At 34.4% G+C, this 144179-nt stretch overlaps 1 pseudogene across 1 annotated transcript; it reads left to right on the forward strand.

Annotated features, from left to right (window-relative positions):
- The first annotated feature begins 3891 nt into the window (after nucleotides 1-3891).
- Nucleotides 3892-101727, forward strand: LOC308340198 (small ribosomal subunit protein eS6-like; annotated as a pseudogene). Its single transcript has 3 exons — nucleotides 3892-4035; nucleotides 84564-85255; nucleotides 101578-101727. The product of its transcript is annotated as a small ribosomal subunit protein eS6-like (transcript).
- Nucleotides 101728-144179: the final 42452 nt, after the last annotated feature.

Raw genomic sequence — 144179 nt, forward strand, 5'->3', positions numbered from 1 at the left:
GGTTTAATTCCAACATAAAGAAATCTCTCTTTCCCATTTTTAGTGAAATAAAATGATAGAACTGTAGGTCATTAATTCAATTGTTCATTATCTCTGCCTAGATTTCCATATCATTGCTCAATGACATTTTAAATTGTGGATACATAGTCATTTGGTTTATCAGAGATTCAACATCTCTGTGAGACTGCTGACTCTGAAATGTTTGTCTTCAGATTCAAATCTATATCATGTTTTTTTTTTTTTTTTCATCTCAAATTGGATGCCTAAAAAAAGCAATGTTTTTCTCAAATCAACTTCTTGCTTATGGCTTTCTTTGGAAAAAATTGCCTCAATAATCTTTTGGATCCTCGGGTTTAGAAGTGAAAGACTTTTTGAATTACTTTGGTTCTATTTGACTCACACCCTATAGATAGTCAAGTCTGTATTAGATGTTGACATTAGAAATCTTTAAGAAGCAAAAGACAAAATACAGGTACCTTACTAAAAACAAATGTAAGCAATAATGGAAACAGTATCTCATCTCTAACTGTCCTATCAATCCTACCTTAAAAATTCCTATTCAATTTTATTCTTCATAATATCAATACAATCAACACCCTTTTATTACTTGTGTGCAGTAGTCATTAATTCTCATTGTCTGCTTGATTCTTCTTTTCTTGAACATTTAATTTTACTTTTTCCCACAAGAACTAGAATTAGTCATGTTACTTTCTTTTACCTAATAAACTATGAACTGAAGTAAATTTTGGTACTTTTGGGCAGATCCTTGGGTGTTGATGATTTTATTCTCTATTCCAGCCTCTGTAATCATGGTAACATGTTTTGAGATGCAGCCTGTCAGCCTGAATTTCTGATTGACCATGATAAACAGAGAGTTGTGGCTCCTAACATGACTTCAAAATATTATGTATTTCCTTCCTACCTGATAAGTTAACTACAAACTCTTTGGATCTATAATTGAGATTATTTTTATATTCTCATCATTGTCACTTTGGCAGAAGTTGTGAAATATTTGGATACAGGAGATAAAACCAGAAAAGGAACAGATCACAACTTGGCAAGTTTTAATTCCATGACATTTGTTGAAAATAGGGAGAAAACTTACCAGCATAGCAGACAAGACTGACTAAGTCAACAGAAGCATTCTCACCAAAAAAAATAAAAATAAAAAAATACTATAAGGAAAATATCACTTTCCTAGTCTGTTTGGGCTACTAAAAAAATACTATAGATTGGATAACATGTAAACAAAATAAATTATTTCTCAAAGTTCCTGATTTGGGAAGTCCAAGATCAAGGCACTGATAACTTCAGTATCTGATGAAAGCCCACTTTACAGGTCCCAGATAGCCCTTCTAATTCTGTGCCTTCACATGGTGGAAGGGAGAAGAGTGCTCTCTGGAGTCTCTCTCTCTTTTTTTTTTTTAATTTTTTATTTCTTTTCAGCGTAACAGTATTCATTGTTTTTCGCCACACCCAGTGCTCCATGCAATCCGTGCCCTCCCTAATACCCACCACATGGTTCCCCCAACCTCCCACCCCCCCGCCCCTTCAAAACCCTCAAGTTGTTTTTCAGAGTCCATAGTCTCTTATGGTTCACCTCCCCTTCCAATTTCCCTCAACTCCCTTCTCCTCTCCATCTACCCTTGTCCTCCATATTATTTGTTAGGCTCCACAAATAAATGAAACCATATGATACTTGACTCTCTCTGCTTGACTTATTTCACTCAGCATAATCTCTTCCAGTCCTGTCCATGTTACTACAAAAGTTGGGTATTCATCCTTTCTGATGGAGGCATAATACTCCATAGTGTATATGGACCACATCTTCCTTATCCATTCATTCGTTGAAGGGCATCTTGGTTCTTTCCACAGTTTGGCGACCATGGCCATTGCTGCTATGGAGTCTCTTTATAAAAAGACATCGATCCTGAGGGTTCATGAGGGTTCAGCTCTCATAACTTAATCACCTCCCAAAGACACCACCTCCAAATACATCAGATTGGGGTCTAGGGTTTTAACACATGCATTTGAGGGACCACAAACTTTCATTTTATGACCATGTTATTCAACTCAAAGCTATTCAATCAGATATACAGAGACAATTGGGAGACTAACTGAGACAGTGAAGTCAAAGGGACTAGTATTAATTTATTTCTGATTATGTAGTGAATGCCCAGCTGTAGAATGGATAGTTGAGGAAAGTGGGACTTAGGACAGTACTAGAATCTCAGAAGATTGGAAAGGCAGGTAAATTAAGCAAGATAGGGATAATTTTGTAGAAAGCTAGTATTGGAGTGAATAAGCAAAAGAAACTACATCATTAAATTGCAGATCTACCTCTGTCCTTTTGTTTTTGCTATTACCTTCTTCTCAAATTCCTAATGTTTCTTAAAATTGTTAAGAAATTTTCATTTCAGTTTTCTTTCTCCCTATTGTAAATGTTTTGCTACTTATACATGGGGATTTATTTACTCTGTCATAAGTTCTTTCACATTCTGTTTATAGTTCTCACAGTATTTTTACACCTCCAGTCTTAAAACACTTATATTTGTTACATTTCCTTTATGAACTTTCTATTTCTTGAAAGTAAGAATACCATATGCTAATCTTTTATTTAGTCAAATCCAGTAACTTGCTTATTGCTAACTTTTAATAAATATCTATAAACTGATATTATTGATTGAAGTCATAATTTAAATTGTAATTAAAAATGATGTTCCGTGATTTTTTCCTTTTGTGTCTGGGATCTTTCATTCTTTTTCATTATTTCCTATGTATTAAGAGTCTGACCTATATAGGTCACATCAACTACCAACCTTACTCTCTGGATTCCAGTTTATTTGGCCAACAGGGAACTCTGTGCTACAGACTGTGTCTCCCCTAAAATGCACATCGTTGAAACCTAATCCCCAGTGTGATGATATTTGGAGGTAGGGCCTTTGGGAGATGATTCGATGGTGAAGGAAAAGCCTTCAAGAATGAGATTAGTACCCTTATAAAAATACCCAGAGAGCTAGCTTCCTCCTCCCCCTGTCATGCAAGAACATAGGATAAAAACGGCCATCTACGAAGGAGGGGGCAGGAACTCACCAGACATGGAATCTGTAGGTGCTTTGATCTCAGACCTCTTGGGCTTCAGGATTGTGAGAAATGTTTCTGTTGTTCATAGGCCACAAACTACTGCATTTTGTTACAGACCTGAACAGATTAAGGAGACATCGGTACCAAGAAGTGGGTATACTGCTGTAACAAAGACTTCAAAATGTGGAAGCAGCTTTCAATCTCTTGATCAAGGCTGGAGAAGTATGGAAGTGCATCTAGAGCTTACATTACACTGAACAGATCTTCAAACACTTCTCTGATAAATCCCCAGGCAGAAAAGAGGGCAGCTGTAGCAAAATCCTCGGGCTCTTAGAGAATACCTAAGTAATCCCAAACAGAATGTTGGAAGAAATATGGACAATAAAGGACATTCTGATGAGTTCTGAGGCAGCAATGAGGAAGAGGTTATTGGATACTGGATGAGAGGCGATCCTTGTGATAAATTGAAAAAGAACTTGGCTGAATTGTGTTCATGTTCTAATGCTTTGTGGAAAATAGAAATTGCAAGAAATAAAATTGGATATTTGGCTGAGGAAATCTTTAAGCAAAGTGTTGAACATGTGACCTGGTTCTTCCTAACTGCTTGTAGTGAAATGTGATAAGAGAGAAATGGCTTAAAGAAATGGCTTCAAAATTACTAACCAAAAAGAATTACTAACAAAAAGAAATTTACTAACCAAAAAATTACTAACCAAAAAGAAACCAGAACTTAAAGATCTGGAGGGAATTCTCAGCCCATTTTTGTTGAAAGTAATAGGAAAGCCTGTTTGGGAAAGAACAACAAGGATGTGGCCAAATGACCATTTGATAAGGAGATTAATCAGCCGTCTGAACCAGAAGCCGGAAGCTACTGCTCCAGGCATTGGAAGAATGAGCTTAAATGCAATTCACAGATCCTCAGTGCTGTTCCTCCTAACCCTAGCTCGGAGTGTAAGGTCCAGCAGGCAGAGTGATTCCAAAAGAAGGGTGCTGGCATTTATGGCTCCTTCTCACATGGTGAACTCCATTCCCTGCATCTCAAATAACTACAAAAGAGCAACCGGTGGCTCTGCAGGGCTCCGTATGGCACAGGCACAGGCGCTACACTCCAGGGGGAGCAGGCAGTAAACTGTGGTGGTGTTTGTGATGCCTTTTCTGTTGGCACACAGAGTACTTAAGTTGAACTGTCCATTTCAGAGGACAAGCACCCTGCAGAGTCCTGGAGAATGGAGGGCCAGCTCAGAGAGTCCAGACCAGAAGAATCACCTGTTCACCATTCCATCCTGATGAACTAAGGTGCCAGAAGAGCCACAGAGGCAGAACAATCACCTAAGGGGAATCCCAACCTCCAATCCTAGACTCCAATCCAAGACCTAAGGAAGGGGATGACAACCCCAGTGTGCCTGGAAGGTCTAGCATCCAGCCAAAAGGATCTTCTTAAGCCTGAAGGTTTAATGCTGTTTTTCCTTAGATTTTGGATTTCTCTAGGAACTGCCAGCCCTTTATTCTTTCCTTTTCTCTTTTTGGGAATGGGAATGCCTCTTTTATGCCTGTTCCACAATTTTTGGAAGCACCTAACATTGGGATCACACATTCACAGCCGGAGAGCAATTTGCCTCAGAATGAATCAGTCCTTAAGTCTTGTCCATATCTGTTTTAGATAATATTTAGAGACTTTGAACTTTAGATTTTTGAGTTCATGCTGGGATGAGTTAAGACTCTGGGGCTATTCTGATGGAATTACTGTATTTTGCATGTGAGAAGGGCATGAATATTTTTTTTGGAGGGGGTGGGTGAGGGTGGCAGGAGTGGAAAGCTGCAGACTGAATGGTTGTGTCCTTCCTTCCCTAAATCCATATGTTGAAACCTAGTTCCCAGTGTAATGTTTTTAGGAGGTGGGGCTTTTTGGTGGTGATTAGCTCAAGAAAGTGAGCATTCCCCTAGGTAAAAAGACAGTCATCTATGAGTCAGGAAGTGGCTGTCACCATACACCAAATCTGTTAATGGACTGATCTTGAATTCCCACTCCTTAGAATTGTGAGTTTCTGTTGTTTATAAGCCATCTGGTCTATTACATTTTGACAGAGCCTCCTGAAAGGACTAACACACCATACAAGAATATCAAAGTAAGGGAGAAGTGTGGATTCAGTTATTTATTTCCATGAGTTTCTCTTGTGCAGTCACCATGGGCAAGCTGTATTCCTGTGTGAAATTTGTTGCTTCAAGTACCATACTTCACAAATCCACTGTTCTGTATCTGGATTCTAGCAACTGATCTGTCCAGGAGGTAGTCAAAGCCCCGTGTGACTAAAGGATGCTAAATTCATTTTCTTTTTATTCCTCAATACCCCACCTACACTTGGGGCACCTGGGTTGCTCAGTTGGTTGAGCCTTGGGCTCAAAGTCATCATCTCAGTGTCCTGGGATGGAGCAGTGCCTCTGGCTCCCTGCTCAGCAGGGATTCTCCCTCTCCCTCTGCCTTCCCCCACCCATGCTTGTGCTCTCTCCTGTGCGCTCTTTGTCTCTCTTTCTCAAATAAATAAATAAATTATTTTTATTTATTTACTTCATTTATTTATTTATTTGAGAGAGAGAGAATGAGAGGGGAGAGGTCAGAGGTAGAAGCAGACTCCCCGCTGAGCAAGTAGCCCAATGTGGGACTCGATCCTGCGACTCCAGGATCCTGACCTGAGTCCTCGATGGTTGCTTAAATCATTTATTGGAGCCACCCAGGTGCCCCAATAAATAAATTAAAAAAATATACCCCATCCAATCTTTTGCAGATGACACCTCAAATTACCTATTAATGATCTTATTTTGGGTATCTGTTTTATGGTGGGTTGCTAACTGATGTAAATATAGCTAAATTAGGTCTAGTTGCTCAAGATTCGTAGTTTAACCAAGGTAGTATTTCATAAATTTTAGATACTATATTAAAACTATATGGAGTAAATATGTTTGGGGACAGACTGCTGAAGTAAATATGAAAAAAATGTTATTAACAACTAATTTGGTTCAATGTTATATATAAAATCTGTTTAAATATTAATAAAATCAAAACTTGGATGTCATCTGTGAATATATTTCTACTACGAAAATAGTATGAAACCTTAGAGATTGAAGGTTCTACAATACTGTTGAAAATTAGAATCTAGGGGTGCCTGGGTGGCTCAGTGGGTTAAGCCTCTGCCTTCGGCTCAAGTCATGATCTCAGGGTCCTGGGATCGAGCCCTGCGTTGGGCTCTCTGCTCAGCAGGAAGCCTGTTTCCCCCTCTGTCTCTGCCTGCCTCTCTGCCTACTTGTGATCTCTCTCTCTCTGTCAAATAAGTAAATAAAATCTTAAAAAAAAAAAAAAAGAAAATTAGAATCTAGAATTCATTCACAATGTCATTCCATGTGTGTGTGATATATACTATCCCTTTTTCAGTTCTAGTACATGTTCCAACTCCTCTTAATAAATCTAGCCAGTAGCCAATAATGATCTCTTTGGAGACATAAGCATTTCTTTTTTTGTATATTTAAACACCTGAATACAAAAATGATTGTGATTAGAATAAAACAGCCACTCCTTTGTATAAGCAGTACCTTCTGTCTAGTCATAGAGGAGGTTAGAACATAATGCAATGCCTCACCCCTCAGGTTTTAGTGTGAGACTGCAGAGAGATTAGGAATGAGTGTACTGTGATACATTACTTATTAGAAAATAAGGATCCTCAAATTTATCTTTTTTGGGCTATCCCACTTTGCTGAATGGCCCAGGTAGAGTTACTGCTTTTTCTACAGTAAGAATTAAGGAGTCACTTATCTGATCTAGGTATATATTTATATATATATATATACACATATATATATACACACACACACACACACACACACACATAAACACACACACACACACACACACACATATATATATACATAGTGAGAGAGAGATCGAGAGCAAGCAAGCCATATACCACCTTCAAACTAATTCACATGCTCTTAGGGGCGCCTGGGTGGCTCAGTTCATTAAGCATCTGACTCTTGATTTAGGCTCAGGTCAAGATCTCCGGGATGTGAGATTGAGCTCTCCGCTCCACACCCATTGGTCTCCCTGCTGGGCATGGAGCCTGCGTAGGATTCTCTCTCCCTTCCCTGTCCCCACCACCACCAAAAAAATATCTTAGCCTTATATCTTACTTTCTACTTGCAGATACATAGTCATTTAGCAATGGGAATTCTGACATGCTTTGCATATTTTTTTCCTTAACAATGTTTTGGATAACATGTAATTTTAGAACCTGCAATAATTTTTAGAATACTTTGTATGTTTAGCAGGGTTGTTATCACTTACCTATTAACCAAATATTTCTATTCTTGTGCTCAGGTATATGTGTTAGTGTGCATTCTTATTTATTTATTAATATTTTGGTTTCCAAATAGATTTTAAAGTGCTTTAAAACAATGATGTGTATTATATTTCATTTTAATACAATATTTCATATGTCAAAGTTTAATGAACATACAACAAAATAGTGATCCGTAATAATACTAATGATAGTAGCTAATATTGATTGAATGTTCCATACATGTTAATTTTTAATAAGCGGCATACTTACATTATTTCTTTTAATCCTTATTTTAGCCCTATGAAAAATTATTTTATTTCAGGAAAAGTAGATTATTTTAATTAAGATATTGAGGATTATTTAGAGTCAGACACTTGTCTAATTGTACAGTTACCAAATGAAAAAGCTCTGTAGTTTTGGTGATGTTGACAAATGTTTAATATATGATTATACATTTTATTCCATTTCCCAAAAGAGTGGTAGTGGACTTCAACTTTTTTTTTTTTAACTTTCTCTGAAACAAGTTTTTCATCATCTGCTATAGTAAATGTTTTTGATATGTAGAGGTTTGCTAATGTCTTAATAAATTGAGTACTATTATAAAGTTTATGTGCTCTTGTTTATTTAAAAATTAAGATGTATAATAACAAAATTTCAAAGTTTTAGCACTGTTTCTATAAGTAATTAAAATAATTCAGTTCAACTATAACGTAAACATAACTATTTATATTCTGTCTACAAGAATTTGTGTATTTCTTAATTACTATTTTTCTATGAATAAAATGAAAATATAAGAACTTGAGGTTAGTATATGTCTTCTTTCTTAGCTATCTGATGATCATGTAAAAAATTTTGCAAAAATGGTGGAAGATAAGAAGATAAAGCATATCAACTATCTTTAATATGAAGTATTTTTAAATGACTTAAATTAAAGCTAAAATTGATCTTAATGCTCAGCAACATTTAAAATAAACTTTGTATTAAAGCAATTGAATAGTGCACAATATTCTTATTTCTCAAAGCTGTTAACATTCACCAAAACTGTAAGCATATGGGAAATTTAAATAATTCAGTCATAATAAAATAAAAATGTAATCAACATGCTCTTTTTTCACTTTAGTCTCAGTGACATTTAGTAAATCCTTCAGCTGTTAAGATGAAAATACATAGAAAAAAATATAAGTAGAATATGTCCAACTTCAATGTAAAACTGGCTTTTGCAAAAGGATATTTTTCTAAACTCAGTTCCAAACAACTGGGATAATATGTTACACAGATAGATCAAGAGCGAACCATACAGTAACAGCTGTGAAAATTTAACACATGAATTCCAATTGTTATGCATCCATAAAACTAATGACCTCTTTTAGCTTTGGGAGTTGCAAATTATTTTGTTAAAACTATCTAAATGTTTAATCAAATCAATAATCCTCTCCCTGAGTTTGTACTATGATTAGATTCTTCTTTACTTCCCTCCTAACATGTTTTCAGATAACTGATCCTCCTGCCATATTCAAAGCAATCAAACTGGAATAATAATTATAAAAAAAATAACCATAACAAATAATACCTCCTGGAGAAAAACTGTTGGTTGATGATAAAGAACTTTTGCTTGTCTGAACTCTTTATAATTCAAAGAATAGAATAAAATGATAGAAATTTATAGACATGGAAATGACTTTCCTAATGTTTTTGTAAAGTTCCCAGTCTTTGTAGCTCATGACATCTGGGAATATTTATATTTGCATTTTTCTTCTGATTCTGATTGGAGACGCAAAGATGTCACTTACTGTGGTAATTAAGTGCTCAATCATAGTATGAATTCTGACATGGATAATGCCTGATACACAATAACTACTCAATTAGTATCTCTGCAATGCATAAGTTAATAAGCATAAAATATGGATTCAACATCCTACACAGAATATGCTAAATATGATTGATCTTATCTAAATTCTAGTAAACACCATTGGCATACAATATTCTTATTCAAAGTCATTGCAAAATTTTTAAAAATGTGACTTTAGGAAAAATCACAACTCTAACAATTTTAATTATCTTATAACATAGTACTTATAAGCATATTGTTAAATATATACACTACTGCTAATCATAGTCTAACTTAGTGTTGTCTAAAAGATGACAAAGGTTGAAATTTTGATACTATCAAATTTTTGGCATGCAGTAAAGATTTACCTGGGAATTGGGCAGTAATTGAAAAGTTTTTCTGTAAGGTGGACAGCCAAAAGAGAATTGGAATTCTTTATGTTATATGAGAGAGACTGAATTTCAAAATGAAAGATTTAATTTGCAAATATTTTCCATGTTTGTCTTTCCAGATAATAATACATTCATTCCTCTAGCAAATATTTTTCTATCCATAATTGGTGTTTCAAACTGTGTGAAGCATTGGAGTATGAACAATGCTTATATGAAGTGGGAGTTGCTCAAGTGTTTTAAGAACTTAAAACTTTATCATACCTGCATTTCATAATGATTATACCAGAAGATATGAAGAAATGAAGCTTCTGAGGAAAGGAGCACTATTAAGAATAGATCAATCAGGAATTTAACACAGTTGTACAAAAGTCAAGAGGGAGGTGTCAAGCTAAGACATTGAAGAAGAGGTGATTCCAATGAGTTCCCTTTCTATTTTTTTTAAAAGAAATTTATTTATTTATTTAGAGAGAGAGAGTGCACAAAGGGAGAGGAGGGGGAGGAGAAAGAGAATCCCAAGCAGACTCTGAACTGAGCATGAGGTCCCATACCAGGCTTGATCTCACCACTGAGATCACATTCTGAACCAAAATCAAAGTCAGTTGCTTTACCATCTGAGTCACCCCCAATGAATTCCCTTTCTGCTAATCAGCGGAAATATGCAAAATCCCTGGTGCAGATAGATGACAGATGTGGAGGAAATGTAGCTCTCTCACATAGTGGTGAGAATGTATGAGATTATATGTCTCCATGTAATATATTTTTGCCTGAGTGTGTGCCTGTATCTGACAGGGCTTAGGACTAGTTGTGATTCCAATTGAAGCTTATGAAAAATATCAAAGCTAATGAAATTTTTGTGGGTTTAATTAATTTCCTTAATTATTTTCAAGGTTTAAACAGTTTCAATATTAAATATCATGACAATCAAGAAATAGTGCTATAGGGGTGCCTGGGTGGCTCAGTGGGTTAAAGCCTCTGCCTTCAGCTCAGGTCATGATCCCAGGGTTCTGGGATCAAGCCCCGCATCAGGCTCTCTGCTCTGTGGGGAGCCTGCTTCCCCCTCTCTCTGCCAGCCTCTCTGCCTACTTGTGATCTCTGTCTGTCAAATAAATAAATAAAATCTTAAAAAAAAAAAAACAGTGCTATAGAACATAAATGTTTGAATTTCAGATGGAGTACTATTTTCAGTTGGAGTACTTTCATCTTCTCCGTATGTGGTTATCTGTCTTCCATCCAGCTATATTTATGTATCAATAGCTTAGCTATTATTTCTTTATATTTGTTGCTGATTTTCTTGAGGCTTGTAATTAAAGATGCCAAAATTTAAATCTAATAAAAAATATGATGTAATATGGTTTGTATAAAGTGGGTACCTAGAGCAAATGTAATTTTTTTTATTCTTGTCAATATTCCTAGTTTTAGTACACATAACTGTCTGCTGTTTGATATCTTACAGTGAATAGCTATATTAGTAACACAGAAAACGTGTTCATGACACATGCAGCCTGAATACATTACTGTAATTCCATTAATTGCAACAAATCTGTGACCTCCTTGAAGGCACCATATTTTGTTCAGTTCTGTAATAGCTACATTCAGCATGCAGTAAGTAATCAACCACTGTTTGCTATTTCAATTGTATAACATATCTATTATGAAAATAACTGAGTGAAATTTAATACAGTTTTAAAATAATTGTCAAACTGTTTTACCAAATCCAACTATTTTAGAGTACCGTTTTGTATGAGAATATAGAGCTATTCTTTCACCCAGTAACTCCATTTCTATGTGTACATGCAGATTTATATGTAGGTGCAGAAGAAGGCATGTACAAGAATGTTTTAGAGGCATACATATTAATAGCTCAAACTATAAACTAGTCACATGTTACAATGGTATGTCATGTGCATAATATATGCTATGTATTATTATATATCTATTATAAATAGAAATACCTTATTGAGGTTATAATAGATAAATACAAAATGAAGTACACAGTAGTATGTTGGTGCATGAATTTTTGATATACAAATCTCAAGTACATTTCCAAAATTAGAGATACTACAGTTACAATCTTGTGTGTCTAACCAGGACAGGGAAATGCTCACACAGGCACATTTATATTTCCTCTTTTTTTTCTTTTTAATTCTTTCAGTAGTTGGTATTCCAGCTAAATGATATCATTTGACTCTCAGTATTATAGATGAGACATTCTGTGGACTCTTTCTCATTTTCTTTGTTCTTCCTCAGCTAATTTGTTTTAATTTGATCATATCTACATGGTTGGAAGACATAACACTTGCAATATTTCTGTTGCTCTAATACTCGTGTTTGTTTTAATATTTACTCTTCATAAAAATATATTCAATTATCACTGATAGTTCTTTAGCCATAATTTCCCAAGTCATTTCTTCATTGTTTGAAGCTCATCCTCCAGTAATTTCTCAAGACAGACTCAAGGGCACAAAATTAGTTCTTTCATGTTTAAAACCATATTTATATTGGCTTGGTATGTAAAGAATTTTGTACTGGTTATAAAATCCGTGGATCACACTTTCCCTCTCTATCTAGTAGGAATTGCTTAGTTGGATTGTGATATTGAATGTTGGTTTTGAGAAAACTGAAGCCATTTGATTTATTTTCCTTTATATGTTATTACAAAATAAGACAAAACTTGATACCTTTTATCTTTAGAGTCCAATGGCATTATCTGAATGTAATAAAGAGTTAACCATTTTTATTTAATTTTTCTTGACACATTGTACAACATTTGAACATGTAGAGTCTCATAGCTGTGTTCACAGAAGTATTTGAGCTTTAATGTCTAATTAGACAGAAGGATAGAGGGGAGACGAGGAATTTCTTAGTAGCAAAAATTGAGTTTCCTATCTGTTCCTTTGTTGTATTTCAGGAGAGAGAGTTTAATATATGAAGACAATCAGTAAAAGAGGCAAAAATGAGATGAATTCTAAAATGGAAAACCTGGAAATAGATTCATCTTTCACCACCAACAAAATGACTTCCAAATTAATTAACTCAACTGAAAATGAACAAACAAGTTTATAGAAGGAAGTATAATTTTAAAAAATATATAGAAAAATTAGAATAATAAAATTAATAGAATTAATAAATAGAATTAATAATTTAGTAAATCATTCTCCTTAAACCAGATATACAGAAAACAACAGTTTTTCAATTCACGTACTCTACCCAGTTGAGAAATATATTTAAAATATAATACTATAACAATAAAAAAACCAGGTATATCTCAAGCATAGGTGAGATTCAAACATGTAGGTTCACTTCAGGAAAATTTGCTGGAAGCCTGGCAAAGAGTATATCAGGGGATCAAACAACCTCTTATCTACTGCTTTGAGTCTGGACATATATTGAACATTGATAGGATGTCATAACAAGAGACTGGGAACTTTCCTGTGAGAAAGGAAAAAAGCAAAACAAAATGTTAAGACAGAAGCATTGAACTCAACATGTTACTTTGGTTCATTTAGAAATTGTTGGTCACAGGGCTAGAGTCAGGGAGGACAGGTACTATTGGTGGGTCATTTTGTAGAGGATGGCTGCCATTAAATTGCTTTTAAGTCATACAAATCGTCAGAATCCTATATGCTTTGGAGAATTAATAAGGTAATGAAGAATTAATGAGATATGAATAACCATTTGAATTAAAAAAGAGGGAAGGAGAGAAAGGTGTATTTGTAAAACTCTCTACAAGAGTTAGGCACAAGCAAAACTGCTTCAGGACTGCTGTATTAGAATGAGATGTTTTTCCTTTCACTTTGCAGTGCAGGCTTTCCCCAGATTCCATTGTCTTAGCTGAAGTGAGGAAACAACACCTAGTGTTCAGGTATAACTTGATTGTCATGTAGAACCTGGGTAGATGCTTAGTTTGAGAGTTACTCACTGAACAGTTAGCAGTGTCTGGCAGATATATCCTAGAAATAGATTTCTATAAATATTCTGGAGATATATACTGATAAATAACATTACTTTTAAAGGAAAATAAATCAGCTGTCCTGTATTAATATTTATACTGCATAAATTGGAGATAGAAATATGTCACTAACACTGTGTGTGAGATTTAGACCTGCCATTATTTAAAGGGCTTTTAAAAGGGGATTATTAAAAGGGAGGAAAACAAAAGTGACTCGTTGCTATTAGTTGTACTTCACATCCCAGGTGAAAGAAACTGCCAAGTGTACATTAAACAACAAGAAAAAACCCACATAATCTTCAGATTAAATAATGAGTAATAGACAATACATGTGTACAGACACACTTATGTACTATTAAAATATAACAAAGGACACAAAAAATAGCTATGCACTCTGGCCTCACAAGATCAAATGTTCAAAGAATGCCAACCACCCTTCAACTAATCTACAAATGCAGTGGAGTATTTACTAACATATTAAATCCCAAGCAAACCAATGAGATTGGGGCATAGAATAAAAGTACAAATTTAGTAATGGTGTTTGGAACATTGGTGAAAGTACTCGGGGAAAAGGAAATAAAATCACTCTTCTACTTGACATATTAACAAACTTAATTTCAAATTACATTTAATTTAATTTAAAATTTAAATTTAATTTAAATTTATTTAATTAATTAAATTTAATATTTTAAATGCAAAATAAATTACCAAAATATAATTGACATATATATATATACTTAAAAACAATTATTAAGCATATGATCTTTAGATAGTGTTTTCATTGTTTTAAAGGGTATAGTTTCTTATTTAAGAGTGGTGGTGTACAAATAATTGATGTAAGTTCACATTAAAGACAGGAGTTTAAAAAAAGGCTTAAAAACAGGAGTTTAAAAAAAAACAATAAAAATGAATAAGTGTGATAGGTCTGTCAATGTCAAAGAAGTTACTGCCTGTGTTATCCTCTAGGATTTTAATGATTTCCTATCTCACCTTTAGGTATTTAATCAATTATTTAATTTATATTTGTTTATGGTGTAAGAAAGTGTTCCAGTTTCATTCTTTTGCATGCTGCTGTCCAATTTTCCCAACACCATTTGTTTTTTTTTTAAGAGACTGTCGTTTTCCCATTGGATATTCTTTCCTGCTTTGTCAAAGATTAATTGACCATATAGAACTACCCTGCAATTCAACAATTGTACTACTAGGTATTTATTTACCCAAAGAATACAAAAATACTGATCCAAAGGGATACACACACCCCAATGTTTATAGCAGCATCAACAATAGCCAAATTATGGAAAGAGTCCAAATGTTCTTCCAATGATGAATGGATAAAGATGTAGTGTGTGTATGTGTATATATATACACACACATATATATATGTGTGTATACACACACACACACACACACACACAATGGAATATTATTCAGCTTTCAAAAAGAATGAAATCTTGCCATTTGCAACAATGTGGATGGAGCTAGAGAGTAATGCTAAGCAAAATAACCCAGTCAGAGAAGGACAAATACCATCTAATTTCACTCATATGTGGAATTTAAGAAATAAAGCAAATGATCATAGGAGAATAAAAGAGAGATGCAAACCTAGAAACAGACTCTTAACTATAGGAAACAAACTGATGGTTACCAAAGAGGAGGTGGGTGAGGGGGATGGGTTAAATAAGTAATGGGGATTAAGGAGTGTACTTGCTGTGATGAGCACCAGGTGTTGTATGGAAGTGTTGAATCACTAAACTGTGCACCTGAAAATAATATTATACTGTATGTTAACTGGAATTTAAACAAAAATTTAAAAAAAAAGACTGATAGGTCTAACTACCTGAAAATTAACAAATTTCATATGTTTGTTGAACTACAGTACTAAATTACAAATTATACTCTGAGGGTTAGTATCCATAATATATACACACTTTAAGAAATATATAGGAAAAAGAATTTAAAGAAGACAGTTAAAAGTTATGAAGAGATCATATTTGAAACAACAGCCAATAGATATTTAAATATTTTCAAACTAACGAGTAATTAAAGAAAAAAAAAGCATTCTGATTCGTTTCAACGAATTCTGTTAGTGAAACTTTTAAGAGTGAAAATAATTACTACCAAAAATGATGCATTAAATGATTCTATGTCATATTGTTAGAAATGTAAATTGGCATCCTAATTTTAAAACAACATTATATGTTTATATTTTACCTTATTACATCTTTGTTTTTTTATATCTTTTCTTTCAATAATGAATTAAACATTCGCATTTTGGACAAAATTCAGCGTTAGATTCATTTGCAATGTTCTTTGTAGTAATATATTTTATAATGATAATAAAATAAAATTGAAAGGAAGCCAAATGTCCAACAGTAAGAAATTGTTATTTCTTTTATCATTGGTACTTATATGCAATGCAATAATATAGCATTATATTATTTATATAGAGTTATGTTTATGGACATGAAAGGATAGTCTAGATCATTACACATAAACTATGAAGTTATGTAAAAAATTTGGGCGATAGTATACTAGTCTATGTAGTATGATCATACTTTTTGAAAAAAAATTAAGAAAGCACATATGCAGTTTCACAATGTTATTTTAAGAATTAATTTCTTATTAATATTTATAGTCATAATTTATAGTTATACTTATTTTGTGATGATTTTCCCCTTTTATTTATGATTTTAATTAAAATCTCCGTGTTAGGGGCGCCTGGGTGGCTCAGTGAGTTAAGCCTCTGCCTTCAGCTCAGGTCATGATCTCAGAGTCATGGGATCTCCAGCATCTAGCTCTCTGCTCAGTGGAAGCCTGCTTCCCCGCCCCCTCTCTCTCTGCCTGCCTCTCTGCCTACTTGTGATCTCTGTCTGTCAAATAAATAAATAAAATCTTTTTAAAAAATCTCTGCTTTAAATTGTGGAGTTACACTTTTATTTCACTTATGAAAAACTATAAGAAGATTCTAGTTAATCTCACCTATTTCATGGAAGAGTAAAAGTATCCGCTTCTAGAAATAAGAAACTGTGGCTGTTCAGAACTCAAAAAATTTGCTTACTCTACTGTTCAGTCGTCTGTCTTCAGTTTTAAAAATTTCCTCCTCTGATGGTTACCAGAGAGGAGGTAGGTTGGGGGAAATGGGTGAAATTGGCATTGGGGATTAAAGAGTACACGTACCTTGATAAGCACTGAGTAATGTACAGAATTGATGAATCACTATCTTGTACACTTGAAACAAATACAGCGCTACGTTAACTACACTGGAATTCAATTTTAAAAATAAACAAGTAAATAAATTTTTAACAAGAACAATTTAAAAAATAAAAATTTTCTCCCCTAATATCTAAGCTTTATAAGCAAATGATTTCTTGTACCTTACCACAAGCTATCTCATTCTGTTCAATTCTAACCTTGAAGAAAAAGAATACATAGACAGTCAACCCATCAGTGAGTGGAGAAATAGGACTCTAAGAGAGAAGCTTGATACAGACATCCCAATGGAAGTCAATTGCATCTGACTATTTATATTCAGTTTGCTCTTGTGAAAGAGCTAAACAAATACAAATGTACAAGCTGTATACAGATAATAAAAGCAAAATACAACTTTTCACTGAACTGTCCAATACTTTGTTAAAATGTTGAAGCATCTGTAGCTTGAAATTCTGAAAAATGTTGGGAAAAGTATTTAAAAAGAACACTGATCAGCATACTCTTTGAGATCTAGGCATTAATTTGTTCTTAATCGTAATATATGATTAAAAAGCTGTGCACACATTTGACATTATTGTGTGTGCATATTTGTGTGTGTTTGTATGTATATATTGCAAATCGTTTTTAATATTCAAATTATTTACATGTTGATTTTGAAAGTTAGTGAAATCTAGGGTAATTTTTATTAAAAAGAGAAAATATGTACTAATAACATCTCTATAATCTGAACTAGATATTTGCAAGTGTTTTTCAAAAATGCATTAATCTATTGTGCAGTAGTGAACTGTGTACTTGTGTGCTCCACATATGTGTTTGCATGCACATAGAAATTTAAGCTCTCTCAAAGAAAGTTATTTTCACACACACATATTCATATATTTATTACTATTGTGAAGTGAAATAATTAAAAAAAAATCAAAATGCAAGGCCAGGCTTGAATAGCCAAATGTCTGCAGTTGAAGGAGGTAGGCAGATGATTTTCTTTTTTTTTTTTTTTTTTAAAGATTTTATTTATTTATTTGACAGACAGATCACAAGTAGGCAGAGAGGCAGGCAGAGAGAGAAGGGAGGAAGCAGGCTCCCTGCTGAGCAGAGAGCCCGATGCGGGGCTCGATCCCAGGACGCTGGGATCATGACCTGAGCCGAAGGCAGAGGCTTTAACCCACTGAGCCACCCAGGCGCCCCGGCAGATGATTTTCTGATGTAATAGGTACCAGTTTAGGAAAAAGTGATACACTGCCTTCAGGCTCAAAAGCTTTGATCTGAGGCAATAGATTTTCTTTCTTAACTTTCCTGTCTGCAATCCGAATGAGACAGATTTACCCTGAGGTGAGAGATGCTAGTAGCATACACCTTGCTTTCTAATCCAGCAGGGACCAAAAATATTGAGCTCCATGAACAATTTAATATTGTGAGAAACTTAATGTAATTAAATAATCATTATGCTAGGGACCCTGAAATTGACTAAGTGAAGCAGGCAATAATTTTCAAAAATCTCATCCTCACAAAAGAAGGAAAAAAAAAACAGGAAAATTAATTTTCACAGAAAAGAATTGGTTTTTGCCTTTTATTTCTGTAGGAACAGACACTCACCAAAGTGTGTGTGTGTGTGTGTGTGTGTGTGTGTGTGTGTGTGTGTTTCTGTTGTGACAAATATCCTCCTGAAAAGGACCGTAATATAAACAAACTGAGCACTGCTGCAAGGGAGGTGGGTGGGGGGATGGGGTAATTGCCTGATGGCTATTAAGGAGGGCATGTGATGTTCTGAGCACTGGGTGTTATAGGCAACTGATAAATTACTGACCAGTACATCTGAAACTAATGATGTACTATAAGTTGGCTAATTAAGTTTAAATTTAAATTTTTTTTAAAAACTTGGGGCGCCTGAGTGGCTCAGTGGGTTAAAGCTTCTGCCTTTGGCTCAGGTCATGATCCCAGGGTCATGATCCCAGGGTCTTGGGATCGAGCCCTGCGTCAGGCTCTCTGCTCAGCAGAGAGCCTGTTTCCCCCCACTCCCCTTCCTGCCTGCTTCTCTGCCTGCTTGTGATCTCTATCTGTCAAATAAATCAATTAAAAAAAAATCTTTAAAAAAATTTAAAAAGACAACAATTATTGTTGGTGAGGATGCAGATAAACTTGAACTCATTCACTGCTCTTGGGTATGCACACTTTGGAAAACGGTTTGGTTTTTTTAGAAAAAATATATACTCACCTATTTTATGATCCAGCCATTTCATGAGAAACGAATGTTAACTCTAGATTCCATTCCCCTTTAATTCCATTGTCTTGCTATCCCCTCATCCTTGAGTATTTTTTCATATGCATGTACCTAACAGGATTCTGCTGAGTAATTGTGTGAGAGCCTCTCCAGATCTTCATCATGCCCTCTCTGCCTCACTCTTCTTTTTCCTCTTCACTTTCATTCTTCTACAATCTACAATTTCACTCTTCTACAATCTCTGCCTTCTTGCCCCTACACTCATCAACTAGGTCTCTTCAACACAGGGAATTCATTGGGTTATATCTCCCTGAGCCATGCTCTGGAAACTCTCTCAAGGCAATAAGCTTACCAGTCATGGGGCTCATCTTGTTTGTTTCCTGTCTTTCCAGAATCACTGTCCTTCAGTCCATAATTTCCAAAATTTAAAAACTCTTGTTTTATTTTCTTTTTTCAGTTTTTACATTTCAGTGGTTTCAAGTAGTAGCATAAATTTCTTCCCTGTTAATTCGCCTTGATCAGAAGTGTCTTGTATTGGTTTTTACTCTACTTCTCCCTTAGTTTTCCATTTTCATAAACTCATAACTCCTTGTTTTTATGTACTCACACTGAAGGACTTTTTGCTTCTTTCTCATATTTATATTCAGGCATCCAGATCTAACCCATGAACAAATTCTAGAGATCTATTACCCAATAGATGAAGATTTGACAGTTTGATATCACATTCTCCTAATGCTGCTTTAAGTCAACATCATTACTTATACAAAATAAAAAAAAAATGCTTATTGGTATTTCTGCATCCACATTTGCTGCCTTTGATTTAATTATCCTCACAGCAGGTTGGGGTAACATCCATAGAACATTGTTCATTACCTACATTTTGCTCAAACCACCCCCCCCCCCGTATTGTTTCCCATCTAAACAGAGAACACAGTCTTTCCCCTACACTTTGAGCCCCTTCTCATACTGGGTTATCACTCCCACGTACTCATTTTCCTTCACTTACCCTGGCATATTCGTCACTCAGACGTAACAATCATGCTATCAACTTTTTCTAGATGCATGTTCTTTCAATTCCTTCAGGCTTATCTTATCAGTCTTTCCATGACCACACCCTTAAGTGCATACATCAATCAATCTCTATTTCACCTTAGTATATTTTCAGTTTTCAATATAACCATTAGCACAACTTAAGATATTAACTATCTATTGCTTCACGCTTGCTTCACTTGAAAGTTGAAAACAGGGCTTCTTTGAATTTTATTCCCTGTCATAACCTCAACTCCACCCTGGGATCCAGAAAAATCTCTTACATATTTTAGGGAATAAACATGTTACCTGTATTGAACAGATGAGCTCCACTAATATTTACAACACATGTTATCTAGTGTTTATTAATCTCATATGAGAAATAATGAAACAAAGATTCAGAATGTTTGAATAACCCGACCTATAAGGTAAAGAGTTAAGAAATTAATTTGGGACAAGATAAATTATTTTTTCTTGTATATATAGTTGCTATATAAAGTTAAAACATTCACCAGAAACATGGGCGATTATGATTGTGTCCACAGAGAAAGAGGTCAATAAATGTTGGTACTATTTTTATTATTAAATATCAAATTTGTTAGGTTGTAATGTTCTTCCAGTTTGAAATATAATTTATACTTGTATTCAGGACATTTACAAATACTATTTTGGTCCCTTTGGAATCATCAACCATCAGTAACATCTACTTGAAAAGTATGGATATGTTTTTTACATGAGAAAATCTTATTGTGCAACTATATAAGGAAAATGAGGAATAATACAAGTGGTTGATGACATACATTTCTTTCGTTCACACTATCTAGTAAAATATCTTTTTATTTAGCTAGTAACCAGTAAAAAATATCTCCATTTGTTGCATATGGTTTTCAATGTATCCATTAGGTCAAGACTGCCAAGAGGTTTTCAAATCTCTATCCTTTTAGTTTGTTTATCTCCTTAATCCATAGAGATGCTTCCAAATATCACCAAGCATAGGTGATTCAAAATATTATCTATTTAGCACTTGTTTTGATGAGCACTGGGTATTATATGTAAGTAATGAATCACTGAATTCTACTCCTGAATCCAATATTACACTATATGTTAACTAACCAGAATTAAATGAAAACTTGGGGAAAATACCCAAAAAGCCACAAAAATACAGAAAGTTATCCATTCAGTTCTGTCATTTTTTCTTTACATATCTGAAGCCAAAGTTTAGACACCATATCATTGTGTAATTATTATTTCTTTGTGATGACAAACTATATTTTCTCATTGTATAGCTACCCTATTTATCGCTGTGAATAGCTATAGCTATATAATATATTTTGTCTAATAGGTGCATAAGGTTTAACTTTGGGTTAATATTTGCTTGGTATTTATTTTTAATCATTTTACTTTCAATATTTTGTGTCCAATTTTGAAACTATAGAAGCCATAGTTGAACCTTATTTGCTATTCCAGACTGGCAATCTTTGTTTTTGCGTTTGTATTCCTTGTGAGTTAGCAAATGTCATGACAACTGGGTACTATGCTTTGCTTTAACTGTAAGTTAAGTATTTTATCCCTCTATTACTTGCAATTACATGAAGACAGTTACTTTTTTGCTTTAATAAAATGTACCTAGATATTCACGATAAATATGTGTTAATGAGTATTAGAATGAGTAAATAAGTGAATTACAGTTTGAAGCCATCACTGAATTTGAAGCATCAGAAAAAAATTCTCTACTTTATTGATATCTTTATTTAAAAAAATAAAGACTATGGTATTATTTAATATTATTTACAATACATAAAATATATTGCTGATAACTAAGCCAATCCCTTTATCAATTGTAAATGATCTTTTATTATTCCTGGGGGGAGGAACAGGAATTTCAATCAATCAATTATTATCAAAATAATTTTCAAGGATTTATAGAAAAACAAAATTTTAATGAAAAATCTTCACTATTTGGAGAATACATTATCTTGAGTATATAGCTTTAATTTAATGGGACGTAATGGACATTATCTTACTCTAGTCAAGAAAGCTGGGATTTTTTTTCTCAATTTGGTTAAAGTTTTCTACTGATTTGATATCTGATTCAGTTATCTACTGATAAGATAAGTTTTGGGTAGAGTCGGGGTGCCTGGGTGGCTCAGTGGGTTAAGCCTCTGCCTTCGGCTCAGGTCATGATCCCAGGGTCCTGGGATCCAGCCCTGCATCTGGCTCTCTGCTCAGCAGGGAGCCTGCTTCTCTCTCTCTCTCTCTCTCTGCCAGCCTATCAGGCTACTTGTGATCTCTCTCACTCTCTGTTAAGTAAATAAATGAAATCTTCAAAAAAAATTAAAAAAAAAAAAAGTTTTGGGTAGAGTCTTCAGGGGGAAAAAAAAAAAAAAGAAACAAAACACTTAAGTAGAATTTCCTGTTATTTTTGTCCAAAGGATAAAATTTTCATTGCACAAATTGAAAAGAAGTACTAAATAAACAAAGCCTGAATAAGAAGAAGTTATAATATAACTATTATTATTATATTTAAAGTAAACTTATAACTTGTGTAGTTCAATAATGAAATTATTTGAGCAATCCAAACTAAACATTTAAGTTACCAGCCCATCACTATGAAAGGGCTGATGTTGTGTCCACCATTTTCACAGTGGAAAATGTCAGACTTTCCATTATAAAAGAAAATTGTCTTTATGATGGAGCTTATATTAGCCAAGTGAATCAAAGGATACATGTCTATAGAAGATGACCAACTTACCCACTCATACTATTCTGGAATCTTCAAATTTGTCTCCTCATTCATTTTAAAGTTTGTTTCAAATTATGGAAATTCAATTGCAGTAATGGTCAAAGTTAATAGAGCTAACAAAATAGAACACAGAGTGGATTTGCAAATATATCACAAAAAGCAAAAAATTAAATATTATGGCTCAAATGTAAGTGGTTACTTTAACTCACACAAATGTAGAGAAAATAAAGAGACCTTAAAAATCAGACATTCAAACAAAACATTAGGACCATTATAGGTCCATTCATAGGAACTTGGCTCTCTAGTTTCTTGTTCTAAATAGAATGATCACCTCTGATCATGATGCTCCCATATGCCCAACTGTACATTGCTCTTACTGTTGAAACCTCTTATTTTCTGTCTCACACTCCAATAGAACACATAGTCTTATGTATTAATCCTTTCCCAATATAAGCCTAAAGTTGCTAACATTATTTGAAATGCTGGATCGTGAACTTCAGACTCCTTGGAGAACATCTTTATAAGTCCGTTTCCAAGCATGATTCTCCATAATACCTCTTCTATCCCAGTTCCCTTTCTTCCCTTCATTGTGTTTACTGTCTCTTTTTTCAGTATTTTTTCTCTAGGAAACTCTATTCTGGAATCAGACAGGGGAGAGAGAAAAACCAACCAAAGCCACTAGCTTAAGCCTTTATTAAAATGTTACAACATAAGAACAGCTCTAAAGTGAATGTCATGGGGGACACAGAGGGATTTCAGATTTTATAGAGAAGATTGAGAAAGGTCAAGTACAGTTTTATTCTGAGAGCTGTTCACTGTTCAAATAGAAGGTATGAAAATACTTAGTATTAATCATAGTACAAAGGTTGTCAAAACTGGTGTTGCAGATTAGTAGTCATTGATTGGGCAGTCTGTTTAAAAGATGGATGGAAAGAGTACTCATGGATAAATAACCTGTTAGGGTCAGAATGAACATTGTTTGGTTTTTCTGGGATTGAAAAACTGAAAATTGAATCTTGGATCTGCCATATGCACTTTCTGATATGTGAGCAACATACTTATTCTCTTTGAATCCTTATTTCCTTACTATAAAATAAGAATAATAGTTTTTTCATAATATATGTATAATACCTACCAAAGTTTCTGGCCTATAAAAATATGGAGTGACAACCATTTTTATTACTAATTAGTGATTTTCTTTTGTTTTGTGGGTTTTTTTTCTCCTGTTGTCTCATATTAAATTCCACCAGATTTTTGGTGAAGGAAACATAAAAAAATAAGAATTGTGATTTTTCAATCTTTTGCCCTGCATTATCAAGTTTCCTTCCAGAACATTCTAGAGACCAGTCCTCAGCAGCCCTTCTTCTTCTGTATTTTATCTCTAATCTATAATAATGAATTTGTAGTGGCTCAAAGTTCATTATCTTACTGTCATTCTCTAACTCATTTAAACAAATGTTTATGTCAGTTCCAGATAAGACATCCCTAAGATCAATTCTGTTCTGTTCAAAACCTTCAACGGATCCTTATTTTTAAGGTAAGATCCAATTCTTTCACTCTGCACTCAAGATGTTTTGTTGCATTTGTTGTCCTAACTGGCCCTATTGAAGTCTAAGTCTCCTCATTATGCATACTTTCTACTAGTCAAATCGACTTCCATACTTTCCACCAAATATGTCCCACAATTTCTTATATCTGTTCTTCTGCTTATTTAGGCATCTTTATCTAGAATTCCCCTTTTTACTCTTTTACTCTTTTACTTCTTCCTCTTTTTACTCCTTTATACTTTTTATATATGACTTAAGTCCACCAAATAACTGTCTTGTCGTTTACAAAGATTTCCCACACTCCCTAATGTTGTGCTACTTTCTCCCTTATCTGAACTTTCATAATACCTAATCTGTATCCTTCTAGTATGTATATACTTCTATATCTACATTTCTTATTAATTCATCTGTTAGTCCATGCTCCTTGAGAGAGTGGGAGCTTTTTTTTTTTTTTTAATCCCTTTTTAGTTTAGATCCACACATGTACATTTCAGTGACTGAGTGACAGAAAACTTCTCCTGCCTCCAAGGGCTGATATCTTTCTAATATCATATCTTATCTTTAACAAAGCAAGGATTCACTGTTTTAAGGGTAACTAAGTCTCATAAAAGGTAAAGCTATAGTTTCTCAGCACTTTGAGATTCCTTGAGAAAGGGGTTCAGATAATTTCCTTTTAGTATATCATTTTTGAGTGTAGAATGGCTCATGTGTTGTGCCCATAAATACAAATGAAAAAACAGAAGGTGAGAATCTGCAAATGTGCTTGTCAGTGCAGCACAGTTTGTTTTATAAATGATTACTGTTGCTATAAGATCAAATGGTGTCAATTCTTTTTGATCATACTTATCCAAGGGCAGTTTTGCAGGATAACAGTTTTCTCACATCTCACTCTCACCATTAGGAAAGCACAGTGCCTTACTATAAAAGCTGAGCTGCCAGGTTACATCTACCCTGCCCAGTACTAATGGAATGATGAAAAAATTGACAAGTGTTTGACATTTTAATGGAATTATTGTCCAGCTTTGGGAGTGGTTGGCTTGTAATGAAGTAGTCTACATCTATAATGAAAGTTTTACTATTTTATTTTATTGATGTGATTTTTACTAATTCAAATCTGTAATATTTATAAAATATAGGTTCATGATATTGGTTTACAAAAGTTTTTTAAGACAAAGCTATGTTTAAATGCTTTTCATATTTTATAAGCTGAGTAACAGGTAAACAAAAATATGGTAATATCCCTGAAGAAGTGGAGAACATCAAAGAAAATTGCAAAGACACTTGTGTAGGTTCGAGATTGGAAGATCTGATTTCTTGTGTCAGTTTTATAACCTAAGCACTATATGACTGGAGAAGTCAATTGACCTTTTTTTTTTTTTTTTGGTCCCATAAACTATGCAACTGAAAAAAAAATACATCTACCTGTGTTAGTGTTCAGAAATTTAGCTAAGATCAATTGAAATAATATATGTAAACCTGTTTTAATTTGTGAACCATAAAGTGAAGTAACTAAGCTGCAATTTTACTAAATTGAATTAGAACATAATAAAAAATGGAACATTTGGGACAATGTTGAATAGTTATTAATGTGGATAGGTATTTTGGGTTTTTTTTAAGTCATTTTTGTAAAGAGTATTTCCTAGGAATCTATTGAATTTTCATTGACTGAATAAAGCATCCTAAGATAGCAGATATCAAAAAGAATTCATGTATTAGGGTAGATCAAATACGCACATATGAAATAACTTCAGGCTTCAAAGACAATGAAAAGGTTTTGAGGAAGTGGTAATAGATGTAAATTAGGAAAGAACTCTTTCTGAGTCCTGATAGATCATTGAAGATATCAGAGGTCAGGTTTATCTTGAGTTGGCCATTAAAATAGTTTGCAGAACACATATTTTGCAAAAAGAGAAAGAAAGGGAAGGAGGAAATGGGGAGACAGAGAGAGAGAACTTTATAAATAAGGCAGGAGAAAAAAATCAAGGCCTGGTTTATGAATAATGAGGAAAATAAACCAGCTGAAACTGATTAAAAAGAGTGAATATTGAATTAGTCTTAAAGTCCCCATAGACCACAATTTGTAAGATTTTGGAATGAGTGTCATTCCTGCAAATCAGTTTTCTCAATGGCCTCTGATCAAAAAAAGATAAAAAACAAATAAGCAAACAAAAACCCCAAAGATAGAAGCAATGAAAAAATAAGCATGATTTCATGTTATTTATATCTATCCACCGATCTGATTGAAGAACAGGTTGAAGCCAGAATGAAATTGTGATTTTCCAAGCTTTAATGTAATCTTTAGTTTCAGATTATTTCCAAATACATATATATTGGGGAATTATATGAAATCCGATGATTGCAAACAACACGCTTATGATGTCAGCTGTACTCCAAATGGTTCTGATAAGGCTCTTAGCTCTGACACTTGCCTCACATCAATCACAATAACAAACTTGCTTTTGGTGACTATTCTTCTTCCCCATTCCTGGTGCATATTGAGTAAAGGATTAAAATAATCTTCACTATTTCTGGGAATATTTTAGAGATGGCTTAACTCTCACTAGCATAAGGGGGTTGTCTCCGAGCAACTGTGCAATCAGACAGGAGGATAGGACGGGGCGAGCCTGCACTGGGCAGAACAGAAGCTAGACATCACCTGCTGTGCATTTGTTGGGCCACTTTGGGAAAATTTTCTTCATTAAGTCTCAGTTTCCACTGATGAAAACCAAGAGGTCCAAATGTCTTTCAGAGGTTATTTATAAATATAAAATAAAATGTTAAAAAAAAACATAAAGTACTTAGTATAATGTCTGGTACATAGAAAATATGCAATGCATGGTTACTAATTATTGACCACTAGACTCCCAAGATTAACCTCGTGTTTCCCAAAAGCAGTCTTATGATGAATTATATGATAGAACATAGTTAATCCCTTTTTATCCTGAGAGGAACCATAGGGTTATGGGGCTCAGAACTCATATTCCAACTTGTAAATTAGGTTACAAGCTCTTCACAGTCAGGGACAAAGCCTTATTTGATTTCTTCATCCCTAGCGCCTAGCCAAGTGCCTAGTAAACAGTAGATGCAATAAATGTTTGATGAATGCAGCTATTAAAAGGGAAAAGGAAGAGCCAAAACACGCTTTCTGACCATCAATTGTGGCAAGTGGGAATAGACCAATTTAGATAACTTTAGTTGTTAAATGAGAAGCAAGTCCGAAGGGCTTGACACAGCTGGCTCTCAATTGAGCTGTGATACTCTTCAGTCCATTGGGGAACTGAAATAATCATGCTGGGCTGACAAGTTCTCAGAACACTTCTACCAAAAGTAGCTGTTATATATCATGGCCTAATCGCTATTGTTTTTCTGCAAGGGTCTTTTCCACAACATTGTACGATGATATCTTTTATAAAAGTAGAAGTATTCCTTTCTCAATGCATATAACCAAAGACAATAAAACAAACAAAAAACCTCATTTTAATTCTTAACAATGAGAAAAAAAGCACAATTTTTCATCATAAGAAGCATTAACTTACTAGGATCACTTATATATAATGTTGCCTAGGCAGATAAATATATTTAGATGTTTAAAAAACTGTTTAAAGAGAGGAACATTAAAACTGCTATTTTAAAATGCAAATATTTTCATCAGAATGTGGGGGATTAAAAAGTAACTAAAACAAGTCTGATCAAATTACTGTGCTTCAGATAAGTGTTTCTGCCTAAAGGAAATCTTTAAGAAATGTGTGAGGTCAAAATTATTTTCATAATAATACTAAAACATTATTCACTTTTTTCATGGTGCTGACATTTACACTGACGGTGTGAAGGCAGTGATCACACCATCATCACAAGTAAAGTCAATACATGTTAAATGTCCCCAGCGAAGTACTAAAATTATTAATTTTATAAATTCTGGATCTTCACTTTTTAAATACTGGCTGTGACAAAAAAAAGTGTCAATATAGGATGTATACATATTAAATGTCCCCAGTGAAGTACTAAAATTATTAATTTTATAAATTCTGGATCTTCACTTTTTAAATACTGGCTGTGACAAAAAAAAAAGTGTCAATATAGGATGTATTTCTCCTGCATACTGAAATATGATAAATACTTGTATTCTTAACAATATATTACACCACTCAGTATCTTCATATTTTGTTGAGACTTTGTTGCCATCTATATTGAATAGGAATATTGATCTGTAGGCTTATTATTTTTCTTTCTTAATTTTTTTAGTTCTGTGTTTTTTAGGTTCTATTATCAGATTACTACTTATGTTCCCATTCTGTTTACAATAAGTTGTAATTTAAATTTGGAAATAAAATTATTTTCCTTCTGGAGACTGCATTTTGGGCTGAGAAAGTATGTGAAACTACTTCTGACATCATTACTAAACCCCAGATATGCAAAACTACTTCTTCAGGATACTGAGAAATCCTCATAATAGTTTACCTAGAATTTTTTGTGAAGCCATTGGTGTTTTCTCCTTTTTTTTTTATATTTTTTTTAAAGATTTCATTTATTTATTTGACATACAGAAATCACAAGTAGGCAGAGAGGCAGGCAGAGAGAGAGGGGGAAGCAGGCTCCCCGCGGAGCGGAGAGCCCGATGTGGGGCTTGATCCCAGGACCCTGGGATCATGACCTGAGCTGAAGGCAGAGGCTTTAACCCACTGAGCCACCCAGGTGCCCCATCTCCTTTTTTTTTTTTTTAATTTGTTTTATTTTGTTTGTTTTCCATTTTGTTATTTGTTTCATTTTGGGAGATTTCTATTGCTCTCATTAAGGTTTGTTTTTTTCTTCAGTATATAATCTTCTGCTAACACCTGTATTAGTTTTCATAGGCTCCTGTAATAAATTACAATCTTTACAATCTCTTTTAAGCCACAATCCAAGTGGCTTAAAAGAGCAGACTTAATTTGCCACAGCTCTCCAAGCCAGAATCCAAAATCAAGATGTCAGCAGGGCCACACTGCCCCTGGAGGATCTACAGGAGAATTATTCCTTTTCTCCTTCAGTTTCAGGTAGCTATGGCCATTCTTTGGCTTGTGAGTATCTCTGCATCTTCTTCATGCCACTCTCTCTTCTATGCATCTCTTATAAGAACACTTGTCATTGGATTTCATATTGCCTAGATGACGGCCTTAAGATCCTTAATTACATCTGCAAAGATGTAATTGAATTACCTTATTTTTACGAATGAGGTAACATTCACAGGGTCCAAGGATTAGGATATAGACATTTCATTTGGGGAACTACCATTTAGCCCACGACCATACCATCCAGTCTATTTATCATCTCTAGAAATGTGATGGTTCTTTTATTGTAATTTCTATATACCTATTTAATATATTCCTTTTCCTTTTTGAGTATAAGGGATAGAGTTATAAGAGTTTTTAAATCCCTTTTCCTAATAATTGTGTCATTTATGTCATTTCTGTGTCTTTCAGTTTTTTTAATCTCATTATGAATCATATTTTTCTGTTTCTTTGCATGCATGGTGATTTTTGATTGAATGACAGTTATTTTCAGTTTCACCTTTTTGAGTATTGGGTATATTGTATCCTATAAATACTCTAGAGCTTTGTTCTGGGATATGATTATGTTCTTTAAATTTAATTTGATGATGGTAGGCTTACTTTTAATCCTTGTTTGTCTAGGACCATTTTGTTTTACTAATGAGGTGATATTTTTCTAAGTATTCTATCTGATACCATATGAATTAGGAGATTTTCTACTCTGGCTATAAAAAATATGAACTATTCCTGATTCGGAGTGATCTATAGTCCTTCTCAAGTTTCTAGGTGCTTCCTTCCCTTGTTCTTATGGACTGAGATGTGTACCTCGAAATTCACTCACTGAATCCCTAAACCACCATGTGACTATGTTTGAAGACAGAGCGTTTAGATAGAAAATTAATGGTAGATGAGCTTGTAAAGGTGAAGCTCTAACCCAATATTCATGGTATCCTTCTAAGAAGAGGAAGGAACATCAGGGATTTGTGTGCACATAGAAGAGTCCATGTGAGGACACTGCAGGATGGCAGCTGTCTGCAAACCAAAGAAAGAGGCCTCAGGAGGAACTAAACCAGTGGATTTCCAGCCTCTAGAATGGTCAGAAAATAAATTCCTGCTGTCTTATCCACCCCTTCTTGGCATTTTGTTAAAGTAGACTTAGTAGATTAATTCATTGGCCTTGCCCACTTCCACTTAGGGGGAACCAAGCCCTGCAGACCTGGGCAGCTCTAGCTTTGTGCAGCTCCCTCCTCTCTGATGCTTTTCCCTGTGAAACTCTCACTGCCCTTAGACTCCCTGGTCTTCCAGTTCTGTTCTGACAAGAAGGCTCAACAGTGTACACGCCAAGTGGGTTTAATTTAACTTCTAAATCCAATGCATTTCCAAACCTAATTTAAAAAGAGTTATTCTCAAAATAAATAAATAAATAGATAGATAGATAAATATAAAAAGAGTTATTCTCAGAAATAAACAAAGCTATTTTTAAGTGCATTCCTGAAAAATAATGAAATAATGATCTTAGAATATGTAGGGAGAGCAGTAAAAGGTTGGAGCTGTTAGACACCTCCACCTCAAAGTTCTATATGGTCGTTTTTTGATACTTGTCACTATGGAATTTCTCCCAATATTATATTTTCATTATATAGTACTACATATTTTTTAAACATAAATTTTATGCCATTTTTCCTAGAAAAAAAATTTGTTAAGTGAGCCCTCCACATGACTCAGTACTAACGACAAATTTTTTAGATAACATATTATATTACATTTCATGTGTGTGTGTGTGTGAATGTATAAATGAAAGTGGATAATATATACCCACTACCATCAGCTATTGATTTGACAAATTTATCTAATATCTACTGATGCTGTGCAATTACATGTGAAGATTTAACTCAGATTCTCCTGTCTCCTTCAAATACCGCATAACTATATTGTTTGAGTGTTTCCATTAGCTTTCTCTTTACCCATAAATAGTAATATTATATGCAATTGCTTAAGATCAAACTAAAAAGGGGCACCTGGGTGGCTCAGTGGGTTAAAGCCTCTGCCTTCAGCTCAGGTCCTGGTGTCCTGGGATAGAGTCCCGCATCAGGCTCTCTGCTCAGCAGGGAGCCTGCTTCCTTTCCTCTCTCTGCCTGCCTCTCTGCCTACTTGTGATTTCTGTCTGTCAATTAAATAAATAAAATCTTTTAAAAAAATACAAGAAAAATAACTTAAAATCCTGAAATTAGTCTTGGAATCACAAAAATTATTTTTATTCAATTATTATTGTCATAGTATTATCTACTAATAATTATGAGAGTGTGACATTATGCATACTCTGTGTGACAGATACGAACCTTTTGTTCTTAGATACTTTCTATGCTCTATTACCTGTTCTTCTTAACAGCCCAGTGGGGAGACCCTAGAGGCCATGTGTCCCAGTGCATTTCCCAATAGCCCAGGCCAACTCATTTTAGTCTGGGTTTGTTCAGTGTGAAGTGCTGGTAGGATTTTAGAGCCTGAAAAGATAAGAGAAGCTTGTTATTTTCTCTTCTTTGTATCTAGCAGAGTCTTGTCATCACTGCCCCTTTTCTGTAGCTAGCAGATATCCAAGCAAATCTTTGTAATTACAGCTTTTGCCTGTTGGATTTGTCCTCTGAGCTCTAGCAATATCACTTACATCACATATGAAACCAATTATCTACATTAAATTCTCACTATTTTAAATACTTTGGGTAGTTTATTTCATCCTGGATATATTGTCACTAAAATAATTTATATTGTAAAATCCTCACTAGAATATTAATTTTTCACATTTTTCCCTAAGGAAATGGGTAAGTTTAAATTGATAAATTAGTGAAATAGAATGGTCCATAACATCTCAATGAGTCAAGAGTTTTTATCCTCAAGATGAATATGAAAATGGGTGACATTAACTAGCTCAATCATGTGAAATATTAAGGAAGAGGACATGAGTCAGCTGTTATTAATCTCAATATAGAGTTAAATAAGAAAAAAAACACTCAAAGTGTTTCAGAATGAACAAACAGCTGCTAGCAAAATAAACCAATTTAGAAGGAATTGTAACTGAAAATCAGAATGCCCGATAGGGTAGAGCTTTTATATTGTATACAGATATATACCAGAAAAAAAAAATCTTATGGAAGTTGGAGAAATTGGTTATGAAGGCATATCAAAGCAACTAAAGATATGGTGAAAAATACCAGTTAGTAACTGACATATAGCAAATTTAGGTGTTTTCATTAACAGATCAACTCAGAGGCATACAATATAATGCTTGAAGTGATTGTGAGAACATAAAATCCAATTTGTTCACTTTATTAAAAACTTAAATAAAAATTTTAAAATGTCAGGTGATCTGAAATCTACATTCCAATGTGCAAACTCAATCTAGAGGTCACATATTTGCCTCTTAGTCTTCTGTTTATTCAACTATTTGTCTATTTCCAAAAAAAGTTATGAACAAGACAGTTTTAATTGGCACATTGGAAAGGTTTTGTGATTATTGAATGTACACTTAAAAAGCATAGTGGCTATGTATTTATTTAATTTATATAATAAATTCAATGAAAAATCCATTATATCATAAGTACTGTGACGTAAAATTTCCTGTCCCAATTCTCCTAAAGTTAATGGAAGATAGTCTGTGTGACATGAGCAAACCAGTGCTTGCTGAATGGTGTTAAATGACCATAGTAGATCATTCTGATTTACTTGTAGAGTAACCTAACTAGGACAGAGCTAGTCCCTTTTCTTGAAAGTCAGGCACATTCTTTCACTTCTAATGGTATTTCACTTCTAATGGCTTTCTCCTCTATAATAAGAATGGTTGTCACTTCCCATGCACCTCAAATTCTCCAAATTCTGGGCAGCTGGATTTTTCGTGACAACTCCTAAAAATACCTAAGCACTTAGTGCCCAAGAATTCTGTTAATCTTCTGATAGACAAGGTCGCTTTCTTGCCTGCCCCATAAGAAGGGAGAACAATGGTATCGAGACAGATTGCTTTCCAAGGAATTCATGCCTCTTTGGGATGAAAAATGGATTAGAAGACCTGTACTTTCTATTACCCGTGACCCAATAAAGCCTGTTTCTCAAAACAAACTGTATGATATTCAGGAAGGTATTTGACCTTACTTCCATGACCCCAATTTGAGGAATAACATAAAATAACTTAGAGTAGAAGTACTATATAAACATATTATTATATATATGGAATTCTGGGGCTTTATAAAGATAACATTTGGGAATCATTTCAGGTTGTAGGAGGGACATTTAGCAAGTGTTGACATATGCTAATACGTTGGGTTCCTGGCTTAAAGGTGGTCAATATTGTGCCACTGAGAATTGATGAAAAGGGATCTGTCAATAACTCAGTAGCAAATACAAGCTCAACCTTATAGGAGGGCATTAGGAAAAGAGAGGAAGACCTAAAGTTCAAGAAATATTAGATCCTTTCAGCAAGTTAGTAGAGAAATTAATATTTACATTGGAAATATTGGAAATGGGATACAAGGATGAAACTGATCATAGGAATGAAGCAAATGGAAAATTACAACAGAAGAAAGGAGAAGAGCAAGTTTGTCCTAAAGTCGAGTCACCGGGTCTTTTAGTCTAAGTTGTTTAATATACCTCCCACTAGTATCACAGCTTCCTTTGTCTTTGTAATACACCTATACTTAAGGTAATAAAGGATAGTTGGATATTTAATATGATTATATTTCAGATTCAGAAATTTAGTAGGTCAGGGTTTTAAAAGGGTTTGAGATAACCTGATGCATTTTTTTCCCCCAAAACATGGCCCACAAACCACCTGTACCAGAATCACCTGAGAAGTGGTTATAGTATCTACTATTGTACCTTCCAAATCCATTAATTTGAAAAAGAATTCTTGGAGCGGGTCTTGGCAATCTGCATTCTTAACAGGCTTCTCAGGTGACTCATGTCTAATAAAATTGAAGGCCCTTATACCTGAGGAGATGTTATTAATTGGACAGTTGACTAAATAGAGGGTACGTTTCTAAAGAGAGGTATGAGATATCAATCAGAGATATCTTTAAATATAGGATTTTAAAAATCTGCTCCAAGTAGATAAGCATAACTGTGTCTGGAGGTGACCTTCAGTTCTGAGATTCTATATTTTTTTAATCCTAAAACAGGATTAATCACCTCTCACTGAGTGGGTGTTAGTTCTAAGTATTTCAATTATTTTCCCCTTCCACATAATTTTGTTTATGAGTCATCAAAGCTAGGCAGCTTTAAAAACAAATTTCACTAGTTCTAATAAATTATCCTCATGTATATACAATATCCTTGTTTGGAACCCAAGTTGCAATTCACTTATATAACATAATTAATACATGCCAGGTGTCTAATTATTTGATAAAATTCAAACAGGTCTCAGTACAGCCACAAGACTGTCTTCTGTTTTTTAGATTTTATCTTTTGACCACATTACCTGATGTGCTTCTTATTAATTGCATATATTTCAAAAGGACTATGTATTCAAAGCTTCAGAACTTGAGATTCATGGACATCTCAGTGGGTTTCTGGTACACCTGACTGGTTTGTCTATACAAAAATAACTAAAATGAACCATGAGAGAATTTTTGTAATACAAGAAAAGTTAAGAAGATCTAAAAATAGGGAAAATATATGCTAGTTATGTCATATGTCATACCCATATTTGATATATGTGATCAAATGACTAATTCTATGCTGCTTTTTCATATATATATATATTTTTTTCTTTTTCAAACCACTCATCTTTCACATCTACTAACAAGAATAATTAAAAAAAAAAACAAGTGCCCCTCTTCCAGGAAAATTTTACAATTATTACCCAGTTTACTTTAGTACAAGGAAACTAAGTAGGACACCTATGGCTGTTTCCTGTTTCAATTACGGTAAGATCTTCTCTGTTTTCAGATGAAATTAAACCAACTCATCAGGGCACCTGGGTGGCTCAGTCGGTTAAGCATCTGCCTTCAGCTCAGGTCATGATCCCAGAGTCCCAGGATTGAGCCCCATATTAGGCTCCCTGCTCAGTGGTGAGTCTGCTTTTCCCTTTCCTTCTGCCCCTCCAACCTCCCTCCGCTTGTGCTCTCACTCTCACTCACTCTCTCTCTCTCAAATAAATAAATGAAATCTTAAAAAAAAAAAAAAAAACCTCATGATCTTGGTTCGTCAGTCAAAAGCTGTTGAGAAGGAAAACTTATTGTAATGTAATATCCTTCAGGGAAAATAGAAAAAAAAATTTTGTAGTGTGACTAAAGACACAAATGCTTTTACGGAGACTGTAAACTGTTAAAATTTTCCATTGAAAATTAAGAAACTATATTCACATTTTGCATTGGTTCTTTGAGAAGAAACAATAAGTTATAATTTTAAATGGGGGCTTTGCAAAATATTTTCATTAATATTCTCCAGTGACATTCATCCTTAGATAATGACAAAAGAATTGGCCATCACCAGAAATTAGACAGACTGGCAAGTAGAGAACAGTCTCATATCAAAATACCTTCTCATATTTTGGCTGAAATAAGACATTTTTATTCATTGGTTGAAAGGTCCCTCTCTCTTTTGAAGTGCACGATGTATTGTTTGCTGATTTGGATTTGACAGTAACTTGGTCAATTACTGAGGAAATTCAATTTCATTCCAAATCAATGCAACATAAAATTTTAAGCATTTTCTTTTGTCTGTAGATTTTAAGAATGTAATCTCTTATGTTTAATGTATTCAGATTTTTTTTTATTCTGGAAGAAGCTTCAATTTGATATATGTGATCAATTGAATTTCTGGCCAATCATGTTTTATTACACAAATTGGTATGTAGTACCTTGTGCTCACTTTGGGTTTTACATTTTATGTTTTCTTAATTGGGTTTGGGAACATTTTTTCAATTTTACAATCATATATATGTACATACACACAACTATATATATATATTTGTTTCAATCCCAGACTCAAAATTTTTGACTTATATTTCCTTGTAATTTTAAATTATTTGTCCATACCAAAAATTTTTCTTTCTCTCATTATATAGCCAACGTAGAAAATATACTTTAATATTAAGCTTAGTCTGAACAAAACAATGTTATTTAGGAAAAGTAATTACAGATAATAAATCAGATATAAATACTGTATAAAATTTATGAACATATGGGAAGGGCAAATTTTAAAAAAAAGGAAGAAACTCATAAGGGACTTTTTTGTTTTTGTTTTTTTGAGAGAGAGAGAGAGAGAAACATGAGCAGGGAAGGATGGGCAGAGCAGGGAGGGATGGGCAGAGGAAGAGAGAAAGAATCCCAAGCAGGCTCCATGATCAGTATGGAGTCCCACATGGGGCTCAATCACATGACCCTGAGATCATGACTTGAGCCCAAATCAAGAGCTGCACACTCAATGGAGCTATCCAGGTGCTCCCATAACGTATTCTTTTTTCTTTTCTTTTCTTTTTTTTTTTTTTGGTAAGATTTTATTTAATTATTTGACAGACAGAGATCACAAGTAGGCAGAGAGGCAGGCAGAGAGAGAAGGGAAGGAGGCTCCCTGCTGAGCAGAGAGCCTGATGCGGGACTGGATCCCAGGACCCTGAGATCATGACTTCAGCCGAAAGCAGAGGTTTAACGCACTGAGCCACCCAGGTGCCCCCATAAGGGATTCTTAATAATAGAGAACAAACTGAGAGTTGATGGAATGAGGTTAATGGAAGGGAGGTTAAATGGGTGATAGGCATTAAAAGGGACACTTATATGATGAGCCCTGGGTGTTATATGTAAGTAATGAATCACTAAATTCTACTCCTAAAACCAATATACACTATATGTTAACTGACTAGAATTTAAATAAAAATTTGGGAAAAAAGTAATGTAAGATTTAATATTAGATATAAGACATTTGATTTTTAGATATATTTCTTGCTTAGAAAAGTGTTTTGCTAGATTTTGGCATAAGCATAATGCTATCTATAAATTTTGAGAAGCATATGATATAGATATTAAGGTTACACCTATTGTGAACCTATGAAGTCTGGGACTTTAGGCAATAAGCATTCTTACATAGCCTTTTATTCGACTATAACATAGGGATTATCATAATAATATCCATTCTTTAGATTTATTGTAAGAAATACTTCATATTATATGTAATGTGTTCAGAGTAGTTTCTGATGTATAATATACACTCGTGTGTTAACTGTTATTTTGGCTATTACTTTTTATTATGTGATTAGAATACAGTGTTGTGGGATGGATTGTGTACACCAAAAACATATGCTGAAGTCCCAATTCCCAGTACCTGTAAATATGACCTTATTTGCAAATAGAATCTTTGCAGGTGTAATCAGTTCAAGATGAGGTCACACTGAATTAAGGTGGGTAAAAATCCAATATAACTGGTGTCCTTATAAAATGAGAAGAGACCATGCAGACACAGGAGAGAATATCATGTAATGACAAAGGCAAAGATTGGAGTCATATATTTATACAAGCCAAAGAACGGAAAGTTTTGCTGCTAACTCCCAGAAGTTAGGAGTCATGGAATGTAGTCTCCCAAAGGAGCCACACCTCTTGACACCTTGATGTCAAACTTCTCACTCCCAGAAGTATAAGAAAATACATTGATTTTGTCTTAAGCCATATAGTTTGTAGCACTTTGTTATGACAGCTCTAGGATACTAATAAACATGATATTTAAATTATAGCTTTTAATTTTGCTGGCAAAATTTAAGCAATAATATACTGAGGTTGTACAAACATGAGCAGATTTCAGTTTCTTAATTAGAAATCAAGAAGTCATTCTTTAGATTTTAAGCTCCTCTGTCTTATTTCAAAATGTAAGTAATTCTTTAGAGCTTAACTGTGTGAACTTGTAGATTTTCATTGTGTTTTTATGACATCAAAATAATTGATGAAATACTGCATTCATAAAGAAGCTAGACTTATTATAGAGTCAGTTCTAATTACTATCTGGAATTTATTATGAAGGAAATATTCACACCATTTCTCACTGAACTTCTCACATTGTTTAGCAATCTTTACAAAAGTAAGCATATCAATCAAATAAATTCAGATATGTTCTCTACACCTGTTCCTGTAAAACCTGAGATTTATATTCAGGATATAGTCTGCTTTAATAATCAGCTCTTAGTAAAAAAACTCCTAGTTTTTTTCCTGGAGATTAGTCATTTTGCCATAAAAAGAGAGTATTCAAGTCAAGCAGAGAAAGAAAATTATATATGGTTTCACTTATATGTGGGACATGAGGAATAGCATGGAGGACATCAGGAGAAGGAAGGGGAAAATGAAGGGGGGAATCAAAGGGGGAGATGAACCGTGAGAGACTATGGACTCTGGGAAACAAACCGAGGGTTTCAGAGGTGAAGGGGGTGGGGGAGATGGGTTAGCCTGGTGATGGGTATTAAGGAGGGCACATATTGCAACGAAAACTGGGTGTTAATCGCAAATAATGAGTCATGGGACACTACATCAAAAACTAATGAAGTGCTGTATGGTGACTAACATAACATAATCAATCAATCAATCAATCAAGAAGGTATTCAAGAGCATGCATACTCTTTCATGAGCTCTAGGATTCTTTACAGGTGGCTGTGGATAGAGATGGTGACTAATTGTCAAATAGACAGAAAATGCAACCATTTCTCCTCAACTCTAGACATTCTCCTTACTCCATAGAGATTTCTTCACATAAATCAGTATATGTGACATTGGTTACGCACATGACCACACACTTCTTAGCAGAACAAGCTACATAACTTGCAGGGCCAGTTGCTACATGAAAATGCAGGGATTTTGCTTAAAAATTATTGATAATTTAAAGATGCTAAGAGGGGAATATTAAATCATGTGTGAGGCCCTATGGTGCTGGACAGGTCACATACTTGTGAAGCCAGTAGTACTGTTTGGGGAGTTTTTGAGACATGTGTTTTGACTGGATGAATCAGTGGTCACCAGAGTGGCTCCAATTTCTTATTTGATTATCCTGTTTTCACTTTCCTGCCCATAAGAGCAGAAAAACTATTTCTATTTTTTAATCCAGTTAATGTCAGTACCATACCCTCCTTATAGCCTCCATTCTCTAATAGACTCAACTGAAGAAGAAATCTCAACCAATCAGTTTCCTTACTAAGACTTACTCAATAAATTATTCCACTGTTAGAGTTGAATCTTAATAAGCAGAAATAGTTAACATTTGATTAGAGCTTTATATGTATTGTGTATTGTGCAGTGGCTTTGCAGGTACTAAGTCATTTAATCTTCAAAACAAATATGAATTACTTTACCCTCGGTTTATAGATGGTGACACAGGTGAAGAAGTTGAGAAGAATGCACTTCTGGTTATCCATATAGTAAATGGCAGAACTTGGATGCAACCAACTCATAATACATCCAGAATCTGCACTTTGAACTATGAGGTTATTTTATATTGTCACATAATACATTTTTCTTCATTTTGTTATATTAACTATTTCACTGTTGTGTGGCATAAGTGTAGGAAAAAAAGTACACATATCACAGGTGTACAGCTTGATGAATTAGTATAAACTACCACATGAGTCCAGCAGCTCAAGTTTCCCCTTTCCAAAGCTCTCCCAACTGCTAATCACTCTTGTTCTCCAAAGCTATTAGAACCACATAGTTAGAACTATATATTTGGGGATATTTCTCTCAACATTATGCTTGTGAAATTCACTCATAGTGCTGGTATATCAGTAGTTAAATAATTTTCATTGCTAAACACTCTACCATTCAATACTAAATTTATTTATTTAATTACCGTTAGAGATGTAGGTTTTTTTCAGATTGTTTTTCAATTATGTGTAATTCTGCTATGAACATACCTGTACAGTTGTTTTGTTGTCCTGAGAGTAAAAATGTTGATTGACAGGTTATGCATATATTCAATTTTAGTAGAACTGTCACAATGATTTCCAAAATTTTTAAACCAATTTATACTCCCATTAGCAATCTTTATTTTTTTTATCTTTTATTTTTTTTTAAACTCATAACCCAGAGATCAAGACCTGACTGAGATTAAGTGAGATATTTAACTGACTTAGCCACCAAGGTACCCCTAGCAGTTAATCTTTAACTCGTTTTGTAAGTGAGTAATAATATTTCCCAGTTTTCACTTTGCATTCCCTTGATGAATCATGAGTTTGAGCATGTTTTCAAATGTTTATCGACCAGTTGGATAGCAACATTTGAGATGTGCTTGTTCATGGTTTTTGTACTCTTTTTGTTGTTATCTGTCTTGAATTTATTTATATGTAAGGCCTCTTTATGAGTTAGAAATATGAAATCTATGTTAGTTATAAATTTTCTAAGTATCTCCCTTCACTTGCTGGTATGCCATTCATACTCTAAATATTTCCTATTGATAAACTTCATAAGGTAAGATACATTAAGATGTATTTACATAACCTAAAATTGAATTGATAATAGACATAATATCAATTTCTTCAATATCATATAGTTTTCTACTTTAACAATATCTTGAATCAAATGTACTTATTATTCATGAATATTAATTAATTATTTTGTAACCTGCTAATGATTAATAATCAAGAACTTACTATAAATTCATCTTTGTGCTAATGTGGAAAAAAGGAGATAATACACGGAATAAAAATCATTGCGTATCTCTGAACAACTCCTATTCCATACCAGAAGTCAAGAGAACCATAAATCAAACAGAGGTGAACAAAACAAGGGTTCCATTATATCAAGCAGTTGTAAATTTTTGATCCTATTAAAATTCAGCTTAACTCATAAGCATATGGTGAGCATCCATTTCATGCAATGCTATATGCTGGATGTGACATCGCAATTTAAAATAAAGGTCTGGGGGCAACTGGGTGGCTCAGTGGGTTAAAGCCTCTGCCTTTGGCTCAGGTCATGGTCTCAGGGTCCCGGGATCGAGCCCCGCGTCAGGGCTTTCTGCTCAGCAGGGATCCTGCTTCCTCCTCTCTCTCTGTCTGCCTCTCTGACTACTTGTGATCTGTCTGTCAAATAAATAAATAAAAATCTTTAATAAATAAATAAATAAATAAATAAATAAATAAAATAAAGGTCTGTGTGTGTTAAGCAAGAATATATTCATCAAAAGCTCAACTGAGGTGGGAAACAAGACTTTAATCTGAGAAGATTTCATTGAGGAAGTGAAAGTAGAGTTGGACTCAGCTAATGAAAATAACGTGGATTTCCATACACAGCACAAGCTGATTTCTAATTACCACACGGATGCAGCAGATTTGATATGTAACTTAATAAGTTTTCATGCAACATTGGAAAATAGGAGTTAAGGTTTTTATAAAGGCTCCTTTATGGTAGATTTGAAAATGGGCAACAATGATTTTTAAGGCTGTGATAAGGTATTTTTGTCATCTCACTAGATAAAGTTTCAGGCTAAAATTATTGCTTTCATAGAACATCTCAGATACATATTGATTCAAAATCAAAACTGTTATAGACATGCTCCTTGTTAAAATCTTGGTTCATTCTGCAGAATTTTAACTACACTTCTCTATGAAGTTTGGTAAGCTATGCATTTCTAAATATGTATTGGGTAGATCTTTTCAACCTTAAGATTGGTAGTCAAACAGCTTTTACTTGCTATTTCTCAATGCACAAAGCTGTGAACTAAATTGAAAAATTACACTTGGTAAAAAAAAAAAAAATCTAAAATAGTCCCTTGTCCTCATGTTAAAAAAATTAGTTTCATGAAGGAATACTCTTGGAGCATTATCTGAGGTCTATGTCATTCATTCATTCTCCTAGACTACCTAAAATTTTAATTTATAATTTTTTCAAATCAGATCATCAAAGAAATCTGCATTACTATTTTTCACTTAGTAATATTTTAGAGTTACGCCCTCTCCAAATCTTGAGGTCAGAGAAAAGTAATTTCATAAACCCAATATATATGTACTGTAAATATGCACATAAGAACATGGTCTTCTCAATCACAAACATCTGCTTTAATCAGACCTATAGGAATAATTCCTTAGTTTCATAAAAGTTACAGCTCTCTCAGCAAGAGCCTGTTTTGCACTCGTCTAAATGGTATATCAGCCAATTAAAAGCAATCTCTCAGTTTTAAAAATTATATGCTCACTTTAAAAAAATTATTTGTATTTTTCTTTCATCATAACCATTATTTTGATTTAAATAGGAGGTTTAGTAGTAGCCTTAAATCTGCCTCTGCTGAGTGAGTTCTTATTGCTAAAGAAGAATGGGGAATAATTTTATATGGTGAAATAAAATCACCACACTGTATTAACTTTCCTGGTAAGAACTGGGATTGAAGATTTAATATAAAAATATATATATATATCAAGAAGACTTTGGTGATTTTATTGAAAACCTTATGTTGATAAAAGCCTTTCCAAACAAAATAAAAATTAAGTTATGTTAAGAAAAACTGACAGATTTCACAACATAACAGCTAAATCAATTTTTATAGAGAGACTAACATTGGGGTTCCTGGGTGGTACAGTCGATTAATGACCTCAGGTACATGAGATCAAGCCTTGCATTGGCTCCATGTCCAGCACGGAATCTGCTTGAGGATCTCTCTCCTTCACCCTCTGCCCCTTCAGTTCCTCTTCCCCTCCAGCTCATGCTCTCTTTCTCTCTCTAAAATGTATTAAAAAAAAAGTCTTAAAAAAAAAAAAAGAAAAAACTAACAGAGTAAAAAACAAAAACAAATGAGTATCTGGAGAGAAATTATAATGGGATATTTCTCAGTTTAAAATAAGCTAATAAGAAAAATAGCACCCCATAATATATTTGTAGGAAAGGTGTAAAAACCAGTAGCTAGAAAAAATAATTAGAATAGTGCAACCTCACTAGTAATAAATCAAAAAATAAAAACAATTATATTTTCATTGACTAGAGTTAATAATTTAAGTTTCACATTAATTAACACTGGATGATTTTCCTACACATATAAACCTTAAAATACAATGAATCATGCTATCTACTGTTTCATAACCAAATCTAATCTTCCTAAATAATAATGCAAATCTGTGTAGTATTCAACTAATTGTGTCCATTGTCTTTTTTCCCAAATTTTCATTTAAATTCTAGTTAGTTGACATACAGTGCAATATTTGTTTCAGAAGTAGAATTTAGTGATTCATCACTTACATTTAACACCTAAAGCTCAACACAACAAGCTCCCTCCTGAATACCTATCACTCATTTAGCGCATCCCCAACCCACCTCTCCTCTGTCAACCTTCAATTTGTTCTCTGTTGTTAAGATTCTGTTATGCTTTGCTTCCCTCTCTCTCTTTTTCCCCTTTCCACTATTTCTTTTGTTTCTTAAATTCCACACAAGTGAAATGATATGGTATTTGTCTTTCTCTTACTGACCAATTTCATTTAGCATAATAAACTCTAGCTCCATCCATATCATTGTAAATATCAAGATTTCATTCTTTTTGATGACTAATATTCCCATGTACGTATATACGTGTGTGTGTGTGTGTGTGTGTGTGTGTATAAAATCACACCTTCTCTATCCATTCATCAGTCGATGGACATTTGGCCGGTTTTGTGTTCCTTGGGTAAGTAAGTAGTAGTATAATTGCTGGGTCATAGAGTGGTTCTATTTCTAATTTTTTGAGGAACCTCCATACTATTTTCCAGAGTGGTTGCACCAGTTTGTATTCCCACCAACAATGTAAGAGCTTATCTTTCTCTGCATCCTCTTTAACATTTGTTGTTTCCTGAGATGTTACTTTTCGCCATTTTGGCAGGAATCTCATTGTGGTTTTGATTTGCATTTCCCCCATGATGAGTGATTTGAGCATCTTTTCACATGTCTGTTGGCCATCTGAATGTCTTCTTTGGAAAAAAGTGTCTATTCATGCCTCCTATCCATTTCTTAACTGGATTATATCTTTTTTGGGTGTTGAGTTTGATAAATTATGGATTTTGAGTACTATTTATCAGATATATCATTAGCAAATATTTTCTCCCATTCCATAGGCTGTCTTTTAGTTTTGTTGATTGTTTCCTTCACTGTGCAGAATTTTTTTTTATCTTGATGAAGTCTCAATAGTTCATTTTTGCTTTTGTTTCCCTTGCTTCCAGACATGTGTATAATAAGTAGTTGCTGTGGCCAAGGTCAAAGAGGTTGCTGCCTCGTTTATGCTCTAGGATTTTGATGATTTCCTACCTTACAATTCGGTCTTTCATCCATCCATTTTGAACTTATTTGTGTGCATGCTGTAAGAAAGTGGTCCAGTTTCGTTCTTCTGCATGTGCTGTCCACTTTTCAAACACTATCTGTTGAAGAGACTGTCTTTTTTCCAATGGCTATTCTTTCCTGCTTTGTCGAAGATCAGTTGACCATAGAGTTGTGGGTCAAATTCTGGGTTTTCTATTCTGTTCCAGTGATCTGTGTGTCTGTTTTTGTGCCAGTGCCATACTGTTGGTTTTTTGTTTGTTTGTTTGTTTTTGTTTTTTAAGATTTATTTATTTATTTGGGAGAGGGAGAGAGCAATTCTCAAGGAGACTCCCTGCTGAGCAGAGAGCCTACCATAGGGCTCTATCTCACAACCTTCAGATCATGAGCTGAAATTAATACTTGGATGTTTATCCAACTATGCCACTCAAGAACAGCACCCAGTACCATACTGTTTTGATGACTATAGCTTTGTAATATAACTTGAAATCCAGAATTGTGATGCCTCCCATTTTGTTTTTTCTTTTTCAAAATTGCTTTGGCTATTCTGGGTCTTTTCTGGTTCTACACAAATTTTAGGATTGTTTTTTCTAGCTCTGTGAAAAATGTTAGTGGTATTCTGATAGGGACTGCATTAAATGTGTTGGTCATTTTGGGTAGCATAGAGAGTTTAGTAATACTTTAAAATAATACTTTTAGCCCATGAACATGGAATATTTTTCCATTTCTTTGTGTCCTCTTAAATTTCTTCCATAAGTGTTTTATAGTTTTCAACATAGAGATCTTTTACCTCTTTGGTTAGGTTTATTACTGGTATCTTATGGATTTTGGTGCAATTGTGAAAGGGATCAGTTTCTTGATTTCTCTTTCTACTGCTTCATTATTAGTGTATAGAAATGCAATAGGTTTCTGTACGTGGGTTTTATATCATGTGACTTTGCTGAATTTGTGTATCAGTTCTAGCAATTTTTTTGTGGAGTCTTTCCGGTTCGTTCAAGTTTTCTACATAGAGTATCATGTTGTCTGCCAATAGGGAAAGTTTGACTTCTTCCTCACTTATTTGGATGCCTTTTATTTCTTTTTGTTGTCTTATTTCTGAGACTAGAAATTCCAGTACTAGGTAAATAACAATGGTGAGGGTGGACATTCCTGTCTTGTTCCTGCCCGTAGAGGAAAAGCTCTCAGTTTTTCCCCATTGAGGATGATATTAGTTGTGGGTCTTTCATATATGGCCTTTATGATACTGAAGCATGTTCCCTCTATCCCTACTTTGTTGAGGCTTTTATCAATAATGGATACTATAATCTGTCAAATGCTTTTTCTACATATATTGAGAAGTATTGGTATTAATTCTTCTTTAAATGTCTGATAAAATTCCCCTGAGAAGCCATTCTACCCTGGACTCTGGTTTATGGGGAGATTTTTAATAACTGATTCAATTCCTTTCCTGATTATGGGTCTGCTAGAATTATCTTTCTTCCTGTTTCAATTTTGGAGTTTATGTTTCTAAGAATTTATCCATTTCTTCTAGATCATCCTGTTTGTTGGCATATAATTTTTCATACTATTCTTTTATAATTGTGTGTATTTCTTTGATGTTGGTCATGAGCTCTTTCATTCATGATTTTATGTATTTGGGTCCTTTCTCTTTTCTTTCTGATAAGTCTGGCTAGGGGTTTATCAATTTTATTAATTTTTTCAAAGAACCAGCTCTCAGTTTCATTGATCTATTACTTTTGTTTGTTTTTATATTGTTTATTTTTTATCTATTCTTTATTATTTCCCTTATTCTGCTGGCTTTAGTCTAAATTTACAGTTCCTTTTGTAGCTTATTTAGTTGTAAGTTTAGGCTGTATATTTGAGACTTTTCTTGTTTCTTGAAGTAAGCCTCTATTGCTATAGACTTCCCTCTTATGATTACCTTTGAAGCATCCCAGAGATTTTGGACCATTGTGTTTTTATTTTCATTTGCTTCCATGTATTCTTTTTAATTTCTTCCTTAATTTCCTGGTTAACCTATTCATTCTTTAGTAGAATGTTATTTAACTTCCATGTATGTGTAGTCTTTTTTTTTTTTTTTTAAGATATTATTTATTTATTTGACAGACTGAGATCACAAGTAGGCAGAGAGGTAGGCAGAGAGAGAGAGAGATGGGGGGAAGCAGGCTCACTTCTGAGCAGAGAGCCCAATGCGGGGCTTGATCCCAGGACCCTGGGATCATGACCTGAGCCGAAGGCAGAGGCTTTAACCCACTGAGCCATCCAGGCACCCCATGTATGTGTAGTCTTTCCAAGTTTTTTCTTGTAATTGACTTCAAGTTTTAGAGAATTGTGGTCTGAAAACATGCAGGGTATGATTTCAGTCTTTTTATACTGGTTAAAGTCTGATTTGTCATCCAGTTTGTTATCTATTCTGGAGAATATTCCATGTGCACTTGAAAAGAAAGTATATTCTGCTGCTTTAGGATGAATATATCTATTAAGTCCATCTGGTCCAGTGTGTCATTCAAAGCCATTGTTTTCTTGTTGATTTTATCCTCAGATGATATGTCTACTGCAATGAGTGGGGTGATAGAGTCCCTTACCATTATTGCATTATTATCAATGAGTTTATGTTTGTTATTAATTGATTTATATATTTAGGTGCTCCCGAATTTGGGGCATACGTATTTGTAATTGTTAAATCTTCTTGTTGAATGGACCCCTTTATTATGACATAATGCCCTTCTTCATCTCTTGTTATAGTCTTTGGTTTAAAACCTAGTTTGTTTGACATGAGTATGGCTACTCTGGCTTTCTTTTGACATCCATTAACATGATAGATGGTTCTCTATACCCTCATTTTCAATCTAGAGGTGTCTTTAGGATTAAAATGAGTCTCTTGTAAGTGACATATAGATGGGTCTTATTTATTTTTTAATCCATTCTCCCTATATCTTTTTTTTAAATCCTTTTTATTTGATAGAGAGAGATCAGAAGTAGGCAGAGCAGCAGGCAGAGTGAGGGGGAAGCAGGCTCCCTACTGAGCAGAGAGCTCAATGCGGGGCTCGATCCCAGGACCCTGGGATCATGACCTGAGCCAAAGGCAGAGGCTTAACCCACTGAGCCACCAAGGTGCACCCTCCCTATATCTTTTAAATGGAACATTTAGTTCATTTACATTCAGAGTACTTATTGGTGGATAAGAATTTACTGCCATTGGGGGTGCTTGGTGGTTCAGTGGGTTAAAGCCTCTGCCTTCGGCTCAGGTCATGATCTCAGGGTCCTGGGACTGAGTCCCACATTGGGCTCTCTGCTCAGCAGGGAGCCTGCTTCCCCCTCTCTCTCTCTCTGCCTACTTGTTATCTCTGCCTGTCAAATAAATGAGTAAAATCTTAAAAAAAAAAAAAAAAAAGCATTTACTGCCATTGTATTACCTGTAAACTTGCTGTTTCTGGAGAATTTTCTCTGTTTCTTTATAATCTTTATTGCTTTTGGTCTTTCTTTCCCACTCAAAGTGTCTTTTATACTATTTCTTGCAGGATTAATTTAGTGGTCACAAACTCCTTTAGTTTTTGTTTTTCTGGGAAACTCTCTATCTTTCCTTCTATTCTGAATGACAGTATCGCTGATAAAATATTCTTGGCTGTATATTTTTCCCCTTCAGCAAGTCGAATATATCATGTCACTGTCTTCTGGCCTGCCAGGTTTCTGTGGAAAGATCTTTTGCTATCTGATTTGTCTTCCCTTGTAGGTTAGAGATTTCTTTTCCCTATTTTGCAGGACTTTTTCCTTACCTCTATATTTTGCAAATCTACTACAATATACATCTTAGTGTTTATTGGCTTTTGTTGAATTTGATGAGATTTCACTGTGCTTCCTGGATTTGGATGACTATTTTTTTCTCCAGATAAGGGAGTTTTCATCTATAATTTGCTCAAATAGACATTCTGCACCTTTTCTCCCTCTTCTTCTTCTGGAACTTCTATGATATGAATGTCAGTACACTTTTATATTTATATATATATTTTTATAACACTATTACATGTTATGAAGTAACTGAGTTCTCTAAGTCTACATTTATGATCCAATACTTTTATTTCCCTCTTCTTTTCAGCTTCATTATTTTCTCTAATTTTATCTTTTATATCACTGCTTTGTTCCTCTGCTTCATCTATCATTATTGTCACTGCATCCAGTTTTGCATCTCAGGTATAGTAATTTTTATTTTGGCCTGACTAGTTTTTAGTTCTTTCATCTCTGCAGTAAAGGATTCTCTAATGTCCTCTGTGTTTTCTCAAGCCCAGCTTGTATCCTTATGATTCTTGTTTTAAATTCTGTTCATTGCATATTACTTATGTCTATTTTGATTAGATTCCTAGCCATGACTTTCTCCTTTTTGGGGGGGGGGGTGATTTCCTGTCTTACCATTTAGTCTGGTCACCATTTTTTTTTTTTTTTTATGTGTATGTTATGTTAAAGCTCAGCAAAAAGCTGGCCTCAAGGTTAGCTGCCCACGTTAGCTGGGGTCTCTGTTCTCATGCTAATGACTGAGGCAGCATGTTGGTGCCTGCCACCTCTTTTGTCCACCTCTCCCAATTGGACTCCAAGAGGGGGAACTATCCCTACCAGTATGACCCAGGGGATCCTCAAACCACACTGTCTGCTGCCAAGCCTCTGGCCTTCTTCCCCACATGAACACCAATAAGCCCGCCAAGCATGACCCAACAGACTTCTAAATCTTCAGACTTTGAGCTCCACTGCTTGTAAAAACCTGCAATAATCAGGTCTTCTCCTTTTTCTAGTCAATAGTTTTAGGCAAGTGTTCCTCTTATGCTATCCCTTGTGCACTGCTTTCTGTTTCTCTCTCTCCTCTCTCTGATATTGTGGCTCCCTCCAATCCTCATCACTTGAGATTCTTTTCTCCCCAGAATAATGTCTCTGCACCTCCTACCTTCCGTGATGTGGCTACTTTTCTCCCTCTAGTTCTGAAATTTGTTCTTTTAGCATTCATATCTCGGATTTTCAGAATTCCTTGATATTTACCTAGCTGTGTTCAAGGGATGAGGCAAAATAGTGTGCCTTTACTGTTCACCATCTTAACTTAACAAAATCCATTGTCTTTAAATAAAATGGAAGAAGACTTGGGAAAATGTATTTTGTGAAAAAAAATAAACAAGGTCTGTATTTTATTTTTGTAAAGTCTCTTAAAATATATGCTTTTTAAAAATTTGATTTGTTTTGAAAGGAATGAGGATGTCAAGAGATTTCTATTTGGTCATTTCAATAAGAATCTACACTCCCTTGGTCAGGTGGTTAGTATTACATTTCTGAGATATGATCAGCATTTCTAGTACACTACTCAATCAGTCAGTTACAAGGAAATTAATCAAAGAAACACGAAACCAACCAGGATACAAATTAAGGCCAAAATGCATTTATTTTGTGATCTTCTTCAAAGCTCCAACTATGAGCAACAGCAACTGAAGTACCGTTCCCATTCTAGATAGTGACATTAACCCAGGTCAGTGTTCAATTACATCTGAATTTTCTGTGCATTTCCCCTTTACTCAGTGTGGAGTTAGATGGCTTAGAAAAACAAGAAGGGAGAGTTACTATATATCCTTGTGATTTTATTGCAAGGTTCTTCCTTACTTGCATTTGGTCTTCATTTACTTCAAGGATCTGTTACTGATTCAGAGCTAGAAATTGTATAAGGCATCACGATTTTCATATATCATATTGGCTTAAGCAATTTTTGTTTAACAGAACCAAATTCATTTGATTTCACAGGTCTCATGAGGCTTTAACAAACTTCCTTGATTTTTCAGTCATGGGGTGCCATGAACAATTAGCTGCCATCAAAATATCTGCGGTTAAAATAATTCTAATTCCCAATTTGACTGTCAATTAAGCTAGTGTTCTTATTTTACCTTTGAAGGTTAATTCCAGCTACTTGGATTGTGCTACTAGTGTCTCATCTTTCCCGCTGAAATTAGGAAATCCATTTCCATGGCAGAATCATCTCTGGTCTGTGAAGGGCAGCTAAAAGTTTGTTTTTCAATGAAACCGACATTTTTCTCAGCAATATCCTTTTTAGTGCTTTGGTGTAATAAAGATTTTGTGGTCCCTCTCATGGGCCATAGCTAGGGAGTGAGTAAATAATTTTATCATTTTAGTGGTCAAAGTATTTAGGATAATCCTTTTATATTATTAAAAATATCGTTTTTTTATAGTTTTGGTTGCCTTGTCTTTTCAATAAAGAGAGTTGTTGGTTAAGGGGCTTATCCATTGGAGTCAAGTGCCAATGGGAAACTGTGATTAAACCACTGGAGGCTCTACTGATTTCACCAGATAGTAATACAATACATAATACTGTACCTTAACTTTAGGGTTTACATCAAAATGAGGGCCCTCTGAATGCTTAGGTCTGAATAAGAGGGTTGGTAGAGATAAGAAATGAGGGCAGCTATCGTTCCTTCAGAAGGCAATCAAAGCAAGAAGGGATCCTTCAGCTAGTAAAGGAGTCTCAACACAGGTTAGCAATTGGGGTGATCTCCATAATTCCAAATCTCCCCCAAAAGTATCTACCATTAGTTCTCCCATTTCATTTTTTCTAATAAATTCTCTTTCATGTAAGGGGGCTGGTAAGGTGTTAAGTTCAATTGATAATTTTATAACCTACAAAGTCTAATTATAAATTTACTTTAACTATTTTAGCTCCATGATAATGAGACAAGAGTGATTTCATTTGGAGCTCTTATTTAAATACGAGTTTCCTTGAGCTGAGAATTTTAAATTTTTGGCATGTGATTTACATTTTTTTTTAAGTTTTCAGTATAATCAGAAGAATCGGTTCACTCCACCTTCTATTTTTTATGTCTTTATAGTGTTTCATGACAATGGCTATGTATTTGGATAACTAAGTTCTCAGTTTCAAAATGGTCTTTACTCTCAATAACTATGGGAAATTATTTCAGTAGATGTTTTGCTACCATATACTATGGACCACCATGGTTACATCTATTCATAAGAACTATTTTTAAACTTAACCAGATGAGTTTACCAATCCATGTTTCCATTTTCATTATGATCTCTTTCTTTCTTTTTTTTTTTTTTTAAAGATTTTATTTATTAGAGAGAGAAAAAGGAGAGAGAGAGAGAGCATAAGTGGGAGGAGAGGTGGAGGGAGAAGCAAGGATCCTGATCCAGGGGTTGCTCTCAGACCCACAGATCATGACCTGAGCTGAAGTCAGAGTCTTAACCAACGGAGCCACCCAGGTGCCCTTGATCTGTTTCTTAAAATAATTTTATTAATAAATTCTTGTGTCAGGATTCTGACTTGCAGTCAATTCAAGACATTCTGATTGAGAAATAAATTGATTAATATGTGTTTGCTCACAGAATCATTTGAGCTAGACAAGGCCCATTGAAAACTTCAATAAGTGATAGTCAAATTAACACCATGAACTGATTTGAAAGATAACATTGTCTTACTACCGGTGATCTTATAATGCAACTTTCATAAAACCTCTACAACTTCCAGGAAATATGATAATGAGACAAAATACTTGTTTTCATCACCTATTTTCCTTTAGTAATCTCTGAAAGGAAATTAGACAGCTTCCTTCCATTTCTTTATCATTATTCAATATAGAAATTGATTTTTTTTTAAAGTAGAGTGGAAGAAAAGGGCAGCATGAGGTTTATATTGTACAGGATTTACCCAGAACTAATTATAATTTGGTTATTCTATAATAGAGCCATATCGGTTCTATCATGATCTCTAAATATTTATCCAAATGGGCTCAAAAGGAAGAGGCCTTAAAAAAGAAATTCAGTAAACCTAACAACTCTTTTTCTTTCCTTTTCTTTCTGTCTTTCTTTCTCTCATTCTTTCTTTCTTTCAAGTTTTGCAAACCAGTGCTACAAACCACCTTTGATGAAATGAAAGTCATGTATACAAAAAAAAAAAAAAAAAAAGTCATGACTATTCTGAAATAGTCAAACAGAATAGAAAAAATATGGCTAACATTCCTATAAAATGTTACTATAATCTCTATTAATGGTTTTGATATCAGACTCCTCAAAGCATCTCACTTCAATACACAAATGCCCTGACAAAATCTTTAGCCTTAAATAACTCCCATGTAAGCCAAAGCACAAGTGGGTCTGACTGGTAGAACTTAGGTCAGGAAAGACTTAGGAAAATACTATTTATTAGATACTATATTTGAAAGTCAGGTATGAAAATTCAAATCTATAAAAATATGGGATGATTTACAAGAGAGGTTAGATAGCTGTTCATGACAAACATTCATTTTAGGAACTAATTCTATTTTGATAGGGGTCTTATAATCGGATGTTAAGTCCTCCATGTGGAGAATTCTATTATATTTATTATATTAAAGAATATTTTTCTTTGAGACTGGTGTGTGTGTGTGTGTGTGTGTGTGTGTCTGTCTGTCTGTCTGTATGTCTGTGTAGTTGGGACTTGGGTTGTTTTGTGTATTCGTGTATATCTCTCTTTCATATTATTTACCTTCTGGCCTATTGGAAGAATAAAGTGACCTGGATATACATATCCATGTCCATTTTATCATTTTGAAAATCTTTTTTGGAGTGTCTTGAGAGAAATTCTGTAACAAATAATTAAGGGAAATGTACTGTAAGACGAAGGAATTACAGTGTTTAAGTTAAGTTGAAAGGAGGGTGGTTTCTATGTTAGGTGGGACCTTTTGAGGTTAAAAGATTTCAGAGAGCTCTCAGGTAAGCCTGAAGACAAAGCTCAAAGTCTGCAGTGGAGGCATTTGTGAGAATGATAGTTTGACTTAGCTAATTCAATTTATTTAGAATATAAAATAAATGACATTTAACATGTAATTCCTTTTTTTACTACTTAAGTAATAATTTCATGTTTCCTCAAACTTCAGTAAAGTCTGAAGTGCCTAGTCCTCCTTTGTGTGTCATGTGAAAAATAGGAAGGAATAACAAAGGGGTATAAACCCAGCCCAATATTAATTTCTCTGCTGACATCCATTTAGACGGATCAGCATTCTATCAAGGGCACTTTGTCCAAAATATCCAGAAGATGAACAGCTACAGACTGAGTGAGCACCTATCCGTGTCAAAATTGGGACAGCAGTAAAAAGAACAAAACAATAGAGAGAAATTAACAGAATGATATATGAGGATACAAAACTGACACTTAGTCCTGCCTCCATTTTGAATAAACGTGTATATTACATCTCCCAGATACAAGAAAAAGAAGCATTTTGCTCAGAGAAATAAAAGCAAAACAAAACAAAAAAACAAAACAGCACAAAACAACAACAACAAAAAAACTTGATCAAATGTGTATTCCTGTATCCAAAATAAATAGAACAGAATAGAATCTTGAACAAACTTTCTGACAAAATAGTACAACCATTTTGCAGTGCTGGTGTTCAAGGGTATGTTACAACCTTTACGAATATCATAATCATGGAAGAAAATTGTCATTTTTTTGCTCCATGAATAGGCAAAATAGAGAAATTCAGTAAACCTGGGCTGCGTGGGTGACTCAGTGGGTTAAAGTCCAAATCTCGGTTTAGGCTTGGGTCATGATCTCAGGGTCCTGAGACGGAGCTGGGTGAGCCTCTGTGCTCAGCAGAGTAGGCTTGAGAGTCTCTTCCTCTGTCACTCTCATGGTCTTATGCACACACGCTCACTTTCTCTAAAATAAGTAAATCTTTTTTAAAAAAAATAATAAATTCAGTAAACCTAACAACCTTTTATTTTTTTAATGTATTTATTTATTTTTGTAAGCTAGTACAGCAAGCCTCCTTTGATAAATTTTGTAATTCAACTTTTCTCTCTCTCACTTGTCTATGTTCTTTTGGCAATCTCTGAAGGGAAGGCAGACAAATTCCTCACACTTCTTTATCATTATTCAATATAGAAATCTTTTTTTTTTTTTTTTTTTTTTTTTTTCAAAAAGAGTAGAGTGGGAAAAAAGGCTCACATGAGGTTTGCCTTGTACAGGATTTACCCAGAACTAATTGTAATTTGGGCTAAACCATTATTCTGTATTAGAGCCATATCTGTTCTATCATGATCTCTAAATATTTATCTAAATGAGCTCAAAGGGAAGAGAAACAAAAGTCATGAGTACTCTAAAATAGGCAAACAAAGTAGAAAAATATGGCTAACATTCTTATAAAAACTAAGTCTCCATTACTCTGTCTAGGCAATAAGGCACAATTCTCTGGTTAAGTGTGGTTCTTGTAGACATTTCTGAACATACACAATGTTTCAGGAGCTTGACAATTGGTGTTTCCCTCACTTACATGTAACCTGGATTTCAAATATGTGTTTTTCTGTATATTAAGACTGCATATGTACGTCATATGAAATATCTCATTAACACAATTTAATTTGAGGTTATGATATTGTGTTTAAGTAAACCCCTCAAACTAAAATAATCATTCAGCATAACATATCATTTTGATAATGCATATGAAAATCTAGTGATACTCAAAGTAGTAGAAATTTTCTTTTAAAATCTGAATGACCAATAATTCTTACTTTGTGTTTAATGAAGATAAGAGTTCCAAAGTAAATGAAAAAAAATAACAGCAACAACAACAACAAAAAAAAGCCTTTGAGACATGCATTTTCTAGCTGAAAATGTAATTCACAAAAACATTCATCAGAAAAGTAAGGTTGCAGAGATAATATTTTTCTCCGGACAGCCTGACAGATATGGGGATTCTAGTCCAGTTAATCACCAAAAATAAAATAAAAATCCTCCAGAATTAATAGCTTGGAGATAATTCTAGTTGAAACAAGAAGCCAATATAAATCTGCCAAGATAGAACTAATATGTTGTTTCTTCACAGTGAAAGTTAAATTATTATCCAACAAGTTCTAGACATGCTGTAATTTGGAGATAGCTTTATCAAAAAACCCATAAAACTAAATAGTGCAGTAATCAGTTGTTACAGTAACAGTGACGTGAAATAAATAAATGAGACCCTCAAAAAAGCAAATTATACAAAACATACAAAGGTATGGCATAATTTATAAGGCATTAAATTCACATAAATTTTTAAAAATCTTGCTGAAATATGAATGCTTACACTCTTTCGAAAGTGTTGGGTGTTCAAAAGCTTAGAGGTGCATGTCAAAATGCAAAGTGAAAGAAGTGTCTTGTTTGCAAGACTAAGAACTCCCATTCAAGAGTAAAACAAAGGATGACCTTTGTGCTCATATAAATAATGACTTTGAAAATTAAATATTTGTAATATCATCCAAGTACACAATTTTTTTAAAAAATTCCTAAAACTATTTACTTTTTTTCTCATTTTCTCCTACTCTTTTTTTTCTGTTTCCTTCTCTTTCTCCATGTCCCTGTCTTTTTTCTTCTTAATATTCAACATTTCAAATATTTATTATATGTCTGACTACAACAAGAGGTCAAATAGTATTTTTATATTTTCCGATGAACATGAGATATAATAATATTCAAGATAGGTACAGAATTTTAGCTTCAATAAGTCTCTGTATTTTTCTTCAAAGACATGAAGATAAATCTCTTAATGTGCTTTCTTGGATGGTGTCACAATATTCCCAAGAGAAGTATATAGAGGACTGGCAGCATGACAGAAGAGTTCGGTTATCCAAAAATGAATAATTAATAATAAGATTTCAGAGACATTGAGCACATTCAATATAAATCAACATTCAATTCAATTCTTTTAGATAAATACCCAGAAGTGGGATTGCTGGATCATTAGGTAGTTCTCTTTTAATTTTTTTTTTTTTTTCTGGGGGCGGGGACAGGGATGAACCTTCATACTGTTTTCCACAGAGGCTGCACTGATTTTCATTCCCACCAAAGTCTTCAAAGGTTCCAATCATTCCACATCCTCCGCCATTTGTATGTCTTTTTCAGAGAAATAACTTCTCAAGTCCTTAGCCATTTTTTAAATTGGGTCATTATTTTTTTAGCTAGTGAGTTGCATGTGTTCCCTACATATTTTAGAGATTAATACTTCATCAAGATATACAGTTTACAAATATGTTCTCCCATTCCATTAGTTGTCTTTTCACCCTGTTGATTTATTTCCTTTGTTATACAGGATCTTTTCAGTTTGACGTGGTCTCACTTGTTTACTTTTGTTTGTGCTATTCTTGTTTTTGGTGTCAAATTCATGAATCATTGCTATCTAGTGCCCAAAAGAATTGAAATCAGGATCTCAAATAGATACTAGCTTTGTTCACAATAGTCATGGCATCAGTATTTACAATAGTCAAGATGTGGAAGAAATCTAAATGCTCATCAATAGATGAATGTACACAGAAAAAATCATATATACCTACAATGGAATAACACTCAATTTTTAAAGAGAAAGACATTCTGCAGTATATGACATGGATGAATCTTGAAGACATCAAGAAAATAAGCTAGTCACAAAAAGGCAAATATTGTATGACTCCATTTATATGATTTATCCAAATTAGTCAAAATTATAGGATCAAAGAATGGAATGAAGGTTGCTACAGGCTGGAGGGAGGAAGAAATGGAGTATTACTAATCAAAAGGCATAAAGTTTCAATAGTAAGATGAATAAACTCTAGAGATCTCTTGCACACTGCTGTACCTATAAGTAGAAAATAATGCACTGTACACTTAAAAATGTGTTGAGATGATAATGTCCACTTAAGTATTCTTACCACAAAAAAGTAAAATAGATAAATGAAAACATATAATCTAGTATTTACTTTAATTTGTCTGTAGGAAACTAAGTTTCAGGGACTTAGTTTCCTACAGACAAATTAAATTAAATTTAATTTCAAGGAAATTAAGTAACTAAAATGGCAACATGTTTGATGCTATATTTTCATTGTGACCCAGTGTAACATACAATGTTTTTGTATGTACAGAATATTAGATAATAAATATACTCCGGGGGGGGGGACTATTTTAGTTGGAATAGATGTTACCTACTTTGTATCTAAAACAAAAATCACAACTTAAGTCAGGACTAACAATTTTTAAAATCAGGAAGAAAATACTTATTATAATCAAGTATGAAATCAAGATAAGAGACAACTAAAAAGAAAGAGAAATTGACTTACATAACAAGACATACAAAATCTATTATGTTTTTCATCACATGCAGGTATTTATGAATTTGTTTGCTGTTTTCACATTCTGTTTATATTTTAAATCTTACAAATGAGAGCTATTTTTGAGTCAAATCCAGTAATATGCCTTCATAACATCCATCATTTCCTTATTCTTTATTACTAGAACCCTAAATTTCTTTGGAGAAGTAAAGGGCCCAGATCAACAGTTTCCTAGGTTTCCATGTAATAATGAATGGAAATGCAACATACTTGCGACAAATAAGATATGAGTGGAGTCTACTGGTTGGATTACAAGAAAACCTAATTGTTCTCCTGACTGAAAAGTAGAGTCAGCTAGCATGCACATTTTCTCTCTCTTTATCCTTCTTTATTGTTTCTGTTTGGAGTGTGGTAGCAAAGTAGAGATCCCAGATCATTTTGTGAATATGAGGACATAACCTCCATGTGAATGTAGGGAGAATAAAAAGACACAAGGTGCAGATATGTTAATGACATCATCAAGCTACATGGTCCACCCTGGATTGCTCAAAACCAAGGCATTGTATTTAGGTGAGAGAAAGAAACTCTTTTGATAAATCAGTTACCTGCAGCAGAAATCTGATATCAATATATTGTGATAAATGTTCTATTCATACATAGTTTTAGTCACATTAAAGAAAACAAAATCCTTTTGATCTTTTAATTTTGTTCTAGGTAGTATATTTTCCTATCCTCTTTAAATTACATCTGTAGCATCAGAATACATCAATATTTGTCCTTTAAAGGTGTATTTATAAAGATTATAATAATGTCTATATACTTTATTTTTATGGTCTTTCATTCCTTCCAGATTTTCTATAATTCTACTAGAGCCCAGACAGAAAGGGAATGGTTAAAACACAGATTTAGCACATCTATTATATATTATATATATGTAATATATATAATTATAGATTTAGCCCATCTATTGAATTGTTAATTTTCTCCTGGAAAGTTTACTATGATATATGAAATGTGTTTAAAAATCTGGTGAAAATACTTGATTGGAGCAACACAGATAGTCTTGGAGCAAGAACTTTAATGGATCTAAGTATTTCATCTGAATGTGCCTCTCACTTGCAAATTGTTTTTATATGTCACACTGCTTCTTGATAAAAAAGAATCATTATAAGGAATGTATTTATATTGACCTATGCTCATCTTGAAAATCTTTATGTTGATAGGTTTAATTTATTGAAGAAAAATTTTAGATGTAAGTAAACTGGAAATATTTAAGGTCAAATCTGCTAGGCTTGAAATTACTAAAATCAAGTGTCTCTAGGAACCTAAAGGGACTCAGAATTCCCAAAAGTTTGCAAGCCAGCTCAAGCAAAAACTTAAAAACAATCATATACTCTTTTGTAAATACCAACTTTAGGCATTATTCTTATATCCTGTGGCATTTAGATACTCTCAAATGCCAGCAAGACTTTCTTTGATTTCTATGTTCCTTTGAGGGATTATTTAAGTCAGACATTAGAAATTTTAAAAAAAAGAAAATCTAGGGGAAAATGATGAAATAAAAAAAGGAAGTTTTAAAAATTATTTTTTCTCTTCAGACACCACACTTCTGATGCAGAAAAACAATAATCACACTACTTCTCCAAAGTAGAAAAAATATATGTAAAGTGACTTTAGAACAGAATGTGACATGGGCTAAATATAGCATGGTTATTCTGATAGAGTTTATACCACGGCAAGTTTTTTTCTTATTATTTATAAAACCAATTACATGCTGGTTCAGAAATCACATTTCACAACTTGCCTTGTCAGATTACTGTTATGCCCGAGTTTTCGCGTCCGAGAGACCACCAAGGAGCCAAGCACCGACGCAATCACACGAGGGTTTATTTGACAAGCTTAAGCTTGGGCCCAAGTATACCTGACGCAGCAGAGTAGGAACTTGGACCCCGAGGTTAGTTAAGGCAGGGGTTTTTATGGGTCATTACAAGAGGCTTGGGAGGGGGGAGGAGAAGTTTCAGACTTTTCTGCAGTAAGCTGATTAGCTGTTGCCGGGGTGTTGCAGGGTGGGGTACTTTCTTGGACCTAAAGCAGGGTGGGGGTCCCTGGAACTCAAGTAAAGTAGGGGAAAGTTCAGCCCTTGGTCACAGGGGCCTGAGATGGCTGCCGAAGCTAAGATGGCTGTTCTCATGCTAAGGCTAAACCTGAGGTGGGAGGGCCTTAATTTTTCTCGGCCTCCACAATTACCACATGATTAAGACTGACAATGATTCTTTTGTTTCTTCCTGATCAAATGGCCTGGCCATTTTCCAGGGGCAGAACAGTGGAAAAAATGGAATTCACTGTCTTGGCAGTCATCTGCTTCATGCTTTTGTCATATAACTCTTCTTCCATGTGAGGCAACCGTGACCTCCTTTCTGTTCCTTCCTGCTAATCTCTCCTTTACTCCTGCCCTCACTGACTGCAAATTCTACTGTGATGACTGCCTAACTCTTTTGGAAGCAGTCTCAGAGTATCAGGTCTAACAAAAGATGCCCTGCCGATAATTCCTACAAACATAGCATCAGAACTACTGAAATTTCCTTTGGCAGAACAGAAGACTCAGTCTATATTCAAATTTTTGTTCTCCTCTGGCTGTGTGATCTTGGTCAAGGGTCTGCATTTCTCTGTGCTCACAAGCCTTGACTGTAAAATGGGGCTAACAACAGTGCTACCCAATAGGGCTGCTGCAAGAATTGAACTATATAACGTTCATAAACCTAAAACTAAAATTAGAACTATGGCTGTTGCATGCTAATAATATTATTATTTTGCTAATCATAACAGTACTATATTATAATATAGGAGTAACAGGAAGTTTTAATAATGCTAATGCCATTATTATTACGAAACAAATTCACATGAAATAAATTCAAGCTGAAATTTAAATAGTGTTCAGCTGAAATTGCAGGGATGAAAACCAGAATACAAAGTAAATGCATGAATACAGAGCTACATATTATCAAGAATGGTGACATTGGCAAAGGAAAGGAAACAACAGCAGCTTTTACTTGTATCCACCAACGTTTCAATACCTATCCTTCTTTCTGTAGATTGAGTGATAATTGATATATTACTTTATGACACAGATCTTTTGTTTAATTAAATTAAGGAAAATATCTCTACCTTCCATGCTGTGACCCATAAGAAATCCATTAAAAGTTTATGTTATAATATCCTTATCCTAGTGCTCTGCTGTTCCCTTGTGTACTGGTCTCTCATTACTTTATGCATTTTTTACCCCAACCTCCTCACAATGACCACTGGGTAAATCTTCACACTGTTTTTCTTTACTTACCATATGCATTTATCTTATACTGCAATTGCTAATATTGTGAACACCTGAACAGCCCTCTAGTTAATCCTTTCAAGATATTGTCCTTTTATTTTATAACATAGAAAGCATATGGCTAACTTCTTTCCATGGTATTTTAAGACCATTTTTTAACTCCAATAAAACAAAAATTTTGAATATACACTTAATATGGGAGAAGGATATTAAAATATAATGCATACATATTGATTATGTGCCATGCATTTTAAACTCACCATCTCATTTGAATCCTCAGGCAAATTTTTGCAAAGATTTTAGAACTTGGTAGTACTAAAATGTAATTTATCTCAATTCCTTTAATTAGCAATCAATTATTAAATATATTTTTATCGGAGCAATTTATATATTAGTTTAGTATATCATGTTGTATTCTGATTTGATTATGCACTTTTCAGTAGGATTGCATGGAAGGTATAGAGGGATGGGGATCTGTTTAAGAAAAGTGACCTAATAAGAAAACTCAGAGAATATAAATGTAAAAGAAAATATAGATATTATGTAGCCCATTCAATATAGTAACGTTTCTACCACCAACACATGTGTGCATTTGTTGACAGAAGAAAGAAAAGCAGGGACATTTGAGAGAATTTCAGTGGAAAAGAACAACACTCTAAGCCTTTTAATCATTTTCCAAAAGTCATGTAATCTGTTCATTTACGCTCTAGTTTGTTCAAAAATAAGGCAAAATGTTCAACTCACTAAAAAAAACAAAACAAAACAAAACAAAAAAACACCAAAATCTTTGACTGTAAAAGGCAAGACTGTCTAATTTCAGTTTATTCCTCATCATGTGAAGAGAATCATTCTCCCGAAAGTGTGCCTGGTGTAACCTAGTATTAAAAAGATCTAGATTTATGTGCCCATAAGCTTTGGACCTGCTTTATGGTAAAGGCTGAACATTATTGCAGCACAGTGATGATTTGTGATCAAGTTGTGACTGTGATCATAGCCTGAACTAGTTCAAGGAAAGGGCTGCATCTGCTAAGGCATAGAGCTGGATGAGTTGAGTCACCTGAACGAACAGAAATTAAAATAACTACCATCCCCAGACACTGAAAAGGAGTATTTTTTCTGCCTTTCTCAAAGATTCAGAAATTATGTGCCTAATTCTGCCACCTGCTGGTATGACACAGAAGTAAAAGATGACAAAATAGATTTTAATATGAGTTTTGCAGGAGGCTTATATAATTAAGTTTTAACTTATTTTAATAAAGCAGCTCATGTTCTTTCAGGAAAGTTAGTGTGCTTTTCTTAGAGTCTATACTTCTTTAAAACATTATATAAATATATTCAATGAGGGAAAATAAGAAATGCTGCAAGTATTTTTATACCCAATATTCTTTATTTTCCATAGCTGCTTTAAAAACTTGTTATTAAAATAAAAGATTTGTATATAAAGGAACTCAGAAAAGTATGCACACTAAGAGGGTATTTTTATAAGAGATGCAAATATTAAATGTAAATGTGGCTTGCAGAACTGTTAATTAAAAAAATAATAATAATAACTCCCATGTCCTTGGTATTTCCAGATTCTTGGCTTCCCATGACTTCTTTGCAACTGTGGGCCACGGAATCTTAGCCACAATAGAATCACGTGAGGAGAAACTATTGTATTATTGCTCTACAATGATCATACACATGACTTGAGCTAAATCTGTACTGAGAGAAATTATAGGGACACTGTGTAATTATGGTTTGCCAAGAAACCTATATGATTATAATTTGAGGAATTTAAAGAAATTGTGGTTTTTTTTCACATTTGGGGACAAAATCTTTGTCTCATGAAAGCTGATTTTTTTTCCTTTAAAAGAAAGCAGACAATTATATACTCAGAAACATAATTAGTACAATACTGATTAAAGGCAAAAGGCACTTTAAAAAGACCACTTATTAGTCATGCATTTTTTCATTATGTCAAAAGAATATCTTAGGAAAAGGAAAAAAAAAAGAATTCAATGAATTAAAAAAAATCTTCAGTGTAGCTTATGCCCTATTTTTAACATCTTATCTGGACTAAAATTGTTCATGCTGATTAAATCCAAGCTAGTTAAAAATATTTGTAAAGGCTTTCATGTTTTCTCAGGTAGTTTTGCAGAAAGTGGAGCTTGAGGCAATGGCTTCTTTGATTAAAAAACGTATGTTTTCACAAAATGGTTACACAATATGTTTCACAACCAAATTGCTCATTTTTGCAAATATTTTGGTGTTTCCTTTTTCATTTGCTTGTTGGTATCATATTTGCATAAATGTAGAATTTTAGACCTTGGAGTTACTGTTAATACCACTACTGTCTGCCTCTGATTTTCTTCTCTCTTGTTTTATTTAGTTCACTATGTTCACAGTTCATAGTCAAATGGCAGTGACCGCAAAGGCCCACAAATGGCAGTAATGGCAATGATTGCTAGAGGTGCCACTATTAATGGAGTTCAGGTGATTTCCAGAAGTATGTACAGTAAATGTTTCTCCATATTTGTTTCATGGCAATCAAAGCTTGATGTCAAAGGAGGTAGTATCTTGTCTAATGGTACCCTTATTGCTATCCAAGATATCGCCTGGTGTCCTTTGGTGTGCGATGACCTCATCTCATCTTCATCATCTCTTTCTTTTTCAAAGCCAGAGCTCTTTTCTACAGCCTTTGGAAATATTCTTTCAGTGAAATGGTCAAGATATATTGCCTTTATTCTTTCAAACACAGGTATCCTTGCTTTCTGAATGTTCACATTATGCTAGCTTGCTTTTAGGAAAGACCTACATTAGTATGGTGAGGGGATTTTTTGTAAAAGCAAAATCTTTAGGATTTCTTTCAGCTAGCAAAAACAGGTACAAATTTCATAAAAGTGAAGTGCCATGACGGGAATTTTCTGAAAGAGGGGTACTCTTCACTTTATGCCATTTAGGCTTATGAAAGTTTTCACAGGAATGCTCTACTTTCTGATGGGGGGAAACCAGTATCATTAAATCCTTTTAGCTATCATTTGCAAAGTCTTATACCTAGAGTCAAATATAGTCCATGGAAGATGGGGACGAAAATAATTTGGCGGTAAATACTAAGTTCTATTAATACTAAGAACACTATTATGAATTAATTTTCCTCACAAATTGAGCATTAAAGTAAGTAATGTCACAGTGTATTGTATAACTCATTAAACAAAAAGAAAAGAAGGATCTTCCTTACAGAATATTTTACATATATACACTTATATATTTAATTTGAGGATTTTCTAATATGCTTATATGTTATGTATTATATATAATACTTATGTTATATATTAGCACATTTAATTTATCTTATTTGAGGATTCTCTAATATACATTACATTTTAATATATAAGATATGTAGTATATTATACATATATAATATATAACATGCATATTATATATGTGTATATATGCATATATATGTGTATATATATATGTAAATCCTCAAATTTAAGCTAAAGTTTGATGAAGAACAATGTATTGATATAATCTCAATTTAGACAGCTCCAGCATGTTTGTTGGTTAATGTACTTACTAGTTAACTTTAAAGAAGAGAAACCCTGTGGGCATCGCCTTAACCAAGTGATCAAAACTAAAATCACAGTATCACCGGTATGGTATATCTAATGAAGAGCATGATGTGAATCTAATCATTAGGAAACATCAGATAAAGTCAGTTTAGCAACATTGTACAAAATAAGTTGCCTGTATTTTTCAACAATGTCAAGGAAAAGAAAGAGAAACAATGGCTGTGGTACTGTTCTATATTAAAGGAGGCTACAGAAATAGCCTAGCTAAATTCTGTGTGATTCTGTACGGAATCCTGAAAGTAAAACATGACCTATAAGCCATAAAGTTTTTTGGAAAATTGATATTTAAATACGAACTCTAAACTGTCTCATGGCATATTTGAATGTTGAGTTTTCCAATTTAAAAAATTGGTTATGTAAGAGATTTCCCTCTTTTCTTGAAAATGCAAACTGAATTATTTAGGGATAAAGGGGCACAATACTTCCAACTTGCTCTTAAATGGTTCTGAAAACTAAATATGAACATGCATGTAAATTTAGAAATAGAATTACAAAACAAATGAGACAAACTATTAAAAATTATAAGATTGTAAAATGTGAATGAAAATTTATTGTATTATTCTTGCAATTTTGATGTAAGTTTAAAGTTATAGCACATCAAAAGCTTTTTTTTTTTTTAAAGATTTTATTTATTTATTTGACAGAGAGATCACAAGTAAGCAGAGAGGCAGGCAGAGAGAGAGAGGAGGAAGCAGGCTCCCCACTAAGCAGAGAGCCCAATGCGGGGCTTGATCCCAGCACCCTGGGATCATGACCTGAGCCTAAGGCAGAGGCTTTAACCCACTGAGCCACCCAGGCATCCCACATCAAAAGCTTTTAAAAGTAACCTCCCTTCTTATAACTGGCCCGTTGTACTCAGCAAACTTTGTGAACCATGGTTTTTTCCTTCTCTTCACCTATTCCCTGAAGGCACTTTGAACCTTCATTCAAATAGATCCCTAGAAATGTGGTCAGATAGGCCTTCTACATAAAACATTTATCTCTCTCTCTCTCTCTCTCTCTATATATATATATATATATATATAAATATCCTTACTGTGAGCAAAATTTGGTTGACTAAGTAGAAAGGAAATGAGACTAACATTCTGTCAGGGATAGTTGATGGATGTATTAGATTACTGCATTAATTTGAGGGATTATATTATTGTATTAAAAGATATCCTTTATGTAGAACAGTGATCAAATTTTATGGCATATAAAACATGCACAATAATATGGCTTATCTATTAAGGATACAAATGTAAATAAACAAGTATATGATAAACAAAAAGTCTCCTTTCTTCCTTCCCAAATTAATAAAGAGTAGTAACAGTTTTTATCAATTCTAATTTCCCCACAAAGGGAAATTAATTGGGTTTAACATTTCTAATTAAAGAAATCATTCTTAGTTACTTTATTTTACCATGTCTTGTTTTTTTTTCCCAAGTTAATATTATGTTATATAAGTTACATTTAGAAAAGATAGATGTTAAGAAACTGGTTTGTAAATCATTGCAAAGTATTTTCATATTTTATATTATATAATAAGTATATCATAGTAGTATATTGACACCAAAGTATCATAGAAAATACAAAGTATAGTTTATTTTGATTTTGGTAAATTGAGTACTGTTGGTTTGCTAAGTAAATACCTGAAACCAAAAAGCATCTTCGAGTAATTTATTTGTTTGTCTGTCTTTTTTTAAAAGATGTATTCATTTGAGGTGGGGAGGAAGGGCAGAGGAAGAGAAAAGAGAATCCCAGCAGACTCTGTGCTCAGCAATCTCACAACCCTGAGATGACCTGAGCCAAAACCAAGAGTCAGCTGTTCAAATGACCGCACCATTCAGGTGCCCCTATTTGTTTATCTGTTTTAATGCATTTGGTACTTAATATTTGTTAGACACACTTCTTAGCATTTCGTGAATATTGCTCTAATACTGAGGATAACCCTATAAGAGAAGTATCTTATTATCCCTATTTTAAACATTTGGAAACAGAGGCCCAAAGGCTTTAATCAACTTGCTTAATGTCACCTAGCTACTTTGCTTTTCAACAATATAAGTAAACATACAGCTATTATTTTTATTTTTGGCACATATACATATTTAATAAAAATACAAACATTCAGCTTGAGGCTACAATTTTAAATCATGTAAAAAATAATTTTGAACTTCAGTCTCCATAGCATTAATTACTTTTTGTTTATGGTTCATAGGTTAGAAAAAGAGCTATAAAGATAACTGAAGCTTAAAAATGTCAGCACCTCCCAAAATTCTGAAGGTATACACATCAAACTATTAACAGTAGTATCCCTCTAGAAAGAAATGAGAATGAAGGCCGTAGCTTGGGAACCAAGAGGATGGTCACAATTTACTTTATCTGCCAATGTGCATATTGTTTGAATCTTTTGCAAAACTATATCCCTCTATGAGCTGTGTATTTTAGAAAGCAATAATATAAAACAAGGGAGAGGTAAAAAAAAATGTCAGCACCTCCCTTCTTATATTGGGACATAGAGTTAAATTTAAAATTCAAATAAGTCACTTGGAAATATTTGTGTTCTTTAATGAGTATGGACCATTCCATTTATACTTGATGAACTAATCATCCCTTCTAGAAAATTGTAACTTAAATCACAAAATTGAATATTGGTGAGCTTAACAGTTGAATTTAAGTCTCAGTGACACAAGGTTACCCTTCAAATTATAGTAAGTAAAATTACTTGTTAATTACTTCATTGTTTAAAATTTATGAATAATCCATTGCATGATAAGTCATATAAATCAGTTAATACAGAATTATAATACTATTATAGCCAACAGAATTTGGATTAAATAGCATATGACAGTATACAATTTTTGTTGGCAATACAAGACCCATGAACTCGTGATTGGAGTGATGAGTATCGTGAGGCTTGGCACCTCAGTGCCTACCATGAACCATCAGCAGAGCACCACATCTGGCAAGGAAGAATTTGCAAAGATTTAATTAAATCTTTGTCCCATTATTTCATTTGTAAACCCTTGTCTCTTCTTTTGGTGCCTTAACTGCAGTTAGCATTCTGTTCAGTTCCTCTGAAAAAACAAATAAAAGCCGACTGAGGATACTGGAGATCATTTCAATTCTTCTGCAAGGATCACCTCTGAATTTATAGCTTTGACAAGTTTTTCTCATTTTCCAAGATCTCCAAATGCTGAGGCTGTGGCATATATTTCTGGACCTCTTGACTATTTGTGACAAGAGTCCAAACTAATCTCTGTAGTTCTATACCTAATTCAGAATTTCTTCTAGCTTCCAATCCCCGCTCAGTTCTCCATCATATAAACTCCTTAAGCTCCTACAAAACACATTTTCCTTTAAACACTGCTGTCAGAGAATCTGAGAAATATCGGAAAGCCTGACTGCCCAATTTACTTTTATCCACATGCATGCCTGCCTTAAATATCTGATTCCTCAATCAAAATTCAAGGACAACTCTTTACAAAAACCTATCTTTATTAGTATTTTTACTGATATCGCACTGAGCTCTTAGCATTCTTGAACTAATTCCTTCCCATAAAAAACTTCTCTGCTCAGCCCAATATGGAAGCCCTTTGCCCTTCTTGTGTATTGCCAAGCAATACCCTTAGTATGAAATTCTTCCATAACATCTTTTTCATTTTTGTTAAAAATCCTGCCCTCTCCCAGCCTATACTTAGGATTTCACGGAGAGCTCCCTACAACCAGTTGACAGAGGAAGAGAAGACTTCAACCTGGTTTACAGATCAGTTCTACTGGATTGCCCTCACCACCTGAAGGTGGATAGCAACCTCTGAGATCCTGCTGAAGATGAAGTGCAGAGAAGCCCTCCCAGTGGGAGGACAGGACTACTTCAGGCAGGACTACTGGTTATTCACTTTGTTTCAAATGAGAAATAGCCGGATGCACAATTACTGTATTGATTTACATTATGACTTATGCTTGACTGGTTAGTCAGGGACTTGGAAGGAGCATGGCTGGAGAATATGTAACAAAGAAATTTGGGCAAGAGTTCTGTGGAATGGCTTTGACTTGGGAAAAAAAAAAAAATGAAGATGTTTGTTTCCTTTGTAAATACTGACCAAAAGTTTAACTCAGCAGGAAGAATTTTAATAATCAAGTGATTAGGATGATCCATTTTGTGGATACAAGTTGTCCTCTTTTCCCAGCCACCTCTGTTATTACCCACTGGGCTGATGAACAAACTGGCACTGGTGGCAAGAATGGAAGTTACGCATGGGCTCAGCAACACGGATTTTCACTCACCAAGGCTAACTGCTGAGTACCTAATCAATCTGTCAGTAGCAAAAACCAACCAACAGTGAACCCCCAGTAAGACACCATTTCCTGGGGTGACGGGCCAGCTACCTGAAGGCATGTTGATTATAATGGACCATTTTCCATTATGGAAGAAAAAGCATTTTGTACTTAATAAAATGAACACTTACTCTGGATATGAATTTGTCTGCAAGAGGTCTAAATCAACCTCATGTTTTTATTGGTTTCTGGTAGGAGAGTGCTCCCACTTTATTTTCATTTAAAATGTCATGGAAATTTTAGTTCTTTACATATCCATGTACCTAATAGAACCAGTATATTACCGTCTATGAGAAAGACAGTTTCAGTATTGATAGAGCCAACTATTCTCTAATCCATTCCAGATTTGATACAAATCTATAAAACTATACCCACCAAATGTAAATTCCACAAATACAATATTCCAACAGACTTGAATTGCAACTTTCAAGAGGGAAACATTACAAATAAAAACCTGAATTCAATGTTTATAGCAGCAACATCCACAATAGCCAAACTATGGAAAGAACCTAGATGTCCATCAACAGATGAATGGATAAAGAAGAGGTGGTATATATATATATATATATACACAATGGAATACTATGCAACCATCAAAAGAAATGAAATCTTGCCATTTGCAATGACGTGGATGGAACTAGAGGGTATTATGCTTAGCAAAATAAGTCAATCAGAGAAAGACAACTATCATGTGATCTCCCTGATATGAGGAAGTGGAGATGCAATGAGGTGAGGGTTTAGGGGGGTAGGAAAAGAATAAATGAAACAAGATGGTATTGGGAGGGAGACAAACCAAAAGAGACTCTTAATGTCACAAAACAAACTGAGGGGGGCTGGGGGGAGGGGTGTAGGGAGAGGGTGGTGGGGTTATGGACATTGGGGAGGGTATGTGCTATGGTGAGTGCTGTGATGTGTGTAAACCTGGCGATTCACAGACCTGTACCCCTGGGGCTAATAATACATTATATGTTTATAGAAAAATTAAAAAAAACCTGAATTCAAAATTTGAAGTTATGATCTCTTTAATTTTTTGTAATAAATAATATTTTATTCACTTTATGTGTTATAGTTTAAAATTGACATAAAAATATATAATTTCACTAATCATTTCTAATGACAATATACAGAATGATATAGAGAAAAGTTGTATAAAAATGAATTTAAAAATAAAGCAACTATTTGTGTGTGCTTGCATTTTAATAATATATTGTGTATTATGTACTCATATATGGGATTATTTTAAATCTCTTCAGTTTAATTTAATTGTACCTTTCCTATATTTATGACTTTTTATAAGATTTTATTTATTTATTTGAGAGAGAGAGAGAGCACAAGTGGGGAAAGAACACAAGGAGAGGGAAGGGGACAAGCAGACTTAGCAGGAATCATGACCTGAGCTAAAGTCAGATGCTTTAATTGATTGAGCCACCCAGGTGCCCCATATTTATGATTTTTTTTAAATTAAAAAGTGACTTTAAGGCAGCATTATATTGTTGTGAGAGGAAACAAACACATGCTTTTACACATTCATCAGCCATCAGGACTTTTCTTCTACATGAACTCATGATTTACTCACAACAAATGTTTGAGGTGAGATTCCTCATTACCATTTAAAATAATAATAATAATCCCAGGGTATAGAGAAGTTAATTAAGTTGCAAAGTTTTACACAAGCATGTTACAGACAGATCTGTGATTCTAACTCAGGTCTTGTCCCCACTGAACTTTTCATTTTAGCATTCATGTCACTAAAATATATTAATGTATTTAAAGTAACTGTTTTTCAGTATTTTTGTCTACAAACAGCAACGTTGTCTTTACATTTGTAGCAAATATTTTTCATATGCTTTGACTCCTGAATTACGGAATTTTCTTCTAAAATTATATTTTTCTGATGAAATATTAAACTTTATCATTCAAAGAGTTAAGATCAAACCCGTTATAAATGTATATGTACTCAATATTTCCCATTTAATAATAGGTTAGCACAGGGACGCCTGGGTGGCTCAGTCTGTTAAGCAGCTGCCTTCGGCTCAGGTCATGATCCCAGGGTCCTGGGATTGAGCCCCAGGTCCGGCTCCTTGCTTGGAGGGAAGCCTTCTTCTCTCTCTCCCTCTGCCTGCCTGCAGCTCCCCCTGCTTGTGCTCTCTCTCTCTCACTACCTCTGTCTGTGTCAAAAAAATAAATAAATAAAATATTAAATAAATAAATAAATAAATAAAATAAAAATAATAATATGTTGGCAGTTAACCAGTTCTACCTTTAACAGTTTAGTCAAATCCAGTACTCACATACCTAGGTCTGTAACTTAGGTATGTAACTTAGAAGTTACAATCTACCTGCTACAAAGAGCAGTATATATCTAGACTATGTAGTAGATCAGGCCATAAAGAGCTAATCACATCGTGTATTTGTTGGGGTAACCAACAAAAGATGCACCTTATCCAGGTATATTTTATGAATAAAAACAGTCAACATACGATGAAAATATAAGTGGAATTTTTAAAAGGCATTTTAAATATTTCCAGTGATCCAGACAACATCTGCATTGCCTGATATCTGGTGCCAATGATATATGATGTGTTCTATGTCAGCTCTAGAAAGGATGTTGCAGTTTCATGTGCATTTGGTTTTTAATATTACCTCTGCTTCTTAATTATCGGATGCTTTACCCACTTTCACCTTTGGTATTTTTCCTTATGGTGGAGTTGGAAGTGCTTGCACTGGAAGCCAACACCAGGCTGAGCCACGGAGTTGATATTTGGGTTTATTTTTCAGTCTATCATTCAGCATCATCCTAAGTGTTGTTTTTAGTATCTATTCATGTCCTTGGAGGAAGAAGCACTTTTCCCAATTATAATCAGAACTGCAATTTGGGGTTCAAAAGTGAAGATGGGTTGGATGTGAAAAGCTGAGGTATCCATTTCCTGGAGTTATTTAAGTTTCCCAAATATGTTTGAAACATCTGCTCATTGGAGCCTAAGGACCAACGGCTGTTTCAGAATTGAGTTCACGCATAGCTAGGTAAAGTGGGGTGTGTTTTTTTTTTTTTTTTTGGTTTCTGTTTTTTTTCTTTTTTAATTTTCTCAATAATGTTTCATTCTCTGATCCAAATATGTTAAATATATGTTCCTACTTGTTATAAGCCATCTGAAAAAAGTACTCTGAGTTTTTTCTTAACATTATTACTGCCTAAGAAAAGCTATGTTAGCCACTGTACAAAACGTTCCAGAAAAGCAAGACACTCAATTTTATTTTCTCTTTATTATTCCTTAAGCATTCTGCCTTACTTTGTTATTACATTAATCATCTGACATGAAAATCGATTCTAAAACATTTCAACACCTTAAAGAGAACTTTCATTTCCTATTTTCTTATCTGTTTGTAGGAGTTAATGTTTATCAGACTTTCCATTTTATCATAACCAAGCAGTGATAGGAATTTTCTTAAATTACACATTATGACAATGAACTTCCCACAAGACAATCTAAATGCAATTTGTTGTGCAGAAAATATTTTCCTTGAAAATGTTAATTGATCTCAGTGTTTAGACATTAATTTAAAAACACAATGCTAAGTAATCAAAGCTAAGAAGACCCTGCTTATATTGTCTCTGAGATATGGTTATTTCCCCATAGTATAATGATCTCTAATGAAAATCAGAAGTCATAAGGACATGGTAACATAATGAATTTTCAGCTGAAAATGAAACTTGTAAAATAGGGATAATAGGAAAGTTTAGTCCTTTTGGAGGGGTAAAAAGAGCATGACATAAACTAAAAGATTGATTGGGGATTAACATACTAATTATACATATATATGGAAAATATTTGTCTGCTCCTTGCACTTAATTGACATTTACTTTAATCGTTTGATGTAATACATCTGTTGGAAGAAATATACTGAAAATTTCTGAGGTAACCTGTTTATATTTTAAGAATCATATCAGGGGTGCCTGGGTGGCTCAGTGGGTTAAAGCCTCTGCCTTCGGCTCAGGTCATGATCCCAGGGTCCTGGGATCGAGCCCCACATCGGGATCTCTGCTCGGCAGGGAGCCTGCTTCTCTCTCTCTCTGCCTGCCTCTCTGCCTACTTGTGATCTCTGTCTGTGAAATAAATAAATACAATCTTTATAAATAAATAAATAAAAATTTAAAAAAAAAGAATCATATCAGTAGGTGCACTACTGAGATTATTTTAGATTTTGTGAGAAACATGTTAAAGACTTGGAGAGTAAATAAAAAAAATAATCACTAGTATTTCCCTATTTTTACAAATATTCTGAGTCAAACTGCCAACCTGCATCACAAATACACATTTTAAAAAACATATTAAGAGATGCACTAATTCTTTTTAAATAAAAGACCATATCTGCTAAAATGCATTACGTCCTATATACTGTACTAGATATACAAGACTGAAAAAAATAACTAACAAACAAATGTTATTTAAGTGTTTTACATTTCAAAAATGTCAAAAGATATTCAAATATTATATATATGAAAAAAAGTATTGTGTATGTATATATATAATTTGAAATATAAATATATATATATGAAATACACATATGAAGAGACCAAATATCAACTCTAAACAATTAAACATTTTAGTTAAACATTAAGCCACATTTCATAACTCTTTTGATTTAGAATAAATTTATAACTTTTTGTTGAAGCAATTGAAATAAAATAATTAAAATTGGTATTTGGTACTGGCCAGATTTTAATTTATAAGAATTAATTTTATTTAAACCAATTTTACCAGTCTACAAGAATATAAAAACTATAGGTGGTTTTGGAGAGTGCATTTGATTATCTTTTTTTTTTTTTTTAAAGATTTTATTTATTTATTTGTCAGAGAGAGAGAGGAGCAAGAGTGAGCACAAGCAGGCAGGGAGGCAGGCAGAGGCAGAGGGAGAAGCAGGCTCCCTGCCCAGCAAGGAGCCCGATGCAGAACTCATCCCAGGGCGCCGGGACCATGACCCGAGCCGAAGGCAGCCGCCCAACCAACTGAGCCACCCAGGCGTCCCGATTACCTTTATTTTTCAAAAACAATTTTTGAAATCATCTTAGAGATTGATGGACCAAAATTTTCAATTTGCTTTGTTTCTGTTTGCATTGTGTAAATACAACTCCCAGAATATCAGAGAGGACTAGAAGTATGAAGATTAACTTTGCATCTCATTTAACTAAAATGAAAATGTGTGTCTCTGTTTCAACTCATTAAATACAGTTGAGTTGCCCCTTTATCTTATTGCTTGGAATGGGATTTAGAATTTTTTGAAAAAGTAATAAGTTCAAAGACTATATCTTTAAAAAAAAGTTTATCATTCTAACTTCTCCTTTTCTTGAAATCTGTTATTTCTACCAGGAAAAAAAAAAAAAGAAGAAGAAGACAGAAAGAAAGATATCTCCTTTTACTACTTAGAGGTCAGAGGAAATATTTATTTGAAGACTATGACCAGAGGAAAATAGGCAGTGACATTAATTACCAGTGAGTAGAGCAAAACGTAAGGAGCACTCAAGTTGTTTTTCACCCAGTATATAATTCAGGGGACAAACATGTAAATAGATAACAAAGGAGATTTTGAAATGAAAATGAGCATTATGTAACAGTAACAGAGCCAATAAACAATAACATTTGAAACTGTATGTAAATCTGAAAGTAAAATACCTCTAAAAACCTTACAAATATTAGAAGAGGTGGTATTATCAAGATACAAGTAGAGCAAAAGTGAAGCCATTTTCTGGGGAATCAGAGAAATAGACATGCAAACAGTGCATGAATTTATAGAGAGAAGAGGTAGGAATCTACCTATTTATACAAGATGGCAATATATAGTCCAGGTCAGTAAGTCAAAAGTTCAGCTTATTTACATTGTCTAAGCAGGACTAATAGAAATGTTGACTTGAAAGTTTACTGTGGTACTGATTCTTCTCCTCCCCCCACCCCTCTCCAAACTCAATGTAGGATCCTGATTAGTTTCTAAGTTCTGAAACAAAGCTAATCTCTTTTTAGTGCTAAATACATGTTATTAAACAATAGCATCTCCCATTGGGAAGACTGTCAAGAACACTGCATATGAATGGAGAAAGAAAAAGGGAGCATATCCAGACATATAAATATTTAGCTACAGATTACAACGATTTCCTTGAGTTTTACTACCTATCTATTCAACAAAATAGTAGCAGAGTTCTTTTTTGAAGTCAAGGTAATGTCACATTATATACCTGAGATTATATACCTGAGATCAAGATCTGAGCTGAGATCTAGAGTCATATGCTTAAACAACTGAGCCACCCAGGCGACTCACTAATGCAATTCTTTAATACATAAACAGTGATGAACATAGTCAATAGTAATGAGACTCCTAAGAGTTAAGTAATTAATAATGTTGGTCTTTAGGATAAACAGAAACAAATAGCATAATGCATGCCATCAAAATTCCATTCATTATGAGCCATTCCTAGTATATCTCTAATATTTGTGGTTTAAACTTAGTAACTAGTAACTTATTATCAATAGTTTCCATACATTAAGTATATAAAATAAAACATTCTATTTTCCAGGCACCGCAAAAATAAAAAAATAAAAAAAATCATTCTTAACACTGTGCATTGTGAAGAATGTAGACTAACAGTTTAGGTTTCTATTGCTGTATGACAAAGAAATATTACTTTAGAGGCTTAAACAACAACCATTTATTATTTCATAATTTCTGTTGGTCAAGAAACTGGTTGCAAGATAACTAGACTCTATGCTCAAAGACTTGTGGGCTGAAATCAGGGTGAAGACCAGCCCATGTTTTTTTAGGCAATAAGACAAATCACTTTAAGCTCATTCAAGTTGTCAAAATTCAGTCTCTAGCAGTTATGGGACTTCCTTGTCATGTGACCTCTTTAATGTCATGTGACATTAAAAGCCAGAAATGGAGACTCGTACTCTTATTCATTCTTTCTCATGCTTCGCATCTTTATTTCCTTCCCTCCCTCCCTCTTACTCTCCCTCCGTTCCTTCCTTCCTTCCTTCCTTCAAGATTTTATTTATTTATTTGAGAGAGAAGAGTGAGTGGGAGAGAGAGAGAATCTGAAGCAGAGTGCACTCTGCACTGAGTTCAAAGCCTGACCCTAGGCTCAACCTCATGATCTTGGGATCATGACCTAAGCTGAAACCAAGAGTTAGATGCTCAGTCAACTGAACCACCCAGGCACCCCTACATCTTTTTCATTAGGAGGAGCTAAGTTTCTTTTAAGTGATCATCTAATTAGGTTAGACCCGTCAGGGATTATATTACATTTTATCAATAACTGACTTGTGACTTTAAAGATGTCCTCAAATCCCTTCATACCAGCACCTAATCTGCTGTTTGATTTAATAATGTAGAGAAAAACTGTATGTACACCAGAAAAAAAGGGATCATGAGGGGTCATCTTATAATTCTGCCTAAGATAAAAAGTGCATTGAAAACCTAAAGAGTTTGAAATTATCCCTATGTATTTAACCAGGACTGGAGCATTCCTCTACTGCCCACTACTAGGGTAGAGAAAATCTATATTATAACCTAATTGTACATGGAAATTGATAACACAAATAAATTATTTTAATTTCATTTTTGAAAGAGTGTTGAAAGATTTTCTTTTTACCCAAATTTCTTCAAGGAAAAACCAGGATTTCATGAATAGAGAACTAAGGAAATTCAAAAATAGACTAATATATAAGAGTTATGAAAATTCTAGCACAGTGAGGGGTCCCTTTCACAAAACCTGCCAGTACTCTTACCCATGCATAAATAGCTCATGACATACCAAATTATCCTTACTCCTTGAACAGCCCATGCAGTGTCATGTCTGTTCTATTTGTTCATTTTATTCTGTATGGATTATCTAGCCATTCTGGGTGTGCCCATAAACCTCCTTCTATTTCCAAAACATTTAGATGATATATTAATACTTGTCTAAAAGTATTCCTTTTTTCTGGGATCCCACAATAACTTTTTTTTTTTTTTTTTTTTGGACTGAAGGCTGAAACACCATTCCCACAATTCATATGTTGAAGCCCTATCCTGCAATGTGATGGCCTTTAGAAGTGAGGCCTTGGGAGGTAATTAGGTTGTAGATAAGGTCATGAAGGTAGAGCCTTCATGATGGGATTGGTGTATAATAAAAGAGGAAGAAAGATCAGAGCTTTTTTTCTCTCTGCCATATGAGGACACAGTAAGAAGATGATTACTTGCACACAGAAAAGAATTGAAGTTTTATATATTACGTCAACACACAGAAAAAATTATTTGGCTGCCAAAACGTCACCTTTTACCATCCATAAAATCATTTCATTTTGATGGACCCTAGTATTTGCTCATATTTTGGTAAAGTATTACTGCTGTAGAAAAATAAATCACATGGTTTCCAGGCATAAGAACAAAATTATCTTGGGTCATTAAGTAATATCTAATTTCTAAAATAATCAGCAAAGAGAACAAGATAAGGAACTAAGTACCAAAAGGCAAACCTACATAATCACACTAGTAAAAATATAGATATGGAAAAATGAGCTTGCCTTCATGTCTTCATACAGCATAGGTGGAATTTTGGAGGCATTTATTTAAAAGTTTAATGTCATCCAATATCATATGAATAACTCTATGTAATCCATAAACACATTTCTTCGTAAACTGTATGGCATATTATTGGTACAAGTTAAGGTCATGTGAAGTTTATAGATATACTTGTGTTTCTAACCAATACATCTTGACCATTCCACAAAGAGCATGAAACAGTCTTTGTTTGATATTGATAGATTGTCAGAAAAGGACAATCAACTTAGAAGGGTCAATAGTCTAAAAAATTTTAAGAGTAGAACAAAAAAGGTGCCAATTTAGTTACTGTAGTGAAATATTTATTAAGGGCAAAGTAATCATGCATGCTCTCAAGTACACCAAAATAAATAAATGTATTCTTCAACCAGCCAAGAAATAAAAAATGAAAGATTTGTGAAACTAATTCTGATTCTAATAAATTTTCAGCTAAATAAATCATAAAAGTCATAACATGTAGCATGTCATAATGTGTAATAGTGTTTTGGGTTTACATGTATTGATTATATAAAATTTAAATGCAATAATTTTCCATTTATACTTATGACAGTGAATTATTTCACTTTTCCAGGATAGTGTATTCACTATACACACATAATCTAACTATAATGTCTAGTTATTGACATGTGAAGACTACTTTTTGGCTCAATAATTTTTTAATTAGTTTATGTTAATTCTCATCTTTAATTGGCATGCTTTGGGTTCTAAGTGCCTGATTTTGTGCTTGTTTTGCTATACTAATCTTACTGGAGCCTGCCAACTCTGAAAACTGGACTCACATTCTGTGTTTTACAAATGAAATTTGTAACTGAGGTTAAGGTAGGTTAAATAAACCGCTCAACATCAAACCACCAATATGTATGTCAAAGCCAGAACTGAAAATAAGTATGACCTGCTTAAAATTGGGGACATATCACAATCTAAACTCATATCCCAATTTTTCTTATTTCTCTCTCAGGTATTCAAAGCTAATATTAGGATTGTGACATTGTATATGGTAGAAATGAGAAGAGGCAAGCAATCTCATATTTGTTGTTCGCCTATATAAAATTTAAAAAATGAGAATTGTTGAATTAGATGGTGTTACGTTCTTCGTCATCATCAATTTTCTGATAAATGGATATGGAAAAGGACATATGTAAATTCCTGTGGCTATTTTTAGTGATATAACTAATGAATGTAGGCATTCTCCAAACATTCAGTTACATTTATTTAACACTGACCAATCAGTTATTCAATGTGTCAAGACGGACTATAGGTAAAGACAAATATTCTAGCAGTATTTTCCAAGAAAACTGTAGTTCCTTTTTTAACATCAAAAAAACAATATTAATATTGAAAAATTAAAATCAAATCATCAAAGGAAACTTAATGGAATAGTCATCATGCAATTCTAATTCACTCTCAGCTGCTGCCCTCCAGCAAAGCTCTTACCTATCTCTAAAGGCATAAAAGAGAAATTAACATATTCCCCCAATGGTCCAGAGATTTATTTTCTTAACTTTATAAAATAATAGAGAGCTTTCAAAGACTAGTTCAAATTTCTCAGCTAATATTTGGATTGATTTTACAGACATTAAAAATATTGTAGAAATATATTATATAACTCTAATTCTTAAAATATGTAAGTTAATAGGTAGAAGGGAATACTAAGGGGACAGCCAGTGTTTATGTTCATGTTGTCAACCATTGACACAATTCCCGGGCTCAAAAAAAAAAAAAAAAAAAAAAAGAAATCAGAGGTCAATCTGGTAAATCTGCCAGGTACTCAGCTGTTTGATGTCTGAATGTCTTCTAGTCACTACCAGAAAGAATTAAAAGGATTACCTAAAACACATTTGCCCACTCTCTCCATTATTTCCTATCGATGGGACCCTTCCATCTTCTCTGAGTTCCAGTTACCACATAAATGTCAACCCATCCACTTTCTAATGCTCCCTAAATCTTCCCCTAACATTCATTTTATTTTGACAGATGTCTCTTTGAGAATTCCATGAACTCTTCAAGAATGAGTTGGAGAAAAGACAGCATGAATGATATTGTTTCTTTACCTCATCAAAAAATGGAAAGCTATAGTTTTCATTGCTACATTTTTTTAAACTTATAATATTTTCAGTTATGACATATGGCATATTATAGTTTAAATAAAACTGATGAATCAGCTATAAATTCTAATGACATAGACATAAATGAAATAATATTAGTGTCAAAAGCAGAGCAGTATAGTCTAAGGAATTAAAATAATCAAATTCACTGGAAAACTGTGAATTTATGGGTATAAAGAAATAAAAATTTGAACAATTGCAAGAATTTATATTATAATTTCCACATCCAATATTTCAACATTTGAAATTCTCCCTTCAGAGTTCTGATTATGCAAGACATATCTATAAAATAAATAGTTTATTATACAATTTTTAAATGTGATCACCGTACTTTCTTCATTGAATGTGATGGTGGAATTTTAAAATATTTTATGTAATATTTGTGGGCTAACAGAAAGACAAGGCCAATTTAAGTTGCATAATCTTAGAATGCTTTACTAATTCAATAACCCACAAAAGCAGATAGACGAGTAACAGTAAAAACCCTGCTCAAAGGAGTAGTATGATACTTTGTATTTATTTAATTTATCTGTGTTGTCATGTATTTTTACAATCCCATTTTAGTTAAGACCTCTGATATCACTGTAGAAATCCAAGTCCTATAATAAGCAACAGAGACACCAAGGGAATGATGAATAATTTACAAAACTATTAATCTTACAAAACTCAGAATATTTCACATACAAAGGCCTTTTACTGATCTTATGTCCCCATCAATTTCATTGACCAACATTTTAAAGCACACTACTCTGGATGTCAGAGATTTATTCATTCATAAAATCAATACTATTGATCACCTACCATGTCATACATACTTTAGATGCCACGTTTGCAATAAGTAGTGAACAAGAAAGAAAAGTTCCCTACCCTCATAGGGCTTAATACATAGATACTTCATTATATCTCTAATTTCTGAAAGTGTTAATATCATGAAGAAAAAGAAAACAGTAAATGATGCAGTGGATTTATTTGGGTATTGATTTTAGGTAGAACTGATAGCAAGACTATGGTGATGAAGACAACATTCAAGAAACCCAAATGAAATGAGGGCCGGAGTTACCTGATCAGAATTCAAGGTGGAGAAAACAGAAAGTATAATAGTCCAGAATTTGGAACAAGTTTGGCTTGTTCAACACAGCAAAGCAATATTTTGCTGAATGGCGAGACAAGTAGGGTATGAAGACACCTGGTCATGTAGGTCTTGAGGACTGCATAAAGGATTTTGTATTTATTATAGGTGTGATGAGAATCCATTGGAAATTTATGATTCTGAAAGCCAATGCTAGATTCTGTGTTGCAAAATCAGGGTAGACAGGAAGAGTAAAAACAGACTAGTTAGCAGGTTGTTGCTGAAGTTCAGGCAAGTCATAAATAAATACTACTGGTTTCAGCGCTGACATGTTAGAGCTTAGAATTTGTCACTCCTGTTCTCAAAACAAGAAAGAAAAAAAAAAACTGAGAAAGTTGAAGAAAAAAAAATCTTGATTTCTTTTTCTTGGAACTATCAGAAAATCAAGGATAAGTGAATGAAAAGAATTATAGCTATGAGCTGCTTACCTAGAACAGAGAAGCTTCTGGAGCTATAAACGGTTAAGAACCTTCAATCAGAACTCTCATGAATTTTTGGAGGCTGAGTGTGGCTAACGTGAAAAACTCCAAGGGACTGGAATCATAGCACCACTTTATACACATGTACTATTGTAGATTTTAGCTCCAGGAATTCCATTAGCTTCTCACCATAAAAAGCCAAGAAAAACAATCCTCTCAGGGTTCTGACAGTAGAGTAGAAAACTAAACATTCTGAAGTATACAGGCAGAGTATTCTTTTTGTTTTACCGAGAGAAAGAGGGAAATCCGTTCATACTTAGTATGGTTTGAGTAATACAGGAATTTTGTGTTTTGTGTTTTTTGTTTTGTTTTGTTTTTTACTAGAATCCATAAAACTGTGGTATACTGACATGTTAGCTGGCAAATAGGAGAAATGTCAGACATTTCACAATTCTTGATAAAATAAACAACATCTAGAAAGTTATCTAAACTGAGAAAAGGCCCCTATATAGTCTCTGGACGAAGGTAACTATTCTTTTCCAACTTTTGCTTACCCAGAGGTTTCAGGGGAATCTGGGAATTAAAGTATACCTAGCACATTCACTCACATGTCAGCATCCCATGTGGCAGAAATGCACTCCTTCCCTATCAGGGACTGACTCTATAGGGACTTGCAGGGCTGTGAATTCAACAATTGCAGCAATTTAGATACTCAATCATGAGATCTTCAGCCGAATTTTGTTTTGTTTTGTTTTGTTTAATCATAGTTAACTCTAGTCGCTGAAGGAGAGGGGAACTTTCAATGTTTATATAAAATGTATTTAACTTTCACACCATTCCTTGGTTTGGCATTTGGCTGATCTGATCATGTAAGTTATTTTATTTTTAAGTTTGTTAATGATAGTAAAGAAAAATCAGCTGTCTATGATAATTTTCAAATATTCTTTATTTTTGGAAAATTCCAAAAATATTACACTGGCCAGTGCATTTCCTCCTTTTTTTCTTTTCTTTTTCTTTTTTTAAGATTTTTATTTATTTATTTGTCAGAGAGAGAGCACAAGCAGGCAGAGTGGCAGGCAGAGGCAGAGAGAGAAGCAGGCTCCCTGCTGGACAAGGAGCCTGATGTGGGACTCGATTCCAGGACCCCAGGATCATGACCTGAGCTAAAGGCAGCGGCTCAACCGACTGAGCCACCCAGGCATCCCAGTGTATTTCCTTCTACCTGAGTCCCATCCTAATTCAACTCAGATGAGAGTTCTAATTGTAATGGTCCCTGAGAAAGAAGAAGCTAGATTGTTTACCCACAAAATTTTGTCAATAATTGGTTAAACCCATGGTACTTCCAGACTTCTGTATAAATAGCAAGACTCTTTAGGCCCTAGAATTTAGATTCTGACTGGTATACATGAAGAAAAAAAAAAAAATAGCAAGTTCCAGAGATGTTGGCAGGGCACTTACAGTGTCTGGTACTTCTAAAAACATCCTTCACACCAACACTGCAAAAACATTTGTTTTTCCAAAGCACAATTCAAGCACACATGTGCACCAAATACTCCTAAAAGTGGGACACAGTGACAAATTGATTCCTGAATCACCTGTACTTATTTTATTTACTAGAATTCACTAAAAGATTGCTTAGATTAGTGCATTTCTTTTAACACTGGAGTGAATTGAAAGAAAAATAAATGTTTTTAATGGTACTGTCTAATACTACTGGAAATGGAGATAAAAAACATAATAAATAAGAGTATAAACCATTCTAGAAGTAATCTCAATCTGTGAAGTTGGTTAAGTAAAATATGAAAATACCAGATGGTTTAACTCTAAAAGCCACTAAGTTACAAATGTTAATGAGTTGGAAATGTTTCCTTACTGAGATATTAAAAGCAGTAATGACAATAGAATAATTTGAAAGTTCAGGCTCACATGATTCTCAAAGAGGGGAAATCAACTCACATTATGTCTTAAGAGTCAAATAACTAAGGCTGAGAATTACTGCTTTAGCTAAAGTTATACAGCTTTCTCTAAAGTATTGGGGCAAGGACATTGTTACATAGCAAATCAGCAAAACTAGCAAATCGAACATCTCAGTTGGTTAGTATCCGAACCTTGATTTCAGTTTAAGTTATGATCTCAACATTGTGGTGAACCCCTAGTCAGGCTCCATGCTCAGCATGGAGTCTGCTTGTGCCTCTCCCTCTCCCTGCTTTCATGGTCTCTTTCTCTCTCTCAAATAAGTAAATAAAATAAAATCTTAAAAAAAAAATGGGGTGCCTGGGTGGCTTAGTCATTAAGTGTCTGCCTTTGGCTCAGGTCATGATCCCAGAGTCCTGGGAGCCAGCCCCACATCGGGCTCCCTGCTCAGTCAAAAGCCTGCTTCTCCCTCTCCCGCTCCTCATGCTTGTGTTCCTTCTCTCACTGTGTGTCTCTCTCTGACAAATAAATAAGTAAATATTTAAAGAAAACAAAAAAAAGAAGATGGAAAGATGCAGGAAAGATATTTTTAAAGAAATCATGAAGTTTATAAATGATTTTAACTATATTAAACACACTGCATATTGGGTATTTTGATGATGAATTGGTGATTAGTACATGAAAATATTAATTAAATATAAGGAAGTTGTAAATATGTGAGAAACAGTACTGGGTGGTTTATGAGGGATACTACTTATCATTCATTGTTTTAAGTCAATATGGTTGACCGGTGCCTGGGTGGCTCAGTAGGTTGAAGTCTCTGCCTTCGGCTCAGGTCATGATCTCAGGGCCCTGGGATCGAGCCCCACATCGGGCTCTCAGCTCAGCAGGGAGCCTGCTTCCCCATTTCTCTCTGCCTGCCTCTCTGCCTACTTGTGATCTCTCTCTCTGTCAAATAAATAAATAAAATCTTTTTTAAAAGTCGATATGGTTGAGAATTCAAAATACAAGGAATAGCCTTCTAAACATGATATTGAAAATATAGAAGAAACAAAAGTCGCATGGAATGTAAAAAGAATCACACACACTGCTTCATCTGTAGAGCAAAAATTGAAAAGCACAAGGAATGCCTGCTATTTTTCATTATAAAGCTTTCTGGTTGTATTTTATTATTATACATTTAAGTATTTATACTATTACTCTAATGAAAATAATTATTTTCTGGTTTGAAAAAAAAAAAAACAATTAATGTAGATTCATAGGATCCACCATATTCCAGGCAAAAAAAAAAAAAAAAAAAAAAAGGAAAAAGAAACATAAAATAGATTTTGAACTCTTGACATCATATTTTTTTATTCAATACCACAGTATGACGAAGTAAAATTAAGAACTAAAACTCTTTCTTGTAGCACTTCAGAAGTGATAGGCTCCTTTAGGATAAAGCTCAGCATCTCTTTCTCAGCCTCTGGATTTCTGCCAGAAATTCAATGAAGTGGATGATAAATCCAAACTTCACAACTTTTATGAGAAGTGTATGGCACAGATGTTGCTGCTGATGCTCTGGGTGAAGAAAGGAAGGGTTGTGTGGTCCGAATAAGTGGTGGCAACAACAAACAAGGCTTCCTCATGAAACAGAGTGTCTTAACCCTTGACCATGTCCACCTGTTCCTGAGTAAGGGGTATCCCTGCTACAGACCAGGGAGGACTGGAGAAAGCAAGCACAAATCTGTATGAGACTATGGAGTGGATCCCAATCTCAGTGTTCTCAACTTGATCATTGTTAAAAAAAAAAAAGAAGAATATACCTGGACTCACTGATACTACTGTGCTTCATTGTCTGGGACCCAAAAGAGCTAGCTGAATTCATTAAATTTTCAAACTTTCTAAAGAAGATGACATCTGCCTGTATGTTGTGAGAAAATCCCTAAACAAAGAAGGTAAGAAAGCTAGAACTAAAGGGCCCAAGATTCAGCATCTTGTTACTTCACCTGTCCTCCAACACAAATGTCGGCATATCACTCTGAAGAAACAGCATACTAAGAAAAATAAGGAAAAGTCTGCAGAACATGCTAAACTTCTGGCCAAGAGAATGACGGAGGTCAAAGAAAAATGCCAGAAACAAATCACCAAGAGACAGAGACTGTCCTGTCTGAGTTTTTACCTCTGAGTCCAGTCAAATATGAGATTCTCTCTCTCTTTTTTTTTTTAAGATTTTATTTATTTTTTTGACGGAGTGAGAGAGACACAGAGAGCACAAACAAGGAGAATGGCAAGCAGTTGGAGAAGGAGAAGCAGACTCCCGAATGAGCAGGGAGCCTGAGGCGGGGCTGGCTCCCAGGATCCCCGGATAATGACCTGAGCCGAAGGCAGACACTTAATTGACTGAGCCACTCAGGTGCCCCCAAAATTAGATTTTCTAAGAGTAGCAAATAGATCAGACATTAGGAAAAAAAAAAAGAGAGAAGAAGAAGAACTTAATAGCAAAGTCTTAGGATACAGTGACATGCAAAGAGCACTGAATTAATTCTAAAGCAAATGGTTGAATATCTTATGTAAATCTTATTTAATAAATATGTGCATGAGCAAATATTCTTGACAGAGATAGTATAACAAGAATAAATCCATAAAGACTATAAAAATTTAGCTCTAAAATTTCAGGACAGATGGAAAATAAAATATAATAAACTTGTGTAAAGGATGAAATAAAACAAGTTTTCAACTTTAACTCTGAAAATTTAATAAATGAACATCAAAGAATCAACTTTTTAAGTAGATAGAAATGGAATTTAAAATAATGTGGTCTCTTCCAAATGACTGAGGAAGAACACAACAAAAGTTGATGAAAGTTGCAACAAAAAAGCTATATATGTATGTATATGTGGGAAATAGAACATATGATATTTTAGTAAGTGTATATTCTAGATTAATGTATTTGAGTGTCTCAAATTAAGGGATTGTTTTTTCATTCATATAACAATAAAATTAAATCAAAATAAGGACATCATAACTAATAAATAACAAAAGAGTAAATTAATTTTTAAAGAACTACATCAAAATAAAAATTGGGTGAAAATTGATCCACCGTCTCCTCTCTCTTTTTTTAAAGAAATCTGAAAATTATAATCCCTATAGTATATGTATCCACTAAGATATGTAAGTAAATATGGAATAAGCAAAAGTTATTTCTGTGTGTTGTTGGATAAATAAAACATTTCTGCTAGCAAAAAACACTTCTGTACAAATGTAGAAGAGAAATAAAGAAACAGTTAATTACTCAGTAAGCATTCATATTTGCATTCATATAAAAAAGACAATCACACAAATTTAAACAATAAAGCAGAAGAAAGAACAATGAAATTTCTTTTATCTTCTCAAGAGACAAAGGCCTCCTTAGTCTCTGGTACATCTCCTTAGAGATTCCTCAGAGCTAATTCTGGTGGAGCATTTTAACATATCTAAAAGTTAATCTAGTCTGAAAACTTGGGGATAAATAGACATTGTAAAAACTGGAGACTGGGCTTAATCTTTAATGAGATGTATCTCTATATAGAGTGTTACAGTCAGATTCACTATGTCTACAAGGAAACCCTTCAAGAGGATGGAGAAAGAAGAAGTGTTCTAAGCATTTATAAAAGGAGAAGTAGTTTTCATTTACCCTTACAATATCTTCAGTGGAAAATCTGTCACTGTTTATAATGGCCACATCCTTTTCTGGCTTACCAGCTTCTAGACTTTTGTTAGTTTGAGCTATATTAAACTAAGTATTTTATGGAAAATTAATGGCAATGCAGATGCAAATAATTCTGTCCTGTGAAGAGATTCACACTCCATCCCCACAGAGAGGGGGAAAAAAAAAAAAAAAAAAGTTTAGCAAACATTAGCAAGTTTAGTTTACTATGCTTGGTCCATAATTGTGTCTTCTTTTTGCATTCTTTAAATTTTATGTAAACACCGGCTTCATTTAATCTTTTATAATGAGCTAAAAAGAAAACTTTTAATACATGTTCATTTCACATCTGTAGGAGGCAAGTCATAATTTTATCTTTGTTGAAATAGTCATCTTTGACAGACATGTTTGATAGCAAGACGTTCGATTCGAAACTGACTTAATATGCATAGAAATTATGGACAATTTTTTGGTCAGTGTATCTGTGTGTTCGGAAGATCAAAAGTGATCAGTAATGTCACTCCAGTCCCAGATTCTTTCCATTTCTTTGATCTGTTTTCTGTTTCACTTTCTGTTTCACTTTTTCTTACCTTTAAAGTTCTCAGGATAAATTTGAATACCCATCAAATATCCAGCCATATTCACCATTAGCTTGGAAAGTGTATGTGAAACATAATTCCAAGCAAAAGTCCTGCGGTTGTCTCTGAATGGCCAGATTTAATACTCATGTTAACTTGTCATTAGGGAATGAAGGTGCTCTGATTCAGCTAGTCCAGATCATGTGTTACATGGGGGTAATTGGCTGAAAATATTTGGATAACAATACATAGGTTAAGCTCCTGGGAATAAGGAAGACAGAAATATATTTAATGCCCAGATAACAGTATATAAGAATAATTAAACAACTTTTAAAAAGTCATTGCATTTGATTTGTCAATTTAGAAATTATAAATTTTATTTATAAATATTAGCATTAATAGATTCAAACTATTTAGACATAAGTATATATAGTTCATATGATGATAAAGGGAAGACTTTTTAAGTATTCATCTTCTATGAAAACAGAAATATCTGAAAACCAAAATTAGTTAACTGATACATATTTGAAAAATATGGTTATTGTATTTTTCCATGATAGTAATCTGAAAATCAACCTAGTCATTAGTATTTTTAATGACTTTTTCTCATTTTCTGAGATTTATTATTTATCCACTTTTCTTCTATCTTTCTAAAATAACTCTTACCTCAGGGCATACTTTTTAACATTCTTACACCAATCTTAAAGTTTACCTAAATAGTGATATGACACACATATATTGTACCTTGATTTTCTGGAAAACTTTCTCTTTATTTCCCAAGAATCTGGTTTCCCCAGAAATAACATATTTGTATAGCAAATCCCCAATGAGTCAATCAGCCACTATCGCTGATAAAGTGTTATTTTGTGGTTTCAAAATGTGACCAAAATTGGTTATTCAACATTAAAATATCATGCATTGTTTAATAATAAAAAATACACTTAGAGTGCTGCAATACTGATCTACTCACTTTTCTTCATATTTAGATCTACATATTTAACAGTAAAATTTATGCTTTCTTGCTAAGAAAAATATAAAATAAAAAATAAACAGTTACAAGAGCACAAATATATGTATTTAATAACAAAAATCAAAACATTCAAACCCTTTGCTAATACATTTTGTTTTATATAGCAGTGATGAAAAATAAAACAATCTTCCAGTTTCATCTCTGATATATAAAGAACTTGGAAGACATTAATCCTGTTCTTACAAAAAGGAAAAAAGTCAAATTGAAAGTCAATAATTTCTCTTGGTAACCTCAGGGATCTGGGGTGAAAGGGAAACTGTCAACCCAACATTTGGAGAGACATACATATCCAGAAAAATACAACTGAGATTTTGCTTACCTGGAACAAAATTTCCTAGAACTATAAAATGTTAAGAACATATAAATTATAATTTTACAAATATTATGAAAGATTAAATTGAAAATGAGAAACTCCTGGATGTATAGTCTCAGGGGTCCCTGTACATTCATGAAGTTTACCACAAATAACTCTACCAGGTACTTATGATAAAGAGTTCAAAAAGATCCCATCTGAACTGGTAGGACAAAGGGAAAAGTGTTATTGTTAAACATCCCCAAAGTCACTTAAAAATAATAAATAATTCCAATAAACCTTTCAAAATGTAAAAAGATCATAAGATAAATTAGACTGTGTTCAATATTCAATATATTGCATTGCTAATATACTCCCCATTCAAAAAAATCAAGTCCTGTATCAATTATATCTCACTAAAGCTAGAAAAGTTTTAAAAAGTAAAAATCAGAGAATATTGTTTAACATTCCAAATAATTTAAAAAAGGCTGAAATTCATTTATTTTTTAAAAGACTTATTTCTTGGGGCGCCTGGGTGGCTCAGTGGTTTAAGCCGCTGCCTTCAGCTCAGGTCATGATCTCAGGGTCCTGGGATTGAGTCCCACATCAGGCTCTCTGCTTGGCAGGGAGCCTGCTTCCCTCTCACTCTCTCTGCCTGCCTCTCTGCCTACTTGTGATCTCTCTTTGTCAAATAAATAAACAAAATCTTTTAAAAAAATAAAAAATAAAAAATAAAAAATAAAAGACTTATTTCTTTATTTGAGAGAGAGAGAGTGCACGAAGTACAGAGGGAGAGGATCTTCAAACAGACTCTCCGCTAAGTGCAGAGCCCAACATGGCTCTCAATCCCACCACTCATGAGATCATGACATAAGCCAAAACCAAGTTAGACACTCAGTCGAGTCACCCAGGCACCCAAAGCTTAAGTTTAAAAGAAATCACATAAAATATAATGCTTGCTCCCTCCTCTGGGGGTGGTGTCTTATTTTTTCAATAATTAATTTCACATGTGGAGAATACACCCAACATATATTTTATAATGTATTCCTTTAATGCACTTTATAATAATTCTCATAATCAATAATCAAAACAATGATAAAATACATTTAGCTACATTATTCCTAAAAAGCAAGGATTTTTATACTGTAATTTTATTATAGAATATGTTGCTCAGTAAAACATATAAAAACTAGTTGAGTATATAAACACATTTAAATAAAAGGAATACCCATACTATATTTCAGAAAATTTCATTTTGAATTTTTTTCATGTCATCTAGAGGAGCATCCATGCTTAAAAATAACCTATTCCCTTTATAGAAACACTATTATCAAACACATTGTGAATCAGACGCTTACTTCAGGCTTACTCATTTCTGGGAAGAATGTAGAATTCTATATTTCTGTGTGTATATGTGTGTGTGTGTGTGTCCGTGTGTTTGTGTTTGCTCTCAACTTTTTGATGGTGTTGATATGTGAGTAATTAGGATTGGAAAAAGTTATCTCTTTGAAAAATCTATTCTTCTGTTTCTCAGGAATAAATGTGATATTTGTTTATAAAGTTTACCTCTGTCAGGAAACATGACAGGGATGCCCCCTCTCACCACTGTTGTTCAACATAGTATTAGGAGTCTTAACCTCAGCAATCAGACAATAAAAATAATTAAAAGGCAGTCAAACTGGCAAAGAAAGAGTCAAACTCTCACTCTTCACAGAAGACATGATACTTTATGTGGAAAACTCAGAAGACTCCAGCCCAAAATTTCTAGAACTCATACAGGAATTCAGCAACATGGTGGGATATAAAATCAATGCCCAGAAATCAGCTACATTTCTATACACTAAAAATGAGACAGAAGAAAGAGAAATTAAGGAATCAATCCCATTTACAATGCCCCCAAACCATATACTTAAGAATCAACTTAATCAAAAAGGTAAAAGATCTGTAATCTGAAAACTACAGTACACTTATGAAGGAAATTGAAGAAGACACAAAGAAATGGAAAAACATTCCATGCTCAGGGTTGGAAGAATAAATATTGTTGAAACGCCTATGCTACCCAAAGCGATCTATACATTCAATGTAATCCTTATCAAAACACAATCAACATTTTTCACAGAGTTGGAAGGAATAATCCTGAAGTTTGTATGGAACCAGAAAGGAGTGTTGAAAAGAAACCAAAGCTGGAGGCATCCCAATTCCAGGCTTCAAGTTATATTACAAAGCTGTAATCATCAAGACAGTATGGTACTGGTACAAAAACAGACACATAGATCAATGGAACAGGATAGAGAACCCAGAAATGGACCCTCAATTCTATGGTCAACTAATCTTCAACAAAGCTGGAAACACTATCCAATGGAAAAAGGACAGTCTTTTCAATAAATGTTGTTGGGAAAATTGAACAGCCACATGTGTAAGAATGAAACAGCCATTTTCTTACACCATACACAAAGATAAACTCAAAATGAATGAAAGAACTAAATGTGAACAAGGAATCCATCAAAATCCTTGAGGAGAACACAGGAAACAATCTCTTCTATGTTGGCTGGCCACAGAAACTTCTTGTAAGACATGTCTCCAAAGGAAAGGAAAACAAAAGTAAAAATGAACTATTGGGACTTCATCAAGATAAAAAGCTCTGCAAGCGAAGGAAACAGTCAACAAAACTAAAAGGCAACCTATGGAATAGGAGAAGATATTTGTAAATGACATATCAGAAAAAAGGGCTAGTATCCAAGATCTATAGAAAGCTTATCAAACTCAACACTCAAGAAACAAACAATCCAGTGAAGAAATAGACAGAAGACATAAACAGACATTTCTCCAAAGAAGACACACAAATGACCAACAGACACATGGAAAAATGTCCCATGTCACTTGGCATCGGAAATGCAAATCAAAGCCACAATGAAAAACCACCTCACACCAGTCAGAATGGGTAAAATCAACAAGTCAGGAAACAACAAATGTCAGCGAGGATGCAGAAAGTGGGGAATCCTCTTACACTGTTGGTGGGAATGTAGCTAGTGCAGTCATTCTGGAAAACAGTATGGAGGTTCCTCAAGAAGTTAAAAATAGAACTACCCTACAACCCAGCAATTGTACTATTAAGTATTTACACCAAAGATACAAATGTATTGATCTGAGGGACCACCTGCACCCCAATGTTTATAGCAGCCTTGTCCATAACAGCCAAACAGTGGAAAGAGCTGAAATATCCAACAACAGATGAATGGATAAAGAAGCAGTATATATATATATATATATATGATGGATAAAGAAGCAGTATATATATATATATATATTATGGATAAAGAAGCGGTATATATATATATATAATATAATATATATAAGCGGTGTATATATATATACCACTTCTTTATCCATTATATATATATCCATACATATATATTTATATGTATATATATATACACATATACATATATATAAATAAATAAAAATAAAAATGTTACTCAGCCATCAGAAAGGATGAATACTTACTGTTTTCATCAATGTGGATGGAACTGGAGGGTATTATGCTGAGCAAAATAAGTCAGTCAGAGAAAGACAATTACCGTATGGTTTTACTTATATGTGGAATATAAGAAACAGTGCAGAGGATCATAGGGGAAGGGAGGGAAAATGAATGGGAAGTCCTCAGAGAGGGAGAAAAACTATGAGAGATTATTAACTATTGAAACAAACTGAGGGTTGCTGGAGAAAGAGTCAATAGGGAGGATGGGGTAATTGGATGATAGATATTAAGGAGGACACATGATGTGATGAGCACTGGGTGCTACATGAACTGATGAATTATTGAACTCTACATCTGAAACTAATGATGTACTATATGTTGGCTAATTGAATTTAAATGTAAAAATTAAAAAAAAATAAAGTTTACCTCTATGTATTCTGGATGCAAATGCACTTTATGCTCAGTTCTCCTCATTATAGTGCAGATTTAAAATGGAAATTCTTATATGCTTTTACTTTTAAATAGATAAAATCTATGAAATAAAATAATACCTGGAAATACCAACTAATGGATATTAGAAATTGTTTCAATGAATCTGTTGGTGATATTTAGAGAGGCAAACCACTTGAAGTTTTAACAAACTGATTGTTGATATCATGTGATAAAATTGTAACTATCTTTTTTCCAACAGAAAAATCTCAGATATCAAGAAATATATAAATACATAAAAGGCAAAATTGCCTTCCATAGCATACACAGCAGAAGTATATCTGTAGTTCATTCGATATTGTTCATTCATTTTGCTATTGCCTTTACTATCTGGAAATAAAATAACTTTGAAAATTCATTTACTGGAAAAATAAATATCAAAAATTAATTAATCATTTACTATACTTTTGTCCTAGACAAACTGGAGTAATTAGAAAGAATTACATATTCATGGAGCTAAGAGGAAAGTAAATTTTAAAAGGAATGGTATGGATCTCAGGATAGATGAGAATAACTTTGTACTGGAATAGGCAAGGACAGGTGTGAAAGTATCCAATAAAATGCAAATGTACATGTAAGGACATTTTGTTACAAATAATGCGGTCATCGTAGCTGCTTAGAACATACCGAAGGTTGGTTAATTGGTCTAAATTAAAGCAAAACTGACACAGTATAGTTAATCTGACCAACAGAAATCTGGTGAAGTCACATTAATAGACAATGAGATGATGAGCCATTGGAGTCAAGCTTTGAATGGTGGGGGATGGGAAGTACCAGGTACAGGGGCATTAGTCAAAGCAAAATTTTTTATGGCATTTTTTTTTTTTTTTTGGTCTCCAAATCTAGCCAATTCCCTATGTTCCACCCAGAAACATAAGAATAAGAATACATATCCAGCAGGGCCTGGGTGGTTCAGTCAGTTAGGCATCTGTCTGGTTTTGGGATTAAGTCCCCAGTGGGGCTTGCTGTCTGCTTCTCCTTTTCCCTCTGACTCTCCCCTCTTCTCATACTTTCACTTGCTCTTTGTCTCCCTAAAATGAATAAATAAAAAAAAATTAAAGAAAAAAAGAATATACATCAGACCTGCTAGAATAATGTTATCTTTTCATATTAATTATGTTAAAGATAACATTAAACAATGTTATCTTCTCATATTAATCTGCATTCTTAATCACTCTCTGAGATGTAACAAAATTCAGCGTGTTTACTATAATTAGAAATTTGAAAAGCACTAGAATATCAATGAACAAAGTTTAATTCATAATGGCATTAGACAAGGAATATAACAGAATTAAGCAAATAATAAAATTTATTGTAAAATCTAATACAGAACTAAGGATAGGATCAAATGTGGTTCTTCTGGAAATGATAAAAGCAAATTTTGGTTTTTTTAGACCATATAAATCATGTCTTCTATTACACCTCCTTTGATGCTAAAGAACCAAGGTGCGTCTTTTTTTTTTCCTGTTTCATTCAATGAGGTGTTTTGTTTTTTTTTTTCTTATTGAGGTATAATTGAGATAAAATATTATATTAGTTTTGGGTATACAACACAGTGATTCCACATTTCTATATATTTGTATACATTTTGAAATGATCACCACAATAAGTCTTGGTAACATTTGTCATTGTCACTTTTTAAAATTAATACAATTTATCACTGTACATTATATTCCCATGACTTATTTATCTTACAACTGGAACTCTGTACCACTTAATCTTTACCCATTTTGCTCCCCTCTCCAACTCTCTTACTCTCTGCCAACCACCAGCTTAATCTCTGTATGGGTCTGGGTTATGTTTTGTTTCTTTGTTTAGATTCCACATATAAGTGAAATCAGGCATTATCTGTCTTTCTTTGCCTGATTTACTTCACACAGCATAATGCCCTCAACATTAATCCATGGTGTTGCAAATGGCAAGATTTCATCCTCTTTTATGATTGAGTAGTATTCCCTTGTATATGTATAACACATCTTCTTTAACCAGTCATCCATCCATGTACACTTAGATTGTTTCCATATCTTGGCTATTGTAGTGTTTCACAAAGAAAATATTCATTTTCCAAGACATTTTTGTATTAGTGTAAGCATTATACTCTAGGTAGATTTTTAAGTCTGTTACATTACTACAACTTAGGGATGTATAAAACTTGAGATCAGTGTTGCTGAATAGAACAATTGTTATTTTAACCATTGACTGATAGGAATTACTGCCCTTTGACTACTTAATAGCAAGTAGCCTTGCTTAAAAATTTTGACACTAATTACATTACTGTCTTCAGGGCAATGAACAAAAAAGATTTAAAATATAACTTAGTAGAAGGATAGATTTAGCCTTCTATGGTATTCCATCCAAGTTCATAAGAGTGCTATGATTTTTAGGGTCGCTTTCCCCCAGCATAGCCAGCATTAAATATGACATTTCTCAAAACAGTGAACAGGTACATATTTAAAACTGCATTCATGTAGTTTCATTCAACCTACAGGAAAATAAAAATGAGCATGTGACTAACTTTAGTAATGGAGGGAAAGATACAGGAGAAAAAAAGTGGATGTAATGAAATAGTATGTGGCTAGTACTTACTTCATCCTATCACGCATGTCCTCTAGAATATTTATAATAATAAATTTAAAAAGTAATTATTATCTGAATCTTTTGTCAGAATCTGGATTGTTTACCACAAAGCATATTAAAAGCAGAGCAAGACTTCCATGTCCTGCAGAATGGCACTTAATTTTATCACAAATATAATCACTAAATATGGTGAAAGAGAGAGATGGATTGAGGACAGAGAAAAAAGAAACCTCATTTAAAAAAATAGTATATATGCTCAGAAGTCAAAAACAAATAGGACTGTGAATGCTGAGTGATGCTTATTTTGACCTTGATCTTACATTTGAGACATCTGTTAAACAATAGTGAACTTAAGTTTCTATTTGAAGGTCACATGGAATTGAGAAAAAAAGAGGTAAAATCTGGAACTTGACCAAAGTTCAGAGTCAAATAAGAGCTTTCATATGAATATAGACCAAAAAGATCCAAACCTCAAATAAGGATGATATAAATACAAATTCATCCTGCAGAATGAATTGCAAAAATTTTCCTGCCAGAAAACAGGTACTGGGTGGAGGAAACAAATTCTTGACTAAGAATATGTAAACACAAAGTGGGCCTCAGGTGCATTTGTGTTCCAGATTCAGACTACCTGTGTCATCCAAAAATTCTCAAACCACAAAATATGCTCCTAAACAAAAAGTCAGCAAAATGCATGAGTGTGTGATTAGAGAAGTTCAGGAAGGGAAGCAATGATACAAAAGAAGAGAAAGTAGATGTATTTAAAAATAGTATCTGGCTAGGACTGATGTCAGTCTCTATATCCAAAAGGATCTAGTAAATTATTACAACTCTAGCCATCAAGAAGACTTTCTCCTTCCCTCTAATCAATTTTTTTACTCTATTGTGGATGGTATTAAACCAAGGTTGGAGGGTGAGGGCACTGTGCAGTTAGACTAGAAGGAAGCAACTAGCATATTATATCCTTTAATTTTCATAATAGGCTTTCAATGAAGAGCAACACTGAAAATATGAGGGAGAAGACATGTAGAGTAAGTTTTCATATTTATGATTTAATTGTTGTAATAATACTGACACTGTGATTTTAAATTATATACTAAAATTCTAATTATACATGGGTGTGTTTCTGTAAGTTTTTAGTGCCAGCGACATACAGTTTTAAGTACTACAATTTGATAGTAAACCCAAATATCTTACTTGGAGAATCACTCTTTTTATTTTTCTATTTTTATTTTTTTTTAAGATTTTATTTATTTATTTGACAGAGAGATAGAGAGCACAAGTAGGCAGAGTGACAGACAGAGGGAGAGGGAGAAGCAGGCTCTCTGTGGAGTGAGGAGCCCCATGTGGGATTCGATCCCAGGACCCTGAGATCATGACCTGAGCCAAAGGCAGCCACTCAACTGACTGAGCCACCCAGGCGTCCCTAGTCACTCTTTTTAAACCTTTGATAAAACATACTTGATTATGTGAGGGCCTTCATTTATTCATATGAGCTTTGGGGAAAATCTGTTACAGAAGTTATTTTGATTTTGGAATCCCATTTATCTTATAGAACGATTTTGTGGGGAATGCCACAGTAACATTATCTCTTAACATCCATGAGCATGGTATAGATTACTCAGTGTTAATTGTTTTTTTATTTAGTACATCTAAGTGTTAGTGAATGATTTTCCTAGTAACCAAACAGACCAGAACCAGAATCCCCAGTTTCCTCCACTAATAAATTTCAATTCATTCATATTTTCCATGACATGATATAAATGTATTGTTTAAAACTCCTATTTATACAGAGATAAAAACCTTATAGGCTGCTGCTCCTATATAAGATAATAATACCAAAAAAAGTAAAAAAGCAAACACATATTTATATTACTTGTGTATATTTCTACACAAATTTCTATTGCCATAATATTTCAAAATAGTTAATTATAATGTAAAATCATATAGATGCTTTTATAAAAGATTTATTTATTTTTGACACTGTATTTCTGAATGCCTTGGATAAATAAGTATTTTTTGTTGTTGTCCGAAGTTAAAATTTTGAAGTTAAGTTCTGTGTCTTGGGAATTTTTCTTATCTTAATCCACAGGATAAATTTACACCTAACCTCAAAGGATATTTTAGGTGATTCTCAGCAAAAATGTGAAATCTTTGGTTAAAGAGAGAGTGGGGAAGAGTATATCTTTATTTTTTTTTCCTTCTAGTCAAATTTTTCCTTTTAAAAAAAATATACTCTTAGGATAATTGTCAGGTGGGTTCCCCCCATCTCCACCCCCAGTCAAAAAATAGAGTGAGACTTTTGGAGAAAAAAAAAAAAATTCTACAGGGATTCTCTTTCTGCACACAGCAAGGTTTGAACCCATGTGGACTTACTCCCTGGAGTGAGTAGTTGTCCAGCTGAAAGGATTGAAGAATGATTTCACAGCCTGAAAGCCAGAGACAAAACCACAGAGACTTGAAAGACAAAAGGAGACTGTGCTGCACTTCCTTGATGCTTCTTTTTTCCCCTTGAGTGATTGTAATTTAATTTTTGTGGCTCTATACATTTGATGTACTGCTTCCTATTTCTTTCCCTATTGCATATCAAAATCATGAAGCTTATAACTGAAAAAATTGAGTTTTTCTGCTCAAAAATACTGATAGCATTTAACTCAGAGTATCTGAAATCATTAATGTGTTAAACAGAAATCATGGAGGAAAGGAAAAGGGAAATTGGCTTTTATTTTTTTCCCTTTTAAAAATTTTTTGGGACATTTCTCCTTATAATTCCCTATTAGCATGAATTTATCACAACTGTTATGCAAGAGACCCTTATAAGAAATAATTTAATGAAATACTCTTTTACTACATCATCTGTAAACTTCAAGAACAAACCAAGTAAGTCATATGTACATTATTGACAGTAGGATGGAATTTTTTTATTGATGGTCCTTTTTTTTAATATTAACATATAATGTATGATTTGCTTCAGGGGTATAGGTCTGTGAATCATCAGTCTTACACAATTCATAGCACTCACCATAGCACATACCCTCCCCAATGTCCATAACCCAGCCACCCTATCCCTCCCCACCCCCCACCCCCTGCAATCATCAATTTGTTTCCTGAGATTAAGAGTCTCTTATAGTTTGTCTCCCTCCCAGGTCCCATCTTGCTTCATTTTTTTCCCTGCCTTTCCTCCACAACCCCTTGCCCTGCCTCTCAAATTCTCCATATCAGAGAGATCATATGATACTTGTCTTTCTCCAATTGACTTATTTCAGAATAGAATTTTTAAGCATTAGTCTATTTTGTTTTAATTCTTTTCTGTGATGTGTGTCTCTGAGTAGGTATGCAGGTACTGTATCTTTTCTTATGTAACTTCAGTTTGTGATTTCCACTCTAAAATAGTTTTCTTTTTCAAGCTTAGAAAATCAAAAACCATCAAAGATAAATGATTCATAACATTTTTTGAAAAATAGATACAAATCATAATAATTATAATATTTTAATAATTATAATAGTTAATAAGTCAAATATCATGACCATCCCTTGCACTGTTTCAGGCATCAAGGTAGCATTAAATTTTTCTCAACTTTTAAATTATACCACAGATTTGTAAAAATCTTTTCAATAATCTGAAACTTTGAAACTGTGTTCTTTATACTATGACTGACAACTTCATTTTAGAACTGCATTTGATATATTCAGATTTAAACATCTTTCTTTAAACATGTGATGATTACTGGCTAAATAGTTATATAACTAATGAAAATTCTCCTATATTCTGCATATTGGTTGTTTATTCTTAATGTACCTTTAATAAAAATACATCAAGAGGTATCTCAAGAGCTACAGAGGTCATAAGAATGACTGGAGGAACCAAAAACTCTAGAAGTGTGGCAAAGTGGAGATATTCCTGGGGAAAGGCCCAAAGAAAGTGTAAAAAGAAAGAACTTATTTAAATTAATCTTGATTCTCCACCAATCCATGATTTCAATTCAACTGTATCTATTCAGTGCTGTGTTTTCATTGCAAATCATGCCACAATCCCTACCTCTACCCCACCAAAGGAACATTTCTCTCTTTCTCATTCCCTGTGTCTGTCTCTCTATCTCATGTACACACACACACACACACACATACACACACATATCCCCAAAACAACATATTTAACATTGGGCATATTGCATGCAGATAAGATATAAAGGGAAATTCATGTGCCCTGGGTTGCAAAATTTCTGACCAAAATAAATAAATCTAGAGTGAGTTCATGAAGAGGTATGGGGAAATCAGGGAATAATTAAGTAGGTAGATTCCAAGGACCAGAGAAGGGGGTGGTCCAGAGAAGGGTGTGGTCTTAATGTGATAAATGGTTCTCTAGAGAATCATCTCCTATTGGGGTGCATATGGGATCAGATTTCTCTCTGTGTCTCATCTTCTGTGCAAATAAGAAAAAGATGTGATTGATGTGATCATATATCTAATTTCAAAACCAGAAATTATTTTAGAGTGAAATGATGCAATAACATGAATACAATTTGGTAATTTTGTTATTGTCTGATAAATTTATTGTATTATGTTGGTAGACCTATGGAATAATTCTGCTCAAGATTCATTCTCAAAAATAAGCTTATTTATACAATGAAAATACTATATATTCATCCAGATAAAAGTCAATAAAGAAGTATGTTGTTCATCTAAATATTAAAAGATAAGATAAAAGTGTAATTTGTTTCTACATATGCAAATTCTCCAATGAGTTTCTGAGCTTAGCTATTTCTAATATCAGTCTATTTTCCTTAAAAGCTGGTTGATTTTTCAATGTGATCTTGTTATTTTTAATTTTTTAAATAATTGTGTAGAGCTTTCTGTATCATTGCATTTTCATGATTAAAAATTTTGGAAGGCATGGAAAGATCATTTTACTCTTCTTTATAGAATATAGTTTTTTTTTCTAATGAATATTCTCCTTAGATAGGCTGAGGTTCCTGGTAAGCTGAAAATAAATTTAGTTAAATGCCATACTTTTTAAAATTCCATTTCTAACTGAAATCTGTAAAAAATACAGGCCAAATATTTTTACAAATATAATTTGTTTTTGTTTTGCCTCCATTCAGTCTATTTTTGGCAAGTATTTTAAGAAGATAATACTTATCAATTAAGTTATCACTATTTATAAATATTTGAATATATTACAAAATGTTTATGTTACAAAATTGTTGATTTTTTATTTTCATTCCATTCAGGCAAATATTATGAATTTATCCAATTAAAATATGAACCCATCAAAGGATTCTTTCCATGTTTCAAAATTCCAAAGTTCAATCAAGTAATTTTAAAATTAAATTGTTGCAGAAAATCTGAGGTGACCAAGGAAACCCAAAGGGCACATGGAGAGATGGGAGAACACAGCTTTATTAATGCCAGCGGGCTCAGTGGGATCGTTCCCAAAGACTGAGCACCCGACAGGGTTAGGAGTGAGTTTTTATGGTTACAGGCAATGGGGGATGGTAGCGGGATGTTTTTGCGGTCTCTCAAGGCCAAATGGCCCTTTCATGTGGAAGTAAAATCTAAGTGGAGGCATCTCAGGAGAGTGCTAAATCACCTTGGGGGCTGTTTCTTTCTTTTCTTACTCAAACAGGACTGGGCATCTGGTCTTTTTCTTCTGTCTCAGCTGGAGCAATGACTAGTTATCTTATCTTAGTCAAAGGGATGACTATTGGTCCTTTTCTTGGCCTTAGCAGGAGCAAAGGGGAGCCAGGGACCAAAAGAGACTGGAGCTGGGAGTCTCTATCCACCTCAAAATAATACCTATTATTTTATCTTGCTTTTGTGGGATGAATTTTGATAGCTTCTTGTTTGAATTTTTTTTTTTTTGGCATTAATTCCAATGTTCCACAAAATTCCAAAAGTTGAACATTTTGGAGCGTCATTTGACAATTTTAATGGCAATTTGGAAAAAACAAACAAACAAACAAACAAAACCCTGAATACTGTAAGGTTTTACAGGCGAGATACACACGACACCAGGTGAGACAGGCGCAAGGCAAGGTTTATTAAAGGCACCCTCAGGCGAGTTTCCACAACTCAGGAAAGGAGAGTCAGGGAAGTCATGCCTGGGAAGGGGTTGAGTGAGCTTTTATTGGGCCAGAGCAGGGCGGGGGCTCATAACCATATTTGGTAAGGTTAGAGGTTGAGGGTTGGAAAGTCCAAAGTGGCTGGTTTCTGTTTCTCAAATGAATAAGTTTCAGTTTACTCAAGGTGACGTGTCCTTGACTGATGTCCTTCTGGCCGGAAAGTCCTGGGTAGGGGAAGATGGTGGCCTGGTGGCCATTTTATTGTTCCTCCTGCATTCTCAGGGCTGCCGACCTAACATTCCAGCCTTTTTGGTGTAATAGGGGCAGCGACTCAGATCTGGCTACTTCGTGCTGGTGGGGGGCGTGGTCATAGGGTTCCTCAGATGTGGGCAGGTGGGAGTAGGGATGCAGGAGAAGCTGGTTGACTATGACTCGAAACCTCATGTATGCAAGTCTGGGCCACTGAGGTAATCTGCCACTGTAAGGATGCCAAGGACTAGGCTGAGGCCTTGATGGCTGTCCGGAGCTGTTTGGATAAATCCCGGGTAGTGTCTATGGAGTGGGCTAGGGCCCTGGTGCCCAGTCCAGTGGCTACTAAGGAAGATGCTAAGGAGACCCCGATGACCAGGGGTAGAAATACAGACCTTTTCTGTTGGGGGAGAGGGGTAGTGAGGATAGCCATTTCTGCTTGTGTATAGATGCTTAGTTGAGGGACCAGGGATATTGGGACACATAAGAGAGTGTTTGAAAAGTTGAGGGTTTTTGATAGGGTGCCGTCACACCGAAAGAATCCTCCTGGAGGAGCGTGGGTAGAGGAGGATGAGTTAGTTGAATTGCATAAGAAGGTGTTTGGGGATGAGTAGCAGAATGGGAGTACTGGGTTTTGAGGATTGATAAACAGGGGAACATTCTGTAGGGTGGTGGAGGCCACTAAGGGTGTAGGAGTGGGAGTGGTCACGTTGAAAGGGTGTGGTAAGGGCACCACATAACTGAGTTGGCCCCTAGAGCTTCACAGATGAAGCAGTGGGACAGGTTGCCCACACCAGAAAGGTTGGTGAGTGTAAGGCCTGGGGGAAGTCTCTGGCCTGGGCTGTTGGGGGCGGGGATGGTCGCATCTGCATGGGCCTGTAAAAGGGCTTGTAGGAGGATCAGATAGGGCAGATAGGATAGGAGGGGTGGAGGAGAAGCAGGGAGGTTGTGATTGAGCAGGAAGGGCCTGCCATACAAGAGTTCAAAGGGGCTGAGTCCTGATGGTCCGTGAGGAGAGACCCTGAGTCAGGTGAGTGCTAGTGGGAGAAGGGTTGGCCAAGAGAGGCGAGTTTCGAGAGCAAGTTTAGTGAGTTGCTCCTTGAGGAGGCCATTGGCCATCTCGACCTTACCCAAGGACTGGGGATGATAAAGGATATGGAGTTTCCAGGTGATGTTGAGGCTCTCCAGACCTGTTGTGTAATGCTGGAGATGAAGGCTGGTCCCTTGTCTGATTGTAGGGTTTGAGGAAGTCCAAATCTGGGGATGATGTGCTCAATGAGAATCGTGGTGACCACATCTGCTGTTTCCCTAGGGGTGGGGAATGCCTCGATCCAGCCACGGCTTCAGAAGTGGCATTCAGAGAGGCAGGTCCAGGTCCGAGTAGGGAGAGGAGAGATCATCCTCACCAGGGTGGGGGCTCGATCTCCTCCCGGTTTTCGGCACCAAATGTAAGGTTTTAGAGGCGAGATACACATGACACCAGGTGAGACAGGAGCAAGGCAAGGTTTATTAAAGGTGCCCTTGCCCTTGGGCAAGGTTCCAGGACTCAGGGGAGAAGAGTTGGGGAAGTCACACCTGGAAAGGGGTTGAGTGAGCTTTTATTGGGCCAGGGCAGGGTGGGGGCTCATAACCACATTTGGTAAGGTTAGCGGTTGGGGGTTGGAAAGTCCAAAGTGGCTGGTTTCTGTTTCTCGAATGTTTCGGTTTACTCAAGGTGACATGTCCTTGACAGATGTCCTTCTGGCAGGAAGTTCCTGGGTAGGGAAAGATGGCAGCCTGGCGGCCATTTTATTGTTCTCCCTGCATTCCCAGGGCCGCCGACCTAACAAATACGAGTGCATGTCAGTAATTCACCCAAGTTTTATAACATCTTAAATTCTAATTAACAATGAACAGTCAAAGCAGAAAGTGAACATTCTTATGCTGGATTATTTTTGTTTATTCAGTATTAGCATTAGGCTCCTATTAAAAAAACAAGTTGTGGTGTGTACACATGAGTGTGTGTAACTTTTAAAACTTGATTGGTAGAACTTTACATCTTGTTTGGATAGAATCAGGAGTTATATATTTACCACAACATACACAAAGTCATTTGGCTCCATAGTTTTCTGAATTTAATAAAAAATGTTTATACAGGGGCACCTGGGTGGCTCAGTGGGTTAAAGCCTCTGCCTTCCGCTTAGGTCATGATCTCAGGGTCCTGGGATCAAGCCCCGCAGCAGGCTCTCTGCTCGGCAGGGAGGCTGCTTCCCCTTCTCTCTCTCTGCCTCCTCTCTGCTGCTTGTAATCTCTGTCAAATAAATAAATAAAATCTTGAAAAAAATTTTTAAAAAAAGTTTATACAATGACATTTGCCTCACCAAATTTAGAATGCATTTTATCATTGCAAAAACAATTTTATTATTGGTATAATTTTTAAATTTATAACATTTTAAAATCTTATAGAATCTACCTTTAATGAAATGTACATTCAAAAGCTTTACTTTGATTTCATAAATTGGATGAATATATTTGAATCATTTTTGCAGCTACCAGATTTTCTATTTAATGCATTAGATGATATTGTTATAAAACTGTCTGCCTTTACCTGTTTGTAAATAATTTCTTAAGCTAATAAATTCAAAAATACCAACTGAATTTTCTAGGTACATTAAAAAAATTTTGATTTAGATGATCAAAATTAATTTAAGAAAAGGAATAATTTGACCTAAATAAAAAAAAATGAATCTTCGGAGTGATATGAAAATGTTATTTCTGCAGCAGCACATGCGATATTTTCACTATGTTCTTACAATAAATACTCACTGTTGGAGTGGATGGTGATATTTCTTTTTTTTTTTTAAGATTTTATTTATTTGACAGAGAGAGATCACAAGCAGACAGAGAGGCAGGCAGAGAGAGAGGCGGAAGCAGGGTCCCTGCTGAGCAGAGAGCCCAATGTGGGGCTTGATCCCAGGACCCTGAGATCATGACCGGAGCTGAAGGCAGTGGCTTTAACCCACTGAGCCACCCAGGTGCCCCGGATGGTGATATTTCTTCAGCAGATTTGAGTTTTCTGGTCTCATGACATCAGTGATATACCCACTACCTTTCTCTGTCATAGTAGATGCCTAATGTCGACAAATATTTTGTTCATCATGAGCTTCCAAAAAAGAAAATGCCTGTACATATATTTCAGTTAAAATGCACTATTTTCTGCTAGCTCATTTTTACCAAAGGGGCTTACTACAGAATTTTAAAAGTGCATTATTAACCAATAAAAGACAAGTGACTTTAGACTTGCACTATAGAAGAAATGATGAAACACCATAGTCTATAGTCAGTCAATTCAAGCTGCCCTAACAAAGCATCATACACTGGGTGGCTTAAGCAACAAAATGTATTTCTCATAACCCTGTGGACTGGAAACTCCAAGACCAAGATGCCAGCAGATTCAGCGTCTGGTGAGGGCTCAATCCAGAGGTCTTCTCACTGTTTCCTTACATGGTATAAAAAAGGGTGAGAGAGTTCTCTGGGATCTCTTTGATAAGGGCAATAATCCCAATTATTAGTATTCCACCCTTAATCTCCTCTCAGTCCTGACCTCCTAACATCATCACTTTGGGAGTTATAATTTGGGGGAAACAAACATTCAGGATGACCATCACAGGAATTGCAGACCATTATTTACTTTTATCATATGATGATACACCTTTTACTTTTACACTGTCGAGAAAAGAAAACAATCCTGCCAACCCAAAGTTTCTTCTGTAACAATGTAGAAGAGAAAAAGAACACAACTGATAACTGTGTATGTATATCCATTGCTTATTTTGCTGTGGCAAAATACTATACACTTAGTGAATTAAACCATATAAAGGTATATTCTCTTACGGTTCTGCATGTCAGAAATTGTAAAATCAGGATGTCTGTAGGGCTGCATACTTGGTGGACTGTAGTGGGAAAAGCTGTTTCCTTGCTATTCTTAGCCTCTAGAAGCTTTACCAACCATTGGATTATAGACTTTCATTACTTCAACCTCTTGATTCTGTTGGCATTGCTCTTATTCTGCCTCTGCCTCTTCTGCTTTTCTTCCCCTTGCATGGATTCTCATGATCACTTGGGGCACACCTGGGTAATCCTTTATATCAAATCCTTAATTTATTCACATCTGCAAAATCCCTTTTACTATGTGACACATTCACTAGTTCTGAGGATTAGGACTGGGGATCTTTCTGAAGTCATTATTCTTTCTACCTAATTAAACATAATAACAAGCATGTGAGGTTGCACAGAAGGAAATACAAAATTAAAATCTCAGAAACTTTATACAGCATAGCAGAAGAAAAAATAAATTCCCGAAACTTCTTGAGAAACCAAAACAATACCTCGGAACAGTTTTCTTTACATCTTTTGAGAGACCACTGAGCTAATTCCAGTGGTGTGTTTTTACATATCTAGAGGTCATTTGTTATGCAAATGAGGTAACCCTATACTGTAAAGCCTGGAAAACAAACTCAGTCTCCAGAGAGATCTGCATTCCACTGGTCAGAGTAGGACTCAGACTGACATGTTTCCAAGGAAACAGTCTGAGAAAAAGTGAAATGGAATGCCAAAGAAAAATTATACCTGATTGAGTTAACAGGCAAGAAAGACTTTATTCAAGACTATTGCAAGAGGTAAGAAAGACTGAACTCAGCTCTACTGAAAGCAAATGTGGGAGAGCTTATAAGTGCTCATTCAGCTAGTGGAAAAGTCCTGGGTGACACTTTGGGGAGGTCGGTCAATGTGATTAGACCATGTGTGCTCCCTAATTGGTACTTATCAAAGTTAGGCTCCTATCCTCCCACAGAAACTGGGTGATAGGGGTCTGTCTTTCTTATGATCACATTTCAAAGGGATGACTCCCAGTTCCTTTAAGAAAGACATTCCTGGGTTATAAAAGTGGCAAAAGACTGGGAGCGGATTTGCATCTCAATGGGTGGAGAAAGGATTTACACCGTGCATTTCCTAAAGAAAATGCTCTAAAGGGAGGTCAGCGTTTAGATTTTGGAAGAAACCTGTTTAAAGTTGAATCAAGCTGAAGGAACACTAAAGGAAGTCTTGATCAGGGAAAACTATCTCTTTGCCCTTTGTAAATAGAGAAAAACATTTTTATTTATTCTTACATTGTATCTACAATTTCACTCTAAGTTCCTACATTTCTTACTGACCTCATAGACCAGAAGTCTGGCCTCTAGCCAGTTCAACAAATGACCCTAAAGACAATGATATTTAATGCTTTTCCCGGCAAGCTGGATGGGATTACCTGTTTGTAACCACTTCGGTCCTGATGAGGGAGCAGGAGGCTGGCTGAGGACAAAGCAAAAGCTGGCACCTTGCACCCCCTCTCCATCCATTCCCCTCCCCTCAGTAATATATGTGACATTCCTCAGGCACTCCTGACTGCCATAAACAAGAAACAAATAGTTAACTTGCTGAGATCACAATCCTGCAGGACAGGAGTCTCCCTTGGTTTACAAATGTCCTAGAGATTTACAACAAAGAAGCTATCTTAACAATAGCACAATTTCCAGAGGCAAATAACTCAATTCCTCAAGACTTAAAGTCACCCTCCCCTCCATAAACAAAACTGAAGGAGGCTGGGGTAGAAGGAAATGTAAGTAGAGTTAAGTTCTCACTAACAAAGATGCTTGATAGCAGGATTGTGATATCCCACCAGGAATCTCCCAACTATCTTGATGTTAATGGCTTGCCAAAAGACAACATTGATCAGGCCGCAAGACCTCCGGTATCCATGCACCTTGTAGACCCTCTTTAGCATAGGAAAGCTCCATTGAAACCCCCCTTTTCCCTTATCTTCCCCCAACCGCAGGGTACATAACCTGCCATCCCTAACAAACCAGGGCAGCAGCAGCTCTTCCTGCCCACAGGTCCTGTCCCCGTGCTTTAATAAACCACCATTTTGCACCAAAGATGTCTCAAGAATTCTTTATTGGTCATCAGCTCCGGACCTCAGCCCACCGAACCTCACCTGGGTTCTAGAACTTCATCAGTCCAAGAACACTGCATTTTATCAGTGACTGTACACTCAGAAATGGAGTTTTTAGTTATGTGGAACATGAATATATCCAGGAAAAGTAGGAAGGGTTACTAGTGGTATGTTTTGAGGTTAGGCCATGAGTTAAAACAAGAACTCTGCTGTGTGCATATGCACTGTGCACCACAGCCCAAACTGGAAATACAAAGCAAGCCCTCCCTGGCATCTTAATATAACTTTGAATTACATTTCACTATCGTAGAGAGAAAATTTTGACATGAAATCTGAACCAGGTAGATACTTGGGATAACAAGGTAAACCAAGGAAGTTGTGTGCAAACATTGATTTCGGTTCTTAGTGGATCTAGCAAAGAAACATTGTAAGAAACTTGTTATTGGCAATATAGAAGTCTCTGTGACCATGAGAATATCAGAAACAAGAGGTCTATTTGTTGGGTCGGAGGTTCGGGAGTGCAGGAGGAACAATAGAAATGACCGCTGGGGCTGCCATCTTCCAGCCCCCTCTCCCCCCTTCCTTAACCCTTGACTCTCCTGCCAAAAGGATGTATGCCCAGGTCACGTCTCCATAGGTACCCCGATACCTATGCAGGAAACAGAAGTATCAGGAGACCCCCCACCCCATACCTTCCAATCACCAAATACCCTACCATATATGGATGTGAGCCCATGCCCTGCCTTGGCCCGATAAAAGACCCCCCCCACCCCCGCATCCTCCCTCCCAGCGTGACTTCCCCGACTCAGCTTTCCAGAGTTGCGGAACCTCACCCGAGGATGCCCACATCCTCCTGGTGCGACTTTCCTGGCTCCCCTTTTCCTGAGCCCTGAAACTTCACCAGAGAGTGCCTTTAATAAATCTTGCTTTGTACCTACCTCGCCTGGTGTCATGTTTATCTCGCCTATAAAACTTTACACTATTTTTCTACGGACAGCGCACACCCATGCAGCTTGATGTCTATGGAGTACAATGTAAAGTGGAAATTACCTCCAGGAAAAATAATCTTTTGAAAAAGTTGCAACTAGAGATGGGACATGGTTGGAAAACCAAATTTCAGCTAGAAAATTGTGAGGCATATCTGGAAACAATCCTGGAATTGATCAGGTTCTGCTTATGGAATTAGATAATGAGGAATGCAGAGATTACTCAGAAATGAAAATACTGATCTACAGAATAAAACCAAGCTTGAAGGCTCCAAAAAGGATATTTAGAGTTTTGAAATATGTCAGGCCATGGCTCTTCAATTTGTTTTTCTTACATAAAGTAGTAACACAATAAAAAAAAAACTGCTGAATAATGGCATTTCAATGCAGGTGGATAAATTAATAATGCACAGGCAAGTCTTTCTCTATGATCTATTTAATCTATTCAAATGACAGTATAAGTGCTAAGTGCTTAAGATAATCTGTTTATGCAGGTATATCTGGTGTCCATATGCATGGTGACACAAACAAAAAGCTGAATAACTGTGTTTTCAACCTATAATACATAATCAAGTGTAATCAATCTTTCAAGTGTTACCTGATAAAGTCACTTTTTTCCAAAAATCTTAATTTTTAGTATATATATAACTCATTTAAGAAGTTTAATGAATAATATCATTTAAATATCTTCAATGACAAAAAGATAATTTCAAAAATGAATTTTAGTATTTACATCTATTTATTTGAAAAGTTAACTTGAAGAAAAATAAATCATTCAGCATGCAAGATGATTTTAAATGGGAAAATAGACACAAACTATTCTGCCTTATTGCTTTCAGGAGATTAAACTTTATGTCAAGTTTTTCTTTGCCCTTTATATCTAGAGACAGAAAGTCACCTTGAGGCATATCATCTTTGTTCTGCTAAGAAGATATATGATTTTCCTTTTTTATTCATGCAAATGTTATGCCAGAAGGCACATTTAGACTCAGTGAGGGTGTAAAAGGACCTATTGTGTCCTCACAAAGGGAACTCCTCACAAAGCTTCTGGCTGCAGGGTAGGGGTGGGAACTTCTACTGCTGAGGAAGTAGCCTCCTGAGAGCATAGGGCTTGATCCTCTCAGTCTTTCTACTCTATTGTTCAAATTTGTGGGACCCTTCTGATGGTCTGAAGTGTTTGGAGAAGAAGACACAGATTAGAGGAGAACTTCATGAGGGATATGAGCCTCATGGTGATTGACTTGTGGTCAATACAATAGACTGAATTTCCTGACGGGGAGCTTGCTTCAGCAGAGCATATGGCTAAGGAGGACCATAGTGTTTGGGGGAATATAAAAGGATGATTATTTGCATGTGTGTGGACTGCTGTGCTCAATTATGACCACACTGTCCAGGGATTTGAAACAAGCAAAAGATCACATTATCAGGGAATGAATGTCCATTACAAAGGGCAGGTCTAGTTTACCAGCAGCTAACTCAAGTCACTGGCAATCAGTAGCTATGCCAGACTGATTAAACGCCACGGTTTCTCTTTAATATTTGGAAGCAGGGTTGACCTTAGCTGGATATACAGAAAGCTCTGGAATTTTGGTCAATTAAGAGAGGTCTTTAAGAAAAATAAACTTCATGTTAATAAGGACAAATCAGGGCAGGAAGGGAGGGTGGGATACAAATATGCAATATATATTTTAAAACAAAGATTGGCTTGGTGTGCTTCTGTGAACTTGACCTAAGGGTGGTTCACCTATAATGGATATTCAAATTCTTACTATAAGTCTCCTTCCTACAAGCATGCTATCAGACAGTAAGATATAAAGAAAGTGAATTTCAGACTGAATTCTGTCACACCTGCAAACATTTATTAGGAAACAAGGGAATAGTTATACAACCCAATTCGCAAACTTCAAGAAGTCACCAGCTCTCTGGCCTTTTGGTGGCTCTAACATGACTACAATAAATCTAGTAGTGGCATTCAATTCACTTTCTAGTTAAATTGCATGAAAACATTTTCATATTTGTAGTTGGGATATGGTTTGCCAGTATCTAGGCTGTGTTCCCAAGTGAAGAAGTTTCTGAGTTTTTCTAAAGCCAACAAAGTACTCTTGATCATCTATGCTGAAAGGTCTTAATGTTAATTACAGATCACATTATAGATATAGATCAGGTTGTTTAAGCAGTACAACCATATCATATTTTTTTCTGGATTACTTGGTAATATATCCTTCTAAGACATGAAGAAGAATTTGGGAGAAAAATTGAGGAAAGTTTCTGGTAAGGGTAATAGAATTTGAATAATGAATGAGGATCATAACTTTGCAAATTTTAGAAGTAGGAAGAAGATAAACTATATATATATATTTTTAAATGGATAGACTGTTTCAGATAAGATGTTATACTCACAGACTTGAGGTAAGAGCAGGGAAATGGCTATTTAATGGGTCTAGGTATTAGTCAACTTCTTGGCCTGATTGGTGGTGACATAGGTGTGATATTTCAATAGTCTGTAAACTTAAGTCCCTAGTTTTCTGTAGTATGCTGTATATCAGTAACATGTTTAATGGAAGATATTTTAAAAATTAAAAACAGGGGCACCTTGGTGGCTCAGTGGGTTAAGCCTCTGCCTTCAGCTCCGGTCATGATCCCAGCATCCTGGGATCGAGCCCCACATCGGGCTCTCTGCTCAGCGGGGAGCCTGCTTCCTCCTCTCTCTCTGCCTGCCTCTCTGCCTACTTGTGATCTGTCTGTCAAATAAGTAAATAAAAAATTTAAAAAAAAATAAAAAAATAAAAATTAAAAACAGAAGTAATAAACGTGGATGCATAGTGGAGAAGTTCTCAAATTTACTATAGTGGATTTGTAGAAGTTTTGCTTATAATATGCTTCAGTTTGTATATGAAGAATGGTTTGAGAATTTCCAGAAAGAAAGTGAGTATTTTAGGACACACTGACTAGAGATATGAAAAAGCATGGAAAAATGCTCAGTGTAGCTATAACATGAGGTGGACAGAGGAATGTGGCCTAGTAGGAATTAAAAAAGGAGAGCTGGTGGCAGACTAAGAATTATTTCTCATTCCCAAATCCACAAGTGCTTATCTTATTCTTTGTGAAATATGAAGTCATTTAATTTATACAGAATCAGTAGTCAAAAGAACCAAGATAAAAATCCTGGGAATTACTCATATGAGAGGATTGAATAGAAGTTCGTTACATGAGCATGAACTTAATGCTATTATTTGATCATCCCCGGCATTATAGGTAAGGGAACTAATTTACAATGTGCTTAAGTAATTGGGGCAGATGGCAAAATAGTAGTGGCAAGGTTAAAAGACCACCAATTCAGAATGGACCTGCTACTGAATTATTGAAGTAAAATATAAATGGAAGTTATTGACAATAAGGGAGTTGGGGAACCAATTCTGGAGGATTGGATGGATAATACATATGATTATTTGAGTATACTGTTACTGGTTTGCAATGAAGAGACAGCTGTGATTTAGGTGTCAAATGCCTAGACTGATATAACAGAGGAACAGACCCGGAGGAGGTGTGCAGTGAATGGTATATCAAGGTCCTGGGATTTAATGATGTTGCCTGGTTTACCTGAGGCTGTCAGAATGTCTTCAATAAGTGTTCACACTATTCTCCAAAAGATCTTGCAAAATGTATAGGAATTGGTGAGCACATTTCATTCAAGAAGATACAAAGGGATTTTTGTTTGCCTGATGACTATTTTGCAGTTAAGACAAGAGGTTAGAGGCAGCAGCTTTTTAAGGCTAAATCTGCAAAATGTTATATATATAATTGAGGCTGGTTTGTTAGATTTATCACATACATGCCTTGTCTTTGTTCAATGTTTAAGTAGAATCTGCCAACAATTCAGTTCACTTTCTCTATTTCTGAAACAACTGTAATTATAAGAAAAAATAGAGTGTCTTTTTGGCAACTCATATTTTATGTATGAAATATAACAGATGTAGGTAACAAAATATTGTTTAATTGATTTTTTAAAAAACTTGATATGATGGAAAATGTAGGATATGAGTATTTAATCAAGTCAGAGTTTCCAGATTATCATTTAATGCCTGATAGGAGATATGTATTTAAGTAATTTATTCAATAAAAGATATATCAAAGATCTGAATTTGGTTTTATAGATACTAGGGAAATAAACATGCATCACATGGTATCAGTTTCTCATAGGATGACATTGTGCCAAAAATCTAAAGTGGGTTTTAAACTATGATTACGCACATTGAAGCAAAATAATTTCTGAAAATCTTTGTTGCCATGTAGGTCAGCTTTCTAAAGGGCTATAGGAGAGAAGGAATAAGTTACTTCCAATCTATTCATTTATAGTTATTGTGTCTTAAATGATTTATTACAAATTGGCCTCATCAAAGAGCAAGCCTAAGGTAATTTGTATCAGTTCTCCAGTTACAAGTTTATAAAAATATCCAGGAATACCGAATTTATAATTCTGATAATAGATGCAATTGTGATTCTTATCATTATATATAGAAACCCTAGCCTGGAAACAGATCCATTGATCATCTGAACAAAGTCCAAAATATACAAATATCACATCTAGCTTAAAGTCAGTGGAGCCTGTTGATTTCTAAATTCAGCCTTATAATATATAGGTACTAATATGACAGTAACTTCAAGATAGGTTTTTAATTTAAGGAAGTATGGAAGAGTATATATATATATATATATATATATATATATATATATATATGGTATTTTTTTTTTTTAGATTTATTTATTTGTGAGAGAGAGCAAACAGGGGGGCAGACAGAAGGAGAATCTTAAGCTGACTCCCAGCTGAATGTGGAGTCCAAGACAGGGCTCAATCCAATGACCCTGAGATCATCACCTGAGCCCAAATCAGGAGTCAGATGCATAACCAATGGAGCCACCCAGGTGCCTCAAGAAAACTTATTTTTAGCATTACCTCCTTTTGTTTCTTGGTGTTTGTGTCATACATATGTATTCTCTATTGACATTATTTAACCATCTAATCAAAAATTTAAAAACAGAAAGAAAGAGAAGATTCTTGAATGTAGCCTTCTGGAAAACAGACCACTGAGGAACCAGGATCCTGCCTCTAACTTTGAGATGCTAATTAGGTTAATAAACATTGGGTAGTGAATGTCATAGCAAAAATAATGAAATTATAATGTTAAGAAGACAGAAATTCAAGCCATCAGATTCTTGTGAATTTGGAAATGCTTAGCTTTTCTACTGAGATGATTAAATTGGAAAGTGATCAACATGAGCATTTCTGCTAACCAATATAATGGGAAAACATGCATGCTTTTAATTATATCCTAGTTGAAGGAAGAGTAAGCTATTGCCATTTTACTGGCCCAGTACTTAGTTCAGGATTTTTGTTTCCTATAAGTTGCATAAGTAAAGAGATACTCATGCTACCATTAAATATTTATCCATTCTTTAACTTAGTATATTTAACTCAGCTGACACCAAACTGACTAGGGTACATAATTACCTTGAACCTAATGCAGAGTCCACTCTGCTTAGAACTAATACCAAATACTCACTCTTTCTTTCTCTTTTTAAGATTCTACTTATTTATTTGAGAGAGAGGATGAGGAGGGTGAGGGGCAGAGGGAGAAGCAGACTCCCTGCTGAGCAGGGAGCCAGATCAGGTGCTCCAACCCAGGACTCTGGGATTATGACCTGAGAGAAAGGCAGATGCCCAAGCTCCACTCCTCAGAGTTCTGACATCAGTGCATCCTAGAGCATTGGTCACTTCGTCCGTGTGACTGTGGCACAACATTCCAGGATGCATGCCTGGATCATGGTTGATATATTCCGTTATACAACCCCTCAACAACATCTCACCAAAATGACTAGGAGGAGGAACACCCAACAGAGGAAAAATTCAGAGACTGTGTCCTCTCCATTAGAACTATTGGATATGGACATAAACAGTATGTTGGGAAAGGGAATTCTGGGTAACAAGTACCCAGGCAATGGCTAGGTTGGAGAAAACCATTAGTGACAAAATAGAATCTCTAAAGGCAGAAGTGAAAGCCACCTGGGAAGAAGTTAAAAATGCTATCAGTGCGATCCAATCCAATCTAAATACTCTAACACCTAGGGTAGCTGAGGCAGAAGATAGAATTAGTTATCTAGAGGACAAACTGATAGAGAAAAAGGATCAGGAGGAGGCCTGGAACAGCTCAGAAGCCATGAAAACAGAATTAGAGAAATAAATGATGCCATGAAATGTTCCAAAATCAGAATTATTGGGATCCCTGAGGAGGTGGAGAAAGAGAGAAGATTAGAAAATATAGTTGAACATATTCTCCATGAAAATTTTCCCAATCTGGGGAATGGAACTAGTGTTAATGTCCTAGAGACAGAAAGAATACCCCAAAATCAATGAATCTAGAAAAGACCTTGAGGCACTTGATTGTGAGACTGACAAATCATAATTTTACATAAGAGGTTCTGAGGACAGCTAGGGGGAAGAGATTCCTTATGTACAGAGGAAGGTCCATCAGAATAACATCAGACCCGTGAACAGAAACCTGGCAAGCCAGAAAGGGCTAGCAAGACATATTCAGGGCACTAAATGAGAAGAACATGCAGCCAAGAATACTTTATCCAGCAAGGTTGACATTCAAAATGGATGGAGAGATAAAGAGCTTCCAAGACCGGCAAGGTTTAAAAGTATGAGACCACCAAGCCGTCACTACAAGAAATATTAAGTGGGGTTCTATAAAAGAAGAAAGAACCCAAGAGTGACATAGAACAGAAATGTACAGAGACAATCTATAGAAACTAGGACTTCATAGGCAACATGATGTCAATAAAAACGTATCTTTCAATAATCACTTTCAATGTGAACTGCCTAAATGCTCCCATAAAATGGCATAGGGTTGCAGACTGGATAAAATGACAGGACCTGTCCATATGCTATCTACAAGACCCATTTGGAACCTAACGATACATCCAAACTGAAAGTGAGGAATGGAGAAGCATCTTACATGCCAATGGGTCTTAAAAGAAAGCTGGGGTAGTGATTCTGATATCAGATAAATTAGATTTTAAACTATAGACTGTAGTCAGAGATAAAGAAGGACACTACATCATTCTTAAAGGGTCTATTCACCAATAGGATCTAACAATTGTAAATATTTATACCCCCAATACAAGAGCAGCCAACTACATTAGCCAACTGTTTATCAAGATAAAAAGTCATATTGATATGTACACACTAATAGTAAGGGATCTTAACATGCCACTCTCAATAGATCATCAAAGCAGAAAATCAATAAAAAAAAAAAGAGCATTGAATGATATATTGGACCAGATGGACTTTATAGATATATACAGAACATTCTACCCTAAAACAACAGAATACTCATTCTTCTCGAGCACACATGGAACTTTCTCCAGAATAGACCACATACTGGGTCATAAATCAGGGCTCAACCAATACCTAAAGATTGAGATTATTCCCTGCATATTCTCAGACCACAATGCTTTGAAACTGGAACTCAACCACAAGAAAATGTTTGGAAGGAATTCAAAGACTTGGAACCTAAAGACCACCCTGCTTAAGAATGTTTGGATCAACCAGGAAATAAAAGAAGAACTTACATGGAAACTATTGACAATGAAGACACTTCCAAACCCTATGGGTTATGTCAAAGGCAGTCCTAAGGGGGAAATACATAGTCATCCAAGCCTCCCTCAAAAAAATTGAAAAATCCAGAACACACCAGCTCTCTTTACACTTTAAAGAACTGGAAAATCAACAATAAATTAAGCCAAGGAGGGAAATAATCAAGATTAGAGCAGAGATCAATGAGATAGAAACTAGAGATATAGTAGAACACATCAATGAAACTAGAAGCTGTTTTTTTGAAAGAATCAATAAGATCGATAAACCACTGGCCAAACTAATCTAAAAGAAAAGAGAGAGACCAAAATTAATAAAAGTATGAATGAAAAGGGAGAGATCACGACTGACACCAAGAAAACAGAAATAATCATCAGAGATTATTATCAACAGTTATATGCCAATAAGTTAAGCAACCTAGACAAAATGGATGCATTCCTAGAAAACTATAAACTTCCAAAACTGAATCAGGAAGAAATTGACAACATGAATAGACCAATATCTAGTAACGAGATTGAAGCAGCAATCAAAAACCTCCCAAAAAATAAGAGCCCAGGATCTGACGGATTCCCTGGAGAATTCTACCAAACTTTAAAAGAAGAAATAATACCTATTTTCCTGAAGCTGTTTCAAAAGACAGAAACAGAAGGAAAACTTTCAGACTCTTTTTATGAAGCCAGCATTACCCTCATCCCCAAACCAGGTAAAGACCCCACCATAACGGAGAATTTCAGACCAATATCCCTGATGAATATGGATGCCAAGACACTCAACAAGATCCTACCTAATAGGATCCAACAGTACATTAAAAAGATTATCCACCATGACCAGGTGGGATTCATACCTGGGTTACAAGGATGGTTCAACATTCGCAAATCAATCAATGTGATAGAACAAATCAATAAGAGAAGAGAGAAGAACCACATCGTTCTCTCAATTGATACAGAAAAGGCATTTGACAAGATACAGCATCTGTTCCTGATTAAAACGATTCAATGCATAGGGATAGAGAGAACATTCCTCAACTTCATAAATTCTATCTATGAAAAACCCACAGTGAATATCATCCTCAATGGGAAAAAGCTGACAACCTTCCCTTTGAGATCAGGAACATGACAAGGATGTCCACTCTTGCCACTGTTGTTCAACATAGTACTAGAAGTCCTAGCAACAGCAATCAGACAACAAAAAGAAATAAAAGGTATTGAAATTGGCAAAGAAGAAGTCAAACTCTCTCTCCTCACAGATGACATGATACTTTATATGGAAAACCCAAAAGACTCTACCCCCAAAATACTAGAACTCTTACAGCAATTCAGTAATGTGGCAGGATACAAAATCAATGTACAAAAATCAGTTGCTTTCTTTCACACTAATGATGAAAATATAGAAAGGGAAATAATATAATTGATTCCATTTACTATAGCATCAAGAACCATAAGAAACTTGAGAATAAACCTAACCAAAGTGGTAAAGGATCTGTAATTGAACTACAGAACACTCATGAAAGAAATTGAAGACACAAAAAGATGGAAGGCCATTCAATGCTCATCGATTGGAAGAATAAACATTGTTAAAATGTCTATACTGTCTAGAGCAATCTATACTTTCAATGTCATCCCAATCAAAATTCCACTAGCATTTTTCAAAGAGCTGGAATAAACAATCCTAAAATTTGTATGGAACCAGAGGAGACCTTGAATTGCTAAGGAAATGTTGAAAAAGAAAAACAAAACATCACGTTGCCTGATTTCAAGCTTTACTACAAAACTGTGATCACCAAGACAGCATGGTACTGGCACAAAAGCAGACACATAGACCAGTGGAACAAGGTAGAGAGCCCAGATATGGACCCTCAACTCTATGGTCAAATAATCTTCAACAAAGTAGGGGAAAATATATAGTAGAAAAAAGATAGTCTCTTCAATAAATGGTGCTGGGAAAAATTGGACAGCTATGTGTAGAAGAATGAAACTCGACCATTCTCTTACACCATACAGAAAGGTAAACTTGAAATGGATAAAAGACCTCAGCGTGAGGTAGGAATCTATCAAAATCCTAGAGGAGAACACCGGCAGTAACCTCTTTGACATCAGCCTCAGCAACTTCTTTCAAGATATGTCTCCAAAGGCAAAGGAATCAAAAGCAAAAATGAACTTTTGGGACTTCATCAACATAAAAGCTTCTGCACAGCAAAGGAAACAGTCAATAAAACAAAGAGGCAACCCACAGAATGGGAGAAGATATCTGCAAATGATACTATAGACAAAGGGCTGATATCCAAGATCTATAAAGAACTTCTCAAACTCAATACACAAAAAAACAGATAATTACATCAAAAAATGGGCAGAAGACATGAACAGACACTTACTTCTCCAAAAAGGCATATAAATGGCTAACAAACACATGAAAAATATTCATTATAGCCATCAGGAGATTCAAATCAAAACCACATTGAGATACCACCTTACACCAGTTAGAATGGCCAAAATCAATAAGACAGTAAACAACAAGTGTTGGAGAGATCTGAAGAAAGGGGAATCCTCTTATACTGTTGGTGGGAATGCAAGTTGGTGCAGCCATTTTGGAAAACAGTGTGGAGATTCCTTAAGAAATTAAAAATAGAGGTACCCTATGACCTTGCAATTGCACTACTGGTTATTTACCCCAAAGATACACATATAGTGAAAAGAAGGGCCATCTATACCCCAATGTTCATAGCAGCAATGGCCACAGCCACCAAACTGTAGAAAGAACCAAGATGCCCTTCAACAGATGATTAGATAAAGAAGTATGGTCCATATATACAATGGAGTATTTTGCCTCCATCAGAAAGGATGAAAACCCAACTTTTGTATCAAGATGGATGGGAATGGAAGAGATTATGCTGAGTGAAATAAGTCAAGCAGAGAGAGTCAATTATCGTATGGTTTCACTTACTTGTGGATCATAAGGAATAACACGGAGGACATTGAGATGGAGAGGAGAAGTGAACTGGGGAAAGTCGGAGGGAGAGACAAACCATGACAGACTGTGGACTCAGAAACAAACTGAAGGTTTTGGAGGGTGGGGAGTTGGGTAAGTCTGGTGGTGGGTATTAAGGAGGGTACGTATTGCATGAAGCACTGGGTGTGGTGCATAAACAATGAATTTTGGAAAACTTAAAAAAAATTAAATTAAAACAATCAAAAAACGAAGGCAGTTGCCCAACTGACTGAGCCACCCAGGTGCCCCAAGATCAAATACTCTTGGATAATTAAACAGTTTGTATTTTAAATTACTTTCCACATGTTATATTATTTATACCTAGATACATAGGTAGATAGATATTTAGAGTATAAATGGAAACATTGAGAAAGTAATTTTCTTTCAGTTTTAATTTAGATATTCTGTTGTGATAAAAAAAATACTCTCTTAAATCAAGAAACATAATCACAGTTTAGAAGCAATAATTATCAAGGCAGTTGGACAGTGCCAGGACTCAGAGAATAATAGGAACCCCAGAAAGGAAAGGATGATAATTATTAGAAATGCCAAAGTAATCTCTTTTAAAGAAAAAGAGCAATTAAAAAAATTCACTCAACCACATGTATGCCCTTCTTTTGATAAAATATGCTTTAAACATTCTTATAAATAAAAGATATATACTCAGATAAATATTTGGTGATCATTAGTCTTTCAATTGTTGAAAATTAGAGTAAAATGATATACCAATAGATTGAAAGATTAGAGATTTAAATAAGGAACTCCCCTAAAATAATTACACTGAATATTTTCCACTGTGAAATAATAATAAGAGAACATATATTTCTGTAAATTCATAGCTGAAGGTGACCAAAAGCACCGTAAAGGAAAAGATCACTTGTTAGTATTTTAGAGTCATTCTAAATAGATAAACTTATATAGTGTCTTTACCCTACAATTAAAACTTGTTTAAAAAGCTTAATATGTTATTGATACATATTTTAGTAAAAACGGTGCAGATTACATGCTCCCAAGCCAAATTAACAAGCCATATGTTTTATAATTTGCAGCTTTCACAAGAATAAACGTTCTGCAATGTGTTTGAAAAGTAAATGATCTAAATAGATTTATCTAGATACATTAAGTGACATGATGCTAATTTCCGGCTCATTCATTTGACAGAGCTTATCCTGTTTGCCTAGGCAGTTGATTCTGTAGTTTTGGATCCCTAACATAGATATAATCATATAATTCTGATAAACAAGAGAAAAAATTATGTAGATATCTTCTATTGAATATAATGGAGGGTTTTAAGATCTATGGATTTTCAGCATTATCTTTTTTACCCTCACAGAGGTGATAATTAAGTTTATTTTCTCTCTAATTGCATTGATTAGTTATAAACATTAAATATTCCATTATTAGAGGAATATAAGTAAACTAATGGATTGGCAAGGGAGAGAATTTGATAGAATCATTAGATATTGTTAAAAAATAAGTGAATTACACATAATTATTTTTACTTCTCTTCACTGGCTTTACTATATTTATAATGCATTGGGTCATGATGATATACAGCATTTTTTTTTAAGATTTTTATTTATTTATTTGACAGACAGATCACAAGTAGACAGAGAAGCAATCAGAGAGAGAGGAGGAAGCAGGCTCCCCACTGAGCAGAGAGCCCGATGCGGGGCTTGATTCCAGGACCTTGAGATGATGACCTGGACCAAAAGCCGAGGCTTTAACCCACTGAGCCACCCGGGCGCCCCAACATACAGCATTTTTAATGTGAACAAATTGTTGTTTGCAGTCATTTGCTAGTATAAGTATATTTACAGTAACAGATACTGTTGTTGTTGTTTTTTTTAAGAGAAAGAAAGTGCACATGCATGCCCATGAGAACAAAGAAGGGAAGGGACAGAGGAAGAGAGAGAGAGAATCCCAAGCAGTTTCCACTTTCAGTGCAGAGAATGATGCAGGGCTCAATCACAAGACTCTGAGATCATGACCTGAGCTGAAATCAAGAGTTGGATGCTTAACTGGTTGAGCCATCCAGGCATCCAGATACTGCTTTTAAAAAAATAGCACATTACTATTTACGATTTGCCCTTGCATGTCAGTATGTGTGTAAGGCAAATTCCTAGAGATGTAATTTGTGAATCACAGCAAACTTTTTTTTTAAATGACCAAAGATTGCCATTTCTGCCACACCTAAGCCCTAACAAACTGTAGAAGCAATTCAGAATATCAACAAAGAGCATATGAGAGTTCAGGCTTTCTTGTAATCTCTTGGGCAATGTATACTATAAATTACTTGGTTTTGCTATACTGACATTTTTAAATGGCACCTCATTGTTGTTTTAATTTACATTTGCTTGATTATTACCAAATTCAATATTGTGCCATGGATGTAAAAGTAACCTAAATTCATTTTTTATGTAAAATGATTGATGTATAATTTAAAAACAATACTACTAGATGATGTATAAACACCTTTGATATATCAAAAAAATTGGACAAGTGTTAAGCATAGAAGTTACTAATCCTGTTAATCAATTTTTGTTGTTGTTTAAAGTATTTTTGCTAAAAATTTTCTCATTTTTTAAGATGTCATATTTAGCAATATTTTCATGTAAGAATTCTGGCTTTCCTGAGCTTATTGGCTTGCTAATTAAAGCATTTCCTTCTATTCTTATTTCATAAAGTGCCTTGGTCATAAACAGGTAAATTTTTTAATGATATTTCCATATTTATTGAGATAACCAAAACTCCAGGATAATAAAAAATAGCGACAGTGACCATAAAAATCCACCAACTTAACGGTAACCCCAGAAATTTTTCACAAGTAAGTATAATAAATTAACCAAAGATTTTACTTAATATATTGTATTGGAAATTTAAGTTCTCATTTACTTCAAATTTATATAGAAACTTTATTATAACCAATATAATATAAATGTTTTTTCATGAATATATTGATATAATTGTGTGCTTATTTTCCATTAATTTTGAAATTCGGAATTCTGTTGAGCTATATTGAGCAGCTTTCTAATACTAACACATTCTTAGATTCACAATATACACTTTACTTAATCACAGTTTTATTTTTTAAACTTTGTTTCTAGATTTAACATAGCAATATATTATCTTTGTATGTTTGCATCTAAATCTGTGAATACATATATTGTCTTATAATTGATTTGGGCACCAATATTATATAGTCTTAAAAATTTAGCTGTAGTACAGGAAACACTGCCATACTCTTTTTAAAACTTCCTTTGAATCTACAATTATTTCAAAATGAAACATTAAAAAATGAAATAAGAAAAAGAATGTACTAATCAAGTAAATGTAAATTACTACATAACATGAATGAGCTTCTAAACACAGTGTTGTGCAAAAGAGGCTAGATACAAAAAGCAAACCTAGCATTATGCCATTACATACTGGGTTCAGTTTGGGTAATGGCCACAAACTATAGTCTTCCCAGTGTTGTGATTACATGTAAATTCCTTCCAAGCAAAGCATCCAGCTTCTACTTTATCTGTTGTCATATCTTCCCCATTCCCCTTTGCTACATTTTAAAGTATTTTTCTCTACATTTTTTAACAGATACTCAGTATAAGGAGATCATAAAAAAATTATGGAAAGCACACAATATGCTTTGCTTTCCATTACAGATAGATGGAAAAGTAAGAACATAAATCTAAGTAGAAAAACAAAATTACATGTAAGTAAAAACTAGGAGCATAAATTGAAAAGAGTAAAACACAATTGTTTCTTTTAAGCACATAATAGAAAGTTAAAAATATAATGAGAAGAATACAATAAAAATATAATGTTCTAATATAGTTTTCTTTATTCAGATTTTTTAGAGTAAGAAGTAAAATGTTTTGGTTTCTTAGGTTATGGAAACATTGAAGAATAAGTTTGATAATTACCTAGAAAACAATCTTTGAATATGTCTATAGAAGACAAACATGGACAGAAATTTTTCAAAAGTCTTCCCATTCATTTGACATATTAATTGAATTTGTTATGTTAAGTGACAGTGAAGTTAACATTTATGATTAAAAAAAAGAGAGAGAGAGAGATGCCTGGTGTTTCAGTTGGTTAAACATTTGCCTTTGGTTCAGGTCATGATCCTGGGGTTCTGGGATGGAGCCAGAGTTGGGGTCTTTGCTCAGCAGAAAGCCTGCTTCTCCCTCTACCTCTCCCTCTGCCCACCTCCGGTCCCTCAGCTCATGGGCATGCTCTCTCTCTCACTCAAATAAATAAATAAAATAAATAAATAAAATCTTTAAAAAAAAGACAAATGATAACAAAGCAAAATACATATGTCTTCCAGTACTCTGCAACTTATAGGGTAAAAGAGGCCAAAACCCATGATGTATTTAAAATGATTTATTAATAATAATAGTAATAATAATAATAAGATTGTTGCTGCTACAGAATTTTATTGAAATGGCCAACTACACAACCTTTTAGTAGCCATATGCAGGAGCAAAAAAATCTTACTAGCTTTCTCTACAGTATATGAAAGAGTAGGAGATCTAATTAACTGGGTGTGAAAAACCCAGGCACTAAGAGTTTGGAGTCTATCTGGATTAAAAAAAATCACTGTATTCCCTTCCATCATTTTGGAGGAAATTCCTCATTTTTTCTATTTATTTTGACACTGGAAACCCAAGATAAATAGCATCTAAGGTTTAAGCCATGGACAACAATATGATAGAAAGCAGCAACAGAAAAATAAATGTATAAAAATAATAAAGCATTAGCAAATAAAACTTTAGGTAAGAAAGATTAAGCCTCTAACTTACATAGCTACCATCTGCCCAAACAACCTATAAGGAAGCCTTGTTAGTTCTTATCCTTCTTAAAGTCTGTTGTGCAATAACATCCACATAGTACTTTCTTATATTCAAGAATGGTCTTATCACATTCCTTAGGACACTGAGCTTTGATTCCTGGTGAATATTAAAATATCTGATAATAATCTGTCTCAGTGATGAAAATGGATGGAAATACATAAGAATACTACCATCGAGGTTTATTTAAATTTAATAGAAAGTTCTTAGTCCTTAGTCCAAACAGTAACTGAATGGTGTCAACATAAACGAAAATATTTTGAAAGAAATAAGGTCCTTTTGCAATAACCCTCAAACCTCAAATTATAATCAGCTTGTCTGTCTTTGCAATGTAGATGGAGGATTCTGGTATTGAAGATATTATCAATTTTCTATAGAGTGATTCGTGAGTATAAACTATTCATTGAAAGGTATAGTTTTCTTCAAAACACATTTCCTTGGAGTGTGTGTGTTTGGGGGGTGGGAGCTGTGGATGGGCAGAAGGAATGGTGATAAGTGTTGCTCTCAAAATTAAAATGTAAGCACACATATATGAAATCTTTAAGTGACTATTGGCTTATTTATTTACTTTTCCATCGTATAGATGACTGGATGATACCAGTGCATATATATTGGATTTATTTCAGCAATAAAGATCAGAATACATGTTATATTTCATAACTGTACCGTCACTCAAAATCAAGAGTGTTTATAGAAAAGTCCAGAGTTGTTTCAGGATCACCATTGGATCACTTTCTGCATTAACTCCTGATTTTAAAATAAATCTGCATAAGAGAAAGTTAATTGGGGGATCTGTGGCATCTGGAAACACTTTTCCTGCTAAAAATTTAAGCTTGAAACACTTTTCAAGAAGAAAGGGCAAACCTAGGTATGGCATACTAAGGGAGTTTAAATTATAGTGAAGTAAATTCAATAAATAAGTGTATAAGTAAAAGGACCAGGCGCAGTTACACCAAAAAAAAAAAAAAAAAAAAATCTAAGTTTATAGGTGTGTAATTAAACAAACTGAGCTGTAAGTGGGTACAATGGGATGAGTAGATTTGCAAAACCCTGGAAATTAGATCTGATATCTAAAATGTCAGAGAGGAAGTTCCATAAGTTTTTCCAGTTATCTCCTTCTGTGCTTTGAGAAATAACCCTGAGATCCTGCAAATTGAAACAAAGCAAGAAAACATGGCAGCAACTTGCTCCTTCACACCATGGCCTTGGAGTAATGAAAGGTCAGGACCAGGGATCATCTATCTCCATAATTTCACTAACAATTGACAAACACAATTTAGAAACTGCCAAAAAGTGAAATTGATCTTGTTCTTAGTGCAAATTGTATCTATCTGTTTAGATTTCTCTACTATGGTATGATAGCAACAATGATAAAGAATTCATTCACATCCATCAAGAAAAGTATGAAAGCACTACTTCATAAATGGTTTGATTCAATTTACAGAACAGAAATCCCATTTAAGTGATGTATCTTAGAACTGGAAAATGTTCTAATATTTTTTTTCTTTACATTTATTACGTGCAGCTATAATTTTGAAGCAGGCATAGTTAAGGAATATCCAATTGTTTGAAAAGTTTGAAGATGCTAATTTATCAGCATATTCAGTACCCCTAAAAGCTAACATGTCCTTTCGGTATTTTCTAGAGATTAAAAATATATTACAATCGAAGGAGGATAGCTGCAAATGTTATACTATTCAAAAAGTACTAAAAAAGAGAATAGTATTTTTCATGATTAGTTAAAATATTGGGCAACCATTATTTATTATTTTAGAAAGAGAAATTTTAAACAGTTATCCTTAAAACAAAATCATGCAAATCACATTCTGTAAGTAATTGATAGCAGATTGGATATCAGTGCATAGGTAAGCTTATAATTATTACTATTATTATTTCTTGAACAAATAGATATAACCAAATAACCTCAACTATAGTCACACATATACACAAAACACACATGATAGCATTGTATTTTAGGTAATTGCAACAATAACTAAACATTGCTATAATAAGTGTTTATTCTCTTGGTTATTTAAAATAATGAGCAGCCATTGAACCTATTTAGGGGATAAGTGCAGAGATTAAAAACTCAAACCAGGGGTGCCTCCATGGCTCAGTGGGTTAAGCCTCTGCCGTCAGCCCAGGTCATGATCTCAGGGTCCTGGGATAGAGCCCCGCATCAGGATCAGTGCTCAGCAGGGAGCCTGCTTCCCCTCCTCTCTCTGCCTGCTGCTCTGCCTACTTGTGATCTCTCTCCCTCTGTCAAATAAATAAATAAAACCTTAAAAAAAAAAAAACCCTCAAACACATTCACCTCTATTCTCACTAGTCACACCTTGAAAATACGTAATTAAATATATTAGAAATAACTGTTGAGAGTCCAGTGTTTCATTAGAATGTCTGAGATTTTATCTTTCAGAAAAAAAAATCAACTGAAGTTTAGCTCATGAATTTTTAATACATACCATGTTTTTTTGTTTGTTAGAACTGTTTGACCTGCTTTTGTACTGCTTAACATTCCAAAGAGAATTAAAAATATTAAGTTAAGCAGGTATTTTGTAATGATTATTATTTAACTTATATTTCTAAGTTGGGGTCCTGAATCTTAACTATATTGGGAATAATTTAAATCATGCAGTTATTTATTGATAAGACTTTAAAACATTACATGATAAGAACTAGAAGCATTTTACAATATTGTGTATGTGTAAGTACACATATATGTATGCAACTGTATATGTGTATGTACTTACATTATATATTTATGCATATGCATATATGTAATACGTTGCATTGCCATGTGACATATTTATCAGTATGCATATATATTTAAATAAAGGACATAGATAATATAGATACATATTAAATATTCCCTTTGAAGTAAGGAAATTGTAAGTAAATATTATAATTAACATACTGTAGTTTATAGCAATACAATATCAATTACAAAGTCCTTTCTTACAAAGTATATATTCAAATTCTTACTCTGGTATGGCCAAGAAATATTTTTTTAACATACTTCTATTATTTTCCTTGCCAAGTGCTGCTTATTGTTCCCTCTATGTTTAACGAAGACATTGTATCACTACCCTATCTATTACAAATTCTAGCTTTAATGTCATAGTATTTGTTTTCAGTTCTGTTTTTTCTTTTATTCCCTTGTAATCTAGGAATTTGCATCACAGAGTTGTTAGGATAAAATGAGACCAGACATGAAATAGACTCATAAAGTACTTGTCATATACCAAAAGCCAAGTTAACACTGATATCGTCATTGTTGTTCTTTTCTTATCCTCACCATCACCATTAGTAGCACCAGTAGAACTGTTACCAGTGGCTTTGGTCAAACTCCCTGACATCATCTCTGTGATGCAATATCTTGTGCCCTGAGGTGAAGGAAGTATTATGACCTAATCCTTTTAGCGGGAATTAGGCTTTTCAATTGAGGTCCAAATAAATATGACTCTGCATACTCTGAAGAAAAAGAAGATTTATTGTATTTCCTTCATAGCACAAGCCTTTGCCCCTTAACTACAATTTTCTTTTGTGTGTTTCTGTGTGTGTTATTTGGCTTAGCTGGGGGTCTACATTATAAAAATGTCATTTTTAAATTCATAGACTCTATTTCATAGAATACTTAAAAAAAGTTTCCAAAAAAAAAAAAGAGCAGAGTACAGAAAGTTTTCATATACTCCTTTTCCCCAACACACACACACACACACACACACACTCAGACACAAGCACACACCCACACATACACACAGTTTCCTCTATTAACATCTTGTACTAGTGAGGTATGTTTGTTATACTTCATGAGCCAATATTGATACAATATTACTAACTAAAGTCCAAGTTCTTAAGGTCACTCTTTGTGTCATACATTCTGTGGGTTTCAACAAATGCATAATGACATATATCCACCATTACAGTATCATCCAGAACAATATCATCTGCCCTAAAAATGCCCTATGCTCCACCTACCACCTACCAGCCCTTCCTACCTTGCCCTCACCCCACTGGAAACCACTGATGCTTCTTCATTGTCTTTTGCCTTTTCCACAATGTCATATGGTTGGAATTACATAGTATTTAGCTTTTTTAGAAAGCTACTTTCTAGAGTATTTAATATGTATTAAGTTTCCCCTATGCATTTTAGTGGCGTGATAGCTCTTTTTTTTTTTTAATTTAAATCACTGAATAATATTTCCATTGTGGGGATGTACTACAGTTTGTTTAGCAATTCACCTACTGAAAAATATCTTGGTTGCTTGCAGTTTCCAGATATTTTGAATAAAGGAGATATGTTTATTTTGTGCTTACCCCCAAATTAGATATATTTAGTTTAATGATTGCTTTTGCCTTTCATTAAGTATTTTAAACCAGGTATCCTTTGTGTTTAAATAAATAAAAAAATTAAGATCTGCAGGAATGTACCAGCATAAGTGTTATAATTATGTCAACCAAAAACTGGTATAGTAACTGTATTTTGAACTGTTTGATCTACACAGAAAGCTGAAGACATTTAAATGTAATTATGCTAAATTATTTAGGAGGACAAGAGTATTTTTTACTGTATATGAGTATATCACTATTACAAGACAAGGGTGTCATAGTATTATTATAGGAAGAAAGAGAATCTTGGGGCTATGTAGAATTCAAAATTACTTAATACATTTCACTTTAATCACTTCTCAGAAGCACACAAGTACTGAAATCTTGTGCTACATGAAATTCAAATCATCTCTTTATGAAAGGAGTAGTGGTAAAAAGGAAAATATGTTGCCATAGGAAAGTACTTGTAATCAAATACCTGCAAAGGAATGTCTATATATTTATTATCTTAGAATAAACTCACAATCTTGATCTTTTGTGGATACACTAAGCCAGAATCTACAAGCAAAGTCTGAAAACGCTTTCTCAATGTGTATGTTTTTATCTTTTCTTTCTCCTACCTGTGTTAAAAAATTAGTTTACAGACTTAAAATTTTTATCATTGCTAAATATCGAGTATATAGAATACTGCTTACACTTTATAGGGGCTCAATAGATATTCATGGACTAAGTAAAGAACTGTCCCTGAGCTAGAGAATAATATGTGTTCTCCAAGTCCTGAACAGGTAAATCCCAGAATGATACGATTTCTGGGGATTGGGTGATGGCCCACGAAGGCAACTAAAAAGGAAGACTCCGTAATGTCATCAATTTATGCTTTAAAGAAGGCCTAAACTATATGTTTATGCATATATATTTTGTGTACACATAATAGTGCATGTACATATCATTTTCACAAATGCACAAATAGAAATGTATGTACTTATATAAAGTATATTTAAACTCCGACATTTAATTTTTTGAAAGTTACCTTTTCTATTACATTGTAAAAGTTGTTCACACATTAACACGTTTTCTTGCTGCCCTTTGAAATTCTGAGACTACCATGAAATAACACAGGAAGAAGTCTGGGCTGGCCTAATGGGTGACAAGGAACCATGAGGTGCAGAAATGTGTTGTCCCAGCATAGCTCCCTATTCCATCAGGCTGCCAACTGCCTAACACTTGAGTCAGGTCATTCTCGAACATCTAGCAGTTGGGAAACTCATCAGCTGGCAACAGATGCGTGGGAGAACCCAGCATATATCAGCTGAGCTGCCTCAGAAGAATCACACAGCTGAGCCACAGAATTATGGGCGAAATAAAATGATTTCACTTTTAGCTACTAAATTTGTATTAGTTTAACATGCAGGAAAATCTGACTGATGCACTCTTGATGCTTTTATACTTTGTAAACAAAGTAGTCTGGGGTAGCACTTCTTTTTAAAAGGTTAAATTATGATGGGGCAGTGTGAAGCTAATGTATCGCATGAATATCGAAGTAGGCTTACTAATATGCCAGAGTGCACTGCAGAATAATCAGTAATCGTTTTTATGGTTTTGTAAATATGTCCTCAAAAACATTTCTTTCACATTCTCCTGCATTAATAAAACAGTTTTGTAACATTACTATAGTCCATTAGGTTTAAATTATTGCATGCATTTTTGTGAGTTCCTCAAAAAGCACCCATACGGTATTCATTTTTGAGGTCTGTTTGAGCTCTATGCTGATCCTTCGCTCCCTTTTATTCAATGTATTTTTGGCCAAATAAGTGGCCTTATCTTGTTTCTTGTGAAGGCACTCACTTATGAGTATGAATATTACTTAATTAATTATTCTAATAACATTTTAGTTCAGTTTAAATATACACATACATCATTTATTTTTATTGACATATAATCGACATATAATATCAATTTCAGATATACAAGATAATGCTCCATTCTTTGCATATATTGTGAAATAATCATCACAATAAATCTAGTTAACATCCATCACTATATATAATTACAAATATTTTTCTTGTGATGAGAAATTTTAACATCTATACTCTTAGCACTTTCAAATATACAATATAGTATCATTAATTACAGTCATCATACTGTACATTACATCTCCAGTTCTTATTTATTTTATAACTAGAAGTCTGTATCTTTGACTATTATCACTCATTTCACTTATCCTCTTATCTCTTTGATAGCCACCAATCTGCTCTCTGTGTCTATGAATTCTTTGTTTTGTTTTTAAGATTCCAGATAAGTGAGATAATATGATACTTTGTCCACCTAACCTATTTCACTTAGCATAATGTCCACAAGGTTCATCCATGTTGTCATACATGGAAAGATTTCCTTCCCTTTTATGGTTGAATATTATTCCTTTGTGTATATATACCGCATTTTCCTTATCCATGCATCCACTGATGGACACTTAGGATGATTCCATGTTTGGGCTATTATAAATAATGCTGCAACCAACACAGGGATGCATATATCTTTTTGAGTTAGTGTTTCACTTCCTTCAGAAAAATACGGATTTTATAAATTTCAAAGACATTGAAATCATAGGCTTTCCATATAGTGTAAATCTGAAACCTGGCATTGTTGATATAATATTGAGACAATGGCACTGCATGCAATTTTAACTTCAGTAAAACAAGAGCAAAAGTTTCTTTCTTCTGTTTTATTTGACATTTTAAAAATAATTTTCATCAGAATGATACATACACATGACAACGTATCATTTGCGCTTAGAAACAAAACACTGTTTATCACAAAACAGTTCTCTTGTCTAAATTATTTAGTGGGATTATATCTAGCTGGTATAAAATACAAATCCCAAATTTCTGCAGCTTGACACATAAAATATTTGTTGCTCTTTCAAACTGATGTGGATATCCTGGAAGGGTTTCTGTGCTGGGCAGCCCTACTTTAAGTGGTTCTGGCTGTAGATAGGAGAAAAAAGAAAAAAAAAAAAAAAGGTTAAGTGGGGAGCTGTTCATGAGCTGACTCACTTCCCATTTGCCTGAACTAGTTGCATGATACCAAAAGGAGGCATGATGATTTGATAATTGTCTTTTTTATATATACCCAGGGTAAAAAATGACTAAGGTTCATGGACAAATACCATGATCTCTACAAAACCTTCCTTGTCCTTCCAAGTCAAACTCCTCAAAGGCAGATTCTTAATTTTTTTCTGTTTGTTTTTTTTTTAACATGCTTAACTCATTTTTCCATTTATCATTGTAAGAAAATTTGCACAGATTCCTTCATATAAAACACAATATATTTATCCTAACCTCTTGTCTCCCCTCCTAAATAATATTTATAGCATTGAGTCTTTTGATTCCTTTGAATCATTTGATCACTGATTATGGTTTCAACTTTAAAATCAACATAAAATTTTATATCTATTTCAATCAACTGCTAACAGAATTTCAGACCTGTACTGGAGTAATTTTTCCTTCCAATCTCCCCAATATCTATTAACAATATGTTTAAATTAGCATTTCCAAGATTTTTAGTTATTTTATGTTCTGCCTTTAAAACTAATTTTTTAATAATGTGTCCCTAGATTGACTATGAAGCAATATAATTTTTGCATTATTTTCACTAGAAAATTATGCTTAATTATGTGCCAATAATTTAAATATTCTATTCTCATTTATGCATGACTATCACTCTATACTCAACTATGACTATCCTTAGCTTCAGAAACAAATATATTGATTTTATTATATCCTTGAATTTTTTGATCATTCCATCACATCTTTTACCTTCTTGTGTCTTTGCACTGTAAATTTTATACATAAATACTTTTTATGAAACCTCTGATTGTTCTTCTTAATTTTTCATTTTTCTGCCTGTATCAGTTTTCCATCATACTTCTTTATCCTGATCCCTTATTTCTTAGAAATATCCCTTTTAAATGCCTCTGCATGTTTTTGAGAAGACACTCACAAGACTACTGCAAGTTGTTTATCTAATGCTTTATACATGGAATCATCATTTCCTGGCCATACTTTCTATATGGTCACCCCTCTGACACCTTTGCCCTTACAGTTTGGGCAGAGCATAAAAAAAGTCAGCAGAAACAAATTTTCATTGTCCTTTAAAACATCTTTTATGGCTTCACTGTTGACTATTAATTTAGCAGAGAGCAGAATTTTAGGTAACGATCCCAAAACATCATTTCCCTCAGAAATTTGACAGCAAGATGGCAGTATCTGTAATATCAAGTGCTTCCTGATGCTATCTTGGTTCTCAGTATTGGGAAATACACTTTTTTTCGCCCCCTCTCTCTCTTCTGCCTTAAGGATTTTCTATATATCTTTTGTGTTTTGAAATTCTATAGACGTGTATAGATATGAGTATTTTTTCATTTATTCTTTTCATCTTAACTCCTTTGTGTTACCTAATGTCTTAAGTAAATTTATTTGATAGCTGAATCACATCCATTTTTTTCTCTTCTTTTTATAGCTATTTTATTGCATAGATTGTTGTAGACATTTGCTCAGCAGTGAATGCCTCTCGTAAATAGAACTTTGAGTTTTACTGAGGTTATTACAATACAATATAACAATGAAATTCAGGGTAGTTTTCCTACCTCTATCTTTATTTTTTTCTTTCAAATTTACATGTAATTCTCCTTGCCATCCTATTTAATTCAAGGTTGGACATATGACACAATTTAGGTCAATGCATACCAAGAAAAAAATATATGCTGAGGCCAGAACCAGATAATTAATTTGCAGGGCTCATGACAGTGAAAACAGAGGGTCTCTTCAAAAAACAAGGGGGGAAAGTGCCATGAAAGGTATCACAATATAACATATTTTCCTTTCTTTCTTTCTTTGTCTCTTTCTTCATTTGTTTTTATTTGCTACTTAATGTCACGCTCCCTTTGGCATTGAACCCTCAAGGGTATTTGCAGGGTGAGTAGAAACTCTGACAGATGCCCCCATTGACCTACAGTAAGACTGCTCACGCAAGACACCAGGTGCCTATCCTTCCTCCTGCCAGACAGCAGACCATGGGCCACTCCCGCCCCCGGGATAAAGAAGTCAACCTCCCCTTTCCACTCTCCACAGCCTCAACCAATAGCAGACAGGTGATCCCCACGGTTTTACAAACTTCACTCCAGGGTATTCTTGGTACCTACAGGAGAGGTGGGCAAAAGGCTCTGTTGAATCAGGAGCCTCAACACACCATGGGCTCCCAGGCTAAGGCCAGAAAAACTGTCACCGTGAACTTTCTCTGAAATATTCTTGCAAGCTTCTGAAGTTCGCTCTGGCTAGGGCTTCTGGAAAAGAAGCTTTCTTTCCATTGTGCTGAATCTGCTTGGAAAAATATTCACTTATCTGGATAAGTGTCGATGTTACATGAGAAACTGCTGTTGCAGCCAGAGAACAAAGGTCACGGGAGAAGAGCAAAGCTAAAACAAAGAAAAAAAGGTTGAGCTGTTTCCACAGAACTTCCATTACTTATCTCATCTCTGGACATTTCAGATACAGGAGCAAATACATTCTTAACATAATTTAAGTGAGAGTTCCTCATACATGTGATTGGAATCATCCACACTGACACCTAAGTTTGTACATTTCCTCAAATTTATTATTTATGTCCATCTTTTCTTTTGCTGGTTTGATTTCAGTGTTTTTCTCTACATTTTGGAGCAAAGTTTTTCTTTTGTTTTGTTTGCTTTTGTTTTTAAGATTTATTTACTTCAGAGGGACATAGAAAGTGAGAGAGAGAGCAGGGGTAGGGGCAGAGTTAGAGGGAGAGAGAGAACCCCAAGCAGATTCTCCATTTGAGAGAGATCCATGTTTGATCCAACTACACTGAGATCACGATCTGAGCCAAAATCAAGAGTTGGACGCTTAACCAACTGAATCACCCAGGTGCCCTGATTTGGGGGGAATATATACTTTTTAAGATTTTATTTATTTATTTGACAGAGATCACAAGTAGGCAGAGAGGCAGGCAGACAGAGAGAGAGGAGGAAGCAGGCTCCCTGCTGAGCAGAGAGCCCTATGTGAGGCTCAATCCCAGGACCCTGGGATTATGACCTGAGCTGAAGGCAGAGGCTTTAACCCACTGAGCCACCCAGGTGCCCTGGGGGAATATTTTTGAGCACATAATGTATAGCTCCTTTATTTTTATTTTTATTTTTAAAGTTATTTTTGAAGTTTATTTTTATTTTTATTTTTTTTATTTTTAAAGTTTAAATTATATTTTCAGTTTTTTGTTTTTGTTTTTTTGAGAGACAGAGTGAGAGAGAGAGAGAGCACAAGTAGGCAGAGAGGCAGGCAGAGAGAGAGAGGGAAGCAGGCTCCCTGTTGAGCAAGGAGCCCGATGCAGAACTTGATCCCAGGGCCGTGGGATCATGACTGGAGCCAACTGAGTCATCCAGGTGCCTGTAGTTTTTTAGTGTTTTTGTTTTTTTTTTTTTTTTAATTTTTATTTTCCATGGAATTTTTGAGGAATGCATTTTAATTGATTAAATTTAAATTAAACTTACTGTAAAATTTTCCTTTTTCTCAACACTCTGTTTCTTTTGGTTCAGATATGTGTTTATTTATTGTTTTTCTTTTTTGTTTGTTTAGTTGTCATTGATCATGCTAAGAATTCTTCTTTAAGTATGAGGATGATTAATGGTCCTTAATTGATCAATTAAGCCCACTGACAGTATAGATAGAATTTATCTTCTTCGTTGTTGGGTAAGTGAATCTGTTAAAAGCTAGGGCTTTTCAGGGATCACCTTTGAAAAGCAACCGGGGGGAACTCACTTTAAAATGAGGAGATGTGAATGCTGTTGGGTTATGGACACTCCTAATGACACTACAAATGCTAATACAAGAAGGCCTTATTTACAGGCATTCACATCAGCATTAGATTGTCTGAGGGTAACCCAGGCTCCCTATTCTCTGTTTCTGGTGAGTATAGCACTACAGGTTAGAGCAGGCTTTCTAATACAGACTCCGAGTTGCTTCCTTTAGTTTTAACTTGAATTTCATTACAACTCTTCTGCCTGCTGACTCTGAAGTCTATGTGGGCCAACTTCTCTTTCCTTTTATTGGGCAAGAGTAAACTTGCTCTGACTTTGAACTTGTTTCTGTTTCATCTTCAGTTCATTAATAAATTAATAAATCTGTATGATTTTAACATCTTCAACTATGACTTTTACATTTGTGTATATCTATAATAAATATGGTAAATAAGAAATAAGTGAATTACAATATGGTTTTCTCCCCAACACTATAAGATAAATTATTGAGTCAATTATAAACATAAGATTAACCTTGTGACAACAACTTATAAACAATCTAAACAAAGCCACAGCTTGCACCAAATACTATGTAAATTAGGCAAGTAGGGAAATAAAATGATAATGTGTTAAGCTATATATTAAATTAATATTGAATTACCTGATGAAGAATTCATGGATTTTAATCATAGGTACACAGGGGATCACAAACAAAGCTCTGGTTGATAATCAGTCAAATTGTCACTACCCAGAAAACTGAACATAATCATAATAATGAAAAGATATAGCAAGGAAGTCATTACTAGTGAAAAACATAGTGAGTCTTCATCTTAAATGAAAGAAAAGAAAATTTTATTTAATCCTGTTAAATATGCCAGCCAGGAGAAACAGACCAATAAAGTTAATAATGTGTTCCCTGATAATACAGGAGCAAGCTGAATGATAAATCAGATAGGATGGCAGAGAGTGAACCTGAAAACACTGGAAATGATACCAATAAAACTAAAGAGAGTGTTCATGAAAGGCAAACAAATGAAAGAAAAGGAAAAATAATAGTGGACACAAAAATGGTGATTTAGGTAATGCTGAGAGGCTTATCTTTAAGAGAAATGAAGGAATAATGAATGCCCTAAGTTTGTTCAAAACGAATATGAACTGAATAAAAAAAAAAAAAATTAAAAAAAAAACAGTATCTCATGATTGTTGATGCTATATATTGTGAACCAACGTCTAAAAGAGGTTGAAGTTTTAAAGTAACAACTATAATGACCACAGTCTATATAATAAAAGTATTGTATACTACTGTACACTAAAGCCAGAACTGCATAAGCATACATATAATAACATAATTTCAGGAGCCAGCCTGCAAAATTATCTCAGTTTATCCTGGTTTATTATCTTTCTTTTTAGGTTTTTGTTTTGAAGCAAGCTTTCTGAGAACGCGTTCTTCTTATTCCTAACCAAGGCATTTACCAGAATGCAGAACATGCGGGTATGCCTTTTTCAGCCCAGACCAATCAAAGCCTGTCCCAGTCTCAGGAAGACACCATCTCCGAGACCACGGCAGATCCCGCTTGGAATCTCAGCCAGTTCTAAACAAACAAACAAACAAACAAAACTCAAAGACAATAAACAATCTGACTAAAACAATGGGCCAAAGACCTTTACAGACGCCTGATCAAAGAAGATAAACAGATGGCAAATAAGCATATGGAAAGGTGCTCCACATCATATATCACTAGGGGAATGCAAATTAAAACAATGAGATACCACTATATACTTATTAGAATTGTCCCAATCCAGAACATTGATAACACTGAATGCTAGAGACGACATGGAATACCAGTTGTTCTCACTCATTGCTGGTGAGATGGTAAAATGTACAGACACTTTGGATGGCAACTTGGCAGGTTTCTCCCTACCCCACCAACCTAAACATACTGTTACCATAGGATCCAATGGTTTCACTTTTTGGCATTTATACACAGAGGTTAAAAACTTATTTCTACCCAAAAACCTGCACATAGACATTTATACCAGCAGCTTTATTCATAATTTCCAAAACTTGAAAGCAATTGAGTTGAATGGATAAATAATCTCTGGTACCTCCAGACAATGGAATATTATTCAACACTATAAAGAAACAAGCTATCAAGCCATAAAAAGACATGGAGGAATCATAAATGCATATGGTGAAGCAATCAAATCTGAAAAGGTTTACATATTGGAAGATTCCAGCTTTATGGCGTTCGAGAAAAGGCAAAACTGAAAATACAGTAAGTAGATCAGTGGTTGTCAAAGGTTACAGTAGAGGAAGGAATGAATAGGAAATCAACATTTTTTTTCTTCCCCACTCTGATGGAAGACAATGGCTAGAGTGGGCTGGAGTTGGGTATTTCCCTTCTTCCAGGTCAGTTTTTCTCTGAAAATACCCCAGCAGGATAGGATCTGGTTAACCAGTTTCTCCTGAGGGCAGGCCTTATTAAGAACAGAGTGCTCTGGAGTATTTAAAGATAATTCCTTTTCTTCTCCCCCTGCTGGAAGCATAAGGGAATTTTCTCCGATACTTACTATTGAAGATGGTCAAGCTCCTGGAGGCAAAATACACAAAAATGTGTCCCATTCTACCCCATGACTGGGTTCCAAAGTTTTAACTATTAGACTCGTCCACAATGTGACTTCAGAAATTTATCAATTGCAGTTCAGTTTCCTTCCTTCCTTCCTCCCTTCCTTCCTTCCTTCCTTCCTTTCTTTCTTTCTTTCTTTTTCTCTTTTTTCAGTTCAGGTTTCTTGACCCAGAACTGGTTCCCATGTTTTTTTACACTCATGAGAACCTTTAGTAAGCCGTGGCTCCCTGTTTGTCCATGGCTCCCTGCAAGCGAAATAAATTTTGATGCTTCAAAGTGGGATTCTATTTTTTCTGGTAGAACAGTGACCTAAGCTCACAACAGTATTACACTTGCCACTTCACATATTTAAATTACCAGTCTGGTCACAGACTTTTGAATTATCCCTGGCATATGAGATTCTTCATAACATTTTACATAGTTTTCTCCACTTTTGATACATTGGGTAAAATTGGAAGCCATCAAGGGCCATAAAATATTATCTACTGAGCAATATACAAATTCACCACATGTGTCTAAATGTTAATACGAGGTTTAGAAAGTGGAATATTTCCAATATCCGAGTGCAGGATGAGTCAAATGGTCTGAAGAGAACATTTAATGACATGTCAGACTCTGTAAGCATTTGGTGGACTATAAGAGCACACTATTTTGCTTTATCAATATAAAATATATTTTAATAACTTTTAACCATATATTATTTTTATACTTAAGTGTAGAGAGATTTGTACTGTTAAAAGTGACATTGCTCTAGAAATAATAAAATGCTAAGATCACTTCCAGAGCATTATATTCTATAGACTAAATGAGAATAGCATGTTCTATATTCTACATGGTGTGTGTGTGTATGTGCTTGTGTGCACACAAGTATTTTAATTTAGGCAGGATATATACCAATACACTGAAAAGTCACCAACCAACTTTGGCGAAATATATGATTAATGTATAAGAAAAGATTGTGCTCTTAGGATTCAGATGCTGTATTAAGTCAAGTTGTAGCCATAAATCATACATATAAATATTTGATTTCTCTACTCCTACACATTTGCTTCTCAACATTACTGCAGAAAAAGGCAAAGCTATGCAGATTGGTGTCCTCATTCATAGTCATGGTTTAAACAATCATTTATATGATGCTGATGCCAAAATCTACATCCTCAGAATAAATCTTCACCCTGACCTCTAACTTGGAACATCGTTTAATAATTTATTTATTTATTTTATAATATTTTTTCCTTGATTATTCCACGGATATTTGTAACCTGGATGTGTCCTGATCATCACACATTCCACTAGTCCAAATCTAAATTCATATCAATCCATGGCAAATAAGTTCTGCTATACATATTCTAAATTCTACCATTAGCATTCCCCATTACCAATGATCATAAGAAAAAGCCCAGAAGAAATCTAAGGTTATATTTTCTACTGATTATTCATATTAAAGCAGACAAGAAGTATTTTTTATTCCAACTGCAAAATATTTCATAAGTGCATTAAATTCTTCATATGCATTGTAAATTGCTAGAGTTATGGTCTTCATTATTTCATACTCATATTATTTAAATAACTTCCTACACAAATAATGCTGATATATATTTATATCTAAAGATACGGATATATCTACAGATATAGATATCTAGATATCTGAATTTAGATGTATGTATCCTAAAATTGGAACTGTTGAGGTAAAATTAATATTTAAATTTTTGATAGCTATTTCTGTATTGCTCTACATAAGTTGTGTACCAATATAATCTCAATATTTGTTCCAATGTTTGATGTTCTTATTTTCTCGTGTTGTTTATCAGCCAATAATAGTTACATGTAGGAAAGATGGCAATACAGTCACCTTCTAGTATTTATTTTTACTATTTACTACATTAAGTAAACTTCCAAGAGAATATGAAATAATGGTAAAAGCAGACATATTTTTCTTGTTCTTGAACAAAGGGATATCTCTTGATTTCCTTTGATGAGAAGATAATTTGAGACAGACTTTTGGTTATATCTACATAACAAAATGGAAAATTTTACTTTTTTTTCATTTAATGATTTTAATTCATCAAAATTACTGCCTTCTTTTGGTCACTTATCTATAGATATAAATATTTATAATAAAGTCTCTGTAAAGGAGACTGATGTGGAATTTGTGAAATAAGATGTAATTAGCCAAAGTATATTCTTGAAATACATTAAAGGAATCACACCATTGCCATAAGTGACTTGATAGTATTTTACTAAGAAATTGTTCTTTATAAATGAAACAAGAACAAAACAAAACAAAATCTTCTGTTTTCTGCACTCCTCATACTACTCAAATAATTCAATACAGTTTATCTTTATTTCTCATTTTCCATTAAATGATAGAACTATTTTAGTTAGGTTCTCCTCTCAGTGCTACATGGGAGTGCAATGTAGATGTGTCCAGATAAACATGCAGTGGGTTGAGAATTTCAAATTTAGGAAACCAAGTTTTTATAATGGGTAGCAAGCATACCCACCCTTTGCTCAAGGCCATAGTAGTTTGTTGAACCCTAGTCTATATCAAAAACCCTGTATCATTTTCATACCAAAAGAAATGAACTTTCTTAATACCATTTATTAACACTGAGTTCCTGCATTTGGCTTTTACAATGGGCCTTTATTTCAAGTTAAGATCCAGGATTCAGATTCCTCAATTGTATATTGCTGTTATGATTCTTCACTTCTTTTAAACTAAAATGGCATCTACCATTCTTTTTTGTTTCAGTGACTTGGATTTTTAAAGTAATCAAACAAGTTTTCATAGAAATTAAACATTCTGGATTTACCTATTTCCCTGTGGTATCATTGAATTTTGTGTCCAAAGAGAGGATAACTTTAAACTTTAATTGGAATCGGGTTAAATATTTTTGGCATTCTTCATAGTAATTCTGGTTACTTAATGTTACATTTCATTAAGCAGCACCTATTATAGGTAATTTAACTTTTAGTGATGCTAATTTTAATCTTTTAAAGTGATGGCTGCCAGCTTTCTCCATTGTAAAAACATGTCCCTTTTTCAATTAGAAGGTAATATACGGATTAAGAAGGTATCACCTTTCAACCAATGCTAATAATTATTGATGATTTTGTCTGAATCTATTATTTCATTAAAGAGAGCAAAATGGTTACTTTTATAATACTATAGTTTTTCTTATTACATGACAGCCTTACATTAGAAATGTCATTAAATGTGAATGACTTGTCATCTATGACTTGTTTCTTATAAGAAGTGAAGATCATAGTACCTACAATGGTGGAAATACTTTCCTCTCTTGAGTATTCCAGTGGAAAAGTAATATTTAGTTCTATGCACATATCCTTCAAAATTCAGGTAGCGGCATGTCCTTATATTAGGTTTGGTGTCAGATCAAATAAACCTACTTTTTTTGTGTGTGTACTTCCTTGATCTCTGGCACAAGCTGTCCTACAATCACATAGTTCTTTTCCAAATCTTCAGTCTCTGACCATTTACTCACACGATCTGGGTGAAAATATGGTACATTGCTTCTGAGTCTTTTTTTTTTTTTTTTTTTTTTTTTTTAGGTTTTCGCAGTGATGAAGTGATAAGGCTTAAGGAAATATATTTTTAAGATTCATGATTAAAATTTGATTTTGTAAATCAAATTTAAGCTTTTAAAACATTGTAAAAATTTTATATTTTTATTGTTTTACTGTTGGAAAAGGTAATTGAAAGTATGTGACTGCTACTTTACCCTTGAACTGGACCTAGGAAATCAGACTCTCCTTACCCTATCCGAGTATAAAGACAGACATAAAACCAATTGAATAGAACCCAAATTGGAAATTACCTAGAGGATTATACTACATGAAATCCTCTGAGAACTTATACACTGACTTTATATTTAGTCATTAAACACCCCTGAGGTAGATTATAGGGGTCTGCATACACGTTTGTGTCTACTCAAAAGATCATAAATATGTCTGGAACTCCATGCCCTAGGAATGACACTCCAAACTTTTAGATATACCACACAATGTTTGGGCAGTCTTTTTTAAACGCCCATTGTTAAATATGAAGAAATAAAGACCTATGACAAATCAGAGCTAAAAATAGTGTTTATCTTCCTCATTAAAAATGCAAGTAGTTCCAGGGGTGCCTGGGTGGATCAGTTGGTTAAGCGTCTGACTCTGATTTCGTCTCAGATCATGATCTCAGGGTCATGAAATAGAGCCCCGCATCAGGCTCTATAATCAAGGCTTGGAGCTTGCTTAAAATTCTCTTTTTGCCTCATTCTGCCCTTCCCACTCCACTTGTGCTCTCTTTCAAAATTAAAAAAACAAAAAAAAAAACAAAACACACACACACACAGACACACACACACATATATACGTACACACACACACACACACACATAGAGGTAGCTCCAAATTTATTGATGTGTTTCTTAATTTTAACTGATGAGTCAATTACTTAACAATAGGAAAAAAAATCACTACTGGGACAAAAATCACATACAATGCAAAGTTTCCTAACATAATAAAATGTATTCTGGCTAGATACATATATATGTGTGTGTGTGTGTGTGTGTGTGTGTGTGTGTATGTGTGTGTAAAATCCCCAAAGTTATCATGGATTCAAAAAACCTAGCATCAATTTTGTACACTCTAGGATCTTTTATATTGCATTGCATTGACAAAATAAGAATGAGAGTTTTCTGATCTCTCTCTATATATATAACAAAAAATGTGTATCAGTCTGTGTAGTATCCCTTTAGAATGACAATGACATGAAAACAGGATCAGTCTCTCAGAGTAAATTATTCCTAAAGAACTAGATCTGGGGGCATCTGGAGAGCTCAGTCAGTTAAGCATCTGCCTTTGCCTCTGGATGCCAGCCACTCCCCCTGCTTGTGTTCTCTCTCACTCTCCCTGTCAAACAAAGAAATAAAATCTTTTTTAAAAAAAGAACTAGATCTGAACTCCCCCCACTCCCTTTGGCATTAAACGAATCTAATTACCTATTATAAATGGCTGGAATGATCATCTGTAACTTCACTGATGCAATCACTCCTGTTAGTTGATTAATCAATATGCATGTTTAGATTGCCTCTGCCTATTGACTTCAAAGAATGAATGATTTTTGGAAGAATAGATTGACTACATTTAAGTCCATGTTTAGTAACCAGTAACTAAGTCGGTGTTTTAAATTGAAAAACTGCTTGATTGAATTCACTTGTTTTTTGCTGCCTAAGTTCATTCGTGTCATAGTTTTAACTGTGGAGGGACAAAGAGGAGGCAAAAGACTTTAGAGAATAATTTTAATACATATACTCAACATGGAAATAGGAACACAATGCTTCAGTAAATGTGGCAATAATCAAAATAAAATTTACTTAGAAGAGATATTATTTAAAACCCCATAATAACAGTGGTTTTGAATTCTTTTCTGTAATTGCCTATTGTCCTTTTGATTAGTCTATTTTCCTTATCTTTATTTAGAGCTCTGCTTATGTGACAAATTCTTAGAGAGGATGTTCTATCTAAAGCCTACTCCCCTATAAATTCATCATATATAATATGGTTTTATTTTTCTGCTGTTTTTCTTCAGAACGGCTATCACTACTTATTTATGTTTTTATTGTTCATTAATTCTCTTCAAGATGAGAAAGACTTCACTTCCAAAACAGCAAGGTCTTGGTCAATTTCATTTATTACTCTATTCTGAATGGGAGACAATTGTTTTTTAAACAATGAAAAAAAAAAAAAAAACAAACTTGAATCTTTTTCTCTTCCACCAGATTAGACTATCCACTGGATTTGGCAATGAACAGTACCTTTGTTGCCTTTTCACTCCTTACCCATGCACCTGGAACTTAATAGGAACTCGATAAAAATACATTGATGGAATGAGCAAATGACTACACAAATGGGTACATTTAATTCTCCATTCTAATGCCTATAGACTGAGATCAGAATTCCTGGGAGAGATAACAGCAAGCAAAAACCAGAAAGATGTGTTTCGCTAAAGAGTTTCTGTGAATCATTAGAATCCCAGGGTCACTGCTGGGGGAAAGAATGAAACCATTGTAAATGACAGCACACCACAAAGACATGGAGGCACAGGGGAACAGCGTCTACGCCTCTCTGCATTGACACTGTTGGCAATTCTGTAGGCATTAATGTAGCAATGTGATGCAGCCGCTGCCAGCAGTAAAGATGTATGCTCTGCAGTAAATATAACCACGGGGAATAGCAGCCAGAACCAAAAGAGAAATAAGAATAGGAAAATAGTGGGTCCAGAAAAGTTGGTGCTGACAATGGTGATTGTGAGCTTATCAAAGACACCCTCAGGCAGCAATGTTGGATAGTAATGCTTAAGGAGCCCTGTAAGCCTCCAATCCTAGACATTGACAAAAACAGAGAAATAACATTTGCCACTGTGCCAGTGAAAGTATAATTTTTTCCCTAGGCTA

This window comes from Martes martes (assembly GCF_963455335.1).
Source record: "Martes martes genome assembly, chromosome: 3".
Lineage (NCBI taxonomy): Eukaryota > Metazoa > Chordata > Mammalia > Carnivora > Mustelidae > Martes > Martes martes.